The sequence below is a fragment of the Sminthopsis crassicaudata genome, chromosome 3 (genome assembly GCF_048593235.1).
Source record: "Sminthopsis crassicaudata isolate SCR6 chromosome 3, ASM4859323v1, whole genome shotgun sequence".
Taxonomy (NCBI): Eukaryota; Metazoa; Chordata; class Mammalia; order Dasyuromorphia; family Dasyuridae; genus Sminthopsis; species Sminthopsis crassicaudata.
This window is the reverse complement of record NC_133619.1, coordinates 87,615,026-87,736,921: the sequence shown is the minus strand read 5'-3', so window position 1 is coordinate 87,736,921 and position 121,896 is coordinate 87,615,026. Positions and strand designations below refer to the sequence as shown.

The 121,896-nt window shown below is 33.4% G+C and overlaps 1 protein-coding gene across 5 annotated transcripts; it reads left to right on the top strand.

Annotated features, from left to right (window-relative positions):
* The first annotated feature begins 249 nt into the window (after positions 1-249).
* Positions 250-63,311, top strand: AKAP11 (A-kinase anchoring protein 11). 5 transcript variants are annotated; one of them, XM_074299178.1, is made up of 13 exons: positions 250-286; positions 19,849-19,936; positions 28,804-28,921; positions 34,373-34,489; positions 36,236-36,283; positions 36,771-36,905; positions 40,040-40,307; positions 41,077-45,694; positions 49,453-49,602; positions 53,659-53,742; positions 54,547-54,593; positions 57,645-57,805; positions 60,551-63,311. In XM_074299178.1, exons 3-13 carry the CDS (start codon positions 28,853-28,855, stop codon positions 60,689-60,691), a joined length of 5,838 nt encoding a protein of 1,945 aa, XP_074155279.1. In that variant the 5' UTR covers positions 250-286; positions 19,849-19,936; positions 28,804-28,852; the 3' UTR covers positions 60,692-63,311. The 5 variants fall into 5 exon arrangements, with proteins under 5 accessions (XP_074155279.1, XP_074155277.1, XP_074155281.1 ...); XM_074299177.1 differs by lacking the exon at positions 250-286 and adding an exon at positions 348-432; XM_074299179.1 differs by lacking the exon at positions 250-286 and adding an exon at positions 592-713.
* Positions 63,312-121,896: the final 58,585 nt, after the last annotated feature.

The following is a 121,896-nucleotide window of genomic DNA, read 5'->3' as shown; positions in this document are numbered from 1 at the left end:
TGAAAAGTACAAAGCCAGCCTATGGTTTAAAGCCCCTGCAGCTGAGAGAGCACTCAGGCCAATGGGAAGACAGCATCAGCGTCACGAGACACTCCAGCACCGCTGCAGGCCGCCTGACATTTTTCTCCTTTTTTCTAAGAATTTTCTTTAGCCCCGCCTCCTTATGCGCCATCTCGCGAGGGCTACTCTTCTCCCTCTCGCGAGGTTTGATTGAGCGATTGCTTTGGGGCGGGGCAGAAGGCACGGTAGGCGGAGCCGAGCGCCAGAGCTGCTACGGCGGAAACCGGTGCGCGGCTCGGGGGCGGGCCGCGGGGGCGGGGAGGGAGGGGGGAGGGAAAAAAGGTGGGCGGGTGGGGGCGCTTCGCGGGAGCCGTTGGTCGTCGTCTAGACCGGTGACATGTCTGGGAGCAGTAGGGCTGTCGCAGCCCCGAGGTGAGCTCAGCGCTGGCCCTTTAGGCTTAGGTGCAGTGGCAGGGCGGGGCAGGGGAGGGTAGGTAAAGGATGAGGGAGAAGGAGGAGGAGGAGGGGCGGGGAGGATGGAGAGGGCATCTCGTTGCCCCCCTCCCATCCCCCTCTCAGCCTTGGACGCGAGTCCAGTCCCTCTCCCTCCACGCCTCTAGACCCTGTCCTGCAGTCCCTTAGAACGTCTGCGGCAGTAGCCGCCGCCTTTTGCTGACCGTCTCCTCAGGCTGTCTGCCGCAGGAGGGAGGGGGGTAAGAGCTGCAGGAGGGCGAAGGCGGGGGCGGGGGCCGGGACGGACGCCTCTCTGGGAGGAAGGGGTAGGGGGGAAACTGACACAGCTGGAGGAAGTCCCCTTTCCCCACTCAGGGGCCGGGCGCTGCTCCCCCTCGTCCCCAATCCACCCCCTGGAGCCCGGCGTGAGCCTGAGGGGCGGCAGGAACAGCCTCTGCGGGTGCCGCCGCGGAGCGTGGGTACCTTCCCGTGTCCTCTCCGACGAGCATCCCTTCCGCTGAGGCAGAGGGGGCTGGGCTCGGGTCCTCCGGGTGGCTGTCAGTGACACATCTGTACGTTGCTCCGCTAACCACAAAGCCCACTCCTTTACCTGTCGCGCATTCTTACTCATTTGTATAAGCGCCGGCTTCTCTAATAGTGCAGTAAACCGCCATTGAAGCTTTTTTCTTGTACTTACTACTTGGACCCCCAACGCAGTTGTAATATTTTCCTTTGTAGAGTGACGGAAGAGGCTGTTTGTTGTTGTTGTGTTCCCTTTAGGTTTTTAAGCATGTCCCACTCTACGAACACAAGTACAGGGGAAAGAAAATTGGCTTTGGAGCCTAAGGGCCTCGGTTCAATTCTGTTTCGGACATTTGTTCGTATGGCCTTGAATAAATCATCATTCCCCTGAGTCTCAGTTTCTCTTCTATAGAATGAATGGGGTTTGATAGATCTCTATTTAGGCTCCTTCTAGTTGTCATTTTTTTATGGGTCTAACAGAATCCTATATAAGCATTACTTCATAAGGAGGGAGGTAATGGTGTCGTGGGGAAAAAGTTGGATCTGAAATCAGTGAAATGAGAAATCTTATACCTGATTTCAAGTTGTATGAGCAAGGACAAGTCACTTCCTGAACCTTGATTTACTGTGAAACTTACCTTCTCGAGATTATTACTGATATCAAATGAAATGATAGAGGATGATATGTAAAGGTAATTTGTTTCTATTGATAATTTATTTTCTTGAGCTCATTAAAATAAGTAGCAATAGTGGAAGGAAATCTGGGATGTATTATCTGTCTCAGTAGAAGCTGCTCTATAGGCCTTGGGTTTAGAAAACCCAAATTCTATTTTCTGCTTTGCCATATGTTTAGTCTTGAGCAAATTTCTTTACAGTTTTATCAAATTAACTCCTTTAACTGTGCAGTAGTAATCTGATCTACTTTTTTAAAGATTGTTGTGTTGTTACTGATTTTGATGTGTTTTGAAAGTGTTTCATAAAAAAGAAAAAAGATGAATTAAAAATGAAATCATTTTTATGCTAGATTTTAAAGAGAACCATCAAATGAGTGTGCTTGAATTAATGTAGTTTAAGACCACAATTCAAAAGCCAAATGAGAAGCCAGTTTTTTTTTTTTTTGTCATTGATATCTAATAATACCAGTTTTCCTTTTGTCATAGGGCTGTTGTGAGGATCAAATGAGATAAATGTTTGTTAAATGTGTTCAAAGGCTATATAATTATCAGGTCATCATCATCATCATTATTAATTCATTGGTTTTTAACCTTTTTTGTTTTAAACTGGATGCTCAGTAGACATCTTTTATCAATAATAATTTATTAAGTGCTTATTGTGTGCTCTTTTATCAATAATCATTTATTAAATGCTTACTATGTGCTCTTTTATCAATAATCATTTATTAAGTGCTTACTGTGTGCTAGACACTGTACTAAGTTCTGTGTATATAAAAAGAGGCAACAGTTTACAGTCTAATGGGGAAGACAGTATACAAACAAATGTACACTACACAAACCATGTGCAGGATAAGTACAAAGGAAAGACACTAGAATTAGGATAGGAAGTAAAAGATGAGATTTTATTTATTTTATAATTTAAAGCAAGCCAATAGGAAGTCAGTAGGTAGAAAAAGAAGGCAGAGAATTCCAGACATGGAGGAGAGCTGGAGAAAATTTCCAGAGCATGCTATCATCTCATTCACCAAGGTTCTAGGATGATAAATGTCATTCTTAATTCTTCGGTTTCTCTCATTTCCCTGTCCCCTCATCCAGTCATTTGCCTAGTTCTGTTCTGTCTACCATTATGACACATCTTTTAACATTAAAACATCCCCTTCCTATTCTTCTCTCTCCTCTCTCCCCCTGCAGGTTTTCATCATTTCACACCAGGACAGTTAAAAATTGGTGTTTGCCTCCTCTCCACTCTCAGTCCACTTCAGTCCATCCTCCACTCTCAGCTGTCAGATTGATCTGTAAGCACAGGTGTGACCATGTCACTTCCCTCTATTCAGTAAAATCCAGAGACTCTCTCTTATATACTCCAGGAGCAAATGATAAAATCCTCTGTTTCCCTTTAAAGTTTAAACTTCTCCCCCTGTACTCCAGTGACACTGGCCTCCTTTCTATTCCTCAGATATGAGATATGATCTCCAGCATCCAAGTATTTTAGTGGTTGGCCTGCTTCCCTGGATCTTTCTCTTTATCTTTGCCTCTGATTTCCTGGCTTTAATTCTCAACTAAAATTCCCTTCTATAAGAAGTCTCTCTGGGTCCTTTTTAATTTTACTGCCATCTGTGAGATGTTTATCCTCATATAATTTGGTTGTTTGTATATAGTTGTTTTTCTATTCCTCCATTAGATTGTGACCTCCTTGAAAGATTGTCTTAAACTTTTTTTTTTTTTTTTTTTTTTTTTTTTGGTATTCTCAGTGATTAATTGTGCCTGGCGCATAGTAGACACTTAATAAATGGTCGTGGCTTTACCATGAAGTCTTTGGTGATTTGTTAAAGCATCTATAGATCCAGGATAATTATTTTTAATGAATAAAATAAATACATGAGATAACAAACATGCCTATTTTATGAAATTAATTATCAAAACACACTCTATTAAATTAAGTTTATGCATCCTAAATGAAGAACTTCTGCTTTAAGCCACTAAAGCAATTAACTAAGTGTGTGATTTTGGGCAAGTTACTTAGCCTGCCAAGGCTTCATTTTCTGAATCTGAAAAAATTCCCTTCTGATTCCTTATCTTTTCTCTGCATTTTCTATTGTGCCATTTGGGACTTCTTTTCTATCTTTGGGATACTTCACTTTGTCTTTGTTCTTTTATATATGCCTTCCATCTTTTTGTATTCATGGAAACTTGTGTCCTTAGAGCTCTCTATCCTGACCACCTCCATCAAAACTGGGTCTATATGTCATGCCCCTGACACATTGGGCAAGGAATAGTAACCTTAATTCTTTTTCCTTTCTGTCTCTTCTGGATTTCCTTTTGCTGTCATTGATATTCCTTTAAGGTTCACTCCTTCATCTTTATCATACTACATGTATTTGTTGTCATCATCCACAAGCCTCTAGTGCATTTCTTCTTTCTATTAAAAAGCAATTTCCTGGTTCAGTCTCCTCTTTAACTCAACTCTTATTCTCTTTCTTGATGATTTGATTGTGTAAGTGTGCGTGTGTAGTATGTATGAATGTGTGTGTATGTATATAAGTATATGTATGTATATATAAATACACATACACACACACACACACACACACACACACACACACACGATGTCCTCAGATAACCTGTCTTCTCAAATCTAGCCTTGCCTGAATTGCCCCATGTCAACTACAAGCAAAAATGGTCATACTTTTGATTTCATCATCAACTGTAACTCTCCTTGATTAGAATTGTAAAATGATTCTTTTTGATCCCAGCCAATATTTCTGTCTTTCCCATTATTTTATTTTATTGTTCTTTAATATATTCTTTATCTTTTACTGTCATCCCCATTTATTCTGTTCTTCCTTTTCTGGTCTATTTCCAGCTTGACCTTATTTTCTTCTGTGAGCAATTTTGAACTTACGATTACTTATTTTAGCCTATATACTATATGTATTGTTCCCTATCCAGTCTTATGCTTTCTTGTCCTGTTGGTGCTTTTGTCTCAATAAAAAAAACCAAAAAAAAACCTATTGTAGTTTAATCATACTATTTACCATTTTTACTCCTGCTTGTAATCCTCTTCTCGACTCTCTTAATATTACTGCTTTTCCTTTGAATTATCTGGCATTTTGTCCTGTTATCTTGTTTGTACATAGAGTACAGGGACCCTTTTGTATTTGCCATTTTTTGAATCCCCAATCTTTGGCAACAGTGCCTGATACACAGTAGATACTTTGTTGTTTTTTGACGTAGCTGTATAGAGAAAAGTTATACAACTCTAACTTTGTGCCAACTAATATTTTTTTTGTTACTTAGTCTTAATGGGACACACTAGTGCTACAAGCTAATCTTTATACTTTTGTCCTTAGTTGATTTTATAAATCTTTTCATATTGACATTTCCAAGTCTTTTCTTTTTTTTTCCCTCAAATCTACGGGCTTTACTATTCTCTCTCTCTCTCTCTCTCTCTCTCTCTCTCTCTCTCTCTCTCTCTCTCTCTCTCTCTCTCTCTCTCTCTCTCTCTCTCTCTACCACTGCCTTCTACTTTAACTGTAAAAAAGTACCATCTATCTTTTTCTCTTTTCTATAACTTACTATCCTTTTCGTCATCTCACATTCTTTTTTTTGTTCCAGTGCCTTTCTTCTACTTGTGTCTTTGATTTCATTTTTTTTTTTTTTTGGAAATTGTCCATTTATTCTTCATCTTTTTATTTATCTAAAAATCTTTCTTTTCCATTGGCTGCTTTCTAACCATTCCCATCTCTAAAGAACATTCATTTGACCTTTACTCACCTCACTCTGGAGTTCTCTCTTTTTCCTTTCATAGGCAAAACTCATGGGGAAAAGAAAAGTTTCCCAAGTTGTAGTATGGCTTTTGATCCTATCAATCAACTGAAACTTGAATAGAATCGCTTTTTTTATTCCCTGGTCATCTAATTGACCAAAGATGGTTATCTAATTGACCAAAGATGGTTAAGAACCAAAATTTTCACCTTGGGGGGACTTAACTTTTTACCTCTGGAACTCCCAGTAGTGGTTTTCTCCCTTCCTATCCTTATTGGGGAGTGCCTCATATGACCCATTATGTCTGGATATTCCTAGATATACTTTCCCAAATCATTCCCTACAGTTGTGAATGTATCCATCTCTCTTCCTACCCTCTTTCTAGTTCTAGAACTCTGATCAAATCAGTTGTTACTAGTAAAGGTATGCTGGTCTGCTCTGTCTAGTAACCATTCTTTTATCTTTCATAAACAAAATAACCTTTTTTGGCCACTTCTTCCCCCCTTACAGAAGTCATTTCACTTTTCTAGACTTCACTTTACTCATCTGTAAAATGAGGAATTTTGACTTGATCATCTATCTCTATGGCCCCTTTTAGCTTTATTATCCTATGATCCTAATCTATTGTTTTCCCTTTTAGGATGCAAGCTTATTAAAGTTAAGGACTATCTCCTTTTAAAAATATTTATTTTAATAGTTTAGCACAGTTATTGACACATAATAAGCACTTAAATACTTTTTCATTCATCCACACAGCTCTGTGTTGGATATCTCCACCCCAAACTTAATCAGTCCAAAATGAAATTTCTTTTCTTCTATAATCCTTTTTGTATTTCAAACTTCCCTGTTTTTGTTGAGGGCATTAGTATCCTTTGAGTAAGAATAATTTCTTCATACCCAGATTATTATTTTACTAATCAATTGTGTAATCCTACCTTTCCAGAGTTATTTAACATTATTATGCCCTTTTATCTCCTCTTATTCACTCTCTACTTATTCTCAGGAGTTTGTGTTGTACTTACTATCTCTATGCCTTTGGAGAGGCACCTTTCATTTCTGAGAATCCTTCATTTTCTTCAAGGCTTCAAGGCTTTGATTTGTGAACTTTTCCTGTTGAATCTCCTACTCTTCTCAAATTCTCTTGAATTTGCTTATTTAAGCACAAGAAACTTAGGATCTGGAACTGAAAGAGCTTTCTAAAGAAATGAGATTTTTATTGTTTAAAGAAAGCAGAATACTTGGGAGGGTTAATCTTTGGTGTGATAAAGTTACAAAGGAAGAGAAAGGAAGAAAACTATTGTTGATTCACCAGAGGTATTGGGCTTCTGATTGGGACAGAGCTAAAAAAAAGCAAGAGTTTACAAAACAAATTTATACAGCTTTGCAATGTTTATATTTTTGTCAAACACAATTGTTGACCTATAACTTCCTGTTTAATGCTTTGCTTGATTGTCATAATCAGGAATGTCACTTAGCCAATTATAAACCAGGCACTGTGCTAAGTGCTGGGGAATTAAGGCGTGGAGACAGGAGATGTCTGTAAAGAACAGCAAGAAGAGCAGTTTGTCTGGATTATGAAGTGTGGGTTCAGGAGTAATATCAGAGAAGCTGGAAAGTTTGGTTGGGGCCAGATTATAATGGACTTTGAAAACTAAACAGAGAAATTCATATTTTTTTCCATGTAGTCAGGAAATCACTGAGGTAAAGAGAGTTACTGGTCTTTAAGGAAAATTACTTTGACAGCAAGTGTGTAGAATGAATTGGAATGTGGAGAGACTTAAAGCAGGGAAATTAGTTAGGACACCTTTATAGTGACTTGGTTGATTGTTGTCCAAGTATCATCATTATGTTAAGGACAAGGTATATTGTATCTTAACTTATAGCTGATCAGAACAGTATGAGCTTGGAAGGCTCTACCACAGGTTGGACACAAGTAGTCTGCATGAACATTTGCAGTAAAAATGTCTCTAAATTTGTGCATTTCATGTTTCTTTTAAGCTATTGAAATTCTGTGTTGCTTCTTTGATACAGGCAGGCCATGCTGGGTGGTCTTTTGCCAGTATCTCCCATGTCACACAGTCAGTTCCAGAATTCTTCAGAGAGAATTTGAGAATGTCCTTCTTTCAATTCTTCTCATCTCTGAATGAGCACTTACCTTGAGTGAATTCTCTGTAAAATAGTCCTTTAGGCATTTGAACAATGTGGACAACCTATCAGAGTTGTAATCTCTGCAGTAGAGTTTGAATGGAATAATTCAGCTTGAGAAAAGACCTCTCAATGTGTAATACCTTCTCTTACCAGTAGTTCAAATAGAAATGATTAAATTTTCTGGCATGGTACTGGTATATGGTGGAAATTTCACAGACATAGAATAACGAGGTCAGTACAATGGCTTTTGTAGATCTAAGTGTAAGAGGTAAAAATGACTGGAAATTGTTAACTGTGTGAGTGAAAAGAAAGGAAGTCTGGTTGGGAGAGATGATGTAATGGCAAGATAGAGCAACTAATTGGATATGTTAGGGAAGGGAGAAGTGCTGAAATTAGGATAGGAACTTAGGAAACTGAAAGAATGTTAGTGCCTTCAACAGAAATGGGAAATGTATTAAAGGGGATAGTTTAGGAGGAATGAGTTCAGTTTTGGATATGGCTAAGTTTTATTTCTTGAAGACATCTAGTTTGAAATGTCCAGTGGGCAGTCGGTGATGTGAGATTGAAGTTCAGGAGAGACATTTATGGGACTGTGAGTCATTTACAAAGAGATGATAGATAAACTTATGGGAACTGATACCATGAGAAAAGTTATAGAGGGAGAAGAAAAGAGGATCTAAGACAGAACCTTTGGGAGCCACCTATAGTTAGGGAGTCTGAAATAAGTAGAGGAGACTAAGAAAATTATCTTTTAATAAACCTTAAATTTAATGATTTTGACTTATGAATGAGAGATGCTTCAGAGGAAGTGCTTTAAGACAACATTTTGCTCTACTGAATTCAATGCCTTTAAAAAAAGTTAAAAATCTTGTGACCTAATAGTCTTCTTTTTTAATTTTATTTTATAGCTTTTTATTGACAGAACATATGCATGGGTAATTTTGCAACATTGACCCTTGCTCAACTTCTGCTCCAACTTTTCCATTCCTTCCCTCCATTCCCTCCCCTAGATGGCAGGCAGTCTCATACATGTTAAACATGTTAAAAATATATCTAAAATACATATATGTGTACATATTTATACACTTCTCTTGTTGCACAAAAAAAAAATTGGATTTAGAAAGGTAAAAATAACCTGGGAGGAGAACAAATAGAAGCTGATGATTTTATGAGACCTCCAGAAGAAATCAAAGTTAAAAGAATGGAAAAAAGAAATAGAAGAAAATGTGAAATATCTTCTGGGAAAAACAATTAATCTGGAAAATAGATTAAGGAGAGATGATTTAAGAATTAATGGATTACCTAAAAGCCATTATCAAAGAAAGAGCCTAGACATCATATTTCATAGATCTAGAAGGCAAAGTAGAAATTGAAATAATTTATTAATTAAATCCTGAAAGAGATCCTAAAATGAAAACTCCCAAAAATATTGTAGCCAAATTCCACAGTTCCTGATTCAAAGAGAAAATACTTCAAACAGTCAGAAAATCACCATTCAAACATTGTGGAGCTAGAGACAGATACACAAGATTTAGCAACTTTCATGTTAAAGGAGTAGAGGAATTGGAATATCATATTCAGGAAGGCAAAGGAATCAGGATCACAATCAAACAAAATTGAATGTAATTTTTTTCAGGGGGAAAAAAAGATATTTAATTTAATAGAAGACTTCTAATCATTCCTGATAAAAAAGACCAGAGTTGAATAGAAGATTTGACTTTCAAATACATGGCTAAAAGGAAGCATAAATAGATACATTAATAAATTGTTGGTGGTCCAACTGAACTGGTCCAATTATTCTAAAGAACAATTTATAAATAGGCCCAAAAGGCTAGAAAATTTTTTGACCATCTGTGTCAGTTTCCCAAAGAGTTCCCAAAGAGATGTACTTATATGTACAGAAGTATTTATAGCTCCTCTTTTTGTGGTAGCAAAGAATTGGAAATTGGGAATGGATGCTCATCAGTTGGGGAATGGTTGAACAAGTTGTGTGACATATGATTGTGATTGAATACTTTTGTTATATAAGAAATAATGAGGGGAATGGTTCAGGAAAAAAAAACATGACAGGCCTATATGAATTGAGGCAAAGTGAAGTGAGAAACACAATATTGAATTGATGTTCGAGTTGTTAAAGACTTGGTTACTCTGATTAATACAAAGATCTAAAAAATTACAAAGGACTCCTGATTAAAAAAAAAATGCTGTCCAACTCTTGAGAGAACCGACGAATTCTGAGTGCAAATTGAAATTTGATTTTTTCACTTTTCTTACTTTTCTTGCTCTTTTTGGAAATATGCCTAATATGGAAATATGTTTTGTATGATTTCTTAATTGATATCATATTGCTTGCTTTTTCAGTAGATAATGGAGGTTGTGGGAAAGAAGCAGAAAATTTGCAAGTCAGTTTAAAAAGAAAAGAATGTTGAAAATAAATAATAATAAAAATGTTTGAACCAAGGGAGAAAAAAAAGAAGTTATCTGCTTCCATATCCTTCTTTTAAAGATGAAAGAACTGGTGGTGGATCCAGGTAGGGCCTTGTGATTAAGCAGTAAGTGTCTCAGCTGGGATTTGAACTCATCTTCAAATTTTTCCTCAAAAGTAAAAACATATAATTAAATAGTATAGGAAAATTGGTGAAAAAAAATCTTTTCTAGAATATATGAGTGTTCTTTCTCACAAATAACTACATTGCCAGTAGGAAAGGAGAGACATACAGGAAGGAAACATTTGTAGAGTATGCATGTGGCTGGGGATATCTAGCCAAGGTGAATCAGACTTTATAGCTGCATCTATACTAGAACTTTTTTCCTTTTTTTTTTTTCCCCTCTTATTCTTGCTCCCTTTCAGAATTTCTGATGCCTTCTGGTGAAATTGTTTGTTGATCTATTTTCTTTGCTGAACTGGACCCCAGATCCTCATATTCCAAAGCTACCACTTTGCGGTGCACCCTCATTGCCTGGTTTGTGAAAGCTTGCATATTCTCTCTTCACATTTTCATTGATAATATCATTAATACTTATTGTAAATTATTCTTACAAAGACTTTACATAGATGAAACAGATCAATTTTAATTATCTTTGATAGAAAGTTCATCTTTTAAAAAATTATTTTTCTTCTACTGATTCTGTAGGACTAGCAATTATGGAATATCTCAGTCCCCGAGGAATTAAAGTGGTCATCCAACAGGAAAAAAGCTCATTTAAAGCATGAATAGGCAGTAGCACAAAAAAGATATCTTCAGAGATCTATGACTGATTAGAAAAGGAAGTAGTTTGAACACGTAGTGAGAATGAATGTTAATTGATGGACTATTGATGTTTTCCATTGGTATTCATGAAAATTTAGAATCATTGGGTCATAAAGGAAATCCTCCATCCTGTGAAGAATCTATATATTATTATGAACAGGAATTGAACAGGTTGAAAAGGTATGGCTTGTTTGTGATCTACGTAAGTGATATCAAACTCAGAAACAGATTCCTGATATACAGCTGTATGCTGACTTAGAAAACCACAAGCCAACATTATCTATGTTTTATTATATTTGAATTTTCTCAAAATTCTCAAATTATATTTTAATCCAGTTCTAGCGTACATGGGAGGACATGAGTTCGACCACACCTCATTGAAGAAAGTATTCATGACATATAGGCATAAGTAGTATAGAAGCCTTTGACTTTATTCATATTCCTGAGACAACTTCTGAAATAATAAAAAATATATTTAATTAGACCATTTTTATATATAACTTATAGCATTTCATTTGTGGTTGACTTAATATACATGTCTCTAATTTTGTAAAATTCCAAGGCAAGAAACCAGAAAAGATTGGACATCACTTAAAAACAAAGAATAGAGAAGCAAAGAAAAACTCAGTGTCAGGCACAATGTTAAATGCATTACAATTATTATCTTATTTGATTCCCACAACAATTCTAGGAGATAGGTGCTAGTATTATTCCCTTTTCTCAGATGAGGAAACTGAAGCAGACAATTTCACTGACTTGCCCAAGGTAACACAATTAGTTTTTGAGGTCAAATTTGAAAACAGTTCTTCTAACTCCATGCCTGGCAATGTTAACTACTGTGCCACACTACCTTATAACACTTTCTTTGGTTAAATCCATTCTTTGATTCAAGCAAATGATTTGCATATCAACTTCTGTAACATAGTTCAAAAGTCTTGGAGAATGCTGGCATGATAATAGAAGAAATATATCAAGGAGTTAAAAACAAACAGATTAGAAAAATAAGAAACAAGAAAAGTACTATGAGGGAAAAATAGGAGGGAGCATGTACCAGACAAATCATACCCCTCCCCCATCCCTTTGACTACCATCTCCCCCCAAACACTGATGGAGACAGTGCAGAACTCTGAACCCAAGAGTTAGGAATAATAGTGCTCCTTAAACTACTAGACAAAGCTTACAGCTCAGCACCTTTAGTCATAATTGAGGGGAGAAATCCTTGGAGAGAAGGATTCTACCCCTAGCAGCAACTACTGATCAGCTACTCCTAACAGATAAGCAAAAGAGGTCTGAAAATGAAAGTATCTCTCAGACCGCTGATCTACTTTCAGCCCAACTCTTATAATAATTGTCTAAGATAGCACCTCCTGGGGGAAAAGGTCAGTTATTCTCACCAGTGACTAGCTATTTCTTACTCTCTCCTTTCCCCCACCCTTCACATGCAGGACAGGGAAATCAGCCTATCTAAAGCAATAAGGCACTATGAGGGAGTTGCAGTAGGTAGCATGTGCTAGTCAAGTCAAACCACTCCTACCACCTTGACTAACATTGTCCCTCGGGTTGATAGAGACAATCTAGGATGCTGAAGCCTTAAGAATAGCAGTACTTCTAGCCCAGTTCTCACTATTATCATCTCATCGGGATGCTGCATGAAATTTCCTTATACAAAGTATAGAATTCTGTACTTTGTATGATTACTTACTTATGTGATTCTTTGTTGTATGCAGCCTTTTTTGGAGATAATACTTTAACATAGTAGTTCTCTAGCTGTCTTATTTAGTTTCCCTTCTATATTTAATTTTGGTCTATTTTTATTTTTAAAATGATTCATTGATACTCTTCACTTTTTTTTAATGTCATCATTATTACTCCTATTCCCCACCATAGAAATCTTTCTTTGTAATAATTAGTATAGTTATACAACATATAAACAAATTTGTGTTGATTATGTTTGAAGATAGAGTTCTCATTCTGTACCTCTGATTCATCATTTCTCTGCATGTCAGTTTTTTGAATGTAATTAATTATTGTATTGATTACAGTTCTTAAATCTTTTATGATTTTCCTTTCCAATATTGTGGTGTTGTAGAAATTGTCTTCTTAGTTGGGTTTACTTCATTCTGCATTAGTTGACTTACATTTGAAGGTAAGAATGGAATTAGACAATCTATTAAAAATATGGGTCAGAAGTAAGTAATGTGAGAGGCCAAAGATTTATAGAATAAATATACAGGAAAATATTTTTGCTTATTCATCAAGAGTATTTTCATCAAGAAAAGATTGAGAAAGTGCAGATCAGGGTGGAGCAACATAAAAGATGAAATAGATCATTATTTTAAGTGACAAAGAATGACTTACTACAAATATGGGTGTCATTCTTGAGTCAGTAATCTATAAAGACTGACATATTAGAGCAAAGATCAAAGTTAATAAGCTGGAAAAAATGAAAATAAAAACCCATTGTGATCTATTTAAACAAGTTGATGGTGAATGAATGAAAGCATACTGATTAATGATAATTTTATACAGAAATTTAATTGACATAAATCTGTGCCATAATTGGTCAATAAAATATGTATTACTTGTGCCCAGTGCTAAGGATACAAAGAAGAAAAAAAGGGACCTACTTACAAGGAGCTTGAATTCTAGGGAATGTTTAATGAGCACTTGACCTACTTTGTTAAGCAGTGAGATGGCAGTTAAGGGAAATACAGATTTGGGATATAAACTTTATTACAAACATGAGTGATGGAAAATTATGATCAATATTGCTTCATTGTTGGAAACAACTATGAAATGACAAGAACACTATTACACAGATGTGAAAAGTTCAACTGTTCTGAAAAGTAATTTAGATTATGTGAGAAAGTGATCCCATTTTGACCCCAAGAAAGCCAAAGACCGGGCAAAATGTACTACATACATCAAAATATGTACATCATCTAGAAATAGTGAGGGCCCATTATTTAGAGAATGACTGAAAAAATTTGTTATACAATAATGAACATGATAAAGGAATTCTGTTGAGCTGTGAGAAATGACAGAAATGAAGAATTCAGAGAACTAAGGCAAGACTTATCTGAATTCATAAAGGAAAGTTAGCAGAAGAGACACAATGATCACAGTTATATAGACAATCATACTAAAAAGGTAACTGAACTCTGATTAATTATAATCACTATTAGTCTTGATCCCAGAGAACAGATGACAAATATCTTTTATTTTTTGCTGAGGCAATTGGGGTTAAGTGACTTGCCCAGGGTCACACAGCTAGGCAGGATTAAATGTCTAAGACTAGATTTGAATTCAGGTCATCCTGACTTCAGGGCTGGTGCTCTATCCACTGCAACACCTAACTGCCCTGAATCTTTTTTTTTTTTTTAATTAAAGCTTTTTTTTATTTTAAAAATATACACATGGATAATTTTCAGCATTATAAAACCTTGTGTTCTAAATTTTTCCCCTCCTTCCCTTTATCCCCTTCCCTAAACAAGCAATGTTAACTATGTTAAATATGTGCAATTCTTCTATACATATTTCTACAAATATGCTGCACAAGAAAAAAATCAGATCACAAAGGAGAAAAATGAGAAAGAAAACAAAATGCAAGCAAACAACAAAAAGAGTGAAAAATGCTATGTTGTGGTCCACATTCAGTTCCCACAGTCCTCTCTGGGTGTAGATGGCTCTCTTCATCACAAGACCATTAGAAGTGGCCTGAATTATCTCATTGTTGAAGAGAACCATGTCCCTCAGAATTGATCATCTTATAATTTTCTTCTTGTCTTGTACACTGCTCTCCTGGTTCTGCTCATTTCACTTAGTATCAGTTCATGTATTTCTCTCCAGCCTTCTATGAAATCATCCTGCTGGTCATTTCTTACAGAACAATAATATTCCATAACATTCATGTACCACAATTTATTCAGCCATTCTCCAATTGATGGGCATCCACTCAGTTTCCAGTTTCTAGCCACTACAAAAATGTTGCCACAAATATTTTTGGGCATACAGGTCCCTTTCCATTTTTTAATCTCTCTTTGGGATATAAGCCCAGTAGTAACACTGTTAGATCAAAGGGTATGCATAGTTTGATAACTTTTTGAGCATAGTTCCAGATTGCTCTCCTAATGGTTGGATCCATTCATAGTTCCACCAACAATGCATCAATGTCTCAGTTTTCCCATATCCCCATCCAACATTCGTCATTATCTTTTCCTATCATCTTAGCCAATCTGAGAGGTGTGTAGTGGTATCTCAGAGTTGTCTTAATTTTCATTTCTCTGATCAATAATGATTTAGAGCACCTTCTCATATGACTAGAAATGGTTTTAATTTCATCAATAGATGAATATCAACATATGCCTATTATGCATCATGCAACATACTGCCTTGCTGTCTTGATGTCAGACTTTTCCAAGATAGCCAGGTCCTGTCTCCAAATTTGGTGCTTCTTATGCTGTACCACCCGTGATTTCATTAGCTCAGTCTTTAAGAACTCCATGATGCCTTTATGCTAGGATGAGTAAAAGAATAGAACTTTTATAGAAAGTGGTGTAAGTATGAAGTTAACTTTTAATAAAAACTATAATTTAGAATCCTAACCAAACTATATACCCTTCTTCCACATGAAAACAAAAAAGATATCAAAAAATTATGCAAGAACACATTTACAAATTAAGTAATACTATATTCTTTTCTAGAATAACAAACAGTACCCAATCAAATAAGTAAGGCAGAATTTGGAAGTCAGAAATGCCAATGTACTGTTCTGATGGAACTAGAAAGCAGTTCAACTCTTCTCAAAAACAGTTGGAAAACAATCTCAAATATCTTTATGTTTCTTATACACATCTGAGGAGCATAATATATGTTCAATTAAAGTCATTTTGTTCAAATGATCCAAATTGTGTATTTCTGTTTCTATTGCTGCCTACAGATACCTTTAAAACCAATCTTTAAATTTAAACACTGGCATGAAGCTAAATAAAATCTGCAGAAAAGATAAAAAGGTAGTGTTTAGTTTCAGCTTTCATGAATATCAAAGTGAGTATTTGGCATGTAAGAATTAACACCTAAAAGCATCACTTATTATTGCCTATAAATGGCTACAAATTTACCTTTCCCCACAGGGATTACTTTGAGATCTTTGGCCCTTTTGTCTTAACTCTAGCCGTCAAATAAAACTAAAACTTAAATATTACTTGGCTTTTACAATCTGTTACTACCACTCCTATGCCAGGGGAGTTGAATGACTTTGAAAGAAGATAAACTGCCAACTTGCCTTCTCTAACTACAAACTCAGGTTTCAGTTGAAAAGATATCAAGCCATAGGATGAAGCAGAACAAAGAATAGAGATCAACATCCAGTGTTACTCTAGACAAGAAAAACTACAGTGTTTCTCAATCTTAATATTTACTCAAAAGTTCAAAAATCAGTTATTTCACTAACATAGGTATTCCCTTTCATGAGGAAGGTCACAATTTATGCACGTCTGTCTGTCTTAGGTGACTCTTACATATGCTTCCATAAGTTCATCAAAGGGAGTCCATCCAAAAGGCTCAGGGGCTTTTTTCTTATTCTGGACATATAACATACTAATCGTGCACACACAAGCTATATCCATGTGTGGTCCCATCCAGTTCTAGACCTATGATCATATTAAATTATACAAATGAAAGTTATATGAGCATAAACATCACATTTGTTATAACAGATGGTGAAGTACAAAAAAATTCATCATAAATTTGCAAAGGACAAAATAATAAGAAAGCTAAACTAAATTTTTTTTATAATTTTTATTTTATTTTATAATTATAACATTTTTTGACAGTACATATGCATGGGTAATTTTTTACAACATTATCCCTTGCACTTACTTCTATTCAGATTTTTTCCCTTCCTCCCCCAACCCCCTCCCCGAGATGGCAAGAAGTCTTATATATGTTAAATATATTACAGTATATTCTAGATACAATATATGTGTGTAGAACCGAATTTTTTGTTGCACAGGAAGAATTGGATTCAGAAGGTAAAAATAACAGTTTACATTCATTTCCCAGTGCTAAACTAAATTTTTATTTAATTTTTTATTTTTAAATTTAAATTTTTATTTCTGTTTAGTGCTGTCTTGCAAGATAGGTTGCTGTTTTCTTCAAGTATTTTTTAATTGCTTCTTTGGAATCACCTTTGTTTCTACATGCATTATTGACTACTGTAGATGGTGTAACTTTGTCTCTTCTCTATAGTTATAAACAGTATAATCATAATTGCTATACCACCACCATCATGAACCTATAATAATTTTCATATCCTTGATCAGAATAGTTACTGAATTCTTGGTTTTGGCTTTGAATTCAGTTTTGTATTACTTCATCTGACAGCTGTTATGATTATTCCTTTTTTAAAAAATTGTTGCTGTTATAACACTTTGGGTTCTGCAGTTTGATTTCACACTTCACAAAACCAATATTATATCATTTGCTTCCTAGCAATTTTTTTTCTAATTCTTCATACACACACGCATGTGCATGCGCCCAAACACACATGTATGTGATTTTCAAGAAGTCTTCTTATTTTGTTTGGTTTTATATTCAGTATTCCCAATCTCTTCAAACTATAAAATATTCTTGATAGGTTCTTCATCTTTGTTTGGATGTAGACTATGTGGGTCTGTACACTATGTGTATCTGCACATATACATAATGTGTGTGTGTGTGTATTTGTATTTGTGAGTTCTTTTCTTTTTATAAGTTTATATCTTTTGGCGTCTATCAGCCTGAAATCCTTTCTATGTTAATTCTAGGCCCTTATTACTGTCAGAGTCTTTAAAAAGCACAAATCCAGATTTCCTTGATCTTTTAATTATTGAATCTATTTTAACTTTTAGTCTACAACTTCTTCAAAATGAGATAGCTCTTGATTTCTTGCATACCTTCTTGGCTCTCCAAAAATCATCTTATGATTATATTGCTGAGGTTTGCTTGAATTGATTTTGAACTCTATGGCAGACACTCCAAGAGTTGATGGGTTCTTTCACATCATTCACAGAGGTATGATTGTTGATGTAAAAATGAGTCAGAATGGTATTGACAGTAATGCATCAGAGTTGCTTCATGCAAAGATTTTTGCACTTTGCAGTTTGTCATATTCTAATAGTGTTGGTTTTCCTTTGTATATTATTATGTATGTGTTTATGTGTTATATTTCCCATTTAGAATCTAAGCTTTGTTTATTTCATTTTTATTATGTATCCTCAGTGACCTGCATAGTTTCTTAATTGTAGTATCATAAGTGACCTACTTATTGGCTATTACTTTAGGTCATAGCAGGTACCTCATAATACAAGATAGTATGATGTTTAAATTTATACTTGTTGAAGTAAGATAAACGAGCTAGCTGGTATTTGGTACATTTGTCACTTAATGTTTTTTGAAACTGCAAATATAACCTCTACTTTTGGAGATTTCTTTCCTAAGCAAAAGAAATGTTTGTGTTAATTATAACAGCAGTTTGTTGTAATCCTTTTCATTGCATGTTAAGAATAATTTACCTTGACATAAATATTTATAGTTTCATGATTTGCATGTTGAATATGAAACCATTTAAAAAAATCTCTTAATATTTTACTTTACTGCAAGAGACCTTCCCTTCCAAGAACACAGTAACTTTTTACAGAGGTATTTTCTAGATAACTATTATGGGCAGGAGAGACTAATCATCTTCTTACTCCTGGGGAATAGATTCTCAAGTCAAGGATACATATTAATGAATGAGCATATTTATTGGATTAGATTCATACAAAAACTTTAAAATTTTGTGATGCTTTTTAACTTTATATTTTATATCTAGGAAATATGTTGTTTTATTCTATTTAAAACATATCATTTGCACCTTCCCTTTATTACCTGTGTGTGTCTGTCTCCACTTTTTTTTCTTTTTACATTTCTGCCTGATTGCTTGGGACAACTATAGCTTAATTGAATTTATTCCATAATGATTAACACACTTCTCCCACATCATATGTTCCTTTTCTCAGTGATTCTTCTGTCACTCTTTGAACCCTAGTCTCAGTCTCTCCTTCAGCCTGCTCTTTTGTTCTCTTCCCATTTAATATTCACCCTTAAAAACTTCTTTACATGTTTTTGTAATTGTTATATTTGTAATTATTTTACCCAATTGATTATTTTCTTGATCATGAGGCAGGGCAAGCTCAAAGATGGAAAGTGAATTAATCTGTATTCAGAAGGTATAGAAACTAGTTGTGCTACCTAAAACTCAAAAAGCAGGCTTCTCTCACTTGTGTGTAGTGTTTATGGGATCAGGTCACCTATGGAGAAAGTAGTAAGGCCACCAGACAGTAGGTTTTATTTTTTGTGGTTTTTATTTCCTCTTGTTTAGTGGGGTTTTGTAATGTCCGGGCTAGCTCTCTGGAGGACCTTGGGATCAGCCCAAGTACTTGGTCTTTAGGTCACTTTAGAAGTGAAGGAGGTAGGACAAGGACAGCCAACATATGGCTGGTCAGAGATGGAGTCTGGAATCTGAAGTCTGGAGTCTGAAGTCTTTTCTGTGTCTATGGCTGAGAGAGTATTCCCAGTTGTCCCAGCCTTTAAATACTTCAGTATGTTTACATCATTACAGCAACCATACATCACCATACTAAGTACTATGTACATGCTTAACTATAAGTACCTTGCTTACCTAGATTTAAGTACACCTTTTCAGAGTTCAGACCCTCTACAAGATTTTTGTTTTTGTTTTTGTTTTTAGATATTAGAGCCAGGCATTCATCTGAGAAGCAGTTATTCATTATACTATCTGAAAGTCTTCATTATTATAAAATATGTCTATATTTCTGTTCACGTGTTTTAGTAGGAAATACTGTAATTATTTGCAACTTTTCTGTATCCTAATGCACTAAGGATGTAACTTCTAGGAATTTCTAGGAATAGCCTTTATGTCCTCATGTAGATATATGATAAATTATTTGTCATTAATTCAGTTTTCTCCTAATTTACCTACTTTTTCCTTGTAGTATGTTGTAGAAAAAAGGAGCATTGGACTTGAAATCAGAACTGGCTTTGAGTCCCAGCTGTGCCACTTATTATCTGTGTCACCTTGGGGTAAGTCACTTAATTACTCTGATCCTCAATTAATAGTAGCATACATTTATTTAACATTTTTTAACATTTTATAAAGTGCTTTTCTCACAGCAACACTGTGTATCTCTATAATGTTTTATAATGTTGAGCTCAAGTTTTTGGACTATATTTTAGTGTATTGTTCACCACATCATGCTATCTTAATTTGTAATATGGGAATAAACATATTTTACCAGTTTACCTCAAAAGATTGTCCTGCTTTTGAGTATTCTATAACCCTAAATACTATATAAATATAGACTTATATTATACTTATTTATGCTTTCTCAAACTATGTATATAACTTTTAAATTAAAATGCTAGAGAATGCTATGCATTTTTTTTATTACTTATTTTTATCATGAACTACTTGTTCCTCAGTGTTCTTTAATGGAAACTTTACTCTATCTACTTATACCACTCTTTATTCTCTTCTGATCCTTGCTCATGTACATATTATATTCACATGTTTATGTGTGTGCATATGTGTGTTTATAGGATATGCTTAGTCATACTTTCAATCAATATATTTTTTCACTTAATGTTATTTTAAAGAACATCTTTTCATATATAGATGTAGTTGAGCATACTTGTTATTTTTAATGGATTTATAGTATTTCATTATATTATTGTACTGTTTGCTTTATTATTCTGCCATTGTGAGATATTTTGTCATTCCAGGTTTTTTGCTATTATAAATATTACTACTGTGAATGTCTTTGTACAAGTTAAATTTTTTTTTCTTTTGAGTTTTTTCCTTGTGCAGAGATGAGAACTTAAAAAAAATTAGTTACAGTGCCTTTTACATAGTAAGTGTTGAACAAACATATTTGTTGAATGAATGAATTCTGCATTACTCTAAAGAATGAGCCAAATAATAGTGAGCCAATTTACATTTCTACCAACAATATAGGTACACTTCTGTCTTATCTATAATGTCTTATATTGCTAGTGGGGTAGTAGTATACACAGGAAGGTAGAGAGTCAATCATAGAGTTAAGAAAATTGACTTTGTCCTACCTTTCGCCCATACTCTTTGTGTGACCACAAACAAGTCTCTTAACTACTTAATGACCGTGCTAAGACTGTGTATTAGAAATTAATTGTTGTGCTATTTTGACAGAGGGAGTTGTTATATTGGGTTTGGAAGTTCCCTTCATCAGTGTGATCAGGGTTAGGGTTAGGAGGTTCCATTCCTCTTTTCTGTCCCCTTTACCTTCCCTTCCCCAAAAGTTGTTTCCTGTTAAGCTAACCCAGTTTTTTTTTTTTTTTTTTTTTTTTGCATTTGATGATTTTGCTATAGAACTTGTACACAGTCTTAATAAAATTGAAATTCTCCCAATTCATTTAGAAAAAAATATATGCTATTTTTGGTATGTATGATATAGTTGATTATGCCTTTAGGTATATCTGTGTTTGTATATTTTAAAAAAGGGAAGAATTTCACCTTTTTTGATGACTGTGTTAGCACCTTAGAATCAGCCAGAATCAGGATAAGCAAAAGTCCTTGACCTTTATTCTTAGTTTTTTGAGGTAGCAGTCAAGGGAATGGACATAGGAATCTCCATACCTTCTTTCTCTCTCTCCATTGGCCAAAAAAGTAACTCTCCCTGTCTTACTCCATTCTCTAATCCCTCTTACAATTCTCTGTATATGCCAACAGATTGAGCCAGCATAGAATAGTGGGCAGAGCCATTCTCCAAGCATATGCTAATAGAGTATTGTCCAATTGGTAATTAGCCTCAAGTGCTTGGTTATTGGACCATCAACTCAGTTTCAACCCTTTACACCTTTTCACCTTTTTTTTCCCCTGAGGCAATTGGGGTTAAGTGACTTGCCCAGGGTCACACAGCTAGGAAATGTTAAGTATCTGAGGCCAGATTTGAATTTAGGTCCTTCTGACTTCAGGACTGATACTTTATCCACTGCGCCAAATAGCTGCCTCTTGATCCATATTTTTGAAGTGCTTTGTAGTCATTTGTATATTTTTAACAACTTTATGTGAGTTTTTATTCATTTTGCAGATTAAAAAAAATAGTCTTAATTTTTCTAACTGATACATAGTGAAAAGGATTTGAACATTTTGAATGGACTTTTGTTCCCTCCTTCCTTTAGCTTAAAAACTCTTGTTGCCATCATCTTCATTGTTCCTAGTGGCTATTATGGCCACTCTATTCTTTCCAGGCAGACTCTATTTGGTGAACATTATCAATGAAATGCCTTTATTAATTGTAGGACATAATGACAGAGAACTGGAATCTCTTGAGTGAGAGATGCTTAAAAAAACTAGTAGACTGTGGTATAGTCTTTTTATTATCCAAGTATTTAATGCAATGCTAATGCTACAGACTACAGCTTCTTGTCTTTCTCTTATGTTTAGAGGGTGAGAGGAGTTGTACTATGACTGACAAAATCAATCACTGAAATAATGAAATTAAGGTTTATAAAATCATCCATGCTTACCTATAGCCCTGTGGGAAAAGTAGTGCAAATATAATTCCTATTCTAACATTGTGGAAATTGAAGCTTCAAGTGTTAACTTACCTTTTGGTCATGCAGCTAAAATAGTTTCAGAGACTAACCTCCAATCTTATTCATCTAATTTAGGGGTTCTTAACTTTTTTTGTGTCTGGACCCTTTGGCAGTTGGAGGAATTTATCAATTACTCAGAATGGAATTGGTAAATAATTGAAGGAAATGGTCATTTTCAGAAGTTAGTGAAAATAAAGATATAAAGAAATAAGAGCCAGATCAGAAACAGAATGTACTCCAAAGACCAGTGGAGCCTAGGATACCTGCAAATGTAACCTTAATCATACATAATCATTCATGAACTCACAATGAATAACAAAGAACTAAACATTCCAAACAACAGAAATGTAGGAGTGAATAAATGCAACAAATAAGAAAAGCAAAAAGCAAAAACCTGTAACCTCTGAAAAATCTGTGAAATTGACATCAAGAACCTCAATTCTAATCTCAAAGTCATCATTTCTACTGCATCATGAACTGAACCATTCCTGATACCTTAATTGCATAAGGATCACCTCATCTAGGGGCTTTCTCTGGTTATAATCATTTATGAATTCACAATGAATAACAAAGAACTGAACTTAATCACAGGAGGCTATTATCTGAAGGTGACCTGTGAATTCTTTCAATTGGAATTTCATGTTCTGTGTTCAAAAGTTCTGGGCAGTTCTCTTATTTAGGATTTTTTGTTTTGTTTTGTTTTGGTTTTTGGTCTTGTATTCTTCTAGGAGATCTATAATGTCTCTATACATCCTATGTTTGGCATCAATTTGTTTTACTTGCAGAGTGAACTATTTTCTTTTAATGTTTTTTTTTAACTTCTTCTAGATTGTTCTTCACTTTTGTTGTTCATTCTTGTTTCTTTGATGATAGTTGTCACTGCAAATTACAGTTTTTCTATTCCGCCCATTATTGATGATTTGCATTTCTCTAGTCAATGGTAAGTCAGAGCCTTTTTTCCTATAACCAGAAATGGCTTTAATTTTTTATCTGAAAAATTGTTCAAATTCTTTGACCATTTATTTATCAATTGGGGAATGGGTTACATTCTTATAAATTTGAGTCACTTTTCTATACATTTTAGAAATAAGGCCTTTATAAGAAATATTGGATATAAAAAATTTTCCCCACCTTTCTGCCTCCCTTCTAATCTTTGCTTAATTGGTTTTATTTGTACAAAAACTTTTAAATTTAATGTAATCAAAATTATCTATTTTATATTTCATAATGTTCTTTAGTTCTGATTTGGCCATAAATTCCTTCCTTCTCAGATCTGAGAGGTAAACTAACCCTTGTGCTCCTTAATTCACTTATAGTATTATCATTTATATCTAAATCCATGAACCATTTCTACTTTATCTTGGTATAGAATGTTAGATGTTGGTCAATGCCTATTTTCTCTGCCAATTTTTTTTTATATTTTCCCAGCAATTTTTGTCAAATAATGAGTTTTTATGTTGGAAGATGGAATCTTTTAAGTTTATCAAACACTAGATTACTATAGTTAGTGACTATTCTGTCTTGTGAACCTAATCTATTCCACTGAAACCCTACTTTTTTTCTTAGCCAGTACTAAATGGTTTTGATGATCACCATTTTATGATTTAGTTTTAGATTTGATACACCCAGGCTACCTTTCTTTGCATTTTTTTCTAATTAATGTTCTTGAAATTCTTGACCTTTTCTTCTTCTAGAGAAGCATCACATCTTCGTCTCCTTTCTAATGAAAAAATATAAATATAGAAAAATTACAGTTAATTTATATATGACACAAATTCTGATCTTTTATACAAATCCTAACATAAGCATTTGATGTGAGGCAGTCTTCACAGAAACTTAATAGAACCCTTAGCTCAATTTAATATGTTGCACACATATCTCCTAAGTATTTAATATTCCTCTTCAAGTTCTCCTAACATGAAATGGGTTTTAGTGATATAACGTAGTATTTCCCTGTCTCTGGGTACTCACTAACTGATCCAGTATAATAAACATCTCTAGACTTAAGAGATAACATATCTCAGTGCACATATTGTTCTCTTTTCAAAAGTATATAGAATCTGTTGTGATTAATGAAATATAAATTTATTTAAAAGCATTAGGAGTTTATAATTATATTTGGTCACTTTCTTGAAACTAATTAGTTCCAATGAATTTAAGATTTCTATGTAGTTAACTCCAAGATTTGTATACCTTGCATATCTCTCCTCAACTCGAATCCCATATCGCTAATAGCTTATTGGACATTTTTAACCGGTTGTCTTATTGGTATTTTAAATTCAATTTATTTAAAATAGAATTCAATCTTCAAGCCCCAGTTCTTCTTCCTTCTTTCTCTTTTATAACTGAGGGTACTATTATACATGCATATCAAAGTTTACAACCTTTGTGTCACTCTTGATGAGGTTTAGGTTTTGGGGTTCCCTTCTGTCAGGGAACCAATATGATGAGGTCTAGATTTAGGGAACCAAAATGAAATTAGGGTTCCTGGTGGTCAGGGAGATAAATGATAATAAGGTCTAGTGGCAGGTTCAGGGTTCAGGGAACCAAATGGAGAGGTTTGGCTCCCCTACACCCCCTTGGGAGTTTTGAGAAACCCCCTTCTGGCGGTGCAGAGATTCTCTGTTAAGAAATTTACAAACCTGAAAAGGCTAGACTGATATTGGCCTTGGGAAGTCAGCCTTTGTTATGCAAGAATCAAAAGGCTGAATTCCTTAGAGGCAAAGTCTGACAGGTAAAGTTTCTAGTAGAGAGATCCCGACAGAGGGGCATGAGTCTCATTAGGGAAATAGGTAAGGATAAAGAGATGATGACACTGGAAGAGCATATTATTCCAGTGGGCAAAGGTTTCCATGGCATAGTATAGCATGATCTGGCATTTTAGAGAGTTTCGGGGTCCCTTCTTCACTTTGAACTATTTCTTATTTATATTTTGCCAAAATGTGTCCTATCTATCTTCATAATATTTTTCATAAAAGTCTTCTTGCCATTCATGAGAGTGCAAACCTACTTCAGGCCTTCACTACCTCACCTAGACTATTACAGTAGCCTTCTATTTGTTCTCCTTGCTTTAATTTTCTTCATATATCTGCCAAAATGATTTTCCTAAAGTGTAGCATGATCATGCCATTTCTTTGCTCAGCAAACTTCAGTGGCTCTCTGTTGCCTTTAGTTCAAAGTAGAAATTCCTTTGTCCTGCTTCACATTCTGGCTTCTGGCTTATTTCCAGTTTTCTTACACTTTACTGTACTGCTCCTCCAACTATCCTGCCCTACTTGTTCATCACACATGATGCTCTATCTCCCATTTCTCTGCGTTTACAATGGACCTTCTCTTTTTCCAAAAACTTTTCTTGGTCCTAAAGCTGATATCATACTCCCTTCCCCAAACTATTTTGTATTTATTTTGTGTATATTCTGTGCAAATTTAAGTGTGTACATGATCTCCATTAAAATGGCAGCTTCTTAAAGTCTGTTTTACTTGTCTTTGCATCTCCAGTGTTTTCGGAGATAATAACATAAATACTTGTCTATTATTTTCTTAATTATTAGCTAGTAATAATACAATTACTAAATTGGTGATGGGCTGGTTGCTACTTTTTCTGCAGCTTAAATTATTACTCAAGGCACTAAGAGGTTACATGCCTTGCTCAGGGTAGAATAACCAGATTGAGACACTCCATCTAGTAACAATGGCAAAGTTGCTTTGATCATTGTTCTTGATTCTAGAACTGTAGGAAAGTAGAACATATATGAATGGAAAAGGTTCGTGCTTGGAAGGTTGAGGTCATTGTGGAAAAAGGTGACCAAGAGGAAAAAAGGAGAGTGAATTATATCATAGTTTTTGTTTATTTCCTAAAAATAGTGATTTGGATGAAACAGACCACAGACTGGAAATTCCTCCAGGACATGGTTTTTATTGTCTCAGGCAAGATAGTTCCAATAATTATTCTTTATAGGCGTGTTTGGTTTATACATTGAGAAATGAGCCAATTATGAAATTTTAATTTTCAGGTAAGATGTATTTAGTAAAATGTATCTGTCATTAGGATATGTAATATTATACATCCTTAGTTCTCATCCTTTACAGTGAAGGGAAAAGGAGGAGTGGAGATGATTTTCTTAAATGCTTTTTGGGATGTTAGGTAGTTATAATTACACAGCACTCAGTTTTGGCTCTTTTTGTTCATTCTGTTTATATTGTCATTTTGTATATGTTTCCTACTTAAATTTACTCATTAATTCAAGAGTCTTCTCATGCTTCTTGGAACTATTCATATCGATCATTTGTTCTATTACAGTGTTATTCCATTGTATTCATGTTAAATAATTTGTTGATCCATTTCCAAATTATTGGTTATCTGCTTTATTTTTAATTTTTTTCATAGCCCACAAAATACTGCTATAAATATTTTGATGTACAAGAAAACTTTATTTTCTGATTTTGAACTCATTATGGTATAACACTTAATCAACACTAGAATCCATGGACATTTTTAGATACTTTGTTAACATAATGCCAACTATGTTTCCAGAAAAGCTGGACTGATTCACAGCTCAATCAGTACTGTATTAGTGTGTCTTTCTATAGCCCTTTCAATATCAGTTGTTCCAGTCTTTGCCAATATATTGCTGCTTATGATTTGAAACTTTAGGATTGTTTTAATTTGCACTTATTTTATTAGTTTTTTTGAGCATTATTTTATATAATTTTATTTTTGTTTGGTTTCAGTCGTGTTTGATTCTTGGTGACACCATTTGGGGTTTTATTGGCAAAGATAATAGAGTGGTGTGCTATTTCTTTCTAACTCACTTTACAAATGAGAAACTGAGGCTAAAAGTGTTAAGTAATTTGCCCAGGATCATAAAGCTAATAAATATGTGAGGTCTATTTGAATTTAAGTCTTCCTGACTCTAATCCTGGCTTTCTATCCACTGTGCTACTGAGCTGTCCTGTTTACAAAATTTTTTTTCAATAATTATAATCAGAAGCCTTTTATGGCTTATACTAAGTGCTTTTACCCCATTCACTAGCAAATGACTTTTAGTCTTAAATAATTTTTCTGTTTTCTATTCATCTAAGTGTCAGAACAGAAAAATAGCACAATGTGTAGTTCATAGGGAGATTGCCTTGAACCAGGAAGACACCTAGCTAGAGTCAAGTGCTGCCACTGATATATACTAGCTGTGTGATCTTTGGCATGTCTTTTAACCTTTAGTCCTCTAGGCAATTCTCTATGACTGTGAATTGAAAAGAAAAGCTTGCCTGAATTGGGAGAATTTGCTGTATTAGAGATATATTAGATACAAAGATTATTTCCCCATAATTGCCAATTATCTCAACTATGTTCATTTTGTTAGTACAACAGATTTTTAATTTTATGTAATTTATGTAATTTGTTATCTTTTAATCTTTTGTGATCTTTACCCTTTGTTTGATTAAGAATTATTCTTTCCCTAAGCACAGCTATGAAAAAGTACCTGATGTTTTTCCTCAATTTTTTTGTAACATACCCTTTATTTCAGGTCACAGCAAGTATCAAGTTGCTTTTTAAGATTTAAAAGATTTTTTTCTTTTTCAAATATTTCTTATTGAAATTGTGCAACCTGAAGGACAGTATGAGTCAAAAGAGATGTTAAGTAATTCAGAAACTAAAATTCTTTACATATAACTAGTACTATATTACAAGCACTTTGCAAAGCATTTTAACCCATATTTCATTAAGGTAGAAGTCACACAATAGCAATATCAGAAGAGGAATATAGATATCATTATTCACATAAATGCTAAATGATTTGCTCACAGTCACACTCCTAATAAGTTCAGAGGTAGACTGTGAACCAGTTTTCTGCTAACTTGAGCTTCCTCATTCTTTCCCTTAGGCCATGCCTCCTCCTAAGCCAATAAGTACCTTCTAAATTAGGACAGCTAGGTGGCACAATGAATAGTGCACCAGGCTGAGTCAGGAAACCTGAGTTCAAATCCAAACTCAGATACTTAATAGATCTGTGATCCTGGGCAAGTTAGTTAATCCTGTTTGCTTCAGTTCTTCATCTTTAAAATGAACCCAGAGAAGGAAATGACAAACTGTTCCAGCATCTGTTAAACAACTCCCAAAAGGAGACTTGGAGAGTTGGATACAATTGAAAAAGAATTAAAAGAAAAACAATCTTCCAAAGTACCATGCTGAGTTAGTTTGAAAATTATAGGACACTAATTTTTAGTTAGTGACATTAATATAAAATCATTATTTGATTTACTTATGTCAGAATAGATGCCTTCTTTAATTGCATTGTTGTTTTTTTTTTTTTTTTTAGGTGTTTTTGGAGTAATTCTTCATTAATTGACTGCAAACTGCATATAGTTATGGATACTTATCAGACTGTTAAAAGCAGTAAAATGAAGACAATGAAGGCTACAGTGTCTGTCAAAAAAGTAAGTGTGTGGTTGTTTTGTTAAATAACAGTCTTTAGATATGGAACTTTTTTCATTTCACAGTTGATATAGTTGGAACCCCCCTATGATTATGACTTCTACATGACCACATAACTAGTTAGAATCAAAGTTAGAGGTTGGGACTAGAACTCAGTCTCTTGACTTATGATATGATATACTTTCTTTTACATCATGCATTTAAAATTTTTGTCTAGTTTTTAAAGTAAATTCTTTGTAATGAAAAGAATTTATAATTTCCCATTGCTATTGTTAACAGGATTCTTTATTTTGATGTCAGTGGAACCAGAATTATAAAGTGGCAGATTCATTAAAAATCAATAATTTCACTAAAATTTTAATCAGCTTTTTATTTTCTACTCTTAATTAGGGGAAAGGGTGGAAAAATCCAAAGGAAATACAAAACAGCGAACTTTGGTGATGGTTATGTTTTGTTTTGTTTTGTTTTTTTCCTTTTTCTTTTAAAGATTTTAATACCTTCTTTCAACTTCCTTGGTTGTGTCATGAAAATTAATGACACCATCTTTTATTTCCAGATTACACTCTCATCTTTATCACATTTGACTGATAATTTAATGCCTCTGTCTTCAGATCCTTTCTTTTGATATCTGGTCCACTTATATGTATCATGGATACCACTTCTGATTTTTTTCTCATATTTAATTCCTACAATTATCTTCTGCTTCACTAGCATCTTCTACCTTAAAATGGGAATGATGATATCATGGGAAAGTTACTAGATTTAGTTAGAAATCCTAGGTTTAAGTCTTTGTCACTTAATAGGCTTTTCATTTTGAGTAAATCACTTTAGCTTCTCAGACTGTTTTCTGTTTTATAAAATTGAGTTATAAAATTCAATATTTAGATATTTTTTCACAATATATAGAGCATTTCATAATCATTATTTCATTTGATCCTCATAACAGTTTTGGAAGGTAGGTTGTGTACGTGTAATCTTATCCATAGCTTATAAGTGAGGACTCTTATATCTGTTGATGGTAAATGATTTGCCAGAATTCACACCCAGCTAGTAATTGGCAGAGTTGGACTTGGAGAAACTCACATCTTCTGATAACTCAAAAAAAATAGCTAGTATACTAAACTAAAATGGCTTTAAATAATAGCTTGCATTTCCACAGTTTTGTGGAACATGTAGAGTTATTGTGAGTTAGGGCGATATCTACCCCAAGCATGTGAAGATTTCTTCCAGCAAAATGGACAGATGAGAATAAATTTTTCCAGCAGCCATGAAGGTGGCTGAAGCAAGCATTATGAAGAGCTTAGACATCAGAGATGCCAAGGTCATCCACTGCATTCCAAGCCAAAGACAGTTGGTTTGACTTGTTTTGCCACTGGACTCTGTTGACTCTGAAAGGGAGAAGGAGACCCATGACTTCTGCAGTTATGCCTCACTTAAATCCAGTTCACATTCAAATCAGACATTACCCTGTGGTAATAGTGGTTCTTTTCAAGTTCTATGTAAATGTTAACTTGTTATTCAAACGTGCTGTGATCCTATTTCCTTTTCTTTTACTGCAGGCTTTTGGAATCTTTGATCTGTTAAAATTGTTTCCACTTTCAGTCTTCCTGTTTTCAACAAGCCTGTTAAGAGAGAGCTGGCCTTGAAATCAAAAATTGTCTTCTGATATATATTGTCTGTTTGACCCTGTGTAAATCTCCTTCTCTTGAAAGTTACTTCATTCAAGAAGTAGTGAAGTGTAGTTAATAATGAGCTATTCTTGGAAGATCTAGGCTCTAATTCTGCCTCTGATATTCTGCCTCTGAGATTGTGTGATCTTGAGCCTATTTCTCAGTACTTTAGAAAATTATCTAAGACTACAAGGTAGGTGTGCAAACAGCTAGTGAGCTGCATTGACATAATGAGTTCCTTTACCAGAAGTTGTATATTCATTAATGAAATTACAGAATTATGTTTGTCCATCTCTTGGTTAACGCGAGCAGTTACTCCTTTCTTAGACCCCACCATGCTAGGGGCACCATCAGTTGTCACATTGGCTAGTTTAGCCCAGTCCAGCTCCGAACCATTCATAGTTTGGCAAACTCTTTCATAGATATCCTCTCCTGTAGTTGTTCCTTTGATGCTTTGCAATGCAGCAAGCTCTTCTATGATTTCAAAATAATCATTCATCTCATGAATAAAAATTAGAAATTGTGCAGAATAACGAACATCATTGCTTTCATTGAGTGCCAAGGAAAAATATGAAATTTTTTTTGTGGAGTTTTGCAAATGCTGATGCAGATTGTCTCCCATTTCTTCAATCCTCCATGTAATTGTAGGTCCTGAAAGACTCACTGTACTAATAAATTGGCTTTTTCTGGACACATCTCTTTGGCAACAGAAAGAAGGCATTCTTTAACAAATTCTCCCTCCATGAATGGTCTGCCAGTGCGTGCTATTAGCTTGGCAACTTGAAAACTTACTTGCAGTGATGAAATATTTAGCTGCTTCTGCTTCACAAAAATATTTTGCTGAGTTGTCAATGTGTTTTTCAGTTTTAATATTTTATCTTTTCTCACTTCTCCAACCAAACAATCATATTTATCTTTATGTTGAGTTTCATAGTGTCAATGCAAATTATATTCTTTGAACACAGACACTATATTCTGGCATGTCAGACATACAGCTCTTTACTTGTACTGCATGAAAAAGTAATCATACATCTACTGTTCTTTGAATATCCTACACTCCAAGTCAATTTTTCTTTTTCTTGACATCATTATTTCTAAGAGATTCCAAATTGCTATTAGTAAAATACAGTGCTACAAAAACAATATACCAGCAATAACTACCCACACAGAGACATACAGACTGCCATGCCCAACTTCCTCCAAGCTGCCTCTGCACTGTGATGCCTCCATTTCCTGCACACTCTCTCCTGCTTCAGACCTTCACTGCACACAAGTCACCGCTCAGGCGGCCCTCTCAAATACGCTGGTTTCCTCTGAATCCTGGGATCAATTCTCATGATTCAGTGCTGCACTAGTAATTAAGCAAGATCGCAGGCAAGACGGTGCATATATGTATATAACTGCACGATATATTGTATGTGCAGAATGAGCTTCAGTGACAAATTGTACATTGGGGCTTCCAGGGCCGGTCATTATGTGATTTGAAGATGCACAAGTGTATGGGGACCTTAAGAATCTGGAAGGGGATGAAGCAGTACACCAGCTCTGCACCCCCCCATACTCAGGATAAGTGGGGGGGGCACTAAGGTCAGACCCCCAGTGATTATAAGGTGATGACATATGTTAGCAATATTCCATCTCTTTATGAAACACGGAACATATACACAATGATAAAACTGATGACCATAAGAGCCAGACATGAGGTCACTATGGATACAGGGCCACGGCCTCACTCTGGGTGGCAATAGCAGTCAGTATTGCAATATGCACTAGAGAGGAAGCCGTTACATTGTCATAATGACAATGATAAGAGTCAAGCTGGGACTTATAGTACTGTTACTATACCCGGGCACCAGACACAGCCCATATATTCCCCCTGCAGCAGCCGTGACATGCACTATACATCCCTCGCACCTATCTGTTGTGGTGGCTTCTGTTACTTTACAAGGCCTTGGGCTGTCAGTTCTCCTCCTTCTGCATCTCTCTCCCTTCCCCACACCATATACCCTGGCCTGGGAACTCACCTTACAGACTGTCTCCTCCATCTCAACCCAGTGCCAGAAGTGTGCATTGCTAACCGAGTTTAGGTCAAACGTCACTTCCGGTGTGATTTTGCCATAAGCCTGTGGACCGCATAAACGTACTTAGTGGGCCGAATCTGGCCCATGAGCCGTAGTTTGAAGACTTTTGCCTTAATATGTCCCTTCTCCTACTATATACATTGTATGAACATTAAAATGAGTCTTAGCTCCTCTTGGTAAGGAGAAATTAATATTTGTGAAGCAATTAAGTATGTGTACTCTTTTAACTAAGCTATGACTTTTGTCCTACTTTCAGGTTTGTTTGTTTGTTTGTTTTTTAACAATACAGTTTTACCTAGTTTTAGTCGGTTTCTGGAGCTTCCGATGCTCCCTTTTTTTGGACTACTTCCCATTCCACACTTCAGTTTTCCTCCACTATGGGAATATATCTGTTTAATGTTGAAGAGCCTTTATGGAAAATGGGATATATATGAGTTGATAAAGCAAATTTAGAAGTAGCAGCAGTGAGGGTCCACTTGAGGTTGTGGGAGAAGTCTAAGGCTGGGACCATAAGTGGCAATGTGATAAGGGTCAAGGGATTCAAGAACAAAGGACAAGGCAGAGTTGAAATGGTCAATGAAGAAGCCAGGGAGGAAGGAGGAGAGAGTACTCTAGAGATGGTCCAGGAGGAAATTGAGGGGTCAGGGATTCAGAGATCATGGTGGGTTTTGTAAGGGAAGGCAGAGAAAGTAACTCAATAGATTAGTTGGATAAGTGAGAGGATTTCAGAATTCTTGAACATTTGTGGATGATGGCAAGAACAAGGGTTGTTTGGTATGGCTTAGGTGGAATGGAGGAGTAGCTCATGGAAAGTAAATAGTTTGAGGAAACTAAATGGTAAAGGTGTATAAGGGGAGAGTCAGTATATATGTTGAAGGCCTGTAGGTCAAAGCTGCTTAAATTGGGTTGCAAGCCCATATCGGGTAGTGTAACTATGTGGGAGTTGTAAAATTATGATTTTTGTTTGTCAGTAAATGATCTGTATACTTTTTAAAAACATACCTATATACCCAAAGTCATATAAATATTTCTTGGGCAAAAAGAAGGGGGGGGAAAATAAGTGGAAAAAGTTTTAAGGTGCTCTACTGTAGGTGAGGATAGGAATTGATGAAAAAAATTGTAAGCCAATTATCAAATTCATTGAGGAAGAAAAGGGAGTTGATGAACAAGTGGGATTTTGATGGGGTGACACACATTTATTTGAATAGCATAAATACAAAGGAAGAGAGTATATAGTGTAAGTGATAGAGGAAGAGGTCTGTTTTCTAGGTATGTCCATAATATATACATGGAATGTATGAAACTGACTAGAAATGTCATTAAGATAAAAAGTTAGGTAACAGTAGTTTTGTTTTTTCCCTTCATATTTCTTTTTATTCTTTTTTATAGGTTGGAAAGGTAGGGTCCTTTCTGGCTTTCCTAAGTGTGTTGTGTTTAAATGAAAGTTTACGAAGATTTAAAGCACTGTATATGTTTATTGTTAAGTTACTGTGTACTATATGGATACATATATCTCTTCTGTTAACATAGATTATATTAGCTTCTTGAGAGCAGAAATCTTTTTTCCCCCATTATTTCCCTGAATTAATGAGAGCATCTTGTATTTAATGCTCAATAAGTATTTAGTAAAGGAATGTCTAAAATCAGAATGCTTTCATGGATTAATTAGTTTTGTAATAAAATATATGCTTTTTTTTTCCAGAGCTTCATTGAAGGTGTACTTCAGTCCATAAAGTCTTTGTTACAGAGCCAAAAGGAATTATGCATTGTTTCAGCAGAGGAATATATAAAGCCAGAAGAACAGGCCAATATGATTGAGGTTTGGCATTACTACTTTCTAAACATCTAAGTAGTTGGACACAAGAAAGGACTGAATATTTTCATTTTTTTAAAGTTAACTCTGTTGAATCTAACATTAAATATTTGAATGTTTTCAAGAACATAGAAAACTAAATTAGGTCTTTGCTTTCTATAAGAAGTCAATACAATAGAATTTTTTTGTATATCACTTGAGGATGGTGCTACTTTATAATATTGTCATGCTATTGAAAATATGTTTAAGGGCAAATAATTATTCTATTCCAATATGTCTGTTCAAGTCTTTTCAATTTTAAACATTATATAAAAACCTGAATTTTTTGCTAATAGTAGTAACTGATAGAAATTGGAAGTGGAATCTAGTTAGTTGATTTTATCAGTGTAAGGAACTCTTAGTATGGAAACACCTTCCAGTATGGAAACACCTTCCACTGATACACATTGGCACATTCTCTGATTTAGAATTGTAGAGAATTTCTTGGAATACTAAGAGACATTCCTATAGTCAGTAAGAATACACACACACACACACAAAAAAATACACATACAAGCATATATATATATGTATATATATATACACACACACACACACACACACACACACACACACACACACACACACACACACACACACACACACACACACACACACACACATATATATATATATATATATATATATATATACGTACATGTATGTGTGTCTGTATGTATATGAATGTATCTGAAGTTGCACCCAGGTCTGACTGACTAACCATCTAGTAGTCTGTGGTGTCTTTCAGTAACTGAAGTAAGATAAGTAATTTTCCCTTGAAGTAATTTCAAGAGTTTTTTCCTTGAATCTGTCTCTTATATAAAGTGATCAGATTGTTGCAAAACAAAATAAAATCTGTTGCATACTCTTCCTATAGCCAAAATGAAGAAGAGACTATTAAACTAAGTTATTGATGTTAGGAGGGCCAGCTTAGGAATTTTAAGTGGAATGAAAAAGATTAATTATTGTATGGAGAACCAATCAAAAGAGGCGACCAGACTGTGAAATCCCTTTGGAAAGTGGCAATTCATAAACTAAGATTTAGTTGGAACATAATTTGGGGGAGATAGAAATGGTGGAAAGAGAAGAAAATAAATCTTTTAGTTTATTCAACATTCTGTTGAATGGAATGCTACTTACTACAGCTTGGTAACCCTATCTTTAATATTCATAAAATAATGGTCATAAGATTCTTCTGTTTTATATTCAAGACTGTGGTATAAGACAGGGCTTCCTAAACTTTTTTCTATTTTTCACCTGAGAAATTTTTATGTAACTCTGGTTATAGAAAATAGGTATACAAATCAAACATTTACTGATAATAAATTATAAAGAAATTTATTTTAAGACAAATCTTTGGTATACATATTATTTTACCATTTGTTAAAGATGAAGACAAATTTGCATACTAGTGAGATGGATATGTTTATTTTTACATAAAGAATTAAAACTTGGTGGAATATTTGATATTTTTACTATTTCCACCTTTTTTTGTGACCTCTACATTCAGTTTCTTGACCCCATATGGGATTTCATTCCACAGTTTAAGAAGTTTTGGTATAAAACATTCAGAATTATATTGGAAAAATCATTATCTTACGATAAGCAATTGAATTTTTCCTTCTTAATGGGCTTCTGATTTTTTGCTCTATCCACTTCTTCTGATATGGCAGTTGGAGAAATTTCAGCTTAGCAGAATTTTTTTTTTTCCAGGTTACCTTTCTAGATTTCAATGAAGAAACAGATGCTGGTCACATGCAGGTAAAATAAAATTTGGAGTATGCAAAGGTACCTTCATAAATCATCTCAAGCCTCTTGATACTATGAAAAAATTTTTCCTATATTATTGTATGCTATTATCTCTGACTCTTAAAATTGAAAATTGATTTTTTTTAAAGTTAAGATTACATTTAAGGGATTATTTTAAAAAGTATACTTATTGAATGTCATTTAAGTTGTAGCAAAACAATTTAGTATGTTTATGCTGTGTATATTCTTTTGAAATTGCAAACTCAATTTACGGAATTTGGACTTTCTTTTATGACAGAGTTACTCATAAGCAATTTTACATGTTGGCAACCATTCGCTTAAATCTATAAACACTAGGTAGCATAGATAAAAATTTAAGTTTTTATTCTTTGAAAATTGGTTTTCCATAGATTCTGTTAACCAAATAGTTTATTATTTTTAAATTTACAGACCAAATTAAGCATTATCTCATACCTTTTTTCTGTGTTACTAAAATTAGGATTTAGCTACAATTTCTCTGGAACTTCCAGATCTTCTGAATTCTATCCACTTCTGCAATCTAAATGAAAATGAAATTATTTTTCTGAAGGATATAAATAAGTCATTTCAAACAAATGCTGATCCTCAAAAACAGGTAAAGTTTTTAAAAATTACTTATTTTCACAAACATTTAGCTTTTCCTTTCCTTCCCCTCTGCATATGCTGAATAATAAAAAGGAAAAGAAAACTTTTATAACAAATATATGTTTGCCATAGCAAAAAAAAAAACAAAAAAAAACTCTTTGTCAGGAGATGGGTATTGTGTTTAATTTTTAGTCCTCTGATTTGCCATTGGTTTTATCACTATATTAATCAGTTCTAAAATTTTTCAGACTTTTTTTGTTATATTATTGTTTTTACATAAATCGTTCTCCTGGTTTTGAATACTTTATTCTGTGTCAGTTTATAAAAAAATCTTTCATGTTTCTACTAAACTGTTCATTTTGTTTTAAGCACACTATTCCTCAATAGTTGGGAATCCCTTTAGTTTCCTCTGGAGCTATTATAGAAAAAAAATTCTTGTTATAAATATTTTTGCACAATAAAGGGCCTTTTCCTCCTTGTTTGATCTTTTTGGTTTGTCAGCCTAATTAACAGTGATCTACATAGGTGAAAGGGTATGCACAGTTTAGTGACTGTGGAGGCATAGTGTAAAGTTGCTTTTCACAGTGGTTAGACCAGTTCACAATTTCAACATTTGTCATTGCCCCCTTTTTATCTTTGTCAATGTGGTTTAACTTATATTTATTTGATTATTAGTGAATGGGAGTATAGCCTTTAATTTTTCCTTTAATAACTTTAGATTCATGTCCTTTCACCTATTTATCTAGCAGGAATGGCTTTTTCTCTTACTCAATTTGAATTAGTTCTATATATGTCTTTGATTTGAGATCTTCATCCGAAAACTTACAGCAAAAATTTTTCCAGGTACCTTTTTCCCTTCTGATTTTAACAGCATTAGTTTCATTTCTGTAAAAAAACTTTTAAAATTTTACATTATCAAAATTGTCCATGTTAAAGCATTTCAATAAATTTTTCCGACTTTAATTTTTCACAACCGAATTTATGCTTCTGGCCAATATTATTGTGAAACTTCTACATCATCGATTTTTCAGTATTTTTTTCTTTAAGATATTCTTTGTTGCTGTTTTCTTGTTTCAGTTATGTCTGATTTTTTTGTGACCTCTTCTGGAGTTTTCTTGACAAAGATATAGGAGAGGTTTGCCATTTCCTTCTCCAGTCTATTTTTAAAAATGTCAGGAAACTGAAATAGATAGGGTTAAGTAACTTGCCCAGGGTTACACACCTACCCAGTTAGTATATGAGACTAGAATTGAACTCAGGTCTTCCTGATTCTAGACCTAGAAGCCTGGAGATTTTCTTAAGGAAATATTATTTATCAAGATTTGAAGTTAAATTTTGACATAGAGAATAAATTGGTTATATTAATTTAAATTTAAGTAATGAGAAATATGACTTTTATTGCTTTGTATGCATTCATCATGCTCTTGAATTAATTGCTCACTTTCTTCAAAGACCTGACTATATAGAATATAGGCAACTAACACATCACAACATGCCCTACATTTGCTATTTTAGTTATTTGTTTTAGAATATGTGTTTAACTTCATCTCCCAGCCAAAAGAAGTTATGCAAAGCAGGTGACTAGGAATGTGTAATTTTAACATGGTATTTTATTTCTAAAAAACAAACACAAAAAGGGGGCATTTAAAAAGAATCAAACGATCAGGTCTACAGGACTTAGGCAATAATTACTTGTTAACCAAGTATATGATCTCCTTGGTGTGCATCAAAACGAATAATTTTATGTCTTGGAATTTAGGTATTCATGAAGAGTTTTTTTCAAAGATTTCTTTAAAATTATGCCTGAAGAATATGAACTTGCATTTTTATTTGAGATTTTTAAAAAGTTGAGATTACATTTCTGATCTCTTATTTTCTTATTTTGTTCTTAATTAATCTATAATGTAGTGTTGAGTATATCTTCTTTTAATGAGGATAATAATAGCAACTATCTTCCAGGATTGTTTTAAGGATCAAATGAGATAAATTTTTGTAATGTGCCTTGCAAATTTTAAAGTTCTATGTACATGCAAGCTATTGGTTTTTATAAGATTTGACATTTAGTATCTTTTTAGTCTCAAAAAACTTTCTCCTTTGCTTTTTTAATCACACCATACTTTTTTTGTTTTCATCCTCTTTCTTTTTACCACTGCTTCTTTGTTTCTTCCTCTTTATTGAAATTCTCTAATTTTTCAGTGAAATTGACTTCCATAATTTAAACTTGTATCTTTATGGATCAAATTCAGATGTGTATCTCTGATATTAACCTTTTTTTTTTTAGCTCTAAATCTACTTCTCAGTTATTTACTGGATTTCAAATCTAATACATATTAAACTGAAACAGTTTCAAAAATCTGTTCTTATGAATTCAGTCTTTCTATTAATGACATCATTGTTCTCCTAGTTATCTAGGAGATAGGCTCAGGGTGACTAAGTTTTTCCTTTACCTTTTCCCCTTTTTTCTGATCAGCTGTCAGATCCTGTTGATTTTACCTCATAATTGTCTTTGAGATTTGTCCAGCTCTTCTATCCCAGTATTAAAGTGTTTGGAGTTTAGGACCTTGGAGTCAAAAAGGCATGAATCTGAATCATTTCTCAGCTTTCTGCTGCTGTATAGATGAGGCTATTCATTCTAACTATAAAATCTGCTTGTATGCATAACACCATGCTAGATGATAAAGAAAAACTCAGGATCAGCTGGGGAAATAATCCATAAAACTCAATCATGATACTAGAGATAAATGATAGTTTAATATAGCAACATGATGATTATTTTTAAGCAGTAAATAATTTCTACTGAATGGTGCAAATGTCCATGACCAGGGAAAAATCTCTCTTAGATGATTTTGAGACTCTGGAAGAGGAGAGGTTTTAATTGAGTGTAAGGGATTAGCAGCATTTTATATAGGTGATTGGAATAGAGAGGAAATATAAAAATATAAAAGAAAAAGAAGAAAAATGAAGGTGAGTTCTCAAAAAAGGGAGGAGTAAACAGAAATGTTGTAAATAAATAGACAGGGGAAAAGACAAGAATGCTACTATTTGGGCAGCATCTTTCCCCCTTTAAGATGTATTATTTCTAGACTTTCATTACAGACAAATGTTGGAAAATAATATTTTTAATCTCCTATTATCTTCTCCAAGAATCATTTTTCTAGCGTGCTTTGTGTAATGAAAGTATCTCCAGCAACATCCCCAAGACTCAGAGTTGATTTTGTATTTAATCTACTAAGCAAATATGCCACAGGCATCCGCTATACTTTGGAAACATACTTACGTCAGAAACGTCACCTGGAGAAATGTCATAGAGATGATGATGACACTAATCAGTCAGTGTCTTCTATTGAGGATGATTTTGTCACTGCATTTGAACAGTTAGATGAAGATGAACTTTCCAAGATGCATAGTGATGGTAAGTTTTCTGTTGTGTTTTCTTGAGCTAGAATTATGGAGAAAATTAATATTAAAAAAATAATTTTTCTAATTACCATACTGATATTTTCCGAGTCTTGAGAAAAAGACTTCCCTAAATTTGCAACTCGTTAGCGAAGCCCATAATGTTAATTTTTGTGATGTCACAAGTTTCAAAATTTTAATTTTGTTGCAAAATCCATTTAGTCTATGGTATCCCAACAAATGTTTAACAACCAGCTTGCCGGGAGGTGGAATGAATGCATAAAACATTTATGTTTTCTTTATCACTTAAATCTGGACAGTCAGCAAATCAGTCAAACCCTAATTTGTAGCATTTGCTGATCTTTTGGTGTTAATACTCACATGAGAAACTCAACAATCACCTTTCTTGAGCTGATATGAGCTGTTTCCACTACATCCCTGATTTTGCTCATTAAATGGAAAACCCAGTGGTCTTCCTTCCAACTTAGGAATTGTAGAATATTGAACAGTCATGACTTAAGGTGAAAACTTTGGTTAAGCAGTGTATAAGTTACAAAATCTTCTCTCCCTCCCTTCCTTTTTTCCCCCTCCCTCCCTTCCTTCCCTTCCTCCCTCTCTTTCCTCCTCCCAACTTCCTTCCTTCCATACTTTCTCTTTTCATCTTTAGTTTTATTTACATACATATATATATATGTTTGTGTGTACATATATATACACACACACATTTATTATTTATTAAGACAAATTAATTTGTTTGTTGAAGAATACTTTTATTTTTGCTTTAGGAATAAGCTTTGCTACATTGCAGAGCCAATGTGATGCTGCTTCACAGACTATCCCTGCTCACTGCTTAGAAGCCAATGATTCAGAGTTCCTGATTAGCTCTATGCGACAGAAGTCAGTGGCCAAGTCTTCATGTTCCCTAATAAATGTTTTGGGATTTAAGGAACGACCTTCCAATGTGAAAAATTCAGTTACAACTTCTATTGCTGAACCTTGGACTCAAAGGAGTTTGTATAAGTCATGTCATCCTTCAGATATAAATGTTACATTACAAAAAGCTCTATTTTCATCTTCTCCAGCTGATTCATCTGAATCAGAATGTTCAAGCCCAAGCCCTATTATTTTCTTAGATGAAGAAGGGTATCAAAAAAGCTTAAAAGCAAAACTCGAGTTGCCAAAGATTCCTGTAGGAAAAGATGGTATAGAAGACTCGGATTCTGAAATAGGTGAATTTTTTGACAGTTTTGATCAGTTTGATGAGCTAGAACAAGCTTCAGATGCTTCTTGTCAACTGAAATGGGAACCTGTTGTAGGAAATCCATCCAAAAAAAGAGTTCACAAACATGGGAAGTCTTGTTCCATTACCACTACCATGAATCCTCAGAAATTCAAGTTTGATCGTCCCATCCTCCCAGCTAATGTAAGAAAACCAACTCCTCGTAAACCAGAATCTCCCTACAGTAATTTGTGTGATGTCCCAGACTCCCCTCGTCCAGTGAAGACATCAGGAGAGGACAGTGGTCTATTTAGTCCCATTCGATCTTCAGCTTTCAGTCCTTTGGGGAGCTGTACTACTACCGAGTGCTACTGCCACATTGACGTCAGTGGAGAAAAGTTTAATGAAAATCATGATAACATTTATTATCATGCTTACTCTGATTATGCAAACAATGTATCATGTGAAATACTTGGCTCGGTTTTTCATTCTCAGTTTGTCCCCAAATACACTGAAAATCTATCTTGCATTGATAGTATTGTATCCACTTTAGATCTTAAACCCAGGGAACTTGATTGGAAAGTAAGATCAAAACACAAATCTTTAATGATTAAGGAGAATATTCAGAAATTTGCTGCTGACGTTGTGGAAAAAAGTTTTGGCTATGCTTTTAAAGACTTACAGAAGGGAGTCTCTTCATGTACCAATGCACTTTGTAGCTTAGCAATGAAATTGACATCTTCAGTCTTTGATATGGCGTTTAATGAAATTGGAAGGAGAAGAGCATTTTCACTGAAGGAGCGTGCCATCAGTGGTTTGGCCAGCTTTCTGGTTGGTGATGCTCTAACCAGTGCTTTACGAGATTTACATTTTGTCAAGAAGCAGATATTTACAAACACTGCTGCTAGGTTTGCTGCAGACCTTGCTGAAGAACTTATTTTTGAAGGCCTTATGGAAGTATGCCAGTTTTCCTATCCATCAACACCCACAGGGACACACAACAGTCCTTTTGATTATGAAGACAAAGTAGTGAGGTCATATGCAAAGGATTTGTCTGAATCTGTCATACAGGAAGCATTCATTGAGCTATCACAAGTTGATGTGACTTTTACCACAAAAGCAGCAATTAGTGTGTCTATGGATAATATCAAGTATGTCAGCGCAGAAAGTGGGTTGCAGTCAACACAAACCTCGGCTTCTTTTTCTACTTGTCGTGATCAAATGCTGATAGCATTGAATCCAGCACAAGACTACAGAAAAGAATATACAGTACAACAGGCTTTGTTTTGTACCTCTGGTATTGTAACTTCTATACCAGTGCCCTTGGTAGGAAGTGCTCTTGGCAGATATTATACTTCATCTAATACATATCAGCTAAGTTCTCATCTGCCATCAGATAATAGTCAGAAGATGACTAATGATTCTACCCAAACATACTTTATGACAAAAAATAGAAATATTTATCTGTCTTCAAAACATAATGCAAATAATGAAAATAACCATGAGTTTTCATATAATCAGAATGATCTTAAATTAACAGATAGCATTGGAATTAATAATTGTTCAGAATTAGCTTGTGATCTATCAGCTATTGATAGTTTCTCTGGAACAATGGTAGACATGATAGTAACTGAAACTTATGAAGCAATTGCTGCCTCTAAAGTTACTAAAGGAGTTGGAGAATTGTCAGATTATTTAAAGAAGTGTAAAGCAGAAGAAAAAATCCCTTTAACACATGATGAAGCATCTCTACAGCATGGTGAAAGTAGCTCTAAAAACTATTTTGCTGATCATCTATCTAAATATATTATAAAATACTCCATAGATGAAAGCAAATTGGTAGTATCAAACAATAAGAATGTGGCACATAGTACTGGTATGCCAACATGTGTAAACAGCTTTAGAAAAGATGTATCTAGTTTGGTAAAAAAGCATGAAACAACAGAGAAACAATTTTTGCCTGCTGTTAAAGAGGAGTCACAGTTGACCCTGAATGAGGTTACCAACTTTCAAGATGGTACATATCAGTCTACTGAGGATATACCCTTATTAATAAAGGATTATGTTCCAGAATATAAGGAATCCATGGCTCCCAAGATTTCTTCAGCTACAATACCACCTTGTCCTGATATAACATTCCACGGACAGAATACAGAGGAACTCAATGAGGCAATGGATTCTTCAATAAAACCTTTTGACAAATCACTGAAAAAACATGACCTAAGTAAAACTCTGCCTTTTGGACAAGAAATCTGGTTTTCTCCTGCTCACACTTTCTCTCCTACAGTGCTTTCTGCTGAAGACATTTCGCAGGTGGAAGATAAACAAAAAATCAGAGATGGGAATATAATACCTGATACCCCTCCACCAACTCCTCTAGTACCACTCCAGATTAGTTCAGAGCAGAACCTAAGGAAATTAACCAAAAAACTCAAAGGAGAATTAGCAAAAGAATTTGCACCTGCTACACCACCTTCTACACCTCGAAATCCATCTCTTAATGGTTTATCTGAAAATGAGCAAAATACCATAGAAAAAGAAGAGTTTATGTTGAAACTCATGAGATCTCTTTCAGAAGAAGTTGAAAGCAGTGAAGATGAAGAATATCCAGAAATGCTTATGAAATCAGAGTGTTCAGAAAAAACAGCCCAATATGCAAATAATTTAGCAACACATATAATTTCTTTGGCAACTGACATGGCTGCTTCCTATTTACATGATAAAAGCTTCCAAGAACCAAGTATAAAATCTCATTTAAATGTTCAGTCTCAGACATCTGGATATGTTGCACTTGTAAATCAAGATGAGGCTTTACAATGTTTACAGGAATATGCAGGTGATGTGGCTGGGAATGTCATCAGAGAAGCTAAGAAAATGGTAAAATCAAAACATTGTAAACTACTGAGGCTAAAGAAGAATAACTGTCATGTAGATAGTTTTTGTCTCAAAAGAGATGAGAGAGATTGTTACTCAAAAGAGAAGTGGAATATACAGACTGAACAGTGGCCAAGAGAAGTTGACTCATTTAACCATTCTTTATTTCAGAATTCCTTCATGTCAGGTCTGACATCCAAGTATCCCAGCTGTGAAAGTGTGACAGATGAATATGCTGGTCACATTATCCAAGTTCTGAAAAGGGAAGGTGCTAATAGTGAGTTAATAATGGATCAGTATGCCAGTCGACTTGCTTATAGATCTATTAAATCGGGACTGCAACAAGCAGCTAGGAAAATTCAACTTAAATATAATAGAAAAATATTCCCTGTACGAAGCTCACAGATGAACAGTAAAAACGAACTATTAAAATTCTTGAATAAAGACAAGCATCAAATAGACAAAAAAGGCAAAAGAAATATAGATCATCTTTGTGAAAACCAAGCTGATGAAAGGGCTAAACTTACTCAGAGAATTGATTGTCCAGAGTTGTTAAAATTTTCAGAATCTCTTGCTTACAGCATAACACGGGATGTCACAAGAAAGTTAAAAATGTCCACAGTTGGCTTGCCAAAATCTTTAACAGACTCTTGCCTTTATAAAAAATCTGCATGTGAGGAAGATATGGGGACTTACATTGAATCAGCTTTTCCTAAATCTCTTCAACTTAATTCTCCAAAACAAAAATTTTACCACAGCACAAGCAGCTTAAATGAATTTGGATATGGAGACAGCATTATTCAAGCTATAGAGCAATATGCCAGAAAAATAGTTGATGACACTTTAGAAATAAGTTTGGAATCTGCAGTTCTTCAAGTTTCTAAAAACAGAAAATCAGCTGATAGATTTACTTATGCTGAAAAGTTGTCACCATTTTCTGGTACAGCTTGTAGATATTGTAACCTGAAAGAACACCAGGATTGCATGGGAAAATCATCACAGTACTTTTTTGGACAGGAGTCCTCTGCTAGAAATAAGCCAGTACCTAATTCAAAACTTGTACCTGGCTGTCAGAAATCCAGACTTTTTCACCTTGATGTTCCCAGAATCCATATTGATCTTGAACAGAAGGTGGTGCTGGCTGAAAAGATAGTTGCTGCAGCTATTGAAAAAGCAGAAAGAGAACTAAGTAATACCAGTCTGACAGCTGATAGTGGAATTGGGAAAGATGGTGTGAGCTTTGCTGACAGCCTTACCACTGAAATAATGACTTCAGCTATGATGAACATTGGTCACAATGTTAACATCAGGTAAATTTTGTGTATATAATTTATCTTAAATATAATATATATATACATGCACACATATATACCCATGTACACATATACGTATTTTTTTTTTTTACCAAATGAAAAGTTTGTTTCCTCTGTTCAAGTATTGGACACTTAAAAAAAACATTAAACATTAAGTGCCTACTGTGTGCAGATCATAGTACTAGATATTAATAAGTCATAGGCACTATCTGCTTTGCCTTCTGAGGATTCTGCCCTCCCCTTAGAAGAGTGCATTGAAGAGAATGGAATTTGATCTCTGAACTCTTGGTAACCAAACTGGAGATGATTTCAAGTTTTCTTCATTTTCAGAAATAGAATTTAGAGTCTTCCTTCTTTAGATGAGAGTATTGGATTAGATGACTCTCAAGAAAGACCTCTTCATGTTAGACCCCTAGGAAATAGAGATTTTTGCTTCATAAAAGGTGGGGGAAAGTGCCTAATAATTAGAACTGTCTGAAAATTGGAGGGCATTGCTTTGGGAAGATGAGTTCTTAATATAATTAATTCTTGAAGCAGAACCTGGATTAGTCTTTTTTGGGAATGTGTAGAAGGAGATGCCTGTTCTGGTTTGTATTAGCTTGGTCTAGATAGTGTCTCAGGTCTCTTCCAACTCCAATTTTCCATAATTTTGTTAGATAAAAAGATTGAGTTAAGATGCTCTAACATCTTAGAACTTTACAATTCAGCAGTACTTTTTTTCCCCTGCTTTTTTATTTAAGAGTTTCAGTTCAATTCAGGAAACATTTTTTAAAAAATAATGTATAAGGCACTGTATCCAGTTCTGGGGATATGAGGGTGAAAAATGACACTGACTTTGCTTTCAAGGAAATGGCACTTTACTGGAGGTTTAGTTGACATAATATTAAAAAAAGTATAAGATATATAGGATACATACATATATGTTCAATACATATACAATATAACAATTTGAGTCAAAAGAGAGATCAAACTTAGTTTTCTAAGAAGATTTAAGGAAGAATTATGTGTTCTGAGGCAGTTTTACTGCTTGAAATAATAGCAATAACATTTCTAAGGCCAAATATACTAGAAAATTTCTGAGATTTTTATCAAAATAGTCATTATTGACTAGACTATTGTAATAGTTTCATTATCTGGTTTCTTTGCCACCAGTCCTTTTTCTGGTATATCCTTCACACAGTCACTCTTATTCAGAAAACTTTAGAAGAATCCTATTGTTTATAAAATAAAATAGAAAAAATTTTACTTGACCTTAAAAGTATGCTACAATCTGATAATTCCCTACTGATTTAACCTTGTTTCATACGATTTCCCTTTACTTAATATATCTATCTATCTATCTATCTATATCTATATATCTATATATTTATATATAGATATATAGATATAGATAGATATATAGATATAGATATATATATATATATACATATATATATATATTCTAGTCACATTGGACTATTTTAAGTGTTTCCTGACCTTCATGCTTTCCCTCACCCTCATGAGAGATAGATAGCATGTCAATATTCTACATTGCCTAGAATACATTCCCTTTTTGTTTTTGCCTGAAAAAATCAGTTTCATTTTCTGGATCTATTTGGCTGCTATTTTGCCACAAATCCATCCCTGATCCCATCAGCTGAAAATTATTTTCCATGTTTTCTTAGAGTACTCTCTGGAGCTCTTCTTTGACCCTGTTACATTTATGTAATATTTATTTATCATTTGTATACATGCCATACCTACTAGTAATATTGTTAAGGTCCTTGAGGTTGTGACATTTTTCATTTTTGGGCCTCTACAACCAGCACATAGTAGGTTCTGAATAAGTGTTTCTTGACTTACTTTTAATTCCTTTCTAATGGAAAAATTTCTTTAAAAAGCAGAACTGAAGAAACACTTGACAAATGTAAGCTTTTGTGGTATGCTTGTGTTTCAGTTTATAGTTCTGTATTCATTCTAAATTGTTTCAGTTTTATGGACAAGTTATTATGTATTGGCTTTCACATTTTTAGAATAATTGTTTTCAAATCCTCCCTAGTGATGAAAAAAAGGCAAAAAGAAAAGGGAAGCTGGTTGTAAGAGCTTACTAGTATAAGCATAATTTTTGCAAAATAAATTTTGGTTGATATCTTTTGTTTATATAGTAAGTACATTTTGAATTGATTTCTTCCTTCAAAGAATAGTCCTTTAAAATAGAATTAAAAATAAGTTATCAAAATTAACCAATATTTCAAAAAAAATTGGCACTATATGTAATGTTATTTACCCATAGCCCTCTGTCTCTATCCCATGCCTGTACAGTAGCAGAGGCTTTTATGGATTCTGTTTTTTTGGGGGAAAGAAAGTAGCTTCCTTTTCTAATTTTAAAAAATTACAACTAGTTTTATTGCACAGCTTATAGCATCTGGGCTTTTTACTTGTTCTTCCCTTTATTTATCCTGGCAGATTAATTTAAACTTTTGAGAGAAACTCAATTATCAATGTTCAGTTTAGTGTTGGCAAAGTCTTTTAGAGGGAGAAAATTTAAATCGTATTTTGAAATATCAGTTATAATGATTATTGTTAATAATAATAATAACTTATTCAAATAGTTCTATAAGGTTTACAGAGAGCTTTATAAATATTATATCATTTTATCCTCACAACAATCCAGGAAAGTCAGTGCTATTGTTATAACATCTCTTATTTTACAGATGAGAAAACTGAAATTATGTGAATTGCCCAGAATCACATAGCTAATAATTTTCTTCAATCAAATTTGAATTCATGTTTTCCTGAATCTAGGTCAATACAATCCACTACATTGCCTAACTCTCTCATTATTGACTCTACTTTGAAACCGCCAATCCACTGTTCATTTTAGCTAAAATGTCAGCACAATGTAAGGTATTTATGAGAAATGTATAAGACACAAAACACAAAAGTTGTATTCTGCTCTTACACAAAATAGTTAATACATTAATACAAAAGAAACCAGAAAGAGCAGAATCAGAAAAAAATTTCGAGAAGGAAGATTAAATGATCAAAAGGATGACAGGACTTTCATGTACAAATAGATTTAAAAGAAAAAAAAATATGATCCTTTCATTTAGAAAAGACAGTTGCTAGTAAGGGAATATGAAAAAAGGTTATGAAATCAGAGGGAGTATTATGTGAAAATGGACTTCATTACCAAATTTTGGAATCTTTGAATTGAGAAGTAGTTCTTAAAGCATGATGTTGTTTAAGATAGTTTACATTATTAGTTCTAATATTATTGATAGCATACATTTATGTGGAACTTAAAATATATTTACTATTTCTTCATAAAGCTTGGAAAAGGTAGTACAAGTGAAAAATAGTGAAAAGCTTCCTCTTTTATAATTGAAGAAACCTTGGAAATACAAAACAGAAATTATAAATTATTAGATGGAGGAAAGAAATCCTAGAAATCATCTAGTCTGACAAATCTTTCTCTTTCCCCCTCTTTTTATCCTGTTTAGTATTGCCAGTAGGAAGCGGAAATTAATTTAAAAAGGAATTTGATAATTTATGAATTATAGAGAAAGCTTTTAAGGTAAAGTTAGAGGTGCTTGTAGTATATCCTTCAAGTTCTTAGGAATTGACCTAATATCAGAAATAGTATAATAGGTTAGATAGCTTGACATTTCTTTCCCAAGTCATTTGCGTTTTTGTATTTCTATTCATTTTCTCATTGAATTGGTGCAGAAATATAATATAGAATGAATGATATGTTGATTCAAATTTCTGTTTAGTTCAATAGGAAAAGAAGGATTTCAGTCAATTGATTCTGTTGGTAGTCAGCAGATGAGTCTGAGTATTGGTGATGACAGTAGTTGGTCCAATCTAAGTTTCGAAGATGACCATCAGGACGAGAGCAGCAGTTTTCTTCATCTCAGTGACAGGTAACTGAAATTTAGCGTATGCATATAATTATCTAGTTTGTTTGGCCCTACATACTTCCTTGTAGGCCCATTATAGAAAATCTTTACACCTTAACCTTATAGATGACAAACATGTCTCTAAATTTTAAATATGGTGTTATTTCTTATAACAAGTATTTATTGAAAATAGAGGAAATGCACTGTGTGGAATAAAGGGTTCTTCAGAAAATCAAGTATAGTAGTAGGTAGTAGTACTAGTACTAGTACTAGTAGCAATAACTAAGCAAATCATGTAATTAAAATAAAATCTCATTAATCACTTTTGTGGTATGAGGTGAAAAGTGCCATTTCAGTAATTAATATTGTATAGGATAAAATGTTTAATTTTTTTATATAAATCAAAGAAATTAGATGTGAAATATGCAGTGTATAATAGTAAAACAGCATTGAAATATTTGTCATCATTTAATCAGTTTTATAGTGCATAATGTGTTTACTTTATCATATTTAGGTAATGTTACAGTAAGAGATATTTTAGACAACATATAAAGAAAAGATTTTATATTTGAGGACTTTAGAAGACATAAAATTGTAAATATTAACTGCAAATACTATAAATTCTACTATAAATAATTTTGAGTTTAAAAATATATATATTCTTTTTATAATCTTTTAAAAAGCCTATTCATAGACTTTAAAAATTTAGCAGGACATAATGACTAAAGGGTCCTGTCTTGGAGAAAGGAAGACCTGAATTCAAGTCCTTCCTCTGACAAATATTAGCTGGGTATTTGGGTCAACTCGGTGTCCTACTCTTAAAACATAATTTGTAGGTGAGTGGCTTATTTACATTTGTGGAGGGAGTTTCCAAATTGGGAATTCCCTATTGATGAAATTATAGGTCTAGACCAAATAATCTAATTTTTCTTCTGTGTGTGTGTGTGTGTGTGTGTGTGTGTACATGTGCACATGTGCATAAGTGCTCTGCATCCCTTGTTCAAAAGATCCCAGAGTTAGAGCTGAAAGAAGAAGAAAATAGGAAAAAAAGTATCATAAAACAGTTAAGCTGAAAAAGTTTGCAAATTAACATATAAAGTGGTCAAATCAATCTTTATATAACCTTTATATTATTCAAGTTGCAAAACTATAATCATTATAAAATCAAGTATGATTTTGAACAGCAGAGGGTGCTTGTATCATACCTAACTTCTCTCATAATATTTTATGTAATATTTTAAAATTTTACTTCTAATTTATAACTTTGCATAAAGAATATTCCTGATTAAAAATCCATGAAATACTGACTAAAACATACTTTTTGATACTAGATTGTAAAAAATATTAAAAAAATAAATAATAGTAAAAATAATAGTAAATAATAGTTATTCTTTGTTTTTATTATTATACCTCTCAGAAAAACATATTTTTCCTAGGAATTTTATGTTTCATTTAAATAATTTCTTTATTGGCTTGCTTGATCTTTTTTCAGTAATTTTATTATAATTCTAAAAATGGAAGTAGTTTGAAATTTTATGTTTATAGATTTTCATTTACAACATAAAATTTCTCTCTTGATACTATTGTTTCTTGATGTTTGCCTGAGAAACTGATGGATTCAATAAACTCTTGGCCCAAACTCTTGCCACTTTGTCATACTTAGAGGTGTACTTTCTGTACTATCTTTTGTAACTCCTCTAAGAATTGTTGTTTTTCATCACCTCTTAGGCATAAATTTCAAAATCTATTACCATATAATATAGACATAAAACTTGTATAAGAAAATTCTCACTTTTTTATATTTATTGTTCAGATAAATGGGGGTAAGGGAAGGAAAAGGCTACTGTGGAAGAGGTAGAAAAACAGTGGATTCAGGAGTGAAAAGAAGCATTGCTGAGAGATCTCATAAAATAAATTGTCTGAGCCAGAGACTCTCCTGTCAAAACAGAGCCTAGGAGTGGACCTTAAATAATAAACATTTAATAAATGTATATATATATATATATTTATTTCTCTGTCACAGCCAAAATAAACCCTAGTGAAGTTGAATTGCATTTTTAAATATTGATGTTTGTTTTAGCACTTTGTTTCCCAAAAGTCTGATTGATACTGAATTTAGCCAATGGTGTATCTGATCATAGTTTACTATACCAGTGAAAACCACTATTATTTCTTGAAGCCATATGATAAAATGTATTCATTCCATATGTGGTTTTATTTCTTGTAATATTGCTTATTAGTCATCTTTAGAAAGCCCAACGACTTGCTTTGAGCAAGGCATTTGACATGTAGACTTGTGTTTGAACAAGATGCTCACAGATATCAGTGAACAATATGGAAAATCTCCAGAGGTATACCAGAAAGCCTCTTATTATTGCTTCTTATTCATTATTTTTACCAGTACTTTAAATGGAACTGGAAGTTTATCCAGTTTTTTTTTTAATTTGAATGATACAGATCTAGTATGGAAACTAATAAATTGGAAAGATTAAGTTAAAAGCAACATTGATACAAATACATATGGGGGGTATCCCAGCATGAAAAATATGAGGGTTTTAATTAAGTAAAAAGTTAGTGTCAGCTTTGTGTGGGACACCTCTAAGAAACTTTTTGAAACTTTAGGCTCTACTTAGAGAGGAAAAGTGTGAAGTGTATTCCCATGATACTTGGCATTGAAGAATTTTTTTTTTATTGTACAGTGATGTTAGTATATACTTCTTTATAGTACCAATTAGCAGATGAAAGTTAATAGAGTTGCTTAAAAATTACAAGAAAGCTAATTTGAAAGGTTTAGAATAGTTAGATTATATAATTAATTGTGCAGCTTTATTTAAATATGTAAGCTATTCGTGTTTTTAGAAATAAAGTACATTTAGAAATTATTGTAATTTAAAGTAATATCTTTTGTAATCTCATTTACATTGAGTAATGTTTTATAACTGCTTATTGCAAACTAACATTATTTTAATTACTCAAATTTTAAGGTTGCATGTTATCAGTTTCTGTAAGGAATTGCATTTAATTTTATTTCTAAGTGCAGTTGCCATTTTGTTTGAAGTTGCTTTGCTGCAGTTTTAGAATACAATTATTTTACTGTTTAGAAATGGCCACTGCAAATTTTTTTCTTTTACTTTTGATTAGGTAGCAGGCATGTAGATGTAACAAATGATCTGTTTCATATTAAAGACTAGCCAACCCAAAAACTACAGTAATTGTTTATTAGATGGGCTACATTCATTTGTGATTTCATTTTTATCAGACTTCTTTTACTCTTGAAATGCTATTGTCACCATTTACCTCTTAATTTACATGTAAAATAGGAATTGAAGTTTGCTTTTCTAATTACAGTACTTTTACCATATAAATTACAGTACTGTCTATATAAAAGTACATAAACAGCATAAAAAACAAACAGCACTATATATCATAAAGGAGTTTTTACTTTAAACTACCTTAGTAGCTGCCCCCCCCCTTTTCTAAACCATCCTTTCTTTGAAGATGGTTTTTTTTTTGTTTTTTTTTTTTTACACATTTGTCCGAAGTGTATTTGTTCTCTATGGAACCTGTTACTTAAAGTTCTTTCATTTGCTGTTCTATTATGTGTCATTTGTATTCACTGGAAAAGTATCAAGTAATGGGGAACCCCCCGCTGCAGTCTGCTTGACACTCCCATCAGTTTTGACAGTGGCAAAATATTATTGGAGGGTTGGAGTGGAGGAAGGAATAAATCTTTATATAGTATCTACTGTGTGGTACTTTGCTGAGTGCTTTATAAATATTATTTCATTTGATCCTTACAAGAACTCTGAGGTGAGTGCTGTTATTATTCTCATTTTCTAGATGAGAAACTATGGTAAACAGAGACTAAATGACTTGTTCAGGGTCACGTAGTCTGACGCAGAATTTGAACCCAGGTCTTGCTGAATCCAGGCCCAGTGCTCTATCCACAGTGCCACCTAGCTGCCTCTGCCTCTCATTGTATTTTAAGGACAGAATCTGAATGCCTTAATATTAAGGCAGGATCTGTTTAGATCTACTGTTCATTTTCTAGTTCAGCTCTGTTCTCTTCTTCTCTGGCAGTAATGGTAACAGCAGTAGCTGGAGCAGTCTTGGTTTAGAAGGAGATATGTATGAGGAGAATTTATCCTTTCCAACATCAGACAGGTTGGTCTAGTCCAGAAATTTAAACAGATGAGTTTTTCATCACTAATGCATGAAATTATACTTATAAATGAATGTGTGTTACCCATGCACATAAAATATCAACATCCTTTTCTCCTAATCTTGGCATGATACTGCCTAATGAACTTATATTTGGTGAGATATGGCTATATCAAGTGTGAATGACATCTAATTATAAAGTAAGTTAATTTTTTGCATGCTCTGCTTATTCTCTTTTTAATCTATCAATTATTATTTCCTAAAGAAGAGCTTGCTTCCTACAGGATTTCTGTTTTCTTTTTCTTTTTTTTTTCTTTTCTTTTCTTTTTTTTTTTTTTTTTTTTGTCTTCAGTTCATGTGGGTTTTAGTTGGTAGGGATGATCTCAAGTATAAGAAAAATGAACTTTAAAGAGAAATATTAATGTTATTATGTATTGAATGCCTGCATAAATCATCATGGCATGAATTACTAAGCATCTAAGAGAAACTCAAGACTTGTCTTTTAAGAGCTTATGTCTAAGACAACTATTGTAGACTATTTTTGCATTTGAATTCTATGTCTAAAATTACTTGGATATTTTTAGATTAAGGTAGGATTTCTGAGTCACTGATTACTTATCCTTTGGAATCTATTGGCAGATTTTAACATGAAATGGTGTGAGAAGCAAAGCTTCCTTTTAATTGTTTCTTGATTCTTTTTTAAACATTGTGTACCTTAACATTTTCACATTCATGTGTTTTGGAATTGACTTTGTATATTGCTGGTAAAAGTTTTATTAATATTTGCCTTTTTATTTCAAAATACAGTGATGGAACAGATGATAAAGATGAAGAACATAAACATGTTATAGAAGGTAATGGATCTTAACTAAAAATATTTAGCATTGTATGTCACATAATATTTTATAGAATACTTTCACATCTACTAATCTCCCATTTCTTAAGATATTTTTTGAGTTCATGTATTCTTTATGACAAGTTAATCATTCAGTATCATATCAAATAGTTTCGGTTGAATATCACATATGTAATTTTAAGTTTTTTCTGAAATTGCTTAAGTACTTGCTAAAGTAATAAAGTATTATATGCCCTAAAATAATTGAGATTTATTTGATTTTCTTTTTAAGTATAATCATAGTTCACATAGTATTTTGTTCAAACTGTGGAAATTTCCCTTAAATTCTAGAAATCTACCACAGAGGCATAATATTTTATAATAATTGTGGCGTAATGTTAGCTTGGCCTTTTATTTTTAATCAGAAGATAAAAATATAATAAAAAGACGTTAGTTTCCAACTTAAGAATTTCAGCTTATAAATGATAGCAAAAATGATTACCTAGCTTAATTCCTCCATTTCTCCACATACTTTTATTTTAGAAAATAGTCAAATATTTATTTTACTTATATAACCCATATTCTGTGGATACTTGATGCTGCTTTTTTAGAGGAGTGCTAACTTTTCAGGTAAATGAGCCATTTTTTGTTATAGTTTTGGAGTATAACTTTTTGAAGTTAATTACATTTTCATGTCAGCATATATACATATATTTTTTTTCATTCCTACTGTGATAAAGGAATAACAAAAGTACTTGTCTGGTAAATTTAATCAAAAGAGTACTGTATAGAAAGAAGAATAGCAGACACAACCAGAAATTCATAGGAAACAAAATCTAAGAAAAGCTGTTTATACCTATTGGCAGAAATATGGCTCACAATCAGGGTCACCTGAATATCCTAATACAGAGAGTCAGATTTCATCTTAAAGGTATCATTAAGACTTCATAGCTAAAAAACCTTACACCTTATAAATTTGTGATTAGGATATGACTCTAATCCTTGTTAAGAAGAAATAATATGGGAAGTGGTCATAAGTTGTGGTGTTGATAGGTCACTAAGTTGGATCATTACTAAGAAAGATACACTGTTGCGAGGAAATCCAGGGATTAAACATTTGGGTGAATAGCAGAAACAGAAACAATTTGGGGGAGTTATTGACTTGGGTAAAGAGTCCTATTATCAGAGGAGTTGCTGGAGTTAGACCTAGGTATGAATCCTCGCAATAATTCTTATTAGTTGTGTGTCCAAGGATAATAGGGACTGTATAATTGTGTTATGTAACTAGAAAAAGAAATGCAATACAAATGTGAGCTATTATACTCCTTCACAGACTCTTACTCTAATGCCTTCTGTATGCCTACTATATAGGAAATTGGGTATTTTAATTTGTTGAAATTTAGGAGTGACAATCAGAAAACTTTTTTAGTTTAGTCATTGTTGAAAGTATTTAAAAATCTGTTTCTTGTCTTAGATTATAATACAATGAACATAATTGAGGTTTTTTGGGGAGGATCTTTTAGTGTGTCTCTGTAGTCATTATAAATGTCAGTTTTGATAATATAGTAGAATAGATATATAATTTATTATTTATTTTTTCTGAACCATGATTTATTCTTTCTGAGCCAAGTTTTATAATATTTTTTCTTAAATCTTTTAAAGTAGTTTGTATATATGTGGTGAGAGAGGGTTATTTCTCTTTTTATATAGACTTGACAGAAATTTTCCAATTGATTATTTTTACTATATTCTAGTTAATTAAGATTTTATTATATAGTTAGTCTTATTAAAATTATTATTATTATTAGATTTCTTTTATACTTTTTCCCCCTTTGTAACTGTTGTAATAAAGTTAGAGTGTCTGTCGCATCTGTTATACCCTGGTCTATTTGCCTAGTTATTTATTCATTTGTTTGGTCTTCAGTCTGATTTAATGGGAAAAAATCCAAGACTGGGGACCAAGAGATATTGAGCTCTAGTCCTATTGCATATGTATCACTTTTTGATATTTAAGTACTAAATTTAGATTATTACTTCTTCATTAAGTAATAACTGTTTTGGTTCAATTTTAGGCAATTCATAATCCACCAGAGTTTCATTTTCCTCATTTATGAAATTAAGACTAGATAATCTGTCCCATGTAGCACTAAAATTCTGACTGTGTTCATGATGTATATGTGTGTATATCACTGTATATTTAGCATTGTAACATTTAGAGGTGGAAACAAACTAGCCCCATATCTCTTCATTTTATAAATGAGATAACTGGCCTCATCATATTAAATGATTCTTCCAAGGTCACAGAACTAGTTAGTGGATTCTGGAACTAGTTAATGGAAGAATTTGGACTTGTTTTTTTACTCAGCAATTTAAAATCTATATTTTTAAATTCTTGGATAAGATATTGCTGAGTATTTTTCTTCTAGGATGTTAATTTCCTGGGCATTTTCTCCTTCCTCCCTCAATATGTAATTAATTTATTTGCTAATTGTATAAATAATTGTTCTGTGTATTCAAGGTGTTCTGTGAATAAAAATAATTTGTTTTATCTATGATTTAAGCCCATTTGAAACATAGATGTTTCGAATTAACAGGGACTAGTTCTGTGCAATATAAATTCCCTATACTTGTAAAAAAGAAATCTGCTTTGTGGTTTTTTAAAATTCGTATATACATATGTGTAATACACATGTATATATGTATTTCAGATTCATTTTTTTAAGAAATTAGGACATTTGGTGACTTTTTCTTTGACTTATATGACTTAGAGTTATAACTTTTAAACATTGATTATATTATTCATAGCATTCTAGACTACCTGTTTAAAACTTCAGAAGTATATATTTATAATGTGTCGCAGAAGACATGTATAATGGAGTTAAATTTTCTGCTAGTTTAAAAGAAATACTATCATTTGTGAGATTTGCACTTTTATGGTACAATTAAAAATAGATTCCCATATTTTTTTAAATCAGAGGAAATAGAACCTTCTTATCAATATTTGGAAAATACAGTGATTTGAGTTTGGTTGATGTGTTTCACCTTTTGATTGTTTTGTTTTAAATATTAGGTTTGGAGGAAATTGGGAAGAAACTATTAATAGTAAATATTGATATGGCTCCATGTGTTGTGGATCCTCAACTGAGGCTTGCCCTTCAATGGCTTGCTGCCTCAGAGGCAGATGTGGAACAACTTTATTTTCATGACTCTGCAAAGAAAGAATTCATGCTGGTGAGTGCTGTTAAGAGATATGCACACTTTGTCAGTATTACCCATCTATTGATTCTCTATTGTCATATTTTGGTAATGGTGTCTATTATTCTATATCTCAATTAGGTTTGCTATGAAACAAGAGTCAAGGAGCTTAAGTTAACTGCAGTTAATTTTATTTATCAAGAATATAATTAACATTTGAATCTGTGATAAATTAATGATGTAGATGGCAGGACTTGGGTCAATCTGATGAGTTTATGTTGAAGCCATTAGCTTTATAGTTTACCTCATTAGAAGTAGAATTTTGAATATTATAGTATATCATTTCCTTACTTGAAGACCCATTTGAATACCACTATCTTAATGATCAAATTTCATGAACTTCCTGTGCTATTGAAGCATGTTTTGATATTATAGACCTTGCATTCTAGGTTGACTGTTTCTATCTTTTAGAAAATACTTCTTTTTTGTGTGTGTCATTTTTTCCCCAAATAATTTAAGACCAATTAATTTTGCTGTTTAGTAGAAAAGAAGTTTATTGTTTATGATTACAGTGTGGCATAAGTTATTTTTCATTACAATAAAGTTATAATTTAGGAATTATATCATAGGCATATTTAAGGCAGAGTTAATAGGTATAAAGATCTGTGAGGATGTGTAGGTTTTGAGAATGCTTAGTTTTTAAAGAATTAGTATCTTTGCCTTTCTTGTGATCAACTAGAGAAGATACATGTACCACTCAGAGAAATACTTTTAGGTGTATATACGCACATACATGAGCATGGACATAGCTGCTTGTGTACACTCATACACACACACACATACATACATCATGCACACAGATATTTAAACCAAGTCCTGTTAAAAAGAATAAGTTATTTAAAATAAATTATAAAATTACAAATTTTCATGCAAAAAAATATATAGTCCATTTTAAATATCAAACCTGCTTTGTTTTAGGATATGTTGAACAAACTTCTAAAATGATTCAGTGGTTAATAATTTGTCTCTCTTTCATTACTTTTTGATACAGCTCCAAGTTAACTGAAACAAATTGACTATTGGGTTAGTAAAAATTCATCAAGACCAAACTTCAAGGGCTTAACAGCTTTCACATAATTTGCATGCTAACTTTTGAGAGGGGTGATTTTTATTTGCTTTGCCCATCTATTGTTAACAATCAGTTTCCTCTCATCAGCATTTTAAGTATAAGTGAAATTTAAAAAAAATCATATTGATTGAGTTTTGGTATGGAATTTCCTTGAAGCATTCAGTGGGGAAAAATGGTAGTATTCATGGGTTTTAATACCTTTAACATCATTTTCTTTGCTTGTCTATTTCTTATACTTCTTGGTTTAAAGTATTTGTTATTTTAATAGTATTTCATAGCAGTAATTAAATAGAAGGGTGCTTAACATCATAAATGTATTTCATTTTTGATTTCTATCTATTTTGATGACATCAAAAAAGAAAAATGGGAAGGGCAAAAATATAGTGTATTTTACAATGCACATATAGCTGTGTAGGAAAGCACTGTATGAAAAGATAGGCGAATATCCACAGAAAGTTAAAAATAATGATTAATAAAACAAATCTGTGATTAAATATACACATATCAATATACCTTTTAAAAACAGGTATTGTTTGTAGTATTTTACATTTTTCAATTTTTGATGTTTGCATAGGACTGTTAGGGTTATGTTGAAAAAACAGGAACAAGATGGGTGGCCTAGAGGTAGTTAGGAGGTGCTATAGGTAGAGCACTTTTCCTGGAATTAGGGAGACCTATATTCACATACAGCTTCAGATACTTAGCTAGCTGTGTGGTTTTGTGCAAGTCACTGAACTGTCTGCCAGTTTCTGTAACTGTGGTGGAAAGGTGATAATAGTTCCTGTCTCATAGAATTGTAAGAATCAAGTGAGGTAATGTTTGTAAAGTGCTTAGCCCAGTGTCTGGCTCATAGGAGACTCCTAATAAATGTTTTTCCTTACTTTCTGCTTTCTTGTGGCAGAGGGAATGAATAATAGAAACAGTAGATAAATCCCTGAGAACATTTAAAGAGCAGCCCCACAAATGACTAACAAAGACTATTCTGAGGTTTATCTCTAAAAATTCTCCTTTTACCAATCTGACTTTGTTTGTATGGAAAAAAGAAAGGAGTCCTATTTATTAAAATAGAGTGTGACCTATATACACTTTCCTTTAGTGATTAGGTTCCAAAAGACTCTCACTCAGCAGATTTTTAAACTTCCCTCCAGTAGAAATGAAAACAATGACAATGTGGAATTGGATTTTTATTACTTTACATCTAATCATATTTTACATTAATTACCATGGAAGTTTCCTAAATTGGAAAATCATGTTTCAATTGAACATCAGGTGTTCTCTTTCACACTCACATTGTGTTGTGAAAGGAAGATCCCCATGTCTTTATTAAGATTTGGCAATTTTTATTATGATTTCTTGTACTTAATTGAGCATGTGACAGTTCTTTAGAATGAGAATTTGCTGTTCTATGAAACCTTTGCACCAGTTTTTGAAGTGCCAGATATTTGTAGTTGTGTCTCCATTTAAAGCACAGGGCCCTTACTTTACTTCTAGCGACCATCAAGAAAAAGTGTGTGGCTTGAGGGAAACTTAGTTGATATTGAGTACTGCATCACAGTGGGGTTCATAGTAATTTTAAAAATGTGTTTTTAGAATATCTCGTAATTATTAGATTTTTGGTTAATTCTGGGTTATTTTTGTTCTTTTGTTTTTAGCTTTCCAAAAGAGTACGGGAGAAAGAATGGAAAGTGGGAGACCTCTTGCAGGCAGTTCTGAAATATTATGAAATGATGGAGAAGGCTTCTGATGAGGAGAGATGCAAAACTCTATTTTGTTGGATCTTGGAAAATGCATAAAACAAATCCAGCCACTGTACATTTAATTCCTCTTTTTGAGTGAAAAGATATGTATACAGGATAAAATGTAACTAGCAAACATTAATATTGTTAGCATAGTTGAAAGTGAATAAATAACCTTTTTTGAGTTATTTGTGATATATCTATATACATTATGATAATCTAGTTCATATCTTTGTAATCTGTATTGGAATATTATCTTCATTTATTCTTCTATCCATGTGTTGTATTCAGAGTGAGAAATTGGTATATGAAGGAAAGTCTGATGATGAAGCTTGACTTTGTCTTGCAGGATTTTCATTGTGTCCAATAGTGCTGCTAAAAAATGCATTTGTGATTTATTGAATACTCTTTTATTACTGAGATGGCTGTTAATAGAATTTAGCCAGCTAATAAAATTTATAACACTTTTACCTGCTGCAATTTTGCAACATATGTGCCCCTTTGGGAAAAAATAGTATTAATTACTAATTTGACACCACTTATCAATAAGATTAAAACTAGTTTTTTCTTCTGGAAAAATTTGTCATTTGGCCAATCTTTTTAAATCATAGTTTATTTTTCATAGTTAAAATACTATCAAACTTCCTACTGTAACTGCTTGAAATGGAACAACAAAATTTATTAAAGAGCAGATACATTAAAATTTTAAAGTTGCTACAAACACCAGAAGTGATAGATTTCATAATCTTTGATCACGTAAAACATGTTATTTGCCAATTTTGCCAGTTTATGTTGGAGTGAAAGTGTATATGTGAGAGAAAGTGTATATAAGTAAACATCCCCTTGGCTTTGCAAATGATTTTTCCCCTATTTCTAAGATTTCATTTAATTTTATTTGTATCTTAGGGAGAACTCGCTGTTGAACATTATAAAGGTGCTTTAAATAATCTGACATCACAATAAGAAAAGTTTTGATTTCTCTTATTAAATTTCCAGTTTTACCTTATAATGTCATACTGAAAACAGATTATGAAAATTGAAAGACAGTGCTAAAGCAGACATGCTTTGCATAGAGAGAAACAGTTATATGGTTGATTGACAGATTTTACAATAGCTCTACAACTAGTATCAGTTTCTTTAGAAGAGATAAGACATTCCCAAATTTCAGCAAATGTGGTGTTAGCCTTTTAAAAAAAATTTTTTAATTGTATTCTTTTTTTTTATACAACATAATATTTCACCAACCCTTTGGATGAAATGCTTCCTATTATTTGTCTTTATAAACTGGAAGTTGAAACAAATTAGAGATTAGGAGATCTATGTCATATGACAACAAAAGTTTTTAATTTAGCTTCCACTTTACTAATAGCTAAGAGGCTTTCAACAAATACCATATTGTGGGTACTTCTTTTTTTGTTGTGTTTTTATTCCTGAGCATCAATTATACACAGAATAAAAGGCATGGCATTTTCTCATATTGCTTACATTGTTAATAGTATTATTGTTACAGTGGAGTTCTCTCTCTCTCTCTCTCTCTCTCTCTCTCTCTCTCTCTCTCTCTCTCTCTCCTTCTCTCTCTCTCTCTCCTTCTCTCTCTTCCTCCCTCTCCCCCCCCCCTCTCTCTTTTAAAAGCAAAGTGCTAAAAAGTATTTGAATACCTTTTAAAGTTTTGTGGTAAACTTTGAGATTGTCTTATATAGGAAAACTGCCAGAATAGGCTAGACCATTGCCATTTCTGTTATTTCATCTTGAAGTTTCATTTTAATTGGTTTGAGAAATGCAGGAGATTTCAGGCAGAATTTTTACTACTTTTTCAGACAATGAAATGACGCATAGTGGGCTGCTATAAATATTAGGATTGTTTTCTGTTATTAACCATAATGTAGGTTAATTCCATATTAGATTTTAGCTTGTATTTTTCATGTCTATTTTTTTTTAAATGTCATTGCATTTAACATGCATCGTCAATCAGCAGGAAACCAAAATTCTGAATTGTTTTATTCTGAAGTGGCTATATAACTATTTTGCAAGTCTTTGCAAACACAGAGGTTTTTGTTTTCCTCAGTAATTCTTGTTTTCAGATTAGATTCTGCTTTATTTTTGCCTCCCTCATAGTTCTTTGGAGCATTACTGAATTCAGAGATTCATTATAGAAGTACAGGTTGTTAATAAATGTGATTACTAATAATGGAAATTTCATATATCAGGACAGTGACATAGAAGTCATTTTAATATAGATGTCATCGTAGGCATTAAGTTTTTTTTTTTTTTTTTGTAAAGAGAAAATGAGTTCAAACAGTATATTCAGTCAATCCCATAGTTCAAAATAATTTTTCTCAAAGATGGCTGTGTGTGTGTGTGTGTGTGTGTGTGTGTGTGTGTGTGTGTGTGTGTGTGTGTGTGTGTGATTTTTCCAGTGATATTTCAGTTCATTTGACTACTTATGCTTTAATTCTGTTTGGGACAGCGGTCATTGACATTTTTAATGAAAAAACTGCTTGATGTTCTAATTTCACAAAATGTCCAATTTGTAGGGATTTTAATTCTGATGAAATGTAATAACATGTTCTGACCTGTTTAGAATTGTGACTTATGTTGAATTTTTTGTAAATCACTTCCATCTTGAGCCATTGCAAAAAGTATAAAAAATAAAAATCTAAAAAGACTGAAGATAAAATGAGATATGCTTTAGTACATCTTTATTTTCAGATTGATTAAAGTATGTGCTGATTTGATTTTTTTTAGATAGTCACTTTCACAAAAAAAATTGTCATATTTTTGGTATGTTTAATATTTGAGATTCTTTGTTTTACAGATGATTCCTTCACAAACCACATCAGGGTTTGTTAAGGAATAGAGAAAAAGATGAAATCTCTTTGTCAAGAAAAGTCTGATGGAATATGTGATAGTGTCTTTATTTTTAAAATGCTTGCAACTTTTAAGTAAATTATCTGTAAAGCTTTAGTTTAACCTAAATAATGAGTTTTATTTTGCTGCTGAGAAGGGTTTAAATTGCTTATGAAATGTGCCATTTAATAACATAAAAATGAGTAGTTTATTCATGTGGCCTTGAAGGAATTGGAACTAAACTTTGCAGTTGGAAGAAAGTATTATCTCATCAATGTGTATTTTGGGTGCTGGTTAAGCAAAAATTATTTTTCAATATCTGATATTGTCATTAATTCAACCCATTATACTTCAAAATTTGCAATTTTCTAAGGTAACTTTCCTGTCTATTTATGGAAGGGAAGGGTGGGGAAGGGAAAGGGAAAGGGAAAGGGAAAAGGATGATGGAAATAAGGACCTATTTGTCCATCCTTTGAGTGCGGAAAAACAAGAAAAATTACAAATCCTGTCACCAGCACAAGAAGTTTATAGAAATTAGTGGATATTGATAATGATTAGTACTAAAAGGCAAAAAAAAAATTTTTTTCTGGTTTCTTTGCTGTTTTTGTTTTTTGGTGGAAAAAGTAAATATACAAAAGTCAGCAAGAAACTTTTTCAAGCATTTACTGTATTCTTGTTTTGAAGAGACAGATATAGTATTAGCTACTCTCATTATGTTTTGTAACATTTGTGTACATTCCTTTTGTATAGGTGAAGTTATAATTCTATAAGTTCATTGTTAGGTTTAAATAGTATTTAATATTAATTGGATTTGCTATTTTTGTTAATTGTGCAGTGGTACAGTAATTCACAACTTTAGTTTAATGAGTCATATGTATACTGAAAACAGTAACTCTTTATGTAACTCAATCTTGTATTTTGTAACGGTGGCATTTTTTGCTATTTAGTAATTTCATGTTATATTCAGTTTCCAAATGATGAACTTTGGTTGCACTCAATTGTCTTTATTTTCACAGTGGCTTAAATAAACATTTCAAAAAATACTTTTTTGTTAAAATTTATAATTTTTATTTTACTTTATAGGATAAAATTTTTTTTAAGGCTTTAATCTCCTAGCTTCTTCAGGAACTTCAAGATTCTATTGAATTTGATTTTGGTTATTCACTAAGTGGTAAACTTTTCTGTTAACTAGAACCCAGTGGTATTTGTATGGATTTTCTATCTTTAAAAAACTTGTGAAAGGACAATTAATTGATGGTCATCTAAGTTAGAAGTATCAAACTTGTCTTGTGTCCTGCCATATGCTACCTATATAACTCCCAAGAGCAATCTAAATTAAATTAAAATGTAATTTGTAAATATTTAACAAATTGGATAAAAATATAATAAAATACAGATGTTATTTTTGTGGTTTTCTAAGATAATAGATGACCCACACCCATTCATTTCTGTTGAGATTGATACTGCTGATCTAAGTACCATTCCATTTCTAAAGATGTAGCAGAACGTGGAGAAATTTAGGCTAGGGGGGAAAAAATCCAAAAAATGGTCTTATTTGTTGCTTAGAGGGACTATTTTTACATATTCTTTCTTGCCTTCTGACAAATGTGACTTCAGATGCTAAGGTGTTACAAATGCTTTGAACTTCTATTAGAGTGAAATGATGGCTACTTTGAGATGATTTTAAAACCATGATGTGAAGAACTCTTATCTTTTCAATTTAGTTATTCCATAAGTTACATCATATGAATATGGTGTTTAAGGTATTTATCTCTAGCATTGAATTCAAGGTAGCTAAATTGTCTGCCTTTCCCCCCATGAATGTGATTCTATATCTTCATGTGACTCCATACTTATTTTTGTTCATGTGATTCCTTTTCCCTTGAGGATATATGCCTAACAGTGGCATCTATAATGGTATGTATAGTTTAGTAACATTTTGATGTATTTCTAAATTGTTTTCCAAAATCACTGATCTAATTCAAGCTACACAAAAAAATGCATCACCGTGCCTGTTCTTCTTTAAAATTTCCATAAATTGCTATGATTATCACATCCCCTTACCAAAGCCTGAAAGACTTTATCACATGCCTTATTGAACACCTGAGAAAAAACTTGGCAAGAAGAAAATGTCAGAATATTTTGTTCAAAACATAGTCTGTAAGAATGTTGTGATTCTCTTAAGACATAAAGGAAGACACATATAATCATAATTGCAAGAAATGTTTTAAAATAAAAAATGGAAGTCAGATTTTTTTAGGATTAAGAATTGGAGAAAACACGTCATTTAATTTTTTCTATAAGGTTTATTTTGTAGATAACTCATTTCCGAATATCAGAAAGGCTTAGTGGCTTTATTATGTTTCCCTGTAGGAAAGAGATCTGTGGAGATGTTGAATCACTTAAAGTGGTGTGGGTAGGGGGGGAAAAGATGTAAAATAGTCTAGGCAGGGAAAGCTAAGAAAAAGCTGCAAAACAGTCATATGCATTGAAACAAAATCAGAAAAAGTTTGGAGATTGGTAACTGATGGTCCATAGACACTAATGCCTGAACTGGAGCTCTCTCCACTTCTTATCTGGACTTAAGTTCAAGGTTGAGAACCAATATTAGGCATCCCCCTGATTCTATTTGGTTCTGCCTTATTGCTGTTGTCTTAATCTTCTTTGCCCTATGATTATGTTGTTTAGGCAGAGACATAGCTTTTCATTGTTCATGTAATGACCACATTTCATATGTGGATTTCTAAAATGTCCATTCTAGTGGATGTAGACTAGTTCTGGAGAAGCTCTTCTCCATTCTTCCTAATTCTGCTGATTAGGTACTTAATCCTTGTTTCCCACTTATAAAATGTGCTAAATTTTCTCCGTGATTTTTATCGATAGAGATGATGTTGATCTTTTGCTCATTTACAAATTACTGCTTTCTGATTCTCTTTAGGTTTCTGATCTATGTATACATCCCTAAGAGTTTGTAACCTTTTATGCTGTGATTCATGGATTTGCCTTTCTAGAACATCTAACATAGTTGTATGAGCAATCAGATGTTTAGTAATTTTTTTGATGGTTCAGTTCACCCTGTTTTATGGCCAGTGTTAAATCAAGGTATTCTTTTAGAGTCTAAGTAAATTCCTACTTTTATTTGAAAAGTTAACTAATAGCTATAGTTTTTAAGCTCAGTATTTAAGTCAGCATTTTATTAAAGTAGTGAGGAGTGGTTAACTTTTGAAATATTTTGGGGAAAATGCAAATTTTGTCCACTAGGAGGCAAGGTAGTACAGTGGAAAGAATGCTGGATTGAAAGTCATAAAGTTGCCAGGTTTGAATCCTGCCTCTGTGGCCTTAGTTAAGTCACATGTCCACAGCTCAGATCTTTCATCTGTAAAATGAGTAGGTGAGGCTAGATGACCCCTAAGGGTCCTTCCATGTGATCCAGGATTCTGCCATCACTCTGCATGTCACTTAGTTCTGCACTAGTTGGTTTAGTGTGGACTAATCTTATACATTTGAATAAAGACAGATTTTCCCACAAAATGATTTCTATAAAAAAGTAGATTTGAGCTATACTCTCCTCTTTACCTATTATTGCTATTCCCCTACCCCAATCTCCAACACTTTCTACTCCCATTGATAATTTTTTAACATTACTGAGCAATTCCCTAGAACCAAAATTTCCTGTCACTTGCCCCAGCAGACAGATTTTTTTTTTCCCTTCTTGGTCTTCTGGCATTTAATCCCTTTCTATTCTAATTCATGCTCGTTGTATTTCTCAAATTTATGGTCCTAAAGCATGGATCTAATGATAACCTTGGATTCAACAGCAATGATTTCTTTTTGACTTTAGAATAAACTATTTTCAGGTCATCCTTTTAAAATATCTTTTTAAAAATGTGCTTTACTGTATAATTATTAATTGCATGAATGGTAATAGCACACCTCTATATGAGTCCTCTCATAAATAAACATATGAAAGAATCCATGTTCATTAAAAAAAATACTATCAGGAGTGCTCAATCAAAAAAGTTTATAGAAATTGAGTTGAAGTCCAACTCTGACGTTGTCTGATCCACTCCATCTTTCAGTGCCAGCTAACTTTCTTAGATTAGAGAGATTGTATTGCTATTCATTGGTAGATAAAGTTGCCTTACTGGGAGTTCCTGCTTTGGTGAAATCACAGTTTTGGGCCACACATACACACACACACACACACACACACACACAATCAATAAAAATGTATTGTGTAAACAGTGATGATTAATCATTATCAAAGAAGCATGGCAAGAAAGAAGACAAAGATTGATTGTGTGCTAAATAATTGTGCTTAGCACTTTACAGATATTTATAGTCCTTGTCAGTAATGGTAAAATTTTTATAGTGGGTGAGGTCTTGTCTTGAAGTTTCTTGAATTGTGAAGTCTTTTTTAGTCCTATTAAGAACCTTCCACCTCAGACCTCTCATTTAGCACTTTGTTTTTATATTCTTAATGCAATGGTCCTTCCCACTCTATTTTTTGGAGGGGGAGGGAGAATGTAGTAATAGTGGTGGTTGTCAGTCATTTGTCATATTCAATTCTCCATGACTCCATTTGGGGTTTTCTTGGCAAAGATACTGAAGTGGTTTGCCATCCATTTCCTTCTCCAGCTCATTTTGCAGATGAAAACAGAGATAAACAGGGTTAAATGACTTGCCCAGGGTCACATAGCTAGTAAGTGCTTGAGGCTGCATTTGAACTTGTCTTTCTGACTTCAAGCCATTGTAGTGGGTGAGCCACTGTCTCATGTGGAAGTGATTTTGTTAGAAATAGAGGGTTAGATTTTGGACAGGGGCTAGGAGAGAGAGAGTGTATGGGGGCACAGAGATAAATCCTAGATGCATTGACATATCCATGCCAACTTACTTTGTGCAATTCCCTCTTTATTTGAAGTATTTTTGCTTTAAATCATAGGGAGCATCACCTACAAGATACCTGAGAAAACCATGGGATAATACTGGGGAGAAAGGGAGGTATGGGGTTTGAGAGTTTTTTCCAAGAAGTTGGGCAGAGTATCTGGATCATATTTAAGTTATGATCAACTTGAGATGATATCAAGTAGAGATGAGAAGGTAAGTGATGAAGTATTGAGCCTCTTCTAGATGAAATAGTGTAGTTTGGAAGTAAGCTCATAATTGACTAAAGAAGGTGGGAGAGAGACTAAGCTCAGTCTCTATATTCCATGTTGGAAGCCATACCAAAACCCTTTTCCTCCCAGCATAATTTTGGAGGACAGTGCTCTAATGCATTTGTCACTATTATGTTTTTATCAGAATTATTCCTTTTTTTCCCCTCCACTATTACAGTATAAACTCCTTGTGATTAGGAACATGTTTTATCTTAACACAATAAAACCTCTTTTCAACCTCTTCTCATAGAGGTGAATGCAGAAAATGATCTTTGGAAGACAACCAACAAAGAAATTTATTTTGCTTAATTATGCATACTTGTTTTAAGAAATTTTTTCCATTGGGAATGGAAATAGGAAGGAAAGAAAATAGTTTGATTAAAAAATTTAGTTAAAAATGACTGAATCAAATTTAAACTGAATCTAGGTGGGAGACATTGAGGCATCTACTGATAGGAACAAATGGCTCAGAATTGACTTTCCTTCCCTGTCCTCTTCTCCCTCCCCTGCCCTTTTTTTCCCCAGGCAGAAGGGAACAGAAGGGAAAAATAAACCATTATGCTTGGGGGAAAAAAGGGAAAAATAAACCATTATATTACCTTTTCTCCCCACCTTCCCTTTTCTCAAATCAAGTCCACCATGTATGACAAATTGAATACCAAGAGTTGCACAGTTTAGAGACTGAAAAATCTACCTCATTGAAGCTGTCAACTTCCAAAGGGGCCTAAGACCATTAATTAGCCTTTCATCTTCGAAGCCTTTTATCTCCCTTTCTTACAACAACTCTCCCTCTCTGAGGGCCTTAAAATACCTCAAAGATATTTCTCACCTCTTGAAAGCAGGTAGGGAGTAAGTCTTGAGCTCTTCACAGAAGAGAAAAAGAAGGGCAAAAGCTATTAGATTGTCTAGGTCTTCAGTGAACTCTTGTTTGAGTCAGAACCAAAAAGAAGACTGCAGGTTCCAGTGTTATGATAGCCTTCTTCGTGTGTTATGATAGCCTTCTTCGTGTCATTCTGGGTTTATAGAATGATGGATAATAACTAAACCTGATTATATTGCATTAAAATTGGCCCTAGAAATTGTGTTCTTCAAACTCATTGCTATTGTAAAAGAATTAAAGATGATTCTCTTCCTCTCACATCTCTACATAATTAATACAAACTATGCACAGAAATAACTGACTTCTTTGAAAACTCTAAAAGTGTTCCATTTGACTCTTACAAAAACCCTGTGAAGAAGGTACCCATTGTACATGTTATATCCATTTGCCAGATGAGAAAAATGATTGCTACTAAATTTTCAGAATTTAAGCTCAATACCTTCCGATTTAAGAACAGTACCCTAACCTATATATGCAACATTGCTTTTCAAAAACAGCAAAAATCTTTCCTATTGGTATAGCACTCTGAAGTTTTAAAAGGACTTTTCCTGTCATCCTGTCAGTTATTCCTTGTAACAGCTCAATACAGTACAACTTCCATTCCCAGAGAAATGGAAAATGAAAAATGACTATCGTATGATACTAATTGGACCGGATATCTCCCTAGCTATCTTAGACCATTAATAGTGTGTCTCTACCATAAACACTAAATCAGGAAATCCACAAAGACCAAACTGACGTCATGGTTCATTTCTGGCTAATAATGGATATTTAACCAGACTCAAAGTAAACACAACCTCACTCTCTAAGAGCTAAGCTATTTCTGCACAGTTCCTCATTGGAGATGTGTTGGGAAACCAATTTCATGGACTAATTTATAAAGTTATAGCCTAATGTGTGCATTGCATCCAGTTTAAAGCCAGCATCTGTTAGGCCTGGGTCTGACCGTAATGATAGGATTCACCGAGTGTTGAAGTTGAACATGTTAGAGTTGGGCTGTGCATCCAGGGCATCAGATTACTTGATTCCATGGGGGTAAAGTGAATTACTGTAAGTAATTAAACTAAAACCTGGTACTGATGGATGGGTCATAATAGAATTACTGTGAGTGGTGGCAAGCCTGGCTATACTTCAAATCCTATTCTGGAAGCAGAACTAGAGATAGGGGACTCTGGCACATGTTTGATTGCGGCCTGGCTTATAATACTCAGAAAACCACCATCAACTGAGCAGTCATGGCAATTCCTTCAACATTTCTGTGGCTTGCTTGAGTGGGTGATATTTGCTAGGTGAGTAACACAGAATCTACTGCCATGTTTTTAACACTGGTCATATAACCGTGACCATCTTAGGCTTTCCACCATAGTTTTTTCCATGTTGGAGGGGAAAAAAAGGAAATTTTATAGCTCAAAATTTTTAGGTGTTTTCCATCTTTGGACCTTTACATTCTCTTGGCCTAAATGAAAGAGACACATGGATGGGGAAATACTCAGTTTGGTTACTCAGAGGACTGTGAAGAATACAGATGTTTTCTTGAGACAGATGTTCTATAAACTTTTAAAAGCTGAAATAAAGTAGGCTGCATGGAGTATAAATCAGGTTACAATCAAGAATCCTATTAGAAACTTAACTAAAAACTTTGAGTCAAGATTTATAATTTTCAATCCTAGCCCTAAACATTGTAGCTATGGAGACAATTCACAATCTTTCTGTTTCTGTTTCCTCATCTATAAATGGAATAATCATTTATACTACTTGTTTCATAGGATATTTTTAATGGAAAGCTCTATATAAACCAGAACTGAGTTATCATGTTCTTGCCTTTTGGACATCACTGCTATAAAATGGTCAGTGTGAAAAGATCAGGGAAATATAAGAAAGTTATATTCAACAGGGGGGCTAATCTTTATGCCCATTTCTAAGGCTATTTTAATTGGATTGTTACATATGTAATTTGAATTTCTTGTTATAACTAGTTTTCCAGACTATTTCTTCAGTGAATAACAATACCAATAAGATTTATCTTAGGTTTTCTTTTCCCCTTATAGTGCAAGGGTAGTTTAAAAAAACAAGCAAACAAACAAACAAACAAAAAAACCAAAAACTATAACTTCAGTCATTCTTAAGGTTCATAGATTTTAAGCTGCAAGGAGCTTTAAAAATCTCATTCAAGTCTCTCATTTTTTACATATCAGGAAATGAAATCAAATGACTTGTCCAATATTATGAGTAAATAAATAATGGAGCTAGGTACTCGACTTTAAATCTAGAATTTCTTCTATTTATGTGCCAGGCACTGTGCTAAATTAATGTAAGGCTTATCAAAACAGGAAAAAGGTAGTTACCCTCAGGGAACTTAAAAGTGGAGTGTGAGAGACACCATGCAAACATACATAATACATATATATATATATAAAATTCAATATGGATTTATTTTACATATCAGAGATATGTAATAAAGATATGATCAATAGAAAATAAAAGAAGTAAGATTAAAATTGAGAGTTTGGAGAAGGCTTCCATTGTACTAAAGTGTCCCCTATTGAAGAATAGAGGCCACTGAAATAGTTAAAAGGACATTTTTCTATGAAAAGTCTAGTGCTTTCTTTAATGGAAAAAAAAATACTGATAATAAATATTTAAGAAACCCACAGAAATATCTTCAGGTACCATTTCATCAAATCTCAGAGTTAGAAAGAACTCAAAAATCATCTAATCCATCCATACCTGAGTATTAATGCTTTCTATAATATACTTGACTAATAATTTTCCAACTTCTATTTGGAAGCTCATTCCACTTTTGAACGATAATACTACTTAGGAAATACTTTTAATTACACCAAAATTCTAAGCCTTCTGTGACCCATAATGTTCTCAGCCCATTTCCACATTAAAATCCTTTAAACACTTAAAATTATTTTATAAATTTTATATTCTTCAAATTGAATTGCCAAGTTCCTTCAATTGATCCACATATGAATTACAGATCATATAATCAAAGATTAGTAATGGAGGGGATCTGAGTAATTGTCAAGTCTGACTCATAACCCCAAAACACCCCACCAATACAACATATCCAACAAGTCGTCATCTATCCTTTGCTTGAAGATCTCTAGTGAGAGGAAATTTACTACTTTTTTAGGAAGGTTATGCATAGAAATGTGGGGATATGCTCTCATTGGATGGAATATTACAGCAAGAGTGCTAAGGAACAGAAGGAATAGGAGCAGTGTATGAAAGTTCATGTGGAACTGCATCAGCTCTGAAGGAAAAGGAATTTGAATTTAAGGCTATTCATGTATCCCTAGAATTTGAGTTAGGGAAAAAGCTTGATGAAAGTGAGTTACTGAACATAGTAGGAGAGAGACTGATCGATCAGAAATTCAACTCCAAGAGAACACAGAATTAAAGAGGAAGATTCATTCCTTGGTTAGCACAGCCTCCTTGTGGCAGAGTAAGAGGTGCTGAATGAACTCAAAAGTAGGTGTTGGTTCATGTTTGTTTTCTATAATCATCTTTTGGATTCTGAGTTTGAAGACAGTTGAAGTTGCATAATTTCTGTTTTGAAGACATTTGAAAGGTTGTGAGGATCTGAGAAAATATCTACTTATTTTGTTAATATAATCCAGAAGTCCTGGGATATCATCTTAATACCTAAACCAGACAAGGATAAAGCACAGGAAAACTATAGACCATTATAATTTGTGAATATTCATTTAACATTTTTAAACAAAATCCTATCAAGTAGACTACAGAGATTCACTCAAGAAATAATTCATTTTGGCCAAGTTGGGTTTGTAGTAGGCATTCAAGGATGACTCAACATTAGGAAAACAATATAATTAATCCTTCTAAAACCAAAACACATCCAAAAACCACATGGTTATTTAAATAAATGCAGAAAAACCCTCTGACAGACTAAAACATTTGCTTAAAAAAAAAAAAACAAAACCCTACAAAACATAGATATAAAGGAACCTTTTAACATGACAATATATATTTGTCTAAACCAAAAGAAAGCATCATAAGCAATGCAAATCCATTAGAAATTTTTCCAGTAAATGAAAGAGTAAATTAAGGAGAACTCTCACCATAATTACTTGATAGAGCTGTAGAAAACCCAGCAATAGCAACAAAAGAAAAGATATAAATGTATAAAGATAAGAAAAAAGGAGATAAAACTATCCCTATTGATGAAATAATGATTTACTTTAAAACTACTAAAAATTAATCTAGATTTTTAATTAAGATAATAGCATCGGTAAAGTTATTGGCTACAAATGCACAAAATAACAGCATTTCTTTGTAATAAATATAAAACAAAATGGACAATAATAGAAAAGGAAATCCTATTCAAAATAAATACAAAATGTTCAAAAGTATCTGGAGATCAGTCTACTAAAATATCAAAGTATTTGCATAGATTCAATTACAAAGTATTCTTTAAAGAATTAAGGAACAACTAAATGCCTGGTGGAATCTTCAATGCTCATGACTGCAGTAACATAATAAAAATGAAAATATGGCCAAAATTAATTTATAGTTTTAATGCTATAACTGTCAAAGAAATACTTTACAGAACTTAATAAAATAATAACGACATTCATTTCAAGTAAAAAGAAATTTAGAACATCAAGGAAAGTAATGAGAAAAGCAGAGATAAAGAAGAAATGACACTTTCAGATCTCAGACTACATTATGAAATCAGCAGCAACCAAAACTAATTTTTTTTGGTTAAAAAAAAATAGAGGAAATCACTGGAACATCAACAGAAGTGAGAATCAGAAACAATTAGTATTCAGTAACCCAGTGATTGACAAACTGGAAAATATAAATTAAATAGGCAATGTCTCTTTAGTTGACTAAAAAATAATAACTGTTGGGAAATCTAGAAAATAATTGTAAAAATATTAGGCTTAAAACAAAATCCTATACCATATCCTATAATTAATTCAACATAAATATGTGACCTGAATCTTAAAAGTTAATATCGTAAAAAAATATATAAATCTATGGAGCATCTAAGTGGAAGAGTGGATAGAGCACCAGCCCTGAAGTCAGGAGGACTTGAGTTCAAATCTGGTCTCTGACACTTAATATTTACTAGCTGTGTGACCCCGGGCAAGTCACTTAATCCCAATTGCCTCAGCAAAAACCAAATAAATAAACACACAAATAAATAAATCTAAAAGAGAACATCATATATACTTTTTGTAACTATGGCACCAACCTGGCTGATTTATTTAAATGGGAAGCACAGTGATGAAGTGTTAGGAGCTAAACTTGTTAGTAGTGGGTATATAACTGGGTTATCCTAGGATCCATGAAAGTTGTATTACTGACAACTATAATCTCTAAACCCCAATCACTGTGCTTCCCACTTAAGTAAATCATCCAGGATTAATTTTAAATTATGAAGCCCTTACAAACAAGATTGGAGTGAGTAGGTCAGCCTAAATCCAGAGAGACAAATTTCATTGGTGTTTTTAAAATTTATTTAAAACAAATACAAAATAGAAAAAGAAAGAAAAACAGAAAAAGGAAAAATTGTTGTATATACAATAGAGCATAAAAGAGGATTCAAAATATGAAACAAATTTCAATTTCAAGAAAACCTATATAACAAATGCTATACATTGTGTTCTGAGTTCTCTGCTATGCACTTTTTACTTAATTCTTTTTCCCCTCTTTTCTCCTCCTCTCCTCTAAGATAGCTACAATGTACATACACATCTATAATCTATAATCATATACATTCATATACAGCTATATAAAATTGCATTATATTTGTCTTCTGTTTCTTTGAAGGTAGATAATACCATCCTTCATAAATCTTAAATCTTTGCTTGTTTTCCTAAATCCACCAACTCATCATTTTCCACACCACAGCTATATTCCAACCTTCAACTATCTATTTTAAAGAATCTAAAATAATATTAATAAATATGGTTGACATATAGTGTACTTTCCCTATTTTTCACTTTTGATTAAATCTATTTTAGCTTCTACTTTATCTGAGATCAATGAATACTATTCTTATTTTTTTTCTAATAAATTCTCTTCTTGATCATTATTATTATATTTGTGTGGATCTTTTAGTTCTCATCCCTGCCTGATAACTTACCTTATCTGCTAGCTTGCCTTGCTATTATTTAACCTACATTATCTTCTTCCCCTACTCTTTCACTACCATTTTATCCCATTCTCACTAATCTACACACACCCTCCTCCCTTATCCTATTTCCTTCACCTCTTATTTCTTTATAAATTTAGAAGACTTTTAAACTGGTTCTTATTCTTAAAAAAAAAATTAGTAATTAGTAGTATTAGTAATTACTAGTTCCTTTTCAAATGCTTAGAAACCATTCCTTACATATAATTACTAAACACTTTCCCATACATTATTCTATTCTTTTTCCTAATGGAAATAGAGAAAGCAATGGAGAAATATGTTTTGGGATTACTTGATTCATTTATAGATCACTATTCAATGGACAAGTTCTTAACCTTCCATGAATATAGCATTTAACATGATGCCAGGATGTTCACTTTCTCCTGAGTCATGTCACTGTTCTTAACTAATGGAATTTGAAAGATCAATTAACTTTTTAAAAACAAAACTTTATCTTCCTTTATTTTGGGATAAGTTTAGAAGAGACACAGAATAGGAAACTTGTTAGGAGGTTCTTGAAAATGATTCAGATGAAAAGAAGCAGACCCCAATATAGAACATTTGTTTTCCAGCAATGTATATTTCTAAACAAACTTGAAGACATACATTAGTAAGTGAAATTAATGATATTTTTGTTATTTTTGCCTCATACGCACCTATAAGTGTACTGGATTTTAAAAATGTTCTAGCTGCAACATTTTAAAATGATCCAAATGTATGGTCACTAAGTTAATATTGAGTCCTTCTTTCTTAGAAGAAAATATGGACTGTTTGGAAGGAGCTCAGAATAGAATGCAGAATAGGCAGGATCCTTTTGTTTTTGTTACCAAATTGATATATTTCCTTTCCTCAAAGAGTGAATAGCTTAGTATTTATGATTTTTGTGTTTTTCTTTTAGTTTATCTAAATTATCCCCTTAAAAAGCTGAATTGGCCAAATGGAAAAAAGAAGTATTAAAGTTCATTAAAGAAAAGAAATCCTTGAAAAGTAAATAGGATTTTTTCTCACCTGTACTTGTAACCTAGACAAAAATTGATCATATAGAGCATAAAAGTCAAGTCCAGCATGAAGAATTAGAAAAAGAAGTCCCTAAAAATAAATGTAGACAATATAAAATACTTGGTAATGTATTTTCCAAGAGAATCTCAGGAACTATAGGAATATATTTACACAACACTTTTCACACAAATAAAGTCAAATTTAAACAATTGGAGAAATATGAATGGGTAGGATGAGCCAAAACAATAAAAATAATTCCACTTAAGTTAATTTACTTATTTAGCAAATAAATTTATTTAGCCATATTAATCAAGTGATCAAAATTATTTTTAGAGCTAGAAAAATGAGGGACAAAATTCATCTGGAATGTGAATATCAAGAATATCAAGGGAAGCAGTGGGGAAAAAATGTGAAGAAAGGTAGTATAGCAATACCAGATCTCAAACTGTGTTATAAAGTGGTAAGAAAAACAATCTAGTACTGACTAAGAAATAGAATGGTAAACTAATGGAATAGATTAGGTACACTATACATGGTAGTGAATGACCATAGTAGTCTAGTTCTTGATAAATGCAAAAATTCAGAGTTTGAGGATAAAATCTTCTTATTTGATAAAAATTGCTGGGAAAATTGGAAAGTAGTTTGGTAGAAGATAGGCATAGAACACCATTGCACACCATTTACCAAGATAAGGTCAAAATGGGTATCTGACTTATATATAAGCAAATTAGGGTGGCAAAGAATATCTTACCTGTTAGATCTATATATTAGGGAAGAATTTATGGTCAAACAAAAAATAGAGAGCTTCATGGAAAGTAAAATAGATATTTTCTATCTAAAAAATAGATTTTTTTGATTACATGAAATTAAAAAGAATTTTGCATTAACAAAATCAAGGCAGACATGATTAGGAAGAAAACAGAAAACTGGAGGGAAATGTACAAATTTTTTTTCTGACAAAAGCTTCATTTCTCAAATATATAATCAACTAAGTCAAATTCCCTAATTGATAAATAGTCAAAGGATATTAATAGACAGTTTTCAGATAAAGAAATCAAAGCTATATGAAAAAAGCTCTAAATCACTATTGCTTAGAGAAATGCACCTTAGAATAATTCTGAGGTACCATTTCACACCTATCAAATTGACTAATATGACAGAAAAGGAAAATAACAAATGTTGAAGCCAGTATGGGGAACTTGGAACACTGTGGGTGGACTTGTGAACAAATTCAACTATTCTGGAGATCAGCACTATAAAACTTTGGCCCATAAATAGCACTACTATCCCAGAGATATTTTTTTTGGAAAGAAAAAGTCTTCCATGTTCAAAAACATTTGTAACAATTTTGTGTATTTTTTGTATGTTTGTATACATGTGTAGTGGTAGTTTTAGCAAAGAATTAGAAAATGAAGGGTTGCCCATCAATTGAATATTGTGATATATGATTGTGATGGAATGCTATAATGCTATATAATGCTATAATGAAGTATAATTTCACTCTTCTCATATTGGCTAAGATGACAGGGAAAGATAATGATAAATATTGGAAGGCATGTGGGAAAAGTGGGACATATACATTGTTGGTGGAGTTGTGAAGTGATACAACCATACTGATGAGCAATTTAGAAATATATCCAAAGGACTATAAAACTGTGTATACCATTTTATCCAGCAGTTCCATTACTGGGTCTGTATCCCAAAGAAATCATAGAACATAAAAGAGGGAAAAGGACCCACATATGCAAAAATGTTTATAGCAGCTCTTTTTTTATAATGGAAATGAACAGGAACTTGAGTGGATGCTCAACAGTTAGGGGATGACTGAAGAAGTTATGGTATATTAATGTAATGGAATATTATTGTTCTATAAGAAATGATCAACAGGCTGATTTCAGAAAAATCTGGAAAGACTTTCAATGCTCCTCAAACTTTTTAAATAGGGGCCAGTTCACTGTCCCTTAGACTGTGGGAGGGCAGGACTATAGTAAAAACAAAAGCTCACACTCTGTCTCCGTCCCTTAGCCTATTTGCCATAACCCGGCAGGCCACATAAATGTCCTCACTGGGCCGCATCTGGACTGCGGGCCATAGTTTGAGAATCCCTGAATGAACTGATGCTAAGTGAAGTGAGAAGAACCAAGAAAACATTGTACACAGTAACAAGATTATGTGATGATCAACTGTGATGGATCTTTTCAGCAATGAGGTGATTCAAGGCAAATCTAAAAGGCTTGTGATTGAAAGTGCCATCCACATCCAGAGAAAGAACTAGGAGACTGAATGAAGGTCAAAGATCAAAGAAAATGTTTGTTTGTTTTTTCCTTTCTCATGGTTTTGTGTGTGTGTGTGTGTGTGTGTGTGTGTGTGTGTGTGTGTGTGTGCAGCATGATGAATATGGAAATATATTTAGAAGAATTGAACATGTTTAACCTATATTAGATTGCTTACTCTCTTAGGGAGGGGGTAGAGGGAATGAAAAATATTTGGAACACAAGGTTTTGCAAAGGTGAATGTTGTAAACCATCTTTGCATGCATTTGGAAAAAGATAAAATACTATTAAAATAAAAAAAGATGAAAAATTCTATCCAGTTCGAGATAAAGAGCTGATGGAAACTGAATGTAGATTGAAGAATACTTTTTGAAAGTTTATTTTTGTTTTGGTATGTGTTTTCTTTTGCAACATGGCTAATACTGAAATATGTTTTGCATACCTGCACATGTATAATATATAGTAAGTTGCTTGCCTTCTCAGTGAGGAGAAAAAGGTGGGAGGGAAAGAATTTGGAACTCAAAAAATTTTAAAAATGTTTTTATGCATAATTTAAAAATTAAATATATAAAAGTTTTAATTTTAAAACTTTGCAAAGCATAACACCATTTTATAAAGACAATAAATAATTATGAGAATAAAGGATACTCTTTTACTTTCTAATTCTATTCTTGCAGGGAAAGTTATGATATCCCCCCCCCAAAAAAAAAAAGGGAAAAGAGTAGCCCTCACTTTTAGCAGTCCTTGAATTAAGTATGAGATTCTTATAGACTAAAGGGATGAGTTCATAGAGAAGGGAGCTGAGTGGGAGATGTAATAAGAGGGTCCAGGAGCCCAAATCCATCTGTAATTAGTTATACTTGGCTTGATGGTGTTCCCCTTAAACTTCAATATATTTTTCTATGTTTAGTCAATCAAAATAAACACTTCTTTAGGTAATGAGATGGTATTCCATGGTAAATAGCTGACTTGGCACATTGAAAACAGCTTGGATGAATAGGATAAATATTTGTGGCTGTTAGAAATCTTAACCATATCTTTGGAATTGGTTCCTATGGACTATTATAGAACAGTTATGTTTTTATCATTCCCTCCCCACCCCCTTCCTAGAATAAGCAAATGTCATGACCATTTCATCTCTAGTCCATTGTTAGGTGGGTGTACTGCTTCTTTCCTGTGAATATGACATTGTATAAGATGACAGGATGGTTAGCTGTTCCTAGGTCATGTCATTATTCTTAACTTATGGACATTCTTGGAGCATCAGGAAAAAGCACGACTGTTTTATTTTATTTGCGTGTGTGTGGTTAACCAAACCAGCCATCCTGTCTGCTGAAAGGAGCACTGCATTGAGAGATTGTGATAGGAAAACATGGTGTTTTCAATACCCAAGAATTCAGCAGTTTTGGACAGCCATTTGTATGGAGTTCAGATAGTAGTTGGCTTGTCTGGTTTCATTCATAGGGATGCTCTAGTGCATGAAATCCAGGGCCAATATTTTCATGATTACAAACCTTTCCTTCTAGTCAGAAGTAAGCTGTAACCCTATCTGTTTTTGACTGAAATGCAATGGATCCTAGGTCAACCCAACCACAAAGAGGGACTTACTATAATTTTTGACTAGCTAAAAAAGCCTGTGTGAGGTGTCTTTGGAAAACAGCCTAAAACTGAAGTTCTTTGGGCTGAAGTAGTAGAATATGGAAAAAAATTCATTGAAAAGGATTTTTCAATGCATGCTGCCAACCTCAAATGATTAGTTTCCATCTAGAAAAGAAAAATAAAGACAAGGACAAGATAAAGGTCATTCCTCAGTCTGCCCTACTACATGAATCATTCCAACCAAATAATCAGGAGATTTCCGTCCACAAGACCTCAAAACAGCTCAAATAGCATTGAAAAAAATTGTATTTTCCCATTTTTAATGGCAAGAAGTTCATTTGAGTTAAACAAATGACATCACACTAAAGGGGAAAAGGAGACTAACATTTTAGTTTTGACAAACTCTGATGGGCTTTTTTAAGGGCATAGAGTTTGGGTCCTGTGATGTCTGTGCTAACCAAGAGAGTCAAAAATGTGGAGTTGGGCCATGTTTCAAGGGAGACAATAGACTTGTTTCTCAGAACCCGAACCTCACCTTCATCTCTGTAGTAAATCATTCCCAAATTTAATCAACAGTGTGAATAGGGTGACCAATTAATACAAGCAGTATTCTTCTTGACAAAATATGCAAACTCCTTCTTCTATGTATAGGAGAAAAGCAAAATACCAGAAGCCAAGATATTAAGCAACCAAGCAACTCTAAGGAAAAAAATGAGAGGACTTCTTTTCATATCAAGGGGTCAACTTTTAAGAAATTACCATAAACATAAAGAGATAAACCAAACAGAAATAATTAGAGTGCTGGCTTGTTTCTTGGTATTTGGGATCAGAAAGCTGAGATTTCTAATCCTGTTTGACATCTTTGTTTTCTAGAACTGGTCAAAGACCATAGCCAGGAAGAGCTGGGAATGAACAATGTTCTGTTAACAAATATTAGTCAAAACATTATAAGGATGGGAAAGGGGGAGATTATTGCATTCTAGTTAAAAAAAACAAAACAAAACAAAAAAAGCAAAAAAAAAACATTATAGTTTCTTTGAGTGGGATTATCAGCCCTGAGGGGTCCCTTAATGAAGTGTAAGAAGTAAAATATTGATGCATTATCTCATGGGTATGAAGTAAGCAGAGTGGGTCAGAAGAAACTGATTCTATCTCTTTAAAATCACTGGATATTTAAAAAGATCAAGAGGAGAGAAAAGTGGGAGTGTCCAGAATATTTCCCAGGATTCCCTCAAGTGGGAAGAAGTCAGCAATTAGTCACATTTGCTGCCAGAGATGAGGAGACCTTGACGCGGCTAGTAAAGTGAACCACTCATGATGCTTTACTTTTAATATTGAAATTGTAGCAGCCATGGTTCTTGGTAGTGAAACTGAGCAAGTACATAAACACCTGGCTAATACCATTTGACCACAGAGATGACCCTCCACTTAAGGACACTTTTTCATGAAAGTTGGAAGTGCAGACCTTCACTATAGCTAAAACCTAGCAGTACTATTGCATTGTTATTATAATAGTTGTTTTCTTTACATTTTGTGTCAATTATAAAAATTAAATCATATTTTAGAAAGGCTTTAGAGATGATCTAGTTTAACTCCCTTGTAATGAGTGTCCCCTACCCTTCTCAGGGCCTTTGGGTTCACATGGACTTAGGGCAGATTCTTGAGGCTGACTTTAAATGGTTAAGTTGTTCATGTGAACTCATTGTCCCTACTTAGAGATAATTTAGGATCATCTCAAAAAAAAAAAAAGTAAGTGTTCATTTATGATATATAGAAAAGCTCCCATGTTAATTATCCAAGGTATTCTGGAAAACAATCTAAAATCATGCAAGAAAAATCACTAAACTATTCATATTTTTTGAACCCATGGTCTAACTATGCAACATGTACTCCAAGAGTTAAAGGAAGAAATATGGACAATATAAAGTAATTTTTCCTTGAGTTCTACGGTTGATAACTGGGAAAATATCCTGATACAAGGTTTATTTGCATTTTCATCATATTCAGACTGATTCACTATTTCCAACAATTTATCAAAAATTTTCATTTTTTTCCATGGCAAAAATCAATTAGACTTGCCTTCAACACTTAGAAGCATGCAGCACATTTCCTCCCCATAGGCCTCTGTACCCTGTAGATTTCGATTGAACCCCTTTTTCCAGCACTGGAGGGAAATACTCTCTGCTTTCTGCCAGTTTTCTGGCCTCCTCTCTCCAGCACAGGTCACACAATAGCTTCCCTTAGGGAGAATTCTATCTCTCTGTTGAGTTATGATATCTCTCTAACAATTGGAACACTCATTTTTTTTTTCTTCTTTGTATTATCTAATATATTCTAACTTATATGACTTCTCTGATTTTTGTTTGCTTTCATCCTGGGTTTATTTGCTAAGATTTCAGAGATATCTTTTAACAAGAGAATTGAGGGGATTAATGCAAAAATGTCTATATCTCCTTCTATATTCAAGGTTCGGCCTTAAGATGAGAAGGTCTCTTCTATTCCACTAAAATTATTTTCAAAAAGATCCAGGTCCTATCATCACATTTATCTGAGGGACAGATTTCTCTGGGCCTCAGAACAATCTGTTTTTCCTTAGTATTTTGATTTAATTTTACTGGGGGAAGGGAGACATGAGTAGGTGTGAGTAACTTGCTCATGTAGATTATTTGTGTTCCTATGGGTATATTTAAATGCAACTTGCAGAGAATTATATGGCAGGTGAAAGATGAAATGACTGAGGAAAACAAAGGTTTGATCTTCTGAGCATTTCACTTTATCAAACATGCACACCACTTAGTATAAGCAATTATTATTTTCAAGTTTTCCTATCCCCCAGAAATATATATGGATTCTTCAAAAATAATGATGCATATTCATTCCAATTGCTCTCACTAAGCACATTTTTATTAATAATATTTTGATGAGAGAAAAAGAGCTTTTTTTGATACCATTAAAATTAAATAAAAAATAAATATTGTTTCATCATATCATGTTAAAATTTGTTTTGTGTGTATTCTACAATGTGCATGATATATTAACTCAGTAGTAAATATTATTTCACAAACTCATAAAATTATGCATAATAATCACATGGATTCATAAGTTTAGAGCTGGAAAGGCCTGTGTTTTTCTTTTACTTTGTTCACTATTTATGTGATAATAAAGTTTAGAGATCATTCCACTGGAGCTCATTATTAATATGAACCCTGTGGTGAATTCTTTTGTCATGAGAATAATGATGGTCTAAGCATTATGTTGTGTAAAAAAGTAAAGAAGCTGTTGTCCAGCCTCTCTGTGGGTTTTCTGATAGTTGTGGGTTTTTTTGTTTTTTTTTAAATTTTTATTTTCCAGGGTAATGATTTGGAAAAGACATCTCTTGAGACTGTATCTATGAGACAGTCAAATAAATTAGCCAGCTGTACTGGCCCTCAAGTGTCCCTGTGGTTTGCTTTTATTTAGTTTTAATTTTATTAACTTCTTTATTTTACCTTCAATTAAGTACTTTGTCTCCTTTCTCTTACTTAGCTGTTTTAGGTTTAAAATTGTAATCTCAAGTTACATATTATAATGTAGCCTATGTTTAAAACTCAATATAACTGAATCTTGTCAGAAGTCCAGAATAAAATATATGCCAAGTAATCTAAAGGAGCTCAATATTACTTATTGAATTTATGAATTATTTTGAGGGCCCATACCTCTAATGACCCCTTCTTACCTCCCAAAGACCTTTATATCTACCTCATAAAATGGGAACATAAAATCTGGAAGCTTCTATCAAAAAAAAAAGAAGATGATCTTAGAATACAGCATTCCAAAGAGCAAATGATATATAAACTTACTACAACAAGAAAAAGAAAAAAAACTTACCTTAAAAAGCTAAGTATAATCTTATGACAGTGGAAAGAGGAATGTGCCTTTAATTTTATAGGAGACTTTCAAACATTTCTGATGAAAAGCCTAGAATTAAGTAAGAACTTTGAAATATAAACTTATGAATTCAGAGAAAACTTAAAAGGTAAATTTATTGAGCAATTGGAATGAGTTGTAAAGATCAATGCTTCATAGGAACCTGGAATGTAAGATCTATGAGCCAAGGTGAGCTGGATGTGGTCAAACAGGAGATGGAAATATTAAACAACATTCTGGGTGTCAATGAACCTAAATAGATGGGAGGGGGTGAATTTAATTCATGTGAATAATCTAGGCAAGAATCCCGTAGAAGTAGCCCTCATAGTCAATAAAAAAAAGAGAGAAAAGCCATAATAGGGTATAATCCCAAATATGACAGAATGATTTTTGTTCAAATCCAAGACAAAACATTCAACATTATATTAATTCTAGTCTACACTCTAACCACTAATACTGAAGAGGCCAAAGTTGATAATTTCTATATCTACAATATCTTCTCACAATAACATCATAAACTGATGCCACATTCACCATAGATAGGGGATTAGAATACTAAAGTAGGAAACAAAAGATAATTGGAATAACAAGCAAGGTGGACCTTGGAATACAAAATAAAGCAAGGTGGAAACTAATAATTTTGTCAAGATTACTTTCTGGTCATAGAGAAAGCTCTTTTTCAACAAACTATCAATATCAATATCAAAATTATATTGATTATATATTTTGTAACCAAAGGTAGAGAAGACAAAAATGGTAGGAACTTAACAGGAAAAGAGATTATATTTTTTAACCAAAGGTAAAGAAGACAAAAATGGTAGGAACTTAACAGGAAAAGAGATTAGGCAAAAATATGCAGGAAAAAACAAAAACCATATAATCATCTCAATAGATACAGAAAAAGCATTTGATAAAATCCAACATCCATTCCTATTAAAAACACTTGAGAGTATAGGAATAAATAGACTTTTACTTAAAATAATCAGGAGCATATATTTAAAACCATCAGTAAGCATCATTTGTAATGGGGAAAAACTGCAACCATTTCCAATAAGATCAGGAGTGAAACAAGGTTGCCCACTATCACCATTACCATTCAATATTGTATTAGAAATGCTAGCTTTGGCAATAAGAGTTGAGAAAGAGATTCAAGGAATTAGAGTAGGTAATTAAGAAACCAAATTATCACTCTTTGCTGATGATATGATGGTATACTTGGAGAACTCCAGAGATTCTACTAAAAAGCTATTAGAAATAATTCACAACTTTAGCAAAGTTGCAGGATACAAAATAAAGCCACATAAGTCATCAGCATTCTTATATATCACCAACAAAATCCAACAGTCAAGAGTTACAAAGAGAAATTCCATTTAAAGTAATTAGTGATAGTATAAAATATTTAGGAATATATTTGCCAAAGGAAAATCAGAAACTATATGAGCAAAACTACAAAACCCTTTCCACACAAATTAAGTCTGATCTAATCAATTGGAAAAATATTAAATGGTCTTGGATAGGGCGAGCAAATATAATAAAAATGACAATTCTACCTAAACTAATCTATTTATTTAGCACTATACCAATCAGACTCCCAAAAAACTATTTTAATGACCTAGAAAAAATAACAACAAAGTTCATATGGAAAAATAAAAGGTCAAGAATTTCAAAGGAATTAATAAAAAAAAAATCAAATGAAGGTGGCCTAGCTGTACCAGATCTAAAATTATTATAAAGCAATGGTTACCAAAACCATTTGGTATTGGCTAAGAAATAGACTAGTTGATCAGTGGAATAGGTTAGGTTCAAAGGACAAAACAGTCAATAACTTTAATAATCTAGTGTCTGACAAACCCAAAGACCACAGCTTTTGGGATAAGAACTCAATGTTTGACAAAAATTGCTGGGAAAATTGGCAATTAGTATGGCAGAAACTAGGCATTGACCCACACTTAACACTGTACACCAAGATAGGGTCAAAATGGGTTCATGATCTAGGCATAAAGAATGGGATTATAAATAAGAAGAACATAGGATAGTTTACCTCTCAGACCTGTGGAAGAGGAAGGGATTATGACCAAAGAAGAACCAGAGATCATTATTGATCACATAATAGAAAATTTTGATTATATCAAATTGAAAAGTTTTTTTTTACAAACAAAACTAATGCAGATAATATTAGAAGGGAAGCAATAAACTGGGAAAACATTTTTACAGTCAAAGGTTCTGATAAAGGCCTAATTTCCAAAATATATAGAGAATTGACTCTAATTTATAAGAAATCAAGCCATTCTCCAATTGATAAATGGTCAAAGGATATGAACAGAAAATTCTCAAAGAAATTGAAACGATTTCTAGCCATATGAAAAGCTGCTCCAAGTCATTATTAATCAGAGAAATGCAAATTAAGACAACTCTGAGATACCACTACACACCTGTCAGATTGGCTAGAATGACAGGGAAAGATAATGTGCAATGTTGGAGGGGATGTGGGAAAACAGGGACACTGATACATTGTTGGTGGAATTGTGAATACATCCAGCCATTCTGGAGAGCAATTTGGAACTATGCTCAAAAAGTTATCAAACTGTACATACCCTTTGATCCAGCAGTGTTACTGCTGGACTTATATCCCAAAGAAATATTAAAGAAGGGAAAGGGACTTGTGTGTGCAAGAATGTTTGTGCCAGCCCTCTTTGTAGTGGCCAGAAATTGGAAACTGAGTGGCTGCCCATCAATTAAAGAATGGCTGAATAAATTGTGGTATGTGAATGTTATGGAATATTATTGTTCTGTAAGAAATGACCATCAGGAGGATTTCAGAAAGGCCTGGAGAGACTTACATGAACTGATGCTGAGTGAAATGAGCAGGACCAGGAGATCATTATATACTTCAACAACAATACTGTATGATGATCAATTCTGAGGATGAGACCCTCTCCAAAAATGAGAGGAGCCAAATCAGTTCCAATAGAGCAGTAATGAACTGAACCAGCTGCACTCAGCAAAAGAACTCTGGGAGATGACTATGAACCACTACATAGAATTCCCAATCCCCCTATTTTTTTCTGCCTGCATTTTTGATTTCCTTCACAGGCTAATTGTATGCTATTTCAAAGTCCGATTCTTTTTGTACAGCAAAATTACTGTTTGGATATGTGTGTATGTGTGTGTGTGTGTGTGTGTGTGTGTGTATTGCATTTAATTTATACTTTAACATATGTAACATGTATTGGTCAACCTGCCATCTGGGAGAGGGGGTGGGGAAAAGGAGGGAAAAATTGGAACAAAAGGCTTGGCAATTGTCAATGCTGTAAAATTACCCATGCATATATCTTGTAAATAAAAAGCTATAATAATAAAAAAGAATATGCAAAAAAACTATATAGGAAAAATATTAACCTTACAGATATTCATGGTCATTGATCTAAAGTCATACATCCTGAAGAATGAAATCAAGGAAACATTGCTAATAATAAAGCTAGATAGAAATAATGCTCTACTGAGCACAACGGAATTATTTAAAACTGTAAAAGATAATTCTTTAAAGTGCTGCACTCAATATGTCAGCAATATGCCAGTGGCCACTGGATTGGGAAAGATCAGTTTATGTCCCAGTTCTAAAGAAGGGCAATGCCAAGGTGTGTTCAAATTACTGAACAATACTGCTCATTTCACATGTCAGCAAGATTATGTTTAAGATCCTGCAAGACAGGCTTCAGCTATATATGAGAAGTTCAGGCTAGTTTTTGAGGAGGCAGGGAATTGTTGTTCAGTCATTTCATTAGTGCCCAACTTTTTGTGACCAATTTGGGGTTTTCTTGGCAAAGGTATTGGAGTAGTTTGACATTTCTGAGGCTGAGGCTGATGGTTACACAGTTAGTAGCTGAGGTTGGATTTAAAATCAGGTCTTCTTGACTCCAGGCCCAGTGCTCTTCCCACTGTACCAGGGAATTAGAGACCAAATTGCCAACATTCACTGGATTATGGAGAAAGTCAAGAAGCTCCAGAAAAACATCTAATTCTGCTTCATTGACTGCACTAAAGCCTTTGACTGTGTGGGTCAAAATAATGTGGCAAGTCCCCAGAGATGAGAGTACCAGATCTTTTTGTCTCCTGAGGAACATGCACACAAATCAAGAAACAACAGAATCAAACATGGAATAACTGGTTTAAGATTTGGAAAGGAATATGGCAAAGTTGGATATTATCTCCTTATTTATTTAACTTATGTGTCAAGTACATCATGTGGAATACCAGGTTAGCTGAATCAAGAGATAAAGTTAAGGTTTCCAGCAGAAATATGAACAATCCCAAATCTCCAGATAGTACCGCTTGGATGGCAGAAAGTGAAGATCAATTAAGAAGCCTCTTGATGCAGGTGAAAGAAGAGGTTGTAAAAGCTGGCTTGAACCCTAACATTAAAAACAAACAAAAACAAAAAAAACAACAACTAAGATCATGGCAACTGGTCCTATCATTTCCTGGCAATTAGAGATTGAGGAAATGAAAGTATTGTCAGATTTTATATTCTTGATCTCTAAGATCATGGCAGACAATATCTGCAGCTATAAAAATAAAAGACTCTTGCTCCTTGGAAGGAAAGTAATGTCAAATCAGGCTAGCATACTAAAAATAGTGATATCATCTTGCTGACAAAGGTCTGTATAATCAAAGCTACAACTTTTCTAGTATGGCTATGACTGCAAGGAAAGCTGAGCATCTTAGAATCAATGCTTTCAGATTATGATTCTGGAGATAATTTTTGAAAGTCCCTTGAAGAACAAAGAAATCAAATCAATCACTATGTAAGGAAATTAATTCATTATACTCATCAAGTTGAAATTCTTTGGCTATATAATGAGAAGACAAGACTCACTGGAAAAGACCATGATGCTGGGCGAGTTTGAAGACAAAAGGAGGAGACAGCAGATAAAAAGATGGATACAGTGGCATGGAAGCAATGAACATGATCTTGGAAAGACTTCAGATGATAGTGGAAGATAGAAGAGCTTACTGTGCTATCATTCATGGGACTACAAAGTGTTGGACAGGACTGACTGAATTAATAGTAACAACAAACAAAATAAAATAGACGTCTTCATCCTAAAGGTACTTAATCCTAAAGGGAGGACTAAATGGGGAAAACCAAAAATCAAAAAAGTAGAATCTAAACGAGTGATTTAGATTACTTACCTTTTTGATTACAGGAAAATGAATGAACTGAGTTATATAATGGAATATCATTGTGATATTAAGCACAGAGGATAAGGTTCTGGACCTGGAGTCAAGAGAACCTCATTTTAAATCTGTCCTCAGACACGGCTTAGTTGTGTGACGCTGTGCAAGTCATTTAAGCCTGTTTGTTTCAACTGTAAAATGAGCTGCAGAAGGAAATGGAAAACCATTTCAGCATCTTTGCCATGAAAACCCCTCATGAGGTCAGAGATCAGAAAGAATTTGACTTAACTGAAAATGACTGAATAGAAACAAAATCAGAAATGAGAAAAGAGATTTTTTTTTAATTTCAGAGAATTCTGGGCAATATAAACTGATATAAAGTGAACAGAACCAGAAGAACAATTTACAAAAAAGGCAGCAACATTTAGAGGAAAACAATCTTGAAATACTTAAGAATTATTAATCAATCCCAACTAAATCTTCAAAGGAACTTTGATGAAGCATGTTACATTCTGATATAGAGGTGAGGGAATAAGTATAGAGACATATATTATTATACGTGGCCACTGTGTAGATTAATTTATTTGACTGTGTTTGATTTTTTTTATATCTGATATTTTAATGTTTTCCCTATTATATGTAAAAGCAATTTTAAACATTTGATTTTTAAATTTTGATTTCCAAACTCTCTCTCTCTCCCTTCCCCTCCCCCCCATCATTGAGAAGGCAAGCAATTTGATATAAATTATATGTATACAATCAGGCAAAACATGTTTCACTATTAGTCATATTGTGGGGGGGAAAAAAAACCATAGACTAAACAAAAACAAAAATCCAAGAAAGGTAAATAGAGAAAAAAATTGCTTCAATCTGCATTCAGATTCTTTCAGTTTTTTCTCTGGAAATGGATTAGATTTTTTCATCATAAATCCTGCAGAATTGCCTTAGATCATTGTATTGTTGAGAATAGCTAAGTCATTCACTGCTGATCATCATATGATATTGTTGTTATAATAATTTCCAATTATTTGCCACAAATGTTTTTAACATTCAAAGGTTCTGATAAAGGCCTCATTTCTAAAATACATAGAGAATTGACTCAAGTTTATAAAAAATCAAGCCATTCTGCAATTGATAAATGGTCAAAGAATATGAACAATTTTCAGATGAAGAAATTGAAACTATTTCTAGCCATATGAAAAGATGCTCCAAGTCATTATTAATCGGAGAAATGCAAATTAAGACAACTGAGATACTACTACACACCTGTCAGATTGTCTAGGATGACAGGAAAAAATGATGAATGTTAGAAGGGCTGTGGGAAAACTGGGTCACTGATAAATTGTTGTTCTCCATTCTGGAGAGCAATTTGGAACTATGCTCAAAAAGTTATCAAACTGTGCATACCCTTTGGTTTAGCAGTGTTACTACTGAGCTTATATCCCAAAAGATCTTAAAGGAGGGAAAGGGACTTATATGTGCAAGAATGTTTGTGGCAGCCCTCTTTGTAGTGGCCAGAAACTGGAAACTAATTGGATGCCCATCAATTGGAGAATGGCTGAATAAATTGTGGTATATGAATATTATGGAATATTATGTAAGAAATGACCAAGAGGCTGATTTCAAAGAGGCCTGGAGAGAGTTACCTGAACTGATGCTGAATGAAATGAGCAGGACCAGGAGATCATTATATATTTCAACAATAATACTATATGATGATCAATTCTGGTGGACATGGCTCTCTTTAACAATGAGATGATTCAAACCAGTTCCAGTTGTTCAGTGATGAAGAAAGCCATCTACACCCAGAGAGAGGACTGTGGGAACTGAGCATGGACCACAACATAATATTCTCATTCTTTTTGTTGTTTGCTTTTGTTTTCTTTCCCAGTTTTTTTTCCCTTCTTTATCCAATTTTTCTTGTGCAGCAAGCTAACTGAATAAATATATATATATATGTATATATACGCACATATTAGATTTAACATATTTTAATATATTTAACATGTATTGGACTACTTGCCATCTAGGAGAGGAGGTTGGGGGAAGGAGAGGATAATTTGCAACAGGAGGTTTTTCAAGAGTTAATGTTGAAAAATTACTCATGCATGTTTTGTAAATAAAAAGCTTTTAATAAAAAAAATTGGTCAGGTTATTTTGTCATTATTGTTTGCTCATTTTTTCAGCCTACTTCTTAACTTTGAAGTTCATGTTAAAGTTCGGCTCTTTTCTAAGGGTAGAGATTCAGGGTTTTTGTGCTGCTATTTTCAGAGCTAGTTTTGGCAATCTGAAAACTTCTAGATTCTTCTAGTTCTTTAGTTCTTCTATGTTGGTATGATCTAAGGAGAGGTGTGATCACTGCTCTCCTGGCCTGCACTCTGGTTTATGCATGACATTTTCCTTCTTGGGAGAACTCTTCTTTCTTGGATGTGAGCAAGGATCCACATTCTCCTGCAGCAGCATGCTATATTCTATTGGTGTTTCTTTTTGCCTTGAAAATGTGACTTGAGAATGCTACAGAGTCCTACACCCAGTTCCAGCAAAAAGATCCCCTGTGATCTTCTGTTCAGTAGTCTTATCCCTTTACTTTCTTTAATCTAATCAGCTAATGCAGATTCAGCCACTCCCAAGGCGTGCTGCTGACTTGCTAAGGCACAGATATACTCAACACCATGAGATAAACCTTTTCTGCCAGTTTTAAGATAGTTTTAAAGTAATGTGTAGAATTTATGTGCTTAAAAAAAAAAAGGTGGTATGAAATGAAGACAGATTGAAAGGAAGCGTTCTTTTATGTCCTTTTGCATATATGAAAACTTTTTTTTAATTGCAGTGTTTATATTCCAAATAAAAATGAATTAACTTTTAAACTGAAAAGTATAGATTTAATGCACATTTAAAGAGAATGGCTGGAAATTATAGCGCTCTACAGTTTCATATACAATTCTATCACTATGTATATGGAAATGTCCATTTATTTGGTGTTTAAATTCTGAATAGAAATAAATTCAAGAAAAAAAAAAAACATCAGGAATTCTAATAATAAAATAGATATCTCCAAGGCTATAATGGAAAGTAGGGATACATGTTTTTGTCTAATCCAGTAAAATAGCGTGGGGAAAAAATGGGAAAGCCGTATTCGTCATGGAGAATATAGCCCTACAAATTTGTTTTTTGATTTAGTCTCTGTCTCTCTGTTTCTCTGTCTGTTTGTCTGTCTCTCTGTCTCTGTCTCTCTCTCTTTTTAAAAATAGGCTATCTCTGCTATCTATATACACAGCTCTATCTTCTGGCAGGTACCTCCATTCTCCCTGCTGCAACTCTTCTATTTCTGGAAATTCCCAGGTCTCCACAGGTACGTTAATGGATTGTTTTTTGTTTATGACATCAGAACTGAGTAACCAATCAGAATTGAGACCTTTTCCTCTGGCTCTCCTATATGGTGAAGTAGCTCCATTTTGGTGGATAACCCAAGTGTTTTCTCTTCACACTAAGAGGAAAAATGAGAATAGAACAATAGGTCACAAATGGATCTAGAGATGTGACTAACTTCTTGATTCTCTACTGAATATATGCTATCCATGTATACCCTTTTCTTCTCCTTCTTTGTTCCTCTCCTGTTCTAGGGAATTTCAAGTTATGTCATGGGTCTTCCCTATTTTAAATGTAAATGCACTAAATAAAGGCCTATTGCATGTAGCATTTTTTGGCTAGCCTATTTCATCTGTGGAAAATTCCCCTAAAGCAGCTGTATTAGATTGACATGGCATCCAATCCAAAGGAAACTTTGACTCTACTCCCTCTGCAGAAAATGGAAGGTTACCTCTCTGCCATAAATGGCACAAAATTTCTGCCAAGGTGACAAGAAGGCTCTTATTCTCAAAAATCAGGAATTTATCATATACTGCCAGAAAGCCCTATTCCTTAAATCATCACATAACCTAAATTGCAGTGCTAAGAAAGTATCCCCCAAAGTGACAAAGGTGTAGAAAGTCAGAAGTCAGGTCAAAACCACACAATCTGACTGAGCACTTAACCCCAGGGCACACTGCCAGGCAGAATGAGATAGGAATGCAAAGCAGGGCTCTAGTCCTCCCTATTACTCTGTAGGCTTTCATTTTTCAATGAAACTGTTTTTTAACAAGGTTATAAATATGCTTCAAAAGACTAAACCATGTGAAATTGTCCATTACCCAATTTGGAATTATGCTTCTAGTGGTGAAAAAAAGTTAAAAAGTAGTTTTAGCTAGAAACTGAGGAATTCATTTGATTCCAGACAGAAAAGGACTTTGCTTCCCTACTGATCAAGAGAATTGGAAGAAATAGCTCAGTCTTGCAATGGAGATAAAACCATAAGAACAACTTACTTCACTAGTTTATGAAGACTTTCCTTACAAGAAATGTAGGTAATGCAGTTTTTTAATTCTCATTTTCTAAGTGTGGAAACTGAGGCAGAGAGGGGTCAAATGCCAATATGCCAAAGTTACACTACTATTAAGGATCAGAATCCGAATTTGAACTCAAGTTGTCAAAGACCAATGATTTCTTCATTGTATTACTCTAGCAAGGATGAAGTAACAAAGAAGGGTTTAAAGATCCCTGGGTGTCAGGAGTAAATAAGGAAAAGAAAACTATTGAAAACAGTATCTAGAAGACTCTCCTCATTTCATCAGAAGGCAAATTGCCAAACTCCTCCCAATGCCTTTCTTTATAGAAGGCACACTTCACTGCAACTGCTCCTCTGCCTGGTTTTAATTTCATGGAACAAGATGCAATAGCCCCCTTTCCTTCCTACTTTTCCCATCCCTGCCCCAGATTAAGCTCCATCACACTTCTAATCTCATCACACTGATGTCTCCCAGTTTTCATGTTGCCTTTCTCCTTAGATTACAAGCTCCTTGAGGGTGAAAACTATCTTTTAAAAACTCCTCAACAAACAACAAAAAAAGATTGTCCCCATCATTTAGCACAGGGTTTGGCACAACTATGTGCCAAAGGACCTTTGTTTGTAAAAAGAATCAACGACATCATGATGTTGGGGTAAAATAGTACTGATATCTTGACTTGAAGATGGATTTAAGTGAGGCAGATTTAGTTGTACAAAGTTGTCAGCTTTTCCCTCTTCCAGAATCATCGAAGTCCAATAAGAGGACAAAATTCAAGATAACTGGTGATAACCCAGGATGAAATGGATGCTTCTGACAGTTTTTGATGTCTGACCAAGCTCTAAAGTCTCCACAGCACCTACTCTTCTTATCTGCCCATTCTGCGCAGGATAATCTTCACATGCTTAGGGTTGGACATCTCCCTAATTTACCAGTGGGTTTGAGGATTATCGGGTACTTCCAATCTGGTTTAGTCTATTGTAATAATTTACTGGGATATGATTGTTGCACATGCTGGAGCTTCTTGGAGCCCAGGTGATTTGGGTAAAGGTGGAAACCCAAGGTGGATGAACACCCCTGAAAAGGGCTTGGCAAGCCTTCAACCAGAGATATTAGACTTCCTTGCCCACCTATACACCCCTTGGTACTGAATAAACATTTCTTGGATTGAATTGGATTGGAAAGCTATTTCAGAAGGGTGAGATGCAAGTTCTTCAGTAAATATGACTTTGTGTCCCAGCACCAAGTATTGGTGACACATAACAGATGCTCAATAAATGCTAATTAATTCATTGATCACCCTTGGCAATCAGCTATACAGAACAGTAGATAGAATACTGGACTAGGACTGAGGAAGACTTGATTTCAAATCCTGCTTCAAACAATTACTTAGCTGTGTGAACAAATCAGTTATAATCTGTCAACCAGTTTCCTTATCTATAAAATGAGGATGATGTTTGGATATATTTCCACAGGGTTCTTGTGAGGATCAGATGAGGTTACATGGAAAGTGCTTTGCAAATCCTAAACTGCACTACAAGTGATAGTTACAATCATCATCATCTTGAGCCATGTCATGGGGGAAGGGTGTGAAACACTTTTCCTAATATGGTTTCAACTAATTCCCATTATCTCTCTGTTTCTCTTCTCATAAATTTTTTGCTTAATTACATTAGACTTCAGATTCTAGCTAGGGTACTTATCAAACATCCATCTATCTAACTACATATATAAAAATATGTAGATATATAGATATGTATGTATATATATATATATATACACACTATATATTATACATATTCTATATGCATATACACACACACACATATATATACTGTATGTGCATGATTTTTAATTAGGGAAAAGGAAACATTTATTATCTATATATTATACTAAAATACCATATATAATATCTATATACTATATGCCACTGTGCTAAGTACTTTTCTTAAGATACAGATTATACCAAATTACCTCTGAAATCTTCTAATTCTCATATTCTGGATTTATCAATTGCAAGGAAACTATAAACTTGGGGTCAATATGACTATTGCTGTGAAGTGATCTTCCATTTTCAGGCCAAGTTTTAGAGCTGGAAAGAACCTTAAGAATCATGAAGCCTTACTGTCATTTTATAATTGTGTAAAATCACACAGTTACTTAATAATGGCATTAGTGAAAGGTCTACAACTAGTATCTCCATCCTCTGACTGACAATATAGCATGCCTTCTATTGTATCTTTTAACCTTGGGTGGGTTTTCAGAAGTGGTAGTGAAGAAGTGGCTATGAAGTCCAAATAATGATCCCTTTTGTTCAGTTCCAAATTGCACAAGGAATCTTTGATTGAACTTTGTCCATTGTGACTCAAGAAGTCCATGTCAAAGCACAGGTACATCTGATAAGTTTTCGAAGATTCTATGAAATGGGATTTAGTACATTTTAATCTTGTTTTTGAACAGGAGATTATTCCAAATAGTTAATCTCATACTATGCCCTTCTGTTTGATTTCTGCTTTAGAGTTTGTTAAAATGAGAGCCATCATTTGTGTTTTCAGAAAGTCCCAATTCTCCATCAAAAGCAATTTAGAAGAGGGAGGTCAGAAAATGCTTTTTGCTTCTTAGAAAGTAAGTACATTTTTCATATTCCTTTAGAAATACAAAGCTGGCTCCTTCTCACACTTACAATATCCAATTTCTAAAGAAACAGATGTGCTTTTGGTGGTATGGCAAGAAGTGCATTATAGCCAGTACCCTGTCTTCAAGAGATGATAAACACACCACTTTGAGTTTGTCCTGGTAAACTCTAGGTTTTTCTAATGATCTCAGAGTCTTACAAGCCGTAACTCATCAAGTTTCCCGCAATGACAGATATCAGTTAATAGTAAGCGTCTTCCCATTTCATAACTTGTAGGAGAAAGATATAAAAAAATCAAATATTGAGCTTTGTATTAAATTTAATCATCATATGATGATAGTAATAGTAACAGTAGTAGTAGTGGTGGTGGTAGTAATAGTAATAGTAGCAGAGTAATCGTGGTAGTGGTAGTAAAATTAATAGTGATAGTAATATTAGGATTAGAAGTTCTCCTTCTCTTTCCAACACTGTGTTTTAGAGGACACAAGGTATGTCATAGAAGTAATATATTGTAATGTGGCAAGATCACAGAAGACATGGGTTTGAAGCCTGACTGCTCCTAATTACCTGTGTGTCCCTGGGCAGTCCACATAGACTCTTGGTCTCAGTTTCCTCATCTTTAAAATTGGGATAATAAAACTTGTTTTATGTACTCACTGGGTTATGATGATCAAAAAAGCAGGAGCATGACACAGCCTTTTCATGGTTCCTTATTGCCCATGAGATATAATTTAAAAGCAATTCTCTTTATGGCATTGAAGGCTTTCCACCATGAATTTCCAAACTACTTTTCCAGTTTTATTTCACCCTTAATTTATAAATACACTCTATGTTCCTTGTAGTCATTTCTCCTTTCCCAATTGTGTCTCCTTTTTCTGCACTCTCTCTTCTCCATGCATTCATAAAAGCTGACCCCATGCCTAGATCACCTTCTTTTCTTACCTCAATCTGCTGAAATCCTTCCCTTCTTTTGAGAATTGCCTGAAATCCAATTTGGAATGATCAGAAGATTTAAAAATTCTTATAACACTTTAGGTCTTTGCTCTTTTAAAAAAAATTTTATTTCATAAAATTCTTATTTAAAAACACAAGAGTTTCTCTTTGAAAGGGATCTTCCATTTTCAGCCTCTCATTATACAGTTGAGGAAACTGAAAAGAAGTGAAATAATTTGCTGAAAGTCACACAGCTAATTAATAGTATTATTCTTCTGAATCATAACACAGTATTTTTTTCTAACATATCCTAGAGCTTTTCTGGTTTGGGTAGACTTTTGGAAGAGGGAAAAGAAATATTTATTTGAGTTATAAAGTCTAAATCATTTTCCAAATCAATTCTAAATTGCATAAGAAACCTTTGATTGAACTTTGTCTACTCTACCTCAAGAAGTCTGCACACAAACTCACCTGATAGTGTGTAAAGATTCTTTCAATTTTTCTCCTTATATTTCCAGGTCCTAGGAAAGTTCTTGAAACATAATTCGTGCTTAATAAATACTAGTTGATTGATTGTTGATATAGTAGAGAGTTATGGCACTAGACAATATTATTAATTTTATGTAATGCACACTGCTTTATGCAATAGAAACATTCCTGAATTATATGGGAACCAAAGTTGTATAAACCTTCCATTATTTTCCCTTTATGGTATCAGTTTGTTATTGTTCAGTTTCTCCACAAATACACAATTCCATGACTCCATTTGGATTTTTCTTGGCAAAGATGCCAGAATGGTTCACCATTTCTTTCTCTAGCTCAAGATGCCAGAATGGTTCACCATTTCTTTCTCTAGCTCATTTTTACAGATGGGGAATTGAGACAAAAAGTAACTTTCCCAGGATCACACATCTATCTGAGGATAGATTTAAACTTAGGAAGAGACAAGTGAGTTTTCCTGATTTCAGGCTAGGTACCCTGTCCACTGCACCACCAGTTTAGAGATAGCACTAAGACCATTTGCAGAATGTATCTGATCCTTTGCTTTAGTTTTTCAGCCTCTTTGTTATAGGGTTAATGACCAGATGGTCTATTTTAACTTTATTATTTCCTCAAAGTTTTAATGATGTTCTCTGAAACAATAGTCATTTTTTAATTTCACCATCTTTGCCATTGAACCTTCTCTTGAAAGAAATCCTATTCAATTATATTTCACACATTTTCATTGTCTACAATATAATAGGTACTAGAATTACACAAAAAGATTACAGACAAAAAAACCCCAATTTTTCTCAAGAAACTTATGACCTACTTGGAAGAGGAAATACAACATATACACAAATAATCAATATAAAATATGCATAAACTGAATATAAAACAATTTAGATGTTTGTGGAAGATGCTAAAAATCTATGAGGATGAGGAAAGGTCCCATGTTGGAGGCAATATTCCATTTGAACCTTGAATGGAGACAGGGATTCCAGAGAAAATTTTAAGGGGGAACATTCTACGCATGGGAAACAGCTTATACAAAAACAGGTAGAGGAGAGATGGAATGTCAAAGTCCTGGAAAAACTATTTGTCTAAAATGTAGGGTATGGGAGAGAGGATACTGTGAAATCAGTTAAGAAACATAGGTTGGTGCTAGTTGTGAAGGACTTTAAAAACTAAACCAAGGAGTTAATATTTTATCTTAGAGACAAGAGGAAAATTACTGAAACTTTTGGAATATGGAAGGAATGATATGTATAGATCTATGATTTAAGAATATTAATTTGACAATTGTGTGGATGAAAGCATTAAGAATAGAAAGACTGGAAGTGCGGAAATCAGTTAAAAGATTATTGCATATCCCAAAGAGATCTTAAAAGAGGGAAAGGGACCCACATGTGCAAAATATATTTGTGGCAGCTCTCTTTGTAGTGGCAAGAAACTGGAAACTGAGTGGCTGTCCCCCATCAGTTGGAGAATAACTGAATAAATTATGGTATATGAATGCTATGGAATACTATTGTTCTGTAAGAAATGACTAACAGGATGATTTCAGAGAGACCTGGAGAAATCTACATGAACTGATGGGCTAAGTGAAGTGAGCAGAACCAGGAGATCATTATACATGGCAACAACAAGACTATATGATGATCAATTCTGACAGATGTGGCTCTCTTCAACAATGAAGTGCAATAAAGAAGAGAACCATCTACACTTAAAGAGAGAACCATGGGAACAAAGGATGGAACACAACATAGAATTCTCACTCTCTCTGTTATTTGCTTGCATTTTTTTTTCTCAGATTTTCTTTTTCTTCCTTCTTGATCTGATTTTTCTTGTGCAACCAGATAACTATATAAATATATAAACACATAATGGATCTAATATGTATTTTAACATATTTAACACGTTATTGAACTACCTGCCAGATAGGGAATGTGGTAGAGAGAAGGGAAAATTTGCAACAAAAGGTTATGCAAAAGTAAATGTTGGAAAAATTACCCATGCATATGCTTTGTAAATAAAAAGCTTTAATTTAAAAAAAAGTATAAAGTATAAAGTAACAAAAAAAAAAGATTATTGCAAAGAAAAGCTATTAAACAAAAGTGACTGACAGAACAGCCTTATGTGACAGACTATACCACATTCTCTAGTTACCTTTGCCTTTCCACAGATAGGAGGGTTTGTTTCATGGTCTGCTCCCTAGGACAAAAGTTAATTAGTACAATAGTTGTTTTTGTCTGTTCTTCATTCTCCAAGAGGACCATGACTCTGGGAGGTGATACCATGATATGCAAGTGAATTGGATTTAAGTGATTTTAAATGGATTAAGTAGATTTAAGTGGATTTTCTCCTCCAAAATCATCTGGGTCTAGTGGAAAGGTATAGATCAAAATGACTGGATATGCAACGGGAGACCTTTCAGAGTTCAGTTGCCTTTTTTTTGTTGTTTTTCTTGACATTACTGCAATCATTGAGTATATATATATATATATATTTTTTTTTTCTTCTCTACATCAATTTATGGTAATCTTTCACCACATTCCTTATAGTCATAATTTCTTGTGGTATAAAAGTATTGCCTTGCATTAATTTATCACAATGTGTTTAGTTATTTCCCAATTTGTTGGCCACTATTGGCCAGTTTCTTGTTATCACAAAAAAAAGTATTGCTATGAAAATTTTGATATACATTTTACCTTTCCTTCTTCCTTCAACTTAGAACATATGCTTTCATAGTTGGACCACTGGGTTAAAATATATGCATGATTTTATATTATATTCCAGAACATCGTGGCCCAATTAACATGGGAGCTTTTCTATATATCATAAATGAATAAATTCTTTTGTAAAACAATCATCCTTTATTTACCTGTTTTAAGAATTCAGAATAGTTTAAAATAATAACTTTGTTTTCAAAATATATGCAAAGATTGTTTTCAACATCCACTCTGGCAAAATCTTATGTTCCAAATTTTTCTCCCTCCTTCCCCACCTGGCCCCCAGATAACAAGTAATCCAATGTATACTAGAAATGTACAATTCTTCCACACATATTTCCATATTTATCAGCTACACAAGAAAAGTCAGATCAAAAAGGAAAAACAAAAGATGAGAAAGAAAACAATAAAAAAAAAAAAGTGAAAATACTATGTTGTGATTCACAGTAAGTCCTCACATTGTCTCTCTGCTTGCAGATGACTCCCTCCATTACAAGTCCATTGGAACTGGCCTGATTCACCTCATTGTTGAAAAGATCCAGGTCCATCAGAGTTGATCATCACATAATCTTGTTGCCATATACAGTGTTCTCTTGGTTCTACTTATTTCACTTAGCATCAGTTCATGCAAGTCTTTCTAGACTCCTCTGAAATCATCCTGCTTATCACTTCATATAGAACAATAATATTCCATAACATTCCTATACCTTCTTTACATACTTCTTTAGCCATTTTCCATCTTATGGTCATCAACTCAATTTCCAATTCCTTGTCTTCCTCCCCTCCCCACCCCCCCCAAGGGATGCTGCAAACATTTTTGCACACATGGGTTCTTTTCCCTTTTTTTATGATCTCTTTAGGATACAGACCCAATACAGACACTGCTGGATCAAAGGATATGAACAGTTTGATAGTCCTTTGAGAATAGCTCAAATTGCTCTCCAGAATGGTTAGGTCAGTTCACCACTCAGTCAACACTTATCTTTCCTGTTATCTTAAGAAGCCAATCTGAGAGGTTTGTAGTGGTATCTCAGAGTTGTCTTAATTTGCATTTCTCTAATCAATAGTGATTTAGAGCATTCTTTGTTATGACTTGAAATGGCTTTAATTTATTTGTCTGAAAATTGTTCATATTCTTTGACCACTTATCACATTGTTAAAAAAAAAAAAGTTGCATAATTGTTTTCCAGTTATGTCCAACTCTGTGATCCCATTGGGATTTATTTTTTTTTTTTTGGCAGAGATATAGGAGTGATTTGACATTTCCTTCTCTAGCTCATTTTACATATGAGAAAACTGAGGCAAACAGGGTTAAGTGACTTTCATAGGGTCACACAATTAGTAAATGTTTTAGATCAGATTTACTTTTTTCAATAGTATTTTATTTTTCCAAATATATGCAAATATAATTTTCAACATTCACCTTTGCAAAATCTTGTGTTCTAAATTTTTCTCCCTCTCCTCCCTGCTCCCCTCCCCAAGACAGCAAGCAATCTGATAGAAATTGAATATGTGCAGTTCTTCTAAATATTTTTCTTTACTCATCATGCTGCACACACACACAAAATCAGATCAAAAGGGAAAAAAAAAAAAAGATAAGCAAGCAAACAACAACAACAAAAAGGTGACTTGATTTATGACTTGATTCAGATTGAGTCTCCATATCTCTCTCTTTGGATGTGGATGGCACTTTCCAAAACAAGTTGAGACCATATTTGGACTCAGGAAGATGAGTCTTTCTGACTTCAGACCTGGCATTCTATCCACTATGCCATCAAAGTGCCCTCTTTTGCATATTATCAACACATATGTATAAATATTTACTCTGTGCATGGATTGTGGGGGATGAAGCCCTTTTTTCCCTTCTCATCTCCCCACAATTAATAGAAAAAGAAAAGGGAAGAAATAATCAATCAAAATGAATCCATACAGTAGCCATGTTCAAATGCATTCAAAAAGCATTCTCTGAAATAATCACTTCTATCATTTCTTGTGTCACAATAATATTTCATTACATTTATATATTTCCATTTGTTCTGCCATTCTCCAGTTGTCCAGTTCTTTACTTTTTTTTTTTCCCTTCTTTCAATAACCACTTTAGAATCAGGAAGTTTGTTTAGTTTATGACTATTTCCTCTTTTGTATTATCATCCTTGACACTATCTCTTTATGCTGTTTCCATGTTAAATTTGACTTTTTTCTACACCAATTTGTATGTATTCAGCCTTTGTCTGTTTCAGGTAATAGTGAATCTCATCTGATTCTCATTTTCCCTTTTGTTTGCATACTCTTTTCTCATTCGCCATAATTATAAGAAATAGCAAGTTCAATTCCTTCTTTCTCCTTTTTTACTCTATTGTTTTCTTCCTCTTACCCTCCCCTTTCTTTCCTCTTTTTGAACACCCAGAATAGAACCACTCTACCCCAGTCATTGTTTTTGTTTTTAACTTCTCAATTCTCTTTTAAGACATTAATATCATGAAGAGATAATTATTTCTTTTTTACCTGTTAGAATGTTAGCAAATATCACCATATAGATCCTTATAATCAATTTATATTTCCAGGTTTTTCTGGATGCTTGCATTTGAATTTCAAACTTTCTACTGGCCTTTGTTCCTTCCTTTCCTAGTTTTTATTAGAAATGTTTAAAAACCATATATTTATTTAAAGGTCTATTTTTTCTTTCTGTGTTTTGCAGGTTAAATAACTTTTAGTTATAAGTTTATATCATTTGCTTCTTGGAATAGTGTATTCCAATATCTCTTCTAGTTTAGGTAGAAGGTTCCAAGTCTTGTGTGATCCTGCTTATAATTTTTTTTTTTTTTTGAGCATTTACAGTGTTTTGTCTTTGATATAGGCATTCTGAATTTGTCTTAGATGTCCCTTGGACTTTTGGGCATTTCTCCTAGATATTCAGTCTTTTTTGAGAAATCCAGTTTTTCCTTTGGGTTTCTTCTTGTAGTTTTGATGGAGTTAGATTTGTAATAAAGCTGTGATTTTGAGAGAATGACCCTGAAGAGTATTAGGAACTCAGCATCTCTGAGTATCAATGTTTTAGTTTTTGCAAAATCACACCTAAGTGGTCATCACTACACAGGCATTTGCCTCTCCCACAGGTTTTGACATCACCAGCTTGTTTTTCCCAGGGCAGTCTTCTTTCTCTGCTCTTGGAGTCTTTGAAAAGTCCTGTAGGCTATAAGCATTTGGGAGTGCTAAATCTCACTCTGCTACATTGATTTCCTTTCCTACTGCCTGTAGGCTTCATGCTGAATTTTTACATAGCTCTGGAATAAAAGATGTCATTTACTGTAGTTTTTTTTTATTGGATCTCAACCCTTATTTTGTCTGGTATGAACTTAGAGCTTTCCCAGAATAAGTGTGGGGAAGTTGGGCAACATGCTTTCTTTTCAGGTAGTCATTTTGACTTGATGTCCTATGGGATAGTCTCCTTGAAGGGTTGTTATATGAAGGAAATATTAGTATTACTCTGTTTGACCCCAGAGGGCAGAATCAAGAACAATGAGTAGAATGTGCAAAATAAAATTTAAGCTTGATGTCAGAAAAAGCTTTCTAAGAGTCTGAGATGTGCAAAAGTGGAATGGGACACTTACAGGGGGATTCTGTTTTCTTAGAGTTCTTCATGCACAGCTGAATGGCCACTTGTTACATATTTTATGATGCATTTGAGTTAAATGGTTGATGAGGTGTCTTTATTTCTCAAATTCTATGATTTTTTTATATGGTCTGCAGTGGGGCCTGTAGGTCCAACGTGTTAATAATTTAGTGACTTTTTACATACAGCTCCATGTTGTTTCTCAGAAGTAGTTGGAATGATTCACAGCTACATCAGCAATACATCAGTGTGACTATATAACCCTTTCAACAATAACTATTTCCATATTTTATCTTTTTAGTTCTTTATCAACTTGATGGATGTAAAGAGAAAATCCGGAGTTGCTTAAATTTGCATTTCTCTTGTTAGTAGTGATTTAGAATACGTTTATATGGATGCCAATAGTTCTTATTTCTTAATTTGACAATTGTTTGCATTTTTTGGTCACTTATCTATTGGGAAATGATTCAGTCATATGTATTTTGCCAATCTCTTGTTGATCTTGAATAACAGACTTTTATCAGAGATGTTTGATGCATAGATTCTTCCCCACTAATTAATTTCATTCTGTCAAAAAATTTAATTTTAATATGGAAAGTTGTCTGTTTTGTAAAGATCTCTATCTTAGCTCTTATTATATAAAATTTCCCCTAAACACAGGTTTAAAAATTATCTCCTTCTAATTTCCTTAAATTTTTTTTTAAAGGAAATAACCTTTACATTTGAATTGCTTGTTTACTAGTAGCTTATTTTAAACAAATAATGTAAAATGCTAGTCTGATCCTCTTTTCTAACAATTCTTGTCAAATAGGTACTCTTTCTCCAATAGTTTGCATTTGGGAGTCCATAAAACAGCTTCTGCACTCATTTATTTATGGATCTTTCTTATATAGATTATTTTGATTTTTCTATTTTTTACAAGGTCCCAATAGTTTTCACAATTATTGCCTTATACTATGTTTGAGATATTGTAATGCTCAAGTCCTTGCAGTGTTATTTGTCTTTATTATTTCCCAAGAGATTTTAGATCTTCAATTCTTCTAAATGAACTTTGTTATTATTTTGTTTAGTTCTATAAGTCAACCTCTTGGTGGATCATCAAATTTATTGATTAATTAAAGTAGTATCATCATTTAAAAATTATATTAGTATATCTCAACTGTGATCACTGAATATCTTCCCAAATATTTAAAGGTTCTTTTTTCTATGGAGATTGTTCTCTGTTATACTCTGCTTTATCTTGGTATATTAACTATTGCATATTATATATATATATATATATATATATATATATACATATATACATATATATATATACATATATATATACATACATACACACACACACACACACACACACATATATATATATATGGTATTTATCTTGAATGAAATTGAATTCTTTTTCCTGAATTTTGCTAGTAAAATGTAGAAATGCTTATGATTTTTATGTTTTCATTTTGTGCTCTGAAATCTTACTGAAGCTATTATTTGCCTCAATTAGTTTCTTCAGTAATTCTCTGGTGTTTTAAGTAAAACATCAGTTTATCTACAAATAGGCATAATTTTATCCCCTCTTTCTAAATATTTATAACTTTAATTACCCTCTCTTCTCTCATTATGATACCTAGCTTTTCTAATGCTATGTCAAATAATAATGGGGAGAGGAAATGTCTTTATATTACCCAGATTTCTATATTTCATGGTAAATTAATGATAACCATTGGTTTTAGATACTTACTTTTATGTGTCATATATTAAATAAGGGTGTTTCCATGCTTTTTTTTTCAGTTTTTTAATCTAATAAATGCTGTCCTATATTTATTAATTTGAGCACATACTTTTTAGTGTATGTAATTAATTGTGCTATTTCTTTTCCTAATTTTCTTTACATTCTTTGTATAGCAGAAGCAAAATTTTAATTTCTCCCTCATGCAAGGTAAGATAACTTTTCCTTTAAATGTATTGAGACCATCTTTAAGAGTTAGTTGGCCCAGGGGACTAAAGTCACTACCCTGTGGCATCAGTAGAAAGCAGCTAAAGTGAGCTCCAGAAACTCTATTGTTTGATAGTTGGAAAACAGATAGTTGGGCAACAGAAACAAGGCACTTTAATTCAGCTGAAACTACTTGAGGTGATCTCAATGCATATTCTAATTAAAAAATTATTTTCCTCCTATGGTTAAATAAAACTCTTTTTTTTTTTTTAAATTGTAGAATGACCTTATGGCAGTCTCATTTTATTCCAACAGAAAACAACTATCTGGGGACTGATCTGGGTCAAACCCAGGCTAGAACATTTGATTATAAACCATAGTGAAATTTTCTTGGCTTAAAAGTAGTAGTCTCTTTGCTAAAATTTTATTAAACATTTTAGCATTAATATTTATTAGTTAAATTTCTCTCTAGTTCTCATTCTCTGTTTTATACTTCTCTTGTCTGGGTATTAAGATCATATTTTCTTTATTAAAGGAGTCTGTAATAATGTCCTCTTTCTTAATTACTAACTATTAAATTTGAAATATAAACATTCATTTTCCCTTTAAATATTTTATAATAATTCCTCCCAAATGCACCAATGGATTTTCATTTAATTCAGTAGGCAGTGGAGAGTCACTGGAGGTTTTTGAATTGTGAAGTAGCATGGCCATATACATGCATTAAGAAGATTTGTTCAGCATCAATGAGAAGAGTAGATTTGATGAGAGCAAAAACTAAAAGGCCCTCTCTCCTGATCTCTGATCTAACATCTCCAATTGTCTATTGGAATCCCAAACTGGATATTTCCTTCGCTTCTTAAACTCAGTATGTGAAACACTGAAACGCATTATTTTTTCCTAAAAGGGAATCATCATCCTTCTTGTCACCCAAACTCCACTCACTCACTTTGCTCACCCAAATCCAACCTGCTGCTGAGACTTGTAGCTTCATTCTGTCTTCACAAAATCTCTCTTATAGTTCCCTTTCTGTCCTTTGATTCCACAACTACCCCAGGACAAGCTCTCAATTTCTCACATTTAGGAAATTTTGTAATAGTCTTCTGGTTGGTCTCTCTGCCTCAAATCCCTCTCTTCCCTAGTCCATTCTCCACTTAGCTACCAAATTGATCTTCCTAAAGCACAAATCTGAAATGTCCTATACCTCTACAATTCTACTCAATAAACTCCAATAACTCTTTGTAGACTTGAAGATAAAATATGGTCTAATCCCTAGTATTTAGCAAAGAATCTGATACATAGCAAGTACTTAGTAAATGTTTTTTGATCAAATGAGTAAAGACAAGGAGATTTATCAGAAGATTATTTGAATTCTGGTCTTTTTAACTCCAGACATAGCATTGTATTGCCCTAGCTAGCTATTCTATGAAGAACACATTTAGGGATGGGGTGAAGATTTCTCCCAGTGGAATGGGCAATGAGAATAATTTATTTAGTGGCGATGAAGGTGGCTGAAGAAGATGCTCTGGGGTGCTTAGAGCTTAGTCAGACATTACTCCAGTCTGCTTTTATATGCAGTTTTAACTACATGAAGTTTGACATTTTTTGAATTCAATTATGAAATTGAATTTCATAAGTAAAATTTTCACCAGTGAAAGTCATAATGGTCACAAAACAAGGTTATGTGCTTTCTCAATTTATTTCCTCTGTTTCAAAATTTCTATTTAAGTCAGAGGCAGTGTAGTTTAATAGGGCAAATATCAGACCTGAAGTTAGGAGAAACTTTCAATTCTGACTTCAAGATTTACAATCAAGTGTGGCAACCCTCAATTTAAAGGAAGAAAATTGAAGATTTAAAGATTTGTAAGTATAGGAACCTTAGAAGCGAACTGACTCCACTCCCCTGTTTTATAGATGAAGAAACTGAAGCTAAATGAAGTAATGTTACTTGTCACATAAGTAAATAATTAAGTAGCAGGGCTCAGATTTACTCTGTTAAGTCCCTGACTTAACAACATAGTGTTTTTCATTGCATGAAAATCTACACACATAGTATGAAGTGTTCCCTCTGTCATTTTAGTACTTTCATCTATAAATTGAAAAAAAAAATGTCTACTATTATGTCACTCCTGTATTTGAGTAATGATTACAATGTCTTCATGGTGGAGTGAGACAAATCCTTAGAATGATCTTAGTCTTGGTTTATTCCTTATCATTGGTTCTGAGACTTTGGATTTGTAAAATTGCTCAGCCCCAATGTTTCATCTGAAATGTTAGTATGTAGCTATGGGGGATTGGATGTTAGGGGGCACATGGATCTCTGAGTTCAAATATGGCCTCAGATCCTAACTACTTGTGTGACCCTGGGCAAGTCATTTAATTCTATTTGCCTTAATTTCCTCATCTATAAAGTGAGCTGGAAAAGAAAATGTGGCAAACCATTTCAATCTCGTTGCCAAGAAAACTCCAAATGGGTCATAAAGAGTCAGACAAGACTGAACTAAAATAAAAGGGTAAGGGATGAATTTTTAAACAAAAAACAGGTGGAGGCAATTACAAAAAAAAATACTATTACCACATGAAATTGAAAAGCTTCTGAACAAATAAAATGAACAATTTTATGATGAGAAGGGAAGTGATAGACAAAAAAAAAATCTTTGTATCAAATTTCTTTGATTAGGATTTGATATCACCGATCTATAAATAGTCAATAGAAATATTTAAAGCCATGGAAAAATATACAAAGTATATAAAGAAAGTTTTCAAAAAATGAATTTCAAACTATTAATAATTATATGTAAGAAGGCCCAAGTCCTAAATAATGAGAGAAATAAAAATCAAGTCATTGTTGAAGTTTCACTATACCTAATACATTTCTAAAGATGACTAAGACAAAACAATCAATGTGTTGTGAGTTGTGGAAAGATAGGCACACAAATGCATTGGAAAAGGATTTAGAAGTATGCAATAAAGTGTCTAAAATATCCATACATATTAACCTAGATATTTCATTGCTAAGTAATAAAAACAAATATACTATATATATATATATATATATATATATATATATATATATTTCCATACATACCAAATTATTCATAGCAGCACTTTTTGTGGGAGTAAAGAACTAGAAAGTTAAAACCAATTGATTGAATAATGGGTAAATAAGTTGCGATACTTGAATGTAATGCACTTTTCCTGTGCTAAAAGGAATGATGAGTATAATAAAGACTGAGATCCATGGAAGAACCTACATGAACTAATGAAAAGAGAAACAAGAAGAACCGAGAAATAATATACACAAATACAACTAAAAATGATTAAAAAAGTAAATTTTGCTAAATTATAAAGAGCACATTTGACCCCAAAGAAAAAATATGGGAAGATGTATTCCCCTCCCACTCCTTTGAAGAGGTTGAATTCTGTGAGCATAGAATTGCATGATCACCTTTACTAGTTTTTTTCCCTTTTTCTCTTAAGAAAAAAAAAAAAAAAAAAAAAAAAAAAAAGGACAGCTAGGTGGCGCAGTGGAGAGAGCACCAACCTTGAAGTCAGGAGGACCTGAGTACAAATGTGGCATAGGACACTTAACATGTCCTGACTGTATGACCCTGAGAAAGTCACTTAATCCCAATTGCCTCAGCAAAAACAAAAAACAAACAAAAAACCCCTTTGTTATAAGGAGGTGACTCTAGAACTGAAAAGAAAAAGAGAGGCAAGTTTAAATAAATGAATTTTATTTTAAAAAATAAATGTTAGTATATCTTTTTAAATAGAACAACCTTTGTAGTTTAATTTCTAGATGAAAAATTTGTCAGGGAGCATTGCATAGTGGATAGAGAGCCAGTATCCTAGTAAAGAACTTCTGTCTCAGATAACATATTAGTTCTATGATTTGGGGCAAATGATTTAACCTCTCTAGGACCCTAGACAACTTTCTGAGATGACAAGTCTCAGAGCAGATGCTGAGGAAATGGCAGATCTGGTCCAAAAACTGGGAGGGAAAGGAGGAAAGGATGAGAAAGAAAAGAAAGAAGGAAAAATGAAGGGAAGAAAAAATTAAGATGAAGAATTTAGAATAGTAAAGAAAAAAATGAAATCAATATCTTTGCTCTTTTATTTTCTTGTCTATAAAATAAAAAAAACTGGACTAGATGAATGGTTCTCAAACTTTTGTTCTCAGTATCTTTATACTATTAAAAATTATTGAGAATTTGTCCAAATAGTTTTTGTTTATATTTATAGGTTATTATGTAGATTAAAATAGGGGTCATATTTATAGATATTTATTATATTAGAAATGAAAAAAAAAGAGCAGCTAGATGGCACAGTGGATAGAACACAGGTTCTGGAATCAGGAGAATCTGAGTTCAAATCCAGCCTCAGACACTTAATATTTCTTAGCTATGTGACCCTCGGCAAGTAATTTAACCTTAACTGCCTCAGGGGAAAAACCAAACCAAACTAGTTTTGAATTTGTAGACTGAAAGGTTTTCAAAGAAACCCAGAATTCTCTGGACCACATTTTGAGAACCATTGGGCTCTCTAAGATCTCTAAGATTCTTCCCCAAACTAGCATTCCTGAAATCTTTGAATGACTTTAGATTGATTGCATAATAATCCTTTTGAAAAGGTTTTTTTTTTTTTTTTTGAGACAAGAAGAGTGAAGCAAATATGAAAAATGGAAAAGTTTTAATAAAGTAATTAATGAGTTCTAGCTTCAACTTTTTTGTTCAATTGTTCAGTCTTTTTCAGTCATGTCCAAATCTTCATGACCCCATTTGGAGTTTTCTCAACAAAGATACTAGAGTGGTTTGTCATTTCCTTTTCCAGATCATTTTAGAATTGAAGAAACTGATGCAGAGTTAAGTGATTTATTTGCCCAAGTTCACACCGCTTAAGTGTTTGAGACCAGATTTGAACTCAAGAAGATGTCTTTCTGAGTCTATCCACTTTGTCTCTTAGCTAGATTTGATGTTTTCTAGAAAGTTGATGAAATGGACACATTCTTTTCTGTTTAGGTTTCTGGGATTATTTGGCAAATAAAAGAATGGGAAGGAGATGGTTTTATTGCTTCAATTCTTTATTGCTTTAAGATTCTAAAGGAAAATTTGCTACATGTATTCAACATCCATATAAAAAATGACAGAGGTGGTCTTGCAAATTTCTGAATCCAATTCTCCCTGTGGAACAAGAGAGCTATTCAATCCTACACACATATATTGTATCTAGGATATACTATAACATAATTAACATGTATGAGACTGCTTGCCATCGAGGGGAGAGGGTGGAGGGAGGAAAAGTCGGAACAGAAGTGAGTGCAAGTGTTAATATAAAAAATTACCCATGCATATGTATTGTCAATAAAAAGTTATCTAAAAAAATGGAGATCCTAGGAGGAATTCAATGATTTGAGGAAAGGGGTTGCAAGAATATTCTAGGGTGAGAAGGCTGCTGAGAGCATGGTAAAGAAATTTTAAAACTCAAGAGCAGAGTGAGCAAGGAATGAAGGAATGACCATGACTAGCTTCTGTTTGAACTATGAAAGGAAATTCAAGTAGTCTGATTGAATGTATCTTTTTTCTAATGTAATACAAATTCCAAAATATAGATGATGGTCTAATTGAACTTCCAGGGTTTCTCTATTCCAGATATATTCCTTTTCTTTTGATAATAAGCAAATTGTAGCTGAATCTTTTTAATAATTAATTGTCTATGTACACTTTATTGTCCATTTATCATTTTAGAATTACTTTGTAAAAAAGAGAGTGTGTGTGGGAGGGGGAAGAAAATGTAATTCTTAGGAAATTATGACTTAGCTCAAGCTGAACTCTCTCTCCTCCTAGCTTCTACTCAATATAAATTTGAATAAGGCAAATTGTCTTTTACATTTTGCAAGCTGAGGTTTTTTTTCCCCCAAGTATACATTTTGTGAGACATGTGAAAAAGTTTTGTTTCCTTGATTTTCCCAAGGTGGTAACCAAAGTTCAGGATTTTCTAACTTTGGTGTTATTTTTCATTTTTGGGGAACTATTTCCCTATTAAAAAAAATAATATATTGCATTTGGAATTAAACTCAAAAACAGTAAAACCTATGGTTCATATGATGGGCTTTTAAAATTTTAAGTAGTGCATAATGCCGTTCAGAGGTATATTTCTACAGCTTATGCCTTTGTATTAGTTTAGATATCAACTAAAGAGGCACTTTTAAGATCCTGGTACCTTGCTGTGGGCTTGCTTCATGGGCCCTACAGTATTTTTTGCCTGTAAAGAAAGATGTTAAAAGTTTTTTCAGTAATTTTTAGAAGGACAAAAAAACAAAAACAAAAAAAACAAAAAAAAAACCAAAAACAAAAAAAACCAAATCTGCTTTTCAGAGATAGGTTCCTGATGAACAATAGGGATATTTGCTAAGCATTAAAAAATAAAAATAAAAATAAAATGGAAGTCTAAAAGCACAAAATAGAAGGATCTATTGTTGGAATACGGTCCATTAGTATAACAGAAAATTTAATTGATTTGAGGAAGAGGGGAAATAAATTGTATAAATAGAAATATAGGTCCTTTGATAGAAGGATCTATGATGTAACTACTCCTTTCAGCAATGGATTTAAGAAGCCATTCCTTATTCTCTCAGCTTGTATAGTTTTTGCCCCTGTCTTTCCATAATTGCTATATTGGGTGACTATCCAGGGTCCTGAAAGCCTTCCTCTAGTCCTCTTGTCATATATGTTATATATAACCAATGGAAAATGTGGGTTGGCCATTGATTTATCTCTTATCCTCACCATTGTTTTAGAAATTTGTTTTCATTAATTTATTTATTTTTGCAAAGCAGTCAGGGTCAAGTGATTTGCTCATGATCACAGAACTAATAAGTAGCAATTGTCTAAGAGTGGATTTGAACTCAGGTGCTCTAGACTCTGAGCTGGTGCTCTATCTACTGAGCCACCTACCTGCCCCTCTAAGCTACCATCATTGTCAATAAGGAGATACAACCTTACTAGTCTTCTTCAAAAAGCTCAACTTCTAGGTTTAAGATGTAGCATGGAAATATGAAACTTAACTTTGTAATTTGTTGGTCCCTCCATTGAGTGAAAGAGGATGGGGAAGCTGTGGGAAATACTGTAAAACTCCCTCCACCACATTTGGCCTGTGGTTTCTACTTGGTCACTCAGACCCTTATCCTGTGGCTGACCTTGAGTCAAAATGGAAGGATTTCTTGCATCTGCTACTCAGTATTTGGGTGAGAGGAGGAGCAGGTGGGACATGATCTGGGTAAGAACACATTTACTTCCCTTTAAGATAATGTGTGCAGTGTGATATGGCTCACTAAGAGTATTAATACAATTTGAATGATAAATAGCATAGTGAGTAATTCAGAAAGCGGAAATGGAAAGGGGTACTTTGTTTCATCTAGGTTTTTTTAGTTAGAAATATGCTTATTTTGCATCTAGTTATCTTGGAAAGTAACTTGAATGGAACCATGATTACAGACTATATAATAAATAGTCTGTGTTAGAAGAATGTTGTTATATTATACTCAAGAGTGGACTTCATGGAATGGAACTCTGTTTGTTGGGATATTGTCACCATTGAACAATATTATGCTTTTTACCACAAAGCTCAAACTCTGAGTGATTCCTTCAAATTATAAGTAATAAAGCTAAAACAGTAAAAAAAAAAAATTACAGAGCCAGTTTCATTTCTCCTGTGAGAAACTTAAGTGTAAGTTCTTGAGGGCAAAAGGACAATGATAGAAGTTTGAAACCCATTATTCAAGAAGATAGTTTAAGCAGCAAGAAAACTAAATTCTTGTAAACCTCAGCCGTGATCATGAAGGAATACCTTACCTTGAGAGGGGAGACCAAGGCTCTGTTGCCACCCTCTATTCAAGGATTGGCATCTTTACCCATTCTCTTAACAAGCAGGGTAATTAGTGACAATTACCCCGGTGGTTTTTGTGATGTGGGCAATTGTACACTAAGAAGAGGTTTGTAACCACAAATTCGATTTAAGTAGTTCATTGCAGTAGCCCATATGACTGGGAAAAGATAGAAATAGCTCCTAGTCTGTGTTGAAACTATCCAGTGGCCATGGAATGAAATTTCTAGAAAAGAAGAGGCCTTAGTTTTTTTAATTTAGAAGAACTCATTTAATTTTTATAACATTATATTCTATGAACACTGAAGCTGGCTCTTTTTTTTTTTTTTTTTTTTTTTTTTACAAAAGTAATCTTATCAAAAATAACCATAAATCAATCTGATTAAATCTAGAAGTGTTTAATAAACTCCTATCATATAGGAAGAAAGGAAATAACAATTTATTAAGTGCCTACAATGTGCCAAGAATTGCACTTGAGTGCTTTGATCCTCTGAACAGCCCTCAGAAGTGGGTGCTTTTATTATCCCCATTTTCCACAGGAGGAAACTCATAAGGGTCTACAGCTAGTAAGTGTCTGTAACTGATTTGAACTCAGATCTTCCTGACTGGAAATCCAGCATTCCATCTACTCTGCTAGGGATAGGGAATACAAGGATAAGGTGAAAAACTGTACTTTGCCCTCAGAGGGCATTCTATTCTATTTTACTCTAAATAATATTTCAGCCTTTCCAATCCTTTGTCCTCTCCTCTCCCCACCATGAAATTAACTTTATTGAAATGTTGCTTATTGAGAGAAATATTTGCAGTTCAAAAAATAGTCCTATCAGGAATCCCCTGCTTTTACTAGAATCTTGCTAATAGTTCTGATTCATCATCTATTTACAAAACAGAAAGGATAAAATAGCTGGATTTGGAATTTGCAAAACAATTTACAGACATTATTTCATTTGATTCTTACAATGACCCTGAGATGAAGATGCAATCACCACCCTTATTTTACAGATAAGGAAATTGAGGTGGAGAGATTAAGTAATTTAACCAAGATCATCACCATTTAATCCAGCATGAAGAAGGATTTGAATTCAGGTTTTTCAGATTTTGAGTCCTAGCACTCAATTTGCCTTGCCTTCTATCCGCCTATGATGAAGACAATAGGAAAATTTTCTAACATGTTGAGTAAATTCAGGAAATATGAGATATTCTGAATTAGTTTCTTAATCCACAAATGTTTATTGAGTTCTCAACATACTAGTCACTATAGATGACTCAAAAAAATACAATACATAGTCCCTGCTTTCAGGAAGTTTATAGTTTAGTTGGGTAGATCAAATATGTAAGCTGCATGAAAATTAAGTCACAATACAAAGCACAAGAGATATCATCTCATATACATATCCTTTTCTTCTTCTTGAAATTATTTTTTATTTGCTTCCCTTTATATATATTTCAGTAAATTCTTAGTTTTGATTTTGAATTCCCCAATTCTTAGTTCAGTGTTTGGCACATAATAGTCACTTAATAAGTGTCTATTGAATTGAATATGATTACAGTAATGCTTCTTTGAATAAAATTATGGAATACATTTATATCCCACTATGCCAGAATCTTTATAAATCTAAGAAAAATATAGGCTGCTGTGTGAGGGCTAATTGAATTGTGACCACCATAACATATTCCATAATTCCTAGTTGGTAGTTATTCTGTCTCTTTTTGTGATTTTAAATATTAGAATATGTTTCTTATTTGGATTTTTAAAAATTAACTGGAAATGCTTTCTCTTCCTTGTGAATGAACATTATTTGCTAGAAAATGCATCAAGGGAAAGCTGGAGGATTTTTAAGCAAAGGCCTTTTTGCCTTCTCACTAAAAAGCATGTCCCAAAGTCTTGGTGTGCCAAGCACAGTGGGTGCTTAAAAATGTTTTTTTAACTGACTGAATGGTAGTTGTTAGGCTTTGTAGTGATAAAGAGACCTTCTTTATGACATTGGCATCCCTACTGATTATTTTCTTGCTTAGCTATGAAATGTATTGTTTTCTGCTATTTTTCTCTACATCCTTAATCTGTTAAGATCTTTCCCTGTTTCTAAAAATCAGGATATCAATGATAATGCTTATCATGTCATAGATGGATTTTTAAAAATTTTTAATTTTTAATTTTTTAAAATAGTACCTCTGTTCTTGGGACTATAGAGAACAGAATTCTATGTCCTGAGGGAAAAAATAAGAAGCTTTCAGTGTTTGGATTTATCTTGTCAGTCACTGATGTAGAATTCCTAGGAATTGGGAAATCAAAGCATTACTAATATAAATTATAAATAGGACCTTTTCAGTATAAAAAAGGAGAAGTTGATAAGTCATCTTTGGTCCTGCCTTATATGGCATATTGTATCTGAAGAGCCACCCATGAATCATTAAAGGGCAACCATTCCTTCTTCTCCTCTGATAAAGTTATATGAGATCATATACATGTTTGCTATCATCATGGCTAATTGGTATGTATGTACCTAAATCAAAATGCAGATCCAAAGAACAAAAAGCACATCTCTATCCAACTGGACTGGAATCTCTACTGGCTATAAAAAAAACATCAATCAAAACTTCAGGAGGTTAATTATGTTTTATATGTAGATTGTACTTTAAATTCTTTTTTGTTATGATGGCTAACTTACCACATGATTACTTGTTTAGAGAATAATTGTTACTAAATATAGGAAGAAATATGAATAGTATCATAGATTTAGCCTCAGAAAAAAAAATAAGAGGATACCTAGTCCAACTCACTCATTTTTCTAGGTGAGGAAACTTATGTTAAGAGAATGGTCTAAAGTCACACAGCTAGAAAATATATGAGGTCAGATTTGAACCTTACTCCAAAGGAAAAAAAAAATTCTTCTTTTCATATATTTCTTTGGATCCAAAAATAATACCAATTAAGGAAGGCATACTTTCAGGGAATTTAATTCTGTAGGGAATAATTAAAATTAGTAAATGACACTAAAATAACATGAAATATGTATCATAGAGTTCTGGAGCAGAGGGAAAGGTGGACATGTACTTAAGTAAGATCTATAAAGATGAGATAGCTTGATTATGTATAAATAGGAAAGATTAATTAAGAGGGAGTACATCTGATCCAGATTCAGTACAGATATGTGTGTGTATATGTGTCAGACAGACAGAAAATCAGAAACTGACAGAGAGAGAGAGAGAGAGAGAGAAACAGAGAGAGAGAGAGAGAGAGAGAGAGAGAGAGAGAGAGAGAGAGAGAGAGAGAGAGAGAGAGAGAGAGAGAGAGAGAGAGAGAGAGAGAGAGAGAGAGAGAGAGAGAGAGAGAGAGAGAGAGAGAGAGAGAGAGAGAGAGAGAGAGAGAGAGAGAGAGAGAGAGAGAGAGAGAGAGAGAGAGAGAGAGAGAGAGAGAGAGAGAGAGAGAGAGGTGGCAGTGGGAAAAGGGTAGATGATTCAGTTTGTCCTTTGTATTGAAAGAGGAACTATAACATCATTGGTCAGTTCTTGACTTGAATATGAATTAGATTTAAGTAACAGAGTTGCCCAGAGTTGTCAGCCTCACTCTTCCACAGTCATTGAAGTCCAGGACAAAAGTCAGGATGACAGTAAATGGTCTGGGATGCAATGGATAACCTTGAAATCTTTGATGTCTAGCCAGGCTTTAAGTCCTCCACAGAATCTACTTCAATTGCCTTCATGACCATTGAAACAAATTGTTCTCATCCCCCCATTTTGCCAGGAGGAAGTAGGAGTGACTTACCTGTGGTCACAGATAGCACATGTCAAAGGTGAAATGTGCTCAACTATTCTTTGTGGGAAACAATTTCAAGTCTTCTTAACTTCCCTGGTTGCTCTCTTTTTTGAGTTTATCAATCTTCTTTGTAAAATGTGACATTCAGAAATGAAAATATTATTTCATTTTTTGGCAGGTAGTACTTTTGGGCTTGAACACACTGAGGACAAGTAGGTGGTCATTTACCAGCTTCTTATTTGCTTTGGCTAGGTAGAGAAGAGGGCAGAATGACATTTCAGGTTGAAAGAATAATGCCAGCTAAAACATGGAGTAGAGAGAGGTTTATAGTGTGTTTGGGGATAGTGAGAAAATCAGTTTTATTTCTGTGAGGGGTTCATATTGAGAAAAGAGAAAAGTTTAGAAAAGTCAGATTGTAAAGATTCTTGACTGCTTAGATGAAAAGTTGAAATAATTGACCATGGGGCCAAATGATTCCAAAGTTCCAATTTTGAGTCACTGAGAAAATGATAATTTCACTAACAGAAATGAGGAATTCAGGAGAGATAAACTCTTCCATAAAATTTACATAAATTCATCATGCTTCACCATGTCTAATTTATCCGATGTTAGAATATATTTTAAAAAATTCAAATACCAAACTTTTACATTTAGACCAGCTTTGCCATTCCTAATCATGTGACTTTAGGCAAATCATTTTTATGTGGCTTTTATTTTCCTGTACTGCAAAATAAAATGGTTGGATTAGATAAGTCCCTTCAAGCTTCAAATTCTATTACTTGGACAACTGAATCCTGAGACCTGTCCTTTATCTCTTCACAATATTTCCTATTAAAAACTGAGTAGAATTTCTCTTTATTATATTTTCCTCATTGTTATAGCTTTTTGAAATAATTTTAAATGTTTATCCTTTTATTTCTATATTAATTACTCCTCCCAAATTCATGTCATCTACTATTTTGTGAATACCATTTATTTATTTGTTTATTTGTTTAACACAAGCCTATAATATATGAAATAAGCAAAACAGTACCAAAGTAGCACCTTTTGGCATGACTCTAGTGAATTCCCTTCAAGTTGACAGTAATCAGTTAGTTAAAATTCTTTAAGTCAGTATGTTAGCCTAATAATAAATATCAAATATCATTACCTATGCTAATATCAAATCTGAACTTAATCACAAGACTTTATGAAGGGCTCTGTATTTACTTTTCTGAAATCTAAATACACTGTGTCCTGAGCTTACTTGATCAGAAAGTCTAGTAACTTTGATATAAAAGTAAATGCTATTATTTTGCCACTCTAGAGCCTTAAAATCCTTGCAGAGCAGTCTCATTTTTGCTGTTGTTTTCCCTAACAAAAGCATAGTAAATTTTCATTGATTGATTGATTGATTCTTAAGGAAACTGTATGTAGAGGTAAGATTCTGATCACCATGATTTCCCATTCCAAGTATTCATAAGTTATATGTTTAGACTTCAAAGAAGTAGTACAAAGTAAAGTATGAAGAGCCAGGAAAATAATATCTGCAATGTTTACAACAATGTAAATGGAAAAAATAATGTTCAATACAAGCAAAGCTAAATGTATGAAGATATAAAGAACAAAGTTGGTCACCAAAAAAGAGACAGAAGATACCTCTCCTCATCCCTTTGTAGGGAATACATAAGTGAGAAACTTTGAATGTAATGTGAATATACATTGACAGGTTTTGCTGGATTTTTTTTCTTTTTTTCCCTTTAACAAAAAATTCTTTGTTACATGATGCTTATATGTTGTTATATGATGAATGACTTTTTGGGAGTGGGAGAAGTGATGCAAAAAAAATATAGCAATAAAATCTATTATTAAAGATCATGTTTAAAAATTCATGCTTTTCAGAATATTACTAGAAATGGCCTACTGGTTTAAAATCTGTAGAACCTTCCCTTGCCAGTTCTCCAGACCCTCCCTCCCAATTTCCCTCTTTTTTTCTTCTGTCAAATTTACCATCTCCACAACTCTTCAAAAATGATGTAAGTACACATATATTGTATCTAGGATATACTATAACATATTTAACATGTATAAGACTGCCTGCCATCCAGGGGAGGGGGTGGAGGGAGGAAAGGGAAAAGTCGGAACAGAAATGAGTGCAAGGGATAATGTAAAAAATTACCCATGTACATTTTCTGTCAATAAAAAGTTATTTTAAAAAAAGGGAAGAAAAAAGTGATGTGGGTACCTTTGATCCAGCAGTATTTCTACTGGGATTATATTCCAAAGATATCATAGAGGAAAAAAAGGGACCTCCATGTGCAAAAATGTTTGAGGCAGTTCTTTTTGTAGTGGCAAGAAATTGGAAACTGAGTAGATGCTCATCAGTTGGAGAATAGCAGAATAAATTATGGTATATGCGAATGTTATGGAATATTATTGTGATGAAGAGAGCCATTTACACCCAGAGAGAGGACTGTGAGAACTGAGTGTGGATCACACAGTATTTTCACTCTTTTTGTTGTGGTTTGCTTACATTTTTTTTCTCATATTTTTTCTTTTGATCTGATTTTTTTTATGCAGCAAGATAGTTGTATAATTATGTATACATATATTGGATTTCATATATGTTTTTACCATGTTTAACATATATTGGATTATTTGCAATCTAAGAGAAGGGGTGGGTAGGAGGGGGGAAATTTGGAACACAAGGTTTTGTAAGGGTCAATGTTGAAAAATTATCCGTGAATATGTTTTGAAAATATAAAGCTTTAATAAAAATTTTTTAAAAAAGAAAATGATGTGGATACTAGCTGTATGATCTTGGGGCAGTCGCTGAACCTCAAACTTAACCTTAATCCATTGGAGAAAAAAATGACAAACCATTCTAATTGTTTTGCCAAGAAAACCCTAAGAATATCATTATGATCCATGGAGTCACAAAAAATTGGATATGATTGAAGAACAAGTTGTACCAGACACTGCTAAAGAGTGTCCCTCTGAGAGACGAATGATACAGGTGAGAATCTAGGCAGCATAAACATAATCTCAATAAAAATCTACTTTAAACAATTCTAACTTTCCATAAATTTTCAAAGGTGATGTAGGTACCTGGGACGTAATTTTTTTGGGCTTGGAGACATGAACTCCTTTATTGTCATAGGTGTTCTCTCACAACCTCTCTCATCTATTATAGATTCTGTCCCCTATAATCTAGATATATTCTATCCTGGCCAATCAGAATATTCTTTTGCTCAGCAAAGGCAGTTGAGACAAAATAAGAGTCAAGTAGATTTATCCATTTTGGGAACTTACTGAAAAATTAATGTGTTTAGAATCCAGAAATATTGAATGTTCAATATAGGTCACCACCTACACTTTGGATTTTGCTATTCTTAAATAAAGGATGCATTTGTTCAGACTTCTTGAATAATAGATAATGCTTCCCAAGCAGGGTTTTAATGAGCAGAACATAAATAAATCCTTCTTTTCCAAAAAACACAATCAAAGGCTAGTCAAGTGGCAAAATGCCAGGCACATTGCTTTTTTCGGTTTTAAAAAACCCAGTATTTCAAGACTATTCTAAGACTAAGCCAGGGTTTTGAGTGAGTAGCTCTTTATTAAAGCCAGGTGTGTGCTGTCTCCTCTTCCCGACTTTGAGGCTGTGTTGGGTTCCTGATGAATGTTTCCTGTGGTGTTGGTGCATTTCTGGCCCAACTCTTGGGCACCACCCTTCTCCCCCACTCTTTATCTCTCTCTGTCTCTTTCCCTCTTACTCTCACTTCTTCCTCTCTCTCTCCCTCACTCTCCATATTACATGTAAATGGTGAAAAAATATTTATAAACCTGAAATATAACTGTACTACTGATCTACTATTTCTGTTCTTTTTTTTTTTTTTTTTTTTTTTTTTTTTTTTTGCTGTG

Excerpts from the sequence above, each read along its gene's own strand:
- AKAP11 (XM_074299176.1), top strand. The coding sequence starts at position 398 with ATGTCTGGGAGCAGTAGGGCTGTCGCAGCCCCGAG. Across the intron at positions 36,906-40,039 it reads ATGCTGATCCTCAAAAACAG|AATCATTTTTCTAGCGTGCT; the intron begins GTAAAGTTTTTA and ends ATCTTCTCCAAG. Across the intron at positions 40,308-41,076 it reads TTCCAAGATGCATAGTGATG|GAATAAGCTTTGCTACATTG; the intron begins GTAAGTTTTCTG and ends TTTTTGCTTTAG.